The sequence below is a fragment of the Pan troglodytes genome, chromosome 11 (genome assembly GCF_028858775.2).
Source record: "Pan troglodytes isolate AG18354 chromosome 11, NHGRI_mPanTro3-v2.0_pri, whole genome shotgun sequence".
NCBI lineage: Eukaryota > Metazoa > Chordata > Mammalia > Primates > Hominidae > Pan > Pan troglodytes.
The window spans coordinates 111023801-111167979 of NC_072409.2; the positions used below are offsets into that span (position 1 = coordinate 111023801).

General features: G+C 43.1%; 2 protein-coding genes, 1 non-coding gene and 1 pseudogene across 18 annotated transcripts in view; 2 read left to right on the forward strand and 2 right to left on the reverse strand.

The window, feature by feature from the left end:
- Window positions 1-21073: 21073 nt before the first annotated feature.
- Window positions 21074-89811, reverse strand: RCL1 (RNA terminal phosphate cyclase like 1). Of its 9 annotated transcripts, none has more exons than XM_016960551.4 (10): window positions 89404-89806; window positions 83360-83474; window positions 59076-59147; window positions 55548-55723; window positions 49354-49428; window positions 48318-48442; window positions 41243-41368; window positions 37922-38078; window positions 33036-33139; window positions 21074-22454 (listed from the first exon to the last, which is right to left on the reverse strand). In XM_016960551.4, the coding sequence occupies exons 2-10, from the start codon at window positions 83457-83459 to the stop codon at window positions 22304-22306; spliced, it is 1086 nt and encodes a 361-aa protein (XP_016816040.2). In that variant the 5' UTR covers window positions 83460-83474; window positions 89404-89806; the 3' UTR covers window positions 21074-22303. The 9 variants fall into 9 exon arrangements, 8 of the variants coding, with proteins under 8 accessions (XP_016816040.2, XP_520471.5, XP_054514628.1 ...); XR_010148983.1 differs by lacking the exon at window positions 83360-83474 and adding an exon at window positions 28595-28773 and having other exon boundaries at window positions 21507-22454; window positions 89404-89785; XM_520471.9 differs by lacking the exon at window positions 83360-83474 and having other exon boundaries at window positions 89404-89811.
- Window positions 32211-32288, reverse strand: MIR101-2 (microRNA mir-101-2). Its single transcript, NR_035558.1, has one exon. It is a non-coding gene; the product is annotated as a microRNA mir-101-2 (primary transcript).
- A 10737-nt stretch (window positions 89812-100548) lies between the features above and the next one.
- Window positions 100549-101161, forward strand: LOC738068 (small ribosomal subunit protein uS7-like; annotated as a pseudogene).
- A 32631-nt stretch (window positions 101162-133792) lies between these two features.
- The window catches only part of AK3 (adenylate kinase 3), a 75356-nt gene continuing 64969 nt past the window's right edge, over window positions 133793-144179 (forward strand). For 3 of the 8 annotated variants that reach the window (XR_008536995.2, XR_010148987.1, XM_054657906.2), the window contains exon 1: window positions 141158-141509. Coding sequence is in view for 4 of the 8 variants with exons in the window: in XM_054657906.2 (XP_054513881.1) it covers window positions 141359-141509 (151 nt within the window). In the remaining 4 variants the exon portion in view is untranslated. Of the gene's footprint in view, window positions 133814-140376; window positions 140492-141113; window positions 141510-144179 lie in introns of those variants that run through there. The other 5 variants (XM_054657907.2, XM_016960550.3, XM_016960548.3 and 2 more) reach the window with 5 other exon arrangements.

Here is a 144179-nt window from a genome sequence, read left to right on the forward strand (position 1 = left end):
AAATGATCCTTAGGATGATTCTAGGGAGCTTTTACACTTGCAGGAGATTAAAACTGACACATATTGGATCCTTCTCCTCTGGGTATGTTATGTTTCTGGTGTATGCCCCCCTCCCCCACACACACTGAACACAATTGATTAGGGGGTGGAAATCTGACTCAAGCTGGATCAATCAGCTTTCTTTCCTTGCACATTTAAATTAGGCTGGTCCCCTGAATGAAGAAGATCAAAACTGGGAGGTTGTAGAGACACCACTTTCTTCCCACTGGGTACACTAAGAAGCAGAAAAAGGAGGATTTCAGAGAGACAGAATGAAGCATCTGGGCAGAAAGAAGCTGCCAGGGTCCTGATAGCTTCCAAGTTCTCTCCAAAGGCCCAGCTGTATGCCTTCCCTCATATTCCACAAGATACCCCTGTATCCTTAAGATAAATTCCCCCTTTCCTTTAAGCTAGTTGGAATATATAGTGGACTGTAGTAGCTATAGTGTTAGTCTAGTAACTTGTTTCCCCCTTCTTTGGTTTTCCCCAGATTCTCATGAGGTCCTATCTAGTAGGACAACTTGTCATGGATAGCCCCCAGAGGGTGAATTCATGATCCAGACTGGCCAGTCACCCTATCCCCCTGGCCACAATGATTGGTTTGTGTGTGGGCACATGATTCAAGCAAGGCCAATCAATGTCTTCCCCAGGATTGATCTAGGGAGTTGGGAAGAGAAGTTCTCATTCTGCTGGGGTAGCTAAACTGAGATGATGTTTTCAGAATGTTCAGCCACCATTTTAAAACCCTCTTTGCGAAGAGACCCTACCTGTAGAATGAAACCAAGCAGAAACAAGCCAAACCAAGAGAAGGACAGGTAAAGAGAGAGGAGAGAGAAGAAAAAAGGGAGGGAGGAAGGGAAGGAGAGAGAGAGAAGGAGGGAAGAAGGGAGGAGGGAGGAGAGACACTTCCAAATGCATAATTTGAACCTTAGATTCTGCTCTACCTAAAACTAGGTCCATTCCCAGATTTTTCTGGTTATATTAGGCTGATACAAAAATAATCGTGGTTTTTGTCATTATTTGAATTACAATTCATTACAATGAATTTCTTTCTTTCTTTCTTTCTTTTTTTTTTTTTTTTTTGAGACGATGTCTTGCTCTCTTGCTCTTTTGCCCACACTGGAGTGCAGTGGTGCAATCTCGGCTCACTGCAACCTCCACCTCCAGGGTTCAAGCAATTCTCTTACCTCAGCCTCCTGAGTAGCTGGGATTACAGGTGCCCACCACCAAACCCGACTAATTTTTGTAGTTTCAGTAGAGATGGGGTTTCACCATGTTGGCCAGGCTGTTCTCAAACTCCTGACCTCAAGTGATCCACCCGCCTCATCTTCCGAAAGTGCTGGGATTACAGGTGTGAGCTACTGCGCCCGGCCGAATTTCTTTTCTTATTGTTTTGTATAAACCAGCTGGAATTGAGTTTCCATCGTTTGCAACCTAAACTTATTTAAGTTAATTTCCATGACTTGCCACCAAAGTCTTCACCAATACAATACATACAAATACAGTTTTATGAAGTCTTGGAGTTCAGATGGCTTTCCCTGTAGAATTAACAAGACCACTGTTTTGGCAGGTCTTCCAAGTTACCCACATAACTCCCGGATCTGCTTGCTGCAAATCCTTCAGCCTTTGATCTCCATTATGGGTTGAACTATATATCCCCTAAAAAAAGATATGTTGAAGTCCTAACCCCAGAACCTCAGAATGTAACATGATTTAGAAATAGGGTTGTTGAAGATTTAATTAGATAAGATGAGGTTGTACTGGAGTAGGGGGACTTCTAATTCAATATGATTGGCATCTTTAACAGAAGACAGACATGAAGACAGAGACCCAAGGAGAACACCACATGAAAATGGAGGATTGCATCTACTATTCAAAGGACATCTATAAGCATCAATAAGCCAAGGAATGTCTGGGATTACCAGAAGCTAAGAGAGAGGCAAGGAAAAGATTCTCCCTCAGAATTCTCAGAAGGAACCAACTGCCGGCAACTTAATTTTGGACTTCTGGCCTCCAGAACTGTGAGATGATACATTTCTGTTGTTTTAAGCCACCCAGCTTACAGTACTCTGTTATAGCCCCCTAGGAAACTGTCACAGTCCCCAAACCATGAAGCGCTATTTAAGTGATGGTTTCAGGTGTGGAAGGTGCTGCACTTGCTGCCTCCCATCAGGGATGTGATATTACTCAGGTCAGAACAGCTGTCCTTAGACCACCTTCCCACTCTGCTACTCCCCTTTCACAATTTGTTTTCCTTTTGCTCGAAGGAAACTGGAGGCCTAGGTGGAAATTCTGATAGCATAGCCCATGGTCAACCCCAGTGGAATCGAGTTCAGAGCCCAGTTTCCAAGGGACTCAGACATCCAAGGAAGATGGCATTTATGACTGGCTGTGAAGCAGAAGAAAGGAGACAATCATAACCACATGCTTTGGCAGAGCTGACTGCAAGGCAGGCACCCCACAGCTGGCATTCAAGTCCCCATTCCCAGCCTGTTTCTGGGTAGTGTTTGCAGCAGCCGTGTTGAAGAACGTGGGGATTGTCCTCTTTTTCCCAAAAGCCAGTACCATTCTCCAACACAACCTCTGCTATGACCACCCTAGGGAACAGGAAAGGGAGGGGAAGGAAAGGCTGGAGAAGAAGTAAAACAAGCACAAAGCCTGGCAACTCCGTCCCTAGGAGAGACACACAGGAGAGGAGATCCCAGCTTGGATGACTGTCCTCCTCAGTTAGCTAAGAAAAGATGAAGATGACCCGGCATGACACCAGTGATGGATAAAAGGCACCCACGCTGAGAGCTACACAGTTCAGCTGGAAATAGAGTCTCAGCAAGCTGCAAGAGAGATCCAGAGGTTGAACTGGGCATTGTTACTCAAGTGTTTTTCCTCTAGAGTTTTCCTTCTGAGACACCATAGTCTCCTCCCTCATTCATGAACTCCTCACTCTGCCTGCTGGGAGGACCTGCCAACCTGGACAGGACAGGCCCTTCGGCTTATCATGGGGGCAGCTGCTGAGTGCATTTCCAAGCCTCTTCAAAGGGTGGGTGGAGAGGAGAGTGTGGGAGCCACTTTCCTACCAAAAAGGAATAACCTAAAGTGCACCAAGGAGCAAGTTGCAGCTTTAGAAAAACAAAACAGATCAAAACAATCTCCTCTGTGCAGATATTGGATATTTGATACTCCTTAGTTTCCCAGCAACAGCTCCATTAAGTTGGCATTTATTGATTTAATGTTCAAGTGAGGTCAGTACTAACTATTAAATCAAACTGTGCCTGTCTTTAAGCCAGACAGGTTTTGGCGACTGAGCTCCTACAGGCAGCAAGTGGATCCAGGTCAGGCTTCTCCATCTGAGGCAAGCCTCACCCAGGCAGTCTCTCCTGCCCACTCCCACCCCTTACCATGTCACACCACGCCCCGCCCATGCCTCAGGGCCCTGGCTAGCCCCAACTTTCCTCTTCCCTCACCTCAGAGCCCAGCCTGAGCCCTATTTTTAAAAATCTGGGTACTAGGATATAGGGAAGATTAAGGAGCTATGGGATAGGATCACACCACACCATGTTCTTCACCAGTATGGGAAAGGTTGGTACCTTCAAGGCCACCAAAGATGATTCTTTCATGGAGATTGCCATGGAGGGGAGGAATAAAATTCTGGGTCTGAGATTTTTTGGGGTAGGGGTTGGGAGGAGCATTGATTTCAGTTTTGGATATACCACTTAAGGGTGTGTCAGATCTTGAAGCGGAACTATCCTTAAGGACATCCCACTCCCACACCATACTGTATGCCAGCATTGCTACAAGACGTGGGGGTAAAGAGACAAATATAACACAGTCCCTTCCAGAACCTTACAACCCAATGGGGAAGAACCAAGAACAGGCAGACACATTGGGATAAGTCCTCCGATGCTCTGAGGAAGATATGCCAAGGGTACCATGAGGATCAGCAAAGACACCACCTGGTCCAAGCTGTCCCCAGCATATTTTTAAATTCTCTGTAGCTCACAACATAGAATGGCTATATGAGATTTCATCTTATAAATGTCCTTTGGTTTGACAAATTTCCTAATATCGAATGGTTAGATTTTTCCTGTGACCATCTTTGTACTCAAACCTTTGTCCAAACATCTGATTATTTCCTTAGGATAAACTTCTAGCAAGGAAATCATACCCATCAAAGGCTATGAAGATTTTTAGAACTTCTGATACAAATTCCCTATTCCCCTTTACAGTGAAGACTTTAACAGGGAAGTGGCCTGGTAAGATTTGTTTTACTGAGATAGATCTGGAAAGCAGAGAGGAAAATGAATTGGAGGAAGCAAGACTGGAGTCAGAGAAACCAATTAGGAGACTGTGGATGCCTAAATTAATGAAATGGTTAAACAAGTGACCATGGATGTGGAGAAAAGGGATAATGATGAGAACTACTAAGGAGGTAGAATTAATATGACTGGAGGCTGATGAAAAGGGTGTAGGAGCCAGGCATGGTGGCTCACATCTGTAAACCCAGCATTTTGGGAGGCTGAAGTGGGAAGACTTCTTGAGGCCAGGCGTTTGAGACCAACCTAAGCAATATAGTGAGACCCCATTTCTTAAGAAATTTAAAAATTAGCCAGGCATGGTGGCATGCATCTATAGTCCCAGCTACTCAGGGGGCTGAGGCGGGAGAATTGCTTGAGCCCTGGAGGTTGAGGTTGCAAGGAGCCATGATTGCATCACCGCACTCCAGCCTGGGCAACCAAGCAAGACCCTGTCTCTGAAAAAAAGGTGTGTGTGAAGGGAGGGGAGGTAGGGGGGTGTAGAATATGGGAAATAAGAGAGGGCACAGCAAAAGAGGACTCCAAGATCTCACCTTGCATCTTCTATATAAATAAATAATAAAATAAATAGTCCAAGATTTCTGGATTGAGCTATCATCCACCAAGAAAACAAATGTAGGCCGAGGATCGGCTCTGGAAGCAAGATAAAATGAGCTCTGCTTTGAGCATTTAGGCTTCTCATTCCTGTGAGGGCTTCAAGGGGAGAAAGCTGGGCTGTAATTCTGAAACAGTTTAAGAGCTCTGGTGAGAGAGATGCGTTTGGGTCATCAGAATAAGGAAGACAGTTTGTACCAGATAGGTGATTTATACAAATTGCAAAGAATCACAATTCCCTAAAAATGGCGGTTCTCTAAATTGTTAACTACCTTAGCCCAGCTGAATATCAAAACACGTCTCTTCAGTGGGGGTGGACACCACATACACCCTAGAGAAAGCATATCAGAATTGAGGAGGGGGCAGGATGGAGTTTATAGCTGCTGGGATCAGAGGGAGACAATAAATGACCCTGATACTCTTACTCAGGGAGGCATGCTCCCCCCTCCCTCCCCTCCCTCGAGAATCATGGCTTTAAAGACACGGAGATGAGAAAGAGTGGATAGCCAACCTGCCCACTGCTTAGTAGGCAATGAATGAATTTGCAAGTGTTAACTTGGGAGTTCAACTTCACGGTTTGGGCTGCAAAGACTGACCCGTCTTCCAGGAGCATCCTGGACCCAAGGCTCCAACACCCCAGGCCAAGATAGCAAGAAATCCAGACTATCCACAGCATCTTTGTGTGCATACATCCCTGCCAGCACCTCCCCCATCACAGAAGCATTTGCTCAGCACAACCACCACTGGTTACCATGCTGGGAAGAGCCAGTCTACTGGGAAGTGGGCATGCCCAGGTCGCACGGGATTCTTTAAGGGAAGGTATGGCTCAGCCCTCTACCTCCCATCTACACTGCCTCCTTAGGAAGACTTTCATTTGCTGAGTTGTTTGTCTTTCTTTCATGGTATTATTGTCTCAGATGTTTGGTAATTCTTGATTGGTACTCTTCTGAGTAAGTCTTGGGCTTAGACAGTTTCTTGACAGAGGAGCAGCCTGGCTTATGGTTTCAAGTCTGATTTACTTTGGGTTTCCTGTCTGCATCCTGCTCTTAGGAATGCTTTGCTATATCTGGTCCAGCAAGACAGTTCCCTGTTGTGTTTTCATGTTTGCAATTCATTAATTGATTTACAAAATATATTTGCTATCATTTCTATCAACTTAATGCAGAAGAGAAAAAGGTCATCCTGTTCCCAGTCCTTCATTTTGAAACCAGGCTGAGGCAGAGCATTAAAGGGGAGTAAGGAGGGAACTGGAGGCCCAGAGGGAGGGAGTAATAGAAATGCAATCAAAAGGCCCCCAAAGGGACACGCAGTATATTCCTGGCCAGCTGCACTGTCCCGTCTGCAGCTTGCCTCCACACTCCTGTGCCCCACTCCTGCCGCTCTGGACATCTCCTTCCAGTGCCCATCTCTTGAAGGTTTAGAGTTCCATCTTATTCCAAGTACATCTCATTTTCAGTTTTCTAAAAGGTTTTGCTTATGTGGATAAGGGGAAATAGGAAAGAAAAGATGAGTCTATTTTATCTCCCGTCACCACCTCTTTCTCTTTCTTGTAGACTCTATAAGAAAAAACTTAGTGGCCCAGAACTATCAGGGTCCTTAGATTTACTAATGATTAAAAAGACACATCCATGGCCACTACCAGTCCAGCCACTGGAGATTTCACTTAGTGTAAGGGAAGAAGGGATGAAGTCAAGGTGGGGATGGATCCAGGCCCTTTCTGGGAAGGAATCAGCAGGGGGAGAGTGGAGCAAGAAGGTGAGTTTCAAGCAAAGTTGGAGCCACCAGGTATTCTCAGGTCAATGGTGTAAAGGGAGTCTCATGCAAAGGAACAATATCTTCCTCAAAGTAATCACCTGGAAAAGTGAAAACCATTTTATTTTATTTTATTATTTATTATTTTATTATTTAATTTTATTTTATTATTATTTATTTATTTATTATTTTTAAACAGAGTCTTGCTCTGTCACCCAGGCTGGGTGCAGTGGCACAATCTCAGCTCACTGCAACCTCCGCCTCCTGGGCTGAAGCGATTCTCCTGTCTCAGCCTCCCAAGTAGCTGGGATTATAGGCACCCGCCACCACACCTGGCTAATTTTTGTATTTTTAGTAGAGATGGGGTTTTACCATGTTGGCCAGGCTGGTCTTGAACTACTGACCTCAAGCAATCCACCTGCCTTGGCCTCCCAAAGTGCTGGGATTACAGGCGTGAGCCATGCACCTTGCCAAAATCTTCATTTTAACAAAGGAGACCTTTTTTATAAAAATTTAGGAAACCCTCTGTTGACTTTAGGACATGGCTTTATTCTCTAGATGTCCTCAAAATGACAAATTATCATTTCAGGACAGATTTGATGATTGAAATAAGTCTAAAGTCATTTGGAGTGAAGCCTAGACAATAAGCTGGTCATTTCCCTTTTAGGTCAAAATCTAGGTGTGCTCCTTTGAGGAGGTGTAGATTAAAAAAAAAAAAATCTAAGTGTGGCCAGTTGAGTGATTGTTTTTCTCCTCTGCCTTGTAAGATTGCCCATAAGGGAAGTGGCCAGGCCAGTAAGCACCATGCCCACTGGTCAACAGTCTTGATGGTGTTAGGACCAGTGTAGCAAGTGACATTCCCTACTAGGGTCAGTGCCACTGAAAGAAAAGGTCCTCATCCTTTAAAGACCTTAACTTTTGGCCGGGCACAGTGATTCACGCCTGTAATCCCAGCACTTTGGGTAGCTGAGTCAGGAGGATCGCTTGAGTCCAGGAGTACAAGACCAGCCTGGGCAACATAGTGAGACCCTGTCTCTACAAAAAATAATTTTTAAAAAATTAGCCAGGGTTGCAGTGAGCCGAGATCATGCCACTGCACTCCAGCTTGGATGACAGAGTGAGACTCTGTCTCAAAAAAAAAAAAAAAAAAAAATTAGCCAAGTGTAGTGGCTCATGCCTGTGGTCCCAGCTACTCAAGAGGCTGAGGTGGGAGGATCACTTGAGCCCAGGAGGTCAAGGCTGCGGCCAGCTGAGATCACACCACTACACTCCAGCCTTGGTGACAGAGTGAGACCTTTTCTCCAAAAAATAAAAATAAAGATCTTAATTTTTCTGGGTACGTGGTAGCCTTATGCTTGGGTCCGGAGTCTTCTCCCTAACGAACCTGCCCCTGAGCTCCTCATCAGAGACACTTTGCCTGGTCTATCTCAAACTCTGTGTTCAGGTACAAGTGTGATTCTTCCAGATATCACACTGTGGCTCAGCACGTGCCACTAAATAATTCCAACAACAGAGAATAGATAAAGCAAAAAGTGAAAGTACCCTTCCCAATCTCACAGGCCTGTGCTACTTCTATTAATGACACAATGTGTATCCTTCCAGATGATCCTCTTTGGGGACTCTTAAGAACATTTTTTACCTAAATCAATGCACATATTCTGAATATTAGACACAGTCCACAGCAGTGCCCACACTGATGCACCCTCTCCAGAGCCTAAAATAGGGTATGATTACCTCGGAAGGTTTTAGTCTGTTCAGGCTGCTATAACAAAAGACCATACACCAGATGGTTTCTAACCAACAGAAACATATTTCTCACAGTTCTAGAGGATGGGAAGTTCAAGATCAAGGTGCCAGCAGATTTAGTATCTAGTGAGGACCCATTTCCTAGTTTGCAGGTAGTGCTTTCGTGCTGTGTCCTCAAGGTGGAAAAGAAAGGGGGGGAAGTGTCTCTTATAAGGACACTAATCTCATTCATGAAGACTCTGCTCTTCAGACTTAATTACCTCTCAAAAGCCACACTTCTTAATTCCACCACCTTGGGGGTTAGGATTTCACTAGACGAATCTGAGGAGGATACGAATATTCAGACCATAGCACTGGCCAAAATGGACCAATTCCAGAACCTGGAGATCTTTTGGTGCTACAATCTACACCAATCTTGGGTCCTAACAGAACTTGGCTGGGTCATGGGACAAGCAAGGCTGTGCTGCTGGGCTGGCCCAAGTGTCAGGGTCAGCAGTGCTTCCTGGTTTCAGTAGCCAATGGTCTGGGAACAGGATCTGGTCTGAATTCCTCCTTATCCTGGCTGTGTGACTTGGGCCAAATCCCTCTACTCTGCAACTTCCTCACCTGGCGAAGACAGAGTTGGAATAAAGGGGATTTAGCTGAGAAGCTGCCCAGGGTACCAAACTATAATGCAGTGGAATAGAGAAAATTGTATTGACTGGAATTCTGCTGAGGGAGTGTCTGGAATATTGTTTAAAGCAGTATTTTGGTAAGCTGCCAGGTGTTCGGGGCTAGAGGAACATTTCTTCAGTACAAATTCATTGCTTTGGTCTGCCCAGCATCCATTTCTTTGTCTTTTGGCACTAGAAGCCATATTTTCCTTGGTGACCGCCTCTTCTATTCTTAGCTCATGTGGTACGGGAGGTCCAAGTGCGCTGGGCTCTTGGAGCTGGCATGCACTCAGATGTGGCCAATCTGACCAACCACTATGGGTTATAGTGATTGATTTAGAGTTGGGCAAATAACTAAATCAATCCCATGATATTCAACCCTTTGGGGACATTTTTGGGAACTGTCAGAAAGATTCTTTTTATTGGGGCTGCTGAAAGGATAGGATACATGCCAAGAACTTCTGATGACTTCTTGCTGCCATCAGTGGGGTGACCCTACTAGAGGACGGATCCAAAGTGATGAGTTTTGGTGACATCATTCAAGCCCCTGGACCCAGTTTATATCTGAAGTGAGGTACATCCCTGGACTTTTCCTTTAAATGAGTCAATACATTTGCTTAAGCCTGTTTGAGTTGTTTTTAGTCACTTACACTCAAGAAAAAAAGTCCTAATATGATTTCTAAGGGGAAAGCTTGAGTAACAAAAGATAATCAGTTCATCCACGGTTAGCTGCTGGGCTTTGGTCTTTCTGAGGAAAACATGAAAAATTGGGTGCTGCCTCCACATCTTCCTCTTCTACCCTTCTTTCACAGCTGTTCATCTTCTCATCTCTAAACAGATATTGAGCAAACATTTAAATAATGCCCATTTGAAAGGGCACTAAGGTATGACCTAATAAACACACTCATATGTCATGGTTCAGAGCTATTGAAACCCAAAGTTTTGTGTTCTTGCTGCAATTTCTCCACTAATTGTGTGATCTTAAGTAAGTCTGATAGTTTCTCTAAGCCTAAACTGAGAAGTATCTGTGAGGATGAAATGGGACAATGTTCACGGAAGTGTTCTGAAATCCATAAGGCAGTGGCAATTGTGAGTCAAGAAAAATAGGAGCTCTTGCCACATTGGAAGTCAGCTGCTTTGTGGAGGAAACATCCTGAGGGAAGGAGGCAGCACTTTATATCAAAGCAGGGAGGCTCAGCTTGGACGTTTTAGTATCAGGAGATCAGTGATGCTAAATGGAACTTCAGCCCTCTGAGTGATGAGCCCTCTTCTCTCTTCTAACCCTACCCTCCAAAGCAGGCAAACAGTCAAGGTTTGTGGCCAGAAGTTCAAACTTTCCAGAACCTTTCAGAATAATTACATAACCAAGATAGGTAACTAACCAGAGATGACTACTGCGGGGCAAGCAATTTTACAATATAACACTTTTCAAGAAAGCACAAGGACCTCTTTTAAGCATCTAAAATTTTCACAGACTTGTTTCTGTATAGAATAGAATAGAATAGAATAGAATAGAATAGAATAGAATAGAATAGAATAGAATAGAATAGAATAGAATAGAATAGGAGTAGAATAGAGTAGAATAGAATAATAGAATCTGTTGATTGAGAAAACACAGGCCAGGCATGGTAGCTCGTTCCTGTAATCCTATCACCTTGGGAAGCAGAAGAGGGAGGACTGCTTGAGGTGAGGCATTCAAGACCAGCCTGGGAAGCATAGCGAGACCCCGTCTCTACAAAAAATTGAAAAATTAGCCAGTCGTGGTGGCACATTCCTATAGTCCTAGCTACTCGGGAGGCTGAGGCAGGAGGATCGCCTGAGCCCAGGAATCCAAGTATGCAGTGAGCAGCGATCATGCCACTGCACTCCAGCCTGGGCAACAGAGTGCAACCCTGTCTCAAACAAACAAAAAGTACACAATGAAATAAGTATGAATTCAATAATGCTTTAAAATGCATTTGTATATTATCCATAATAACAATGGTTCTTAAAATTTGGGAAGATAGTCTCACAAGATGTACAAAGCATATTATGTGCTAAGCATTCAAACAGTCCTCTTGGGGCATGCAGATCCCCGGCAAACAGATCAGACAAGTAGGACAGTCCTCGACGGACTGGAGCAGCTAACCCACTCCTGTTCTCCCTACAGCACCCCTTACTTTGCCAAAGCTGTTTTCTTAGCATTGTTAACAAAGGTACTCAGAGCACACTACTTCCAACTGAGGTTGTTATCCACTTCCTTTCTCACTCTTCTTCTCAGGTGGGTGTCCAGGTGATTCAAGGTCTCTTTCACCTTCTGCACTCCCAAAGACAAAACTCAGGATTACAAATAGAACTCACTCAGATTGTCAAGAGCTGCAAAAGTTTATCCTGGGCACACAGGTTCAACAGATTTTAAAAGCACTGACATTAACTCTACATCTTGAAGAAGACACTCAGAGAGTATAAGCCAAGCTCTTTTCTGGAGAGCCCATTAACAGAGAAGCAGGTCAAGCAGGGGCTTAAGTACAAGAGTATCTTTTCAAAAGCCAACTTAAAAAGCTCAAGCTCTCTCCCCATTCTGAGCAACAAGGTCCATTGCTTCAAGGACCATGTCTTTGCATCTCAGTGATAGCAGGTGGTGTCCTGGTCTGAATCCTCTAGAAATCTAGGTGTTTCAAGGTTCAGGCTTGGCCTTAGAGTAACCACAGGACTTCCAGAAACCTTTCATATCTCCTTGGTTCCTCCTCCCCAAGGATTTCTCCCTGACCTCTTCCAACTTCTTGCTGAGAACCTAAAGTGAGCTTTCCTGGTATATTGAGCCTCTGAGCTAAGAGGAAAAGAACAACAGTCTGTGTAACTCTCAAGAAAATGAGGACATTGTAATAATCACATAAACATCACAAAATCCAACCCTATCCACATACCTGGCCCCTCTAATTTCTAGAAGCCCAGACAGTAAGGGAAGATGGCACAGAGTCAGTTGGGCTGATGGCCACTGATCCGAAGCTCATGTGTGGGGGTGTTCAATGCTGTAGGGCTGGGGCCAGGGTTAGACATGAGTCCGGATTTTCCACCTAGATTCTTGACAACCACTTGGCTTCTCACAAATACCCCAATCAAGAATGCAAGAGCTGGCCGGGCGCAGTGGCTTACACCTGTAATTTCAGCACTTTGAGAGGCTGAGGCAGGAGGATCACTTGAGCTCAGGCGTTTGAGACCAGCCTGGGCAACAGAGCAAGACCTCATCTCTACAAAAGATTTTTAAAAACTAGGCAGGTGTGGTGGTACACACCTGTGGTCCCAGCTACTACTCAGGAGGCTGAGGTGGGAAGATCTCTTAAGCCTAGGAGAGGTTGACGCTGCAGTGAGCTATGGTCACGCCGCTGTACCCCAGCCTGACAGAGAAAGACTGTGTCTCAGAAAAAAAAAAAAAAAAAAAAGAATGCAAGAGCTTATATTTTCCGTATTCATCAATAAATCCTATCAGACCAGGAACACACAAAGTGCGATCTGCAGAATAAGAGCACTACATAATGCAAACAATCTCTTTCTCTCTCTCTCTTTTTCCAGGGTAGGGAGAGTTCCATGGTTAGGTGAGTTTGAACAGTGCAGGTAAAACAAAGCTTCAGTTGCAAGGCTTCTTGTAGTGTTTGCTCTGTTAATGTACACTGTGATGGAGACTGCTGCATTTTCAAAACCTCTATAAGCCCTTTTCAGGGAAAGCACCCCATGATGCTAGTGTATCATGGAGCCTCCTCTGGGAAGCACTACCCTGGCCCTAAAGAGACCCTAATTTGGAGGCTGAGCACAGTGCTCTGACTCAGAAGCCTGGAGCCAGCCCTGGAAAATGGGTAATGCGCAAGGGCCTAAGCCACTTGCCCAGCATTGCAGCAGGTCACCTGAGGCATCTTTTGTGGCCTCTTCTGAGGCCTCTGCCACAGGTAAATTGCATATGTAGTTTTTGGTTGTTGTTGATTTTTGAGGGTGCAGAGGAGTGCGACAAAGAGGATTCCTAATCTTTTTTCTTGAGACGGAGTCTCACTGTTGCCTAGGCCGGAGTGCAGTGGCACGATCTCAGCTCACTGTAACCTCTCCACCTCCCAGGTTCAAGTGGCTCTCCTGCTTCAGCCTCCTGAGTACCTGGGATTACAGGCACCTGCCACCACGCCTGATTGATTTTTGTCTTTTTAGTACAGACAGGATTTCACTATATTGGCCAGGCTGGTCTTGAACTCCTGACCTCAAGTGATCCACTTGCCTTGGCCTCCCAAAGTGCTAGGATTACAGGCATGAGCCACCATACCTAGCCAGGATTCCCAATCTTTATTTGCCTTGAGGCTGATGGAAAATTGCTGGAGTTCTACCTGGGATTCTTAATATAAACTAACATATATACATATACAAATATATATGTGTGTACATATAACTAAAAAATAGTGCGGGCCAGGCACAGTGGCTCATGCCTGTAATCTCAGCACTTTGGGAGGCAGAGGAGGGTGGATCACAAGATCAGGAGTTCAAGACCAGCCTGGCCAATATGGTGAAACCCCGACTCTACTAAAAATACAAAACGTTAGCCAGGCGTGGTGGCGGGCACCTGTAATCCCAGCTACTCAGGAGGCTGAAGCAGAGAATTGCTGGAACCCAGGAGGCAGAGGTTGCAGTAAGCCGAGATCATGCCACTGCACTCCAGCCTAGGAGAGTGAGACTCCGTCTCCAAAAAAAAAAGAAATAGTGCAAATTATTTGAAAATGAGACGCACCTCTCACACTCCCGCCCACTGGAGGAGTCACAGGTTTGATATGTCTTCATTGCTCTTCCGCCGGTAGCTCTTGACATTGTTGCCATCAATTAATGATCTTGGCAATGGGCAAAAAATCCTGGTCTTCCTCCCCAGCTCCTGAATCTGTTTTCCAGAGGTTAGAAAAAGCAGAACCATGCAGTGGCTCACACCTGTAATACCAGCAATTTGGGAGGCTGAAAGGCAGGCAGATCACCTGAGGTTAGGAGTTCGAGACCAGCCTGGCCAACATGATGGAACCCCATCTCTATTAAAAATACAAAATTAGCCAGGCGTCATGGTGGGCACCTATAATCCCAGCTACTCGGGAGGCTGAGGCAGGAGAATCACTTGAACCTGGGAGGCAGAGTTTGCACTGAGCCAAGATCATGCCACTGCACTCCAGCCTGGGCAACATGTCTACACAGTGAACTCACTGAGATGCCTGTAGGCCCTCTTTAACTCTTGTATCATGTCATGGGACACTTTGACCTCAATCCACATGCAGGTGCTATAGCTTGTCTCTGGTGAAACTCTGTCTTAGGACAAAAAAAAGGAAAAAAGAAAAGGCAGGACCATGATAGAGAACAAGAACACCAACTGACATTTTTCTTTACGCTGTGCCCCGACCCCTCCTCTTGGCCCACAACACCCATGCTGCTCCCACACATGGAATTGGTCATTGCCACTTTTCCTCCCTCTGGGTTACCACCCAGAGTACTGCTCCCCCTTCTAGCCCAAGAATGCCACTGGCTAATATAACAAATCTTTGCCAAGCATCCAAGATAACTTTGGCCTTCTGAGTCCAATGATCTTGCCTTTGTTGGGCATCATTTGTTAAGGTGAATTCATCCTCGTTTACTCGATTCTATACCATAATGCTGGAGGATTCTGGATGGTGAAAGATGGTGGTGGGCAGGCAGTATTGTGGGGCATCTTTCTGAGAATATTCAAGGAATTAGGCAATGTAGTCTACAGTGGACAACTGCTCCTTCTGCCTATCCCATATCAATTGTCTCTTCTATAAAAGCATTCAGACTTCCCCTTGAGAATCATCTCTTCCTTTCCTCTTAGTCCATACAATTTAGGTGAGGCTGACATCATTACCACTCCTGGGATGAGAACAGGACCCAGATCTGGTCAATTGGGGTGCTCTGTGTTCAACAGAGGGAGACACAATTCTGATAGCTTTTTTAAAATTTTTTTTTTTTTTAAGTATTGAATAGAGAGAATCACTACCCAATAAATCCCAGGGTGGGTAAGATATTTCCCATTTTCAGATGAGGGTACTAAGGGTCAGAAGGATGGAGGCCCAGCCCAATGCTACTGACACAGCTAGGATTCAGTATTGGGTAGAGAATCTCTATCCAGTACTTAAGGGTTGCCAAAAAAAAACAGCATATGAAAAATAATGCCTGCTAGAGAAGGAAGACAACACAACAGAAAGCAGAGATGGGAGAGAGTTCAATTCTTGAACTCCCGGCCTGAAGTGATCCTCTCACCTCAGCCTGAGAGTTGAGTTCTGATGACATTGTTTGAACCCCTAGATCCAGCTTTACCTGAAGCTAAATGCGCTACTAAATTTCTCGGTTTAAAGAGCCTATAAATCCTGCTGTTTGAGTCAATTTCTTATTTGCAACTATGTTCTATTCAATTCAAAACCTTAGGACTCACCCAAGTTAAACTGACTTCCACATTCCTGTTGTATCTCTGGACTCATGAAACCTAATCTTTCACTCTACCACCAGTCAAGGAGGCAACTCACAGTTTTTTAATGCCTACTATTGCCAGGGCCTGTACAGTACGCATGCTTAGTCTTCATAGTCTTTTGCAGTAGGTTTTGTTCATATCCTAATGAGGAAACTGAGGTTCAAAAAGCTGAATGATTTGCTCAAAGGTGTGCCTTAGGCAGAAGACCCAAGACCAAAGCCTTAGGCTTGTTTGACTTTTTCTATTACATGATGTTTCATGCAGCCCCAGGCTGGCTACAGGAAACGCAGGCTGACACATAAAATTTCAGAATTGGCAACTAGAGATTACGATTCCTTTCCTTTCTTGGTGGGAGAGGAAAGGATGGAGTTCCTTACGACTCAGTTTGGTTTGGTGTACACAGTGGCTTCAGGACCTGCCAGGTCAGCCAGGCTTTCTCCTCTGTGCCGACTAGATGGATCCTGGCACTCCACGTTGGAACACGGTGAACTCACTGAGATGCCTGTAGGCCCTCTCTTTAACTCTTGTAACATATGTCATGGGACAGTTTGACCTCAACCCACATGTAGGTGCCATAGCTTGTCTCTGGTCTTCTAGCTGAGTACACCCAAGTACTAGATGTTAAAGATAAATGCTGTGACTCATTCTGACATTAACCTGTTATGCAGAAATCTGCTTTCAATCTTTACCAAGGATCAAACAACTAAAAAGAATCCTAATCACAAACACAAGTTTAATAAATCTTCTCAATCCCAGGGTGGGCACAAGGTAATTCCCATTTTCAGATGCGCAAACTAAGGGTCAGAAGGACAGAGGGCCAGCACAATGCTATTAACACAGCTGGGATTCAAACATAGCTAATTCCTAAGCCTGTGTTATTTCCACAATGAACTACTAAAATTCAAGAAGCCAGCCAGCTTTCTTTTACGTATTTCAAAAAGAAACCAAAAACTTCTCTCACAAATAATATAATTGATTTTTAATAGAAACTTAAAAACTTTAAGATCATGGACACACCAAATCTTAAAAGATGGCCCCTACCACCATAGGTGAAGAGAGAGGAAAATTAAGCAACGACAGGGTGCAGTGAGTACTAAGATAAGGACGGGGAGAGGCATCTATGAGAACATGTAGCAGTGGGTGTATTGTGAGGATAGAGGGTTTCCTCACGAGCAGCTGAGGCTTTAAGACTGAGGAGGTGGCTCCATAGGAGGAGGGGCAGGCTTAGATGGTTTTACTTTCTAGGTGTGTTATGAGAGCATTATCGAACCACACATATTAAAATGTAGCTCAGCCGGGTGTGGTAGCTCATGCCGGTAATCCTAACACTTTGGGCAGCTGAGGTGGGCAGATTATTTGAGCCCAGGAATTTGAGAACACAGCAAAACCCTGTCTCTATTTTTTAAAAACTTAAGAAAGGAAAGAAAGAAAAAAAAATGTAGCCCTATCCCAAATCTCTGAAAAGCTATTTATAATTTTGCCTTTTAAATGGCTTGGTGATCAGCAACTCAATGTGCTTAGCTATGATTCCTTGGTAATCACTGCATGCACTTAGAAATTCTTGTGACATGCTCACTTTGGCAGAACAGATACTAAAACTATAAATTCTTGTGAAAAAAGAAATTCTCACCTATATTATTCTCAATATTTTAACAATTAAGCTGAAAAAAAATTAAGCTGTACAGTGTTTTATTTTGTAGATATTTTTCTTGCTCTTTTCTTTGCATGATTTGCAGCCAGGATTATTTTTCCTGGTTTCTTGCAAGCATTTCATAGGTCCTTCAAAGCTTATAGATCTTAGGCACGATGCCTTTCATTGTCTAATGAATGGGTAAAATAGCAGGGTGGTCAAAACAGAGCTTAGGACCAAGAGGGGAGCATGTGGGAGGGTCCAGGAAACAAGTGCTTGCACACACCACCTAAAACAGCCTGAGGTTGGGTTGCCACAACTGAAGCCAGGTACCATTTCAAACACTAACAGACTTCCTTGAAGATTACAAAGAACTTCAGGATGGTTCACCATCCCAGATGTAGCAGGAAGCAGCAGCCGACCTTACCTTTGGGGCATCATTTTCTCCCAAGACGGAGACCAGTTGCCTCGATGGCCCCCAGGGAGTCCGGCAGCAGCCCAAGCACTCTATCGCAGCCATAGTAACAGGGTATTCAGGGAACAGACACACGGAGGCACATATCTTTTAGCCAGGCGCATTCATTATCTTTTGTCTTTAAGTTGGCCTCTGATTTCTATATCAGTTGAAATATGTAATGTCCCAAATTGTGGCAGAAATAAATTAACAAATTAAGCAATCTGAGGATTTTTGGACACAAGGCTCTTCAGAGGGGTGGGAATGAGGAGGAAACAGGAATAAAGAATGTCCCGAGCCCTCAGAGACACTTGAATACCTGAAATATCTAGGATGTTTTAAAACAGGTGCTGATCCCAGGCCTGTGCTCAGGGTACCTGACAGGTACGGGCCAAATGCAACCAGGAAGGAGGGCAGCCCCACACCTGGGCAACCCCTGACAACCGGACAGCTTTCATTTGCTGGAGTAAAGGAGTGACGTGGCTCGGCCTTTGTTAGATGCCAAACACTGATAAAGCGTTCCACTCAAATGGCCTCTTGGATGTGGCCAAGAAAAGTACAAAAAGGCCCAGCTTGCCTGTTGACAATCCCATTAAACTTTCAGTCACTTCTAAAGAACAGGCCAGCACCATCTGAACATGGAAACCCAAGTGCCAACTACTTCTCGTCCACTCTGGAGTAAGGGACAATGGAGATCCTGGGTGGGCACAGGCCCTGCAGTGCTGCATTCTCACTCATCACAGACTAAAACTGCCACCTGTACACCCCAGGTCTGACACTACCAACTGGGAAGGCCAACAGAACCCCACATTCTACTCCAAAGACCCTGGAACGAAGGCACAGTAAATCCACTTCTTTAGCTCACTCTGATTCCGCCTCCCCCAGCTGAACTCCACCCTCACCTCAGGCACGGCCAAAACTTTGGAAATTGTTTCACTGATGCTCCAGTGTCCCCAACTACCTTTGATTTCATCAACTGCTTCCAGCCTTCTGTACACCATCCTGCCTACTTCCTTTGCCTCCCTCTAGCACCTTCAACTCTTCTACTCAGGGGCCATAAAACTAAGTGCCAGGATTGGTCTCACCTAGCAGCCTCCCAACACAAAGACCTAACAGGAAATGGCCACCTCATAGTCTTCTGCTGTTTGGTGTGAGGACAGGCACCTGGTACAACTTGAATTTTTGTTTTCATAATTTGGGTCTGTGATTAGCTATCCTTTACCACTTTTTTGGAAATGATTTTTTAAAATAAAGAAAACCCAGAAGGGAGAGCATCAGGATAAATAGCTAATGCACCCTGGGCTTAATACCTAGGTGATGGGTGGATAGGTGCAGCAAACCACCATGGCACATGTTTATCTATGTAACAAACCTGCACGTCCTGCACAGGTATCCCAGAACTTAAAATTAAATTGGAAAAACAAAAACAAAAACACAAAAACTCCAGCCTGGACAACACCTCTAAAAAAATTTTTTTTAATTAGCTGGGTACAGTGGCTCATGCCTATAGTCCCACCTACTTGGGAGGCTGAGGCAGGAGGATCACTTGAGCACAGGAGTTTGAGGTTACAGTGAGCTAGGACTGCACCACTGCACTCTAGCCTGGGTGAGACCCTGACTCAAAAAAGAATTTAATTTTTTTTAAAAGAACAAAACCCCTGAGGCTTAGCTGCCCAGTGAGGGCAATGTGTAATTCAGCAGGTCCTCCTGTTGCTCCTTCCCAATCAACATGTCATGTTGCAATACACTGGCTGCCTCCCACCCCTTAGCAACTGTTTTGACCACTATGGTAAAATCATCATGATGGAGGCTGGCTGGAGTCTGCATGGAATGTAGTTAAAGGATGTTGAAAGACAGAAGCAGGGCCTTGTAGATGACAAGAAGGCAAAGAATGATACTGCCATGACCCCCAGCAAGTTCACAGGTTTATCTGCCTAAAAAACTCACAGTCCCATTGAACAACTGCTGCCGTTAACTCAGAATGGTCTATCTCTATCAGCAGAAAGGAACAGACAGACCAAGATAGAAAACCAAGCCCCAAAACGCTGGAATCTCTCGCTTCAAGCTACCCCAGCAAGTAAGTGGACCGACCAGGAGCTAAGCTAGAAAAAAGGAAGAGAATGCAGGATTTGAATAGTCTCTAAGATGTCCCAGCAAACAGCAAAGGATGACTTCTTCCCGAAGGAATGGTACATTGCTTCTCTTGGGAATTTGAGAAGGGGCTGGGAGTGAGCTGTTTAAATAAATATTAAATTTGTCCTCTTTTTGGCAATACCATCACCATTCCTGCAAGATGTTCCAACTCCAGAAGCAGCTTTGCCAAATGCAGGGCTGGAACCACACCAGACACTTCCAGGTTTGCAGCAGACAGTAGCACATATCCCCTCTACTGCTTATAGTAATCTGCCTGGCCTCTATGTGCCACCCTACATTGACCAACAGCACCATTTCCAGAGCTTGTACAAGGAACGGCAGGTATGTGGTATTCCAAAAGCAATGTGCCCCTTAGTTCTGGATTTGAGCTCTATATGGGCAGATCTGAGTTCGAACGTCAGCGGCACTAGGTAAGACTGCAGTATGTGTGGCAGGCAAAATTCTTAGATGGTAATCCACGATTCCCAGCCCCTGGTTATTTAAACACAAATCTAGTATTGCTGTTGTCAGTTGACCTTAAGATAGGGAGATAATCCAGGTAGGACTATTGTGCTATGAGTCATTTTTAAGCAATGTTTTCTCCAGCTGGTATCAAACGGAAGGTGAATCCAAAGTACCAGGATTCCATGCACCATTGCCAGCTTGAAGGTAGGGGAGACCAAGTGAACGGAAATACGGACAGTGCCTGTCTATATGCTAAGAGTTGTCCACAGCTCACAGCCAGCAAGAAAAATGGGAAGAAAACAGGTGACTTCAGTCCTACAACCCTGAATTCTGCCAACAACCTGAATGAGCTGGAAGCACATTCTTTCCCAGAGCCTTCAGATGAGAGCTGAGCCCAGCCCAGGTGACACACACCCTGATATCAGCCCTATGAGACTCTAAGCAGAGAATCCAACCAAGCCCTGCCTGGATATCTGACCTTCAGAACTGTGAAATGATAAAGAGGTATTGTTTTAAGCTACTAAGTTTGTGAGCATTTGTTATATACCAAGAGCATATTACCAATACAGGATGTAAAGCTCTCAGTAGAATGTCATAGTCCAGAATGTCCTGGCCTTCCTCAAGGTTAACTCTCTACCTCCACATCCTCCCACACCCCTAGACATCAAAGCACAGCCTTTCTCTAGCCCCTTTTCACTTAAAAAGAAAAAGGTAACGAGAGGGAGTGATGAGGCAAAGTTCACCCCCGGGGGAGGACACCGTTTGGAATTCAAGTAGAAAGAAGTACATCTTTCCCCTTCTACAAACTTCAAGCCTATGCACATATCAAATGCAGACTTTATTCGTTGGCAGGGGAAATCTGCCGTGGATCCTGGTATTCCTGCATATTCTTGCTGGCCAGGCTCTTACCTGGGTTTTCTCAAAACTGTGTTTGCAGGAGGCAGTCTTCAGGGATGAAGTCATCTCTGCACGTGAAACAACAGGCTTGCCATGAAATAGGCGGAGTCCCCAAACATTACAAGTTCTTTGGCTATGATGCAAACTTGTAACATGCATAGCATCTACCTGGGCCGCTCCATGTCCACTGTGAGACAGGGGAAACCAATATAAACACGCAGTTCATGCTGCTTGCTATGCTGAGTAAAGTTCTTTACCTCTGACCCAGGATCCTCATGTCTTCCGGTAGCATCAATAAAAAAGTAATAATCTAACTTATTAGCTTGCAAGGGCAAAATCCCAGACCCTGACTCTATTACACTTAGATCCTTAAATGAGGAGATTTAATGTCTTTACATTATACATTTCAAAGGAACAAAACACCCTTTATGAATTTTCTCATGGATATAGCATTTACATCACAGAGCTATTGTGAAAATAAAATAAGAATGTATAGCACACCTGGAATATAAAAAAAATCCCAATAACTTACTTGTACCCCTGCAGCCACCCATCCCTCACATATAAATACAATGAACCAGATGAAGATCCGTGTCTGTGTCCATGACAGCAATCCATTCAGAAGACAAAAGATAAATAGTCTACTATACCAATTTCTGACATTTGCTTAGCACTGCAGGACTCATGAAGAGCTGCCACTCATATTATCTCATTTAATCCCTACAACAAAAACCAAGGCTCAAGGAGGTGAGTCCTTGCAGAAAGAACAGTAACAGACTCCACAGGTTTGGAAAACAGCCATATGACAGAGGGCCAAGGAAGCCTATGATAGTAGGCTGAGGAAGCACAGCTGAACTGCAGCTATGAGACTGTTCTAGCAGCACGACTGTGGCCTGAAGGCACATTCTTCCTCCAGGTAAGGCAAGGGAGCTCTCATGGTGACTGGGCCCCTCCTGGGCAATGGCAATGCCACTGGAGAAACAGCTGGAAACCATATGCTACGGGGATGTCTTTTATTTGTATATTGATATTTCTTCACAGAAAATTAAGCAAGTGGCTATTCTGTCCTGGATTAATCCATTTGGACTTGGTCCCATTGGTGTCCGTGGCAGCTTCTGCTTTGTCTGTAGGCATTGGGGCCTTATCTGGTGATGGTTATCACTTGAGGGTCTTGCTAAGGTTGGAGAAACCAATGCCAACACAGGTCATCAGCACTTTATCCCCACCCTTGAGTTCTTCACCACATGGCTTGGTTTCAATTTTAAACATAATCTGGAAAAAGCTCTTCAAATGCCGCAAAAATTCTATCCTAAAAAGGAAAAAAATAAATAAATAAATAAAAAGAAATTCATTAAAAAAAAAATTATCCTCTACCACCTAGAATCCAAGGTTTTAATTTCCCAGACCTAGAGGGCTGAAGTTAAGACCTTCTCATCAAATCTGATTAAATAGTACTTCCTTTCGGCCAGCCAGTTTCCAAAGAAGATTTAGATAGTTTGCAGAGATACACGCAATACAGCAAGATAAATTAAACCGGGGGGGAAAAGGTTAGAAGTTCGTACATGACACATAAGTCATTTAGTTCAGACCTAGCAGAAAATGGACATAAATATGGTGATGACTCTTTTTTTTTATAAGAGATGGGGTCTCACTATGTTGCCCAAACTGGCCTCAAGCTCCTGGGCTCAAGCAATCCTCCACCTCAGCCTCCTGACTACCTGGGACTACGGGTGTCCCAACGTACCTGGCTTAGGCAATGATTTTTGAGTGGCCTATACAAAGACAGAAACACCTATTTCCATGATTCACAGCACCATGACATTCAAAACAAGCACAATGACTACTGATGCTGAAATAGACAAGTCCCTCCCTTCATTCTCCAATAATACCCTTGCATTTACTTAATATTTATCAAGTACCTACTGTATGCTAGGCACTGTTCTTGGTGCTGGGAATATTGCACTCAAATGAAAAAAAACAAAAATAAAAATCCTTCCCTCAGGAGGATTTCAATCTAGTGGTATAGATAGAGACTAGATAAATAAATTAATTATTCCTGAAAAGTGCTATGTAATGTAAACAAAGCAAACAACACAGACGGGGAAGAACTGTGGGTATGACAGTATTTGTACATATTTGGCAGAAGGCAATATTAAATAAGGTGGCCGGGGAAGTGTGCACAGTAAACACAACAAGGACAATGGCATCACAGGGCGATGGCATCAGTCCAAGAGTACCTTGGGAAGAGCAATTCTGTGGATGAACCGCAGTGCAGGTACACAGGCTTCTAATGGTCTCGCCTGGCAGACCTAGCATCACCCCAGCTAGCCTGACCATAAGACTCACCTGAACAGTTCATTAAATACACAGGTTCCTGAAGGTTATGGTGAACTTGCAACTGGTAGGAAATGTCCATATGGAAGAGCCCAGAATCACAGTCCACACACAAAGCTGATCCCTCCCTACCCTCCACCAGGCCCTGTGCTCCCCAGTTCATAGAGGCCAGAAATCTATGTTGTTAACAAGAATCCCTGGCAAGTCTCATTGGGCAAGGTTAGGGAACACTGGCTTAGTGAAGAATGATGGTTTGCACACCTATAGTGAAGTATTACAAAAACCTCGCACTGTACTGTCTCCCAATCAAACCAGCCAAACTCTCCACTCTGGCCAGATGGTTCTCAATCTCGACTGCACATGGAATAACTTAAGGAGCTTTAAAAACACTGACGCTAAACACATAGATCAGTGGAAGAGAATTGAGAGTCAAGAAATAAACCACACAGTTATGGCTAATTTCCTCAATGAGGAAAGCATAATCATTGCAACAAATGATGCTGGAACAACTGGATATCCACAGGCAAAAGAATGAAGCTGGGCCCCTTCCTCACATCACACACAAAACTTAACCCAAAAGAGATCAAAGTCATAGCTGTAAGAGCTAAAACTATAAAGTTCCCTAAAGAAAATACAGGAGTAAATATTCATTACCTTGGGCTAGGCAACGGTTTCTTAACCATTTCTTAAATACAACACCAAAAGGAAGGCAATAAGAGACAAAATAAATAAATTGGACTTCATCAAAATTCAAATACTTTGTGCATCAAAGTGCACCATCAAGAAAGTAAAAAAACAACCTACAGGATGGGAGAAAAGATCTGCAAGTCATATATCTGATAAAGGTCAGGCATCTCAACTATATAAACAACTCTTACAACTCCATAATAAAAAGACAAATAACCTAATTAAACGATGGGAGAGTACAGGCATGGTACCTCACACCTGTAATCCCAACAGTTTGGGAGGCCAAGGCAGGCAAATCGCTTGGGGCCTGGAATTCAAGACCAGTCTATTACGACCCCCATCTCTACAAAAAAATTGTTTTAAAATTAGCCAGGCATGATGGCAGGAGCCTGTAGTCCTAGCTACTCGAGCTATGATTGCACCACTGCACTCCCACCTGGGCAACAGAGTAAGACTCACTGAAAAAAAAAAAAAAAAAAAAAAAAAGTGGGAGAGCTAAACGGATATTTCCTCACAAATATGCAAGAAGGACATGAAAAGATGCTCAACATCAATGGTTATTAGGGAAGTGAAAATCAAAACCACTATGAAATATCACTTCATATCCAATAGGATGGCTATAATAAAAAGACATACAATAACAAAAGTGTGGGTGAGGAGGCAGAACCACTAGAACCCTCATACACTGCTGGTGGGAATGTAAAACGGTACAGCCGCTGTGGAAAACAACCTGGCAGTTCCTCAAAATGTTAACCAGGGAGTTACCATAGGATACGGTAATTCTACTCTTAGGAATATGTACACGAGAAATGAAAACATACACCCACACAAAAACTTGCACGCAAATATTCATAATGGCATTATTCACAAGAGTCAAAACGTAGAAGCAACCCAAATGTCTACCAACTGATGAATGCATAAAATGTGGTATATCCATTCAATGGAAGATTTTTTTTTTTTCTGCCATAAAAAAGGAACAAAGCACTGATACATGCTACATCGATGAACCCTGAAAACATTATGCTAAGTGAGAGAATCCAGTCACAAAGGACCAGATAGTGTATGATTCTATCTATAGAATATGAAAAAGCCACAACAGGCAAATCTATCACAGAGGCAGAAAGGAGATTCGTGGTTGCCTGGGGCTGGGGAGAGTGGGAAGAAGGGGAGGCACAGTGAGCTGGCACAGGGTTTCTTTCTGGGGGTAGTAAAAATGTGCTAAAATTAGATTGTGGCTGTGGTTACACAAGTCTGTGAATACACTAAAAAACCTTTAAACTGTGTACTTAAAATGGGTAAATTGTGTCATATGTGAATTGGTTCTCAATAAAGCTTTTTAAAATAAAGAAATCAATACATATTTGCCATGCTATAAAACAACTGATCCTGGTTCTCACCCCTACTCGGTGTATACCAAACTACATAGAAAGCCTGCCTTGATGAATTTCCCTCCCATCCCCATCCCTCTGTGCTAACAGCACTGATCTAGTTAAAGGAAGGAAACAGCTACATGGAGAAAAGGGGGCCTGAACAATTCCTGACCCTGTGGCTGAAGTGACCAGTGCATCAGGGGCTAAGAGATGAAACATTAACAACCCCAGAGGGCAGGAGTTCTGGTCAGTGCTGGATGCTCATAGAAAAATCTCCCAATTCCTTGCTTTCCTTCCACCTAGGAATGTGCAACTTCATCTCGACCTTTAAAATAACATCCCATTTGTCAACTTTTCTATGAAGCCTTTCCTAGCCCATAAACCCTACCCCAAACGATCTTTCCCACCCCTCCAGGTTTCCATAGCGTTCTCTGCTCATGGTGTCTAATGAAATGCTTATGTATCACTGTCCCCTTCCCCCTCATTAAATTATTTAAGTACCTCAACGGCAATGCTCTTCTCCAACACTGAACCCGTTATTCAAACAAGGTACTGTATAAGGTTCTCAGTAAAGAGGCACTGAATAGAATTTAGCCTCAGTAAAGAGGCTCTTCTCCATCACTGAACCCGTTATTCAAACAAGGCACTGTAAAGGTTCTCAGTAAAGAGGCACTGGATAGAATTTAGGAGTTGGGGTAATTTTGAGAAACAATTTTCAACATTCTTGGCAATTAAGGGAAGTCAGCTTTCCCTGCTGGCTTTCCTGTCTTACTAACCAATTAAATTTCTGTTGTCGTTGTTGCTTTCTATCCATCCCACCATCTCCCCCATCCTGTCCTAGGGAAAAAAGAAAACACAGCAAACCACAGTAAACAGTCCACATCTGTGGGCAAAGCTTCCAGCTGGCGGCAACCCGGAAAAAGCCAGCCATCTCACCCACTCATCTGCATCTGAAGGAGAAAACAGATTGGTCTCTCCTTTGCTGCTGCCTCAAACTAACACAGGCCTGGGGCATGCTCTGCTCCCAGGATCTCACCCAGCCTACTTCACTCTGAATCACTCAACTGTGCTTGAAAAACCAGACACCCTCCCCAGCTGGCAGAATTTCTACGGGCCCTCAGCTTGCTTCTGATCTCTTGGAGAAGGATGGGAGGAACACAGGCTCAAGTGTGCAGGCCTGTGTATTTGCAAGTTTGGGGTATTTGTAGCCTTTGGAACAGTTAGAAAAAGCAAAGTTAGTTCCACTTTTTACATAATGTTCTGCCAACTCCTCAGCCTGTCCAAGGAAGACTGTGTAAGAGACTAGATTAAGGTACATTTCAGAATCTTTCCCCCACCTCTAGCCCCATTCTCCCTATGTCTCTGGCAGCTGGGATACTGAAGAGCAAAAATGCTCAGAACCTGAAAAAAAACCACAGACAATATTAAATCCCAGCAAACAGCCTCCTTAAGAAAACGAAAAGCAAATGAAGAGTAAGCTCGTCCTGTATCTACATGCACTTGAACAAAGTCTTGTCCAGTGCTGATCCACGTCCTTCTCCACAGCCCAACAGCTCTCCACAGCTGCAGCTGCACTGAGGCACCGCCTCTTGAGTTCATATTTCCCTGCCCCTCTCTTCCACAGCACTACACTGGAGATTCACACTTCCTAGACACAACCACACAGCCACACAGCCAGGGCAAAGAGTGACCCACCGCTCACCGAGAGCAGCTCTGCCCCTCAATGAGTAACCACCCACACAGCGCAAATAGCAGCTTTTCAGAAGAACCATTCTAGGCAGTAGGGGCTCTATGCAACTCCTGTGTAAAGGATTTTAACACCTAACATAGAGAATGATTATCCGCAGTGAGGCTTTTTTTTTCCCCCAGGACAAAATGATTTTCAGAAAACAAAAAGCAACTGACTTTTCTACGAAAGCCTCTAGTCCATCTGACAAGCAGGTTTCAGAGAATTCTGGAGCACAGAGATAACTTTTCCTATGTATTTTTTTTTTTTTTTGAGACGGAGTCTTGCTCTGTCACCCAGGCTGGGGTGCAATGGTGCGATCTCAGCTAACTGCAACCTCTGCCTCCCAGGTTCAAGTGATTCTCCTGCCTCAGCCTCCCGAGTAGCTGGGATTAGAGACATGTGCCACCACGCCCAGCTAATTTTGTATTTTTAGTAGAGATGGGGTTTCACATGTTGGCCAGGCTGGTCTTGAACTCCTGACCTCGTGATCTACCCGCCTCGGCCTCCCAAAGTGCTGGGATTACAGGTGTGAGCCACCGCACCCGGCCTTCCTATGTATTTTCAAAAGGTGAGTTGTTCCCACTGCCACTGCTGGTCAACAGGAAAGGCCATGAGGCTTGTGGTCATGGGTCCATTGAATCCCAACTGACCAGGATTTGACAGGCTGCCAGATCCCACCCTTAAACACAGCCCCTCCCACCAGACCCCTCTTTTGAAGCATGTGAGAGACTGGGGTGAAGGCAATCATGGGGTGAGCCCTCTCTCTGGCAGCTCCCACAGGCACAAACCACAACAGAGGGTCCTGCGTCCTGCTCCACTAAGCCACCTGGTTACTACGCCACTGGATATGGGACAGAGCTGGGGGTACCTACATCTCAGGTGTAAGGAGATGCTCTGGAAGTTGAGGGGAAAGATCTGGAGATAAGAAAAGGATCTGCTCAATGGAGTCCCATAGTCATTACACGGCAGCTTTTAAATATACTGCTGATGCTTTTTCTGCTGAATAGAGGCTTTTCCAAAGACAAGCTGACCTCTGCTCCAAATGAAATTACTACATTCAGTTACTGAGGCAGCAGGAAACAGAGAACTAGGCTAGCTGCACTGTCAGGAGATGGGGTCCCAGGCCCAGTTCAGACAGGATCTCACCATAAGCAGGTCAGTGACCTCTTTTTTATCTGAGAAGGAAGGCTATCACTTGCTATTACCATACACCAATTATGTTCTAGGGCTCAAACATCAGGTGACAGGGCTTTACAGTATTTAAATGCTTCACAAAACTAAGACATAGTGGTACTGTGCAAGCTCATGGAATGCAGTGAGGCCACTGACCCCAAGTAGAGGCAGGCTTGGCCGGCAGTTCCCAGTTTCCCCACTGCTTTCCTCGTTGGTTCTTCAGAGGGCTGAGCTTTAGGCTGAGTGGGCTAGGAAGCCCCAGTCAGTTGGTGTTTAACAAGGACAGTGTCTTCTAGCTCCTCAGCACTTCCACAGTCATGGAAAAAGGTCATTAACTAAAGTTAGAAAAAAAAAAGTCACGGTTTATTTTAGATTTCCAACTAAAGATAGATCATTTTACAGCAGAATTTGAAACGAGGACTTTGCTGAAAAGATGTAGCATGGCATCCTGCCTCAGGCAAGGTGCTTGGAGTCCAGCGATATGGATGGAATCCCAGCTCTTACATAAGAGCACAATGGGTTGGCCGGGCACGGTGGCTCACGCCTGTAATCCCAGCACTTTGGGAGGCCGAAGCATGTGGATCACCAGGTCAGGAGATCGAGACCATCCTGGCTAACACGATGAAACCCCGTCTCTACTAAAAATACAAAAAATTAGCCAGGCGTGGTGGCGGGCGCCTGTAGTCCCAGCTACTCAGGAGGCTGAGGCAGGAGAATGGCACGAACCTGGGAGGCAGAGCTTGCAGTGAGCTGAGATCGCGCCACTGCACTCAGCCTGGGCGACAGAGGAGACTCCGTCTCAAAAAAAAAAAAAAAAAGAGCACAGTGGGTAAGGGAAGCAGTGACTGGAAGAGACTGTCCAGGTCTGAACCCCACTTACTGTCTGTGTGACCCTGGGCACGTAACTTGACCCCGCTGTGCCTCAATCCCATCACCTGTAAGACGGCGCACATGATAGTACTTGCCTTTTTTGCCCTTATGAAGTTATGATGAAAACCAAGTAAGTTATTATGTCTGAGTGCTTAAAACAACATCTTGCACACAGTAAACACGGTGTTTTTTAAATAAACATCTACCTTACAGAATTCTTAGGATCAATAAGATGTGTGTAGTTTGCTCAGTAATGTGACTAGGGGAAGTCAGTCATAAAAATAATAACTAGAAATTAAAATTTTTTAATCCATAATTTAAAATTAATGGATATAGATTTATAGGTAGCTGGGCAGACCACTTACAGATGACTTAAACCCTAAAATCACCCAAAGCAAGTTTACTAGGCCTCCTGGGGTTCAAAGTGACCTGACCGGGCTACTCTGGCCACACTGCCTCTGGGGTAGTCCTACTCCTCAAGGAGCAGTTTAAAAAAAAAAAAGTGACCTGACCAAGGGACTGGACTGCAGCAGGGTGAAGGGGTGTCCAGGCAGGAACCACAGCACCCAGCACTGACAGCTCCTCAGGCACATTGCCAGGAGCACTAAGCATGTGACTTAATCTAAGCTTCGTTCCATCTCCACAAGTCCAGGACTTCAGGACCACACACCTTATCTACAAATGACACCAAGGCTCCAAGATGCTAAATACCATTTCCACGGTCTCCTGGTGGTGCGTGGTAGAGCCTGAAGTCCAGATAGGCTGGGCTCCAAGACTTGTGCACTGGCAGAATGCAGAGAGCTCTGGTAACTGCAGTCTCATTCCACAAACAATTTCTGAAAGTGCTAATTAAGATGCATCTTAATTTTTGCTATTTTTCTTGCTGTTAATCCAAAAGTATAAATCCTCCCTCCCTAAACTGTAAAATTAAGCTTGTTGAATGGAGGGTGCAACTACTGTCACTAACTGTAAGCCACCTAAAACTCAACAAATTTAACAGAAATAGAATCTTCATATACCAGTCATTATCCAACAATATTTTATTCTACTGAAAAAAAATCTCTTGGGCCTTTCTAAAAGAGTTTCACATTGGCCGGACTTGGTGGCTCAGGCCTGTAATCCCAGCACTTTGGGAGGCCAAGGTGGTGGATCACGAGGTCAGGAGATCGAGACCATCCTGGCTAACAGGGTGAAACCCCGTCTCTACTAAAAATACAAAAAATTAGCCAGGCACGGTGGTGGGCGCCTGTAGTCCCAGCTACTCGGGAGGCTGAGGTAGGAGAGTGGCGTTGAACCCGGGAGGCAGAGCTTGCAGTGGGCGGAGATTGCGCCTCTGCACTCTAGCCTGGGCGACAGAGAGAGACTCTGTCTCAAAAAAAAAAAAAAAAAAAAAAAAAGAGTTTCACACATACTGACTTACTTTCTCAAGTAGCACAGAAAACCACCAACAGCAATCCCAATGCTCTTTACATAGACATTTAAAAAGCTGTTTTATACACACGAAAACAGGTCCAAACTGCTTGAAGAAATGCTTTTTTTTTTTTTTAAACCAAGGAAGGTCTTGCTTCTGGTTTTCTTTAGAAATCTGAGGTTTCACAAAACAGGTTTCTATGACTTTAACTGCACATAAAAATAAATGTGTTAGTTTGGTCTCCAAAACTCTTGAATCCATTAGAATAAACTATTCCCCCACCATGATGGTCCTCACCGTGGATTTCATCCCTTTTTTATCCTCAACTGTACTCACAAATACAATGTTAACTTTGCCTGCTGCATCCTGCCTTTGCCCTTCATCTCTTTGTGCTGCTGGAGCTGTCCACAGTGATTAGGGGCAGAAAGAGTACTAAACAGATCCAGCTTTCTTGAAAATAGACTCCCTTACCTGTCTTTATGCTAGCTTACCAAAAAGAAAGGAGGCTTCCCTTTCCCACCCTGGCAGACCCGTCTGCACAAAGCTCTGGGAGGCAGCAGAATATCTCCAAGCCCCAGCCTCAAGATACATCATCTTACAATTTGTGCTACTCCTTTAAAGCTCCATTCAGAGCAGGACACTGTTTTCACAGGAGAGGAAGTCATTTTATGCAAGTTTTCTGGAAGAAAAGACACTACAATTAATGTTTGGTGAGAAGATGTGTTGAAGAGGACACAGGAACTTTCAAAAATGTCCAGTCATATCTTGAGCATCTCTGCAAAGCTTGAAAACATTATACAGGTCCTGGAGCCAAATTGAAAAATCTCCAAAAGCAAAAGAAAAAAAGTGTCACGAAAAAAACATATATGTATTCCATTTTCACAGAATGTTCTGCCAAACCCCATGCCCCAGGACCACACACATTCAAGACAACACCCCATACCTCATACCGTGTGTGCAAGCAGGACTTCCCCAGGCCTGAAGCAAGGGCTGGGAAACGGCAGCTACGAGCCCAGCTATAAAGCTGGCGGGGCCACGGTGGTCACACAGCTGGCAGCCGCCTCCAGTGAGCTCTCTACAGGAAGCGAGTCTCTGTACCTGGGTGCCATTCTTCCAGCCCTCATCTCCTCTCCAAGTACTTAACTACCAAGTCTATTTTAGCATTGTTTACTACTGATGTTACCACACCATTTAGGATTACTCAATTTTAGGTATCCTGTCCTACGAAATACTTTTACACAAGCTATCAGGAGATAATGTGGTCCTTACCAGTTTCCTGCTTATCAGTCTTCCCTCTCTGCTAACAGAATGTATTCTCTTCCATTTTCCTGTTCTAAAAAAACCTCCCACCACGAATTCCAAAAAAAGAAAAAAGAAAAAAAAAGCCTCCATAAGAATTTATTTCAAGCTCCTGGTTTTCATGCCCCCAAAGCCATGACCCAAGGCTGCATAGCCCCACCGCAGTCCTCAACCCTTTCTCAATGTGATGGCACCACCATTCTTCAGTTATCACAGTACTGTACCTTTCAGATATACAGCATCGGTACCATGATAACCGAAAAAGGACAGTTCAGTCTCATATCTACCTGAATATTCCCTGCCACCCAGCTCACCAACCTCAGATGGGCCATATGATGATCTCTAAGTATGCAAGCACGTGAAAACACACACACACAATGTCAGTACTCAAATAGGCTGTTTTCCACAACCTCATTTACTATCAATAGGAAATGCTTCTTTCAGTGTCATTTATAATTCAAGTCTTCTGACACGCTGTTCTTTTTGAAGAGTGCTTGCTTTTATACCACAGCAGTCAACTTCTGCTAACATTCAACAATCCAAACTCACTTCTACAATTCCCTACTAGTCCAGTAGCATTAATACAAACTCTGTCTTTTGTCAACTTTTCCAGTGAGCTCATACCCTATCATCTCAGACAAAAAGCCTGTTTTCACACAGCAAGTTAGACAGCTAAGGAAAAGAATGATTTAAAAAAAACTAGTAACAAAATCCAAGCTACACCAAACCAGGAGTTTACCTCTAATCTGGAAACAAAATCTAAAGCACGAACAAAATAACTGCCCAATAGAGATCATGCAATTTCAGTTACCTGGGATTAAGGAAGGAAAGAAATGCAAAAATCCTTGTATGTAAAAATAAACACCAGGTTAAGAGTGACAACTGCTGGCTGATTTGAGGATAAACACAAGCAGGTGTTCATAGTGCAGGCTCTGTGCAGCACAACACCCTTTGTCATTTTGGGCGATGAGAAAATTAAACTGGACAGAATAACGAGGTTGAAAAAGAATAACTTACGTGTAGGGAGAGAGAGGGCCTAGCAGGACTTTGGAAACATCCTGCTGTCCAAGGGTCATGAGTAGTAGCGCCAGGCTTTGGTTGGTCGAGTCTACGCATCCACCCTGTAAACACAAATTAATAATTGTACAAACCAGAAAATGGAAAGCCAACAAAAGAGAGGAGGAAAAAAAAAACCAGAAACATACACTCATAATATCAAAATCCAAAGTTCAAGTAACAATAAAACAGAATAAGGTCTTATAAGAGTAATCATTGTATCAACTAACTGTAGAGGGTTAAACTAACAGTTAATTAGAGCAACTGTAATAGTTGAGACTATCAGAATGAGACTATCAGATTCAAATCTTCTTAAGTGAATCTAGTAAAAAAAAAAAATGAAACTTTCCCTTTATCATTAAAGCAGCAGCAGAAGGACATCATCTTTATTGAGTATATGCAAAAAAAAAACTTCATCAGTTCTAGAAGATGTAGAGTTAATTTCAAGGGTTAAGTGGATGACGCTCATATTTATTTACTCTGTCACAGAACAACACAGTCTATCTGACATGAAACGGCCTTTTCATGGCCTTACTTTTACACTTATTCAAATACATTCAGGAAACTGCTTGCCATACTCTATTAACTTCTCACCTTTATCTCTTCCTGAGTTCCTTAAAACTGAAGAATTGTTAAGGTTAGATCCCTTCATTCTTACTACTTATGTATAAAATTATGCCTTCCACCCCCTTTTCCTTCCCTTTCTTCCAAATTAACAAGCAGAACAGACTTCTCTTCAAACACTTTCTCCTGAGGTACAACTGCTTAGGTTGCCTTTCTTCTTTTGTTTTTCATTTTCTCAGCCATTTTAACTGTTTTGCTTCCACTTCCACTAGACGCATACATAAGCATACAAACACACGTTCTGATCATTCTTTCTGGAATAACTTTAAAACATATTGTACATAGTCAAAGAAGGATGACCTTGAATTTCTACATATTTTGCACAGGTCAAAATTAGAAATCCAGTCTGACCGAGGCACGTTACTATCCAAGGCTAGACTGAACAGGATAGGTGGCCAGCAGTGTGGTTCATATGGCTACAACTGCCCCTGCCTCCTTTTTAAGGCATGTAGGGTAGGAAATAAATCCATTTTCAGATACAGACACTCTGAAATTCTCTGGCTGTCAGGTATCATTTAGTAGCCCTAATAATGGTGAAGGAAATAAGGATTGATCTTACTGCTAGCCTTTATGAAAATCTATTGCACGTCCCTAAACTACCTTAGTTAATAAAGGACAGAAAACAACATTTAGCTCACATAGCAAATTCTAGGACAAGGAGAGTTCCTTTTCCTTTTCTACCCAAAAAGAAAAACCTGACCCATGGAAAATATGACGACCCACAAAACTGTTTACAGATCTTGCTCCCTTTCATAAGACAGCCTAAAATTAAAGTGTTCTCTTCAGTCTCTGCTTCCTATCACTGTTGTTATTTCACCATTCACTGGACCAATATTTTAATGCAATAGATAGCTAAGGTCCCTGTACAGGACATCATGGAGGAAGTGGTAGGGGCTATCACCCTACCTATGCCGGGGGGAGGTGTCACCTGCCAGATACCTGAGGGGGGCTTTAGGACTCAGGACTACTTGAGCCAGCCCTTGAGAGATGAGCAGGGTTTGGGGAGGAAGGAAGAACAGAATGATGGGGAAAAATAAAATGCCAGGGCCAGCAAGGAATGGCCAGGCGACCAGCCTGGAAGGCACCACTGCTGCCTGTGGAGAAGCACATACAGCACAGAGAAGGTGGGTAGCCCAATTAAGGCAAGGCTTTCCGAAATGGGTCGAGAATTCTGACTTTGTCCCAGGAAAGTGAGAAGCCAGTGAAGGTCTCTGTGCACATGAGTGAAGAGATCAAATCAGTATTTTAGACTGAAAAAGATGTTAGGATTTGGAAAGAACTTCTCTGCCAGAAATGCAGAGAGCCAGTGGCCATAATCCAGTTGTGGAGTGGAGCAGGGAGGCAGGCAGTGATTAGAGCAGTGAAAAGGATGGAAAGAAAAGGCAGTTCCAGAAAGCCTGGGACAGAATCAAGAAGGCTTGCTAACCGATGAGGCATAAATGGAACAGGGGGGATTAGATCAGAGGCTTAAAACTTGATAAATAGCACCTTCAAAAGGGATGGATTTTTTACCACTCATTCAATCCATGTCACATCACAACTCTACAGAAAATTATTCAGAAAAACACGAAGTATTTCCATCCTTTTAATAATTAAAGATCATAGACATACAAAGGAAGTTTTCCGAATAACTAAAAGAAAACGAAAGAAACTTGGTCCAGGCACAATGGAAGACTGAAAGTAGATCTCAACTAAAGAAAAAAAATTGCCAGGCACGGTGGCTCACGTCTGTAATCCCAGCACTTTGGGAGGCCGAGGCGGGTGGAACACCTGACATCAGGAGTTCGAGACCAGCCTGACCAACATGGAGAAACCCTGTCTCTACTAAAAATACAAAATTAGCCAGGCGTGGTGGCACATGCCTCCAGCTACATGGGAGGCTAAGGCAGGAAGATCACTTGAACCCAGGAGGCAGAGGTTGCAGTGAGCCAAGATCATGTCACTGCACTCCAGCCTGGGAAACAGAGTGAGACTCTTCCTCAAAAAAAAAAAGAAAAGAAAAGAAAAAGAAAAATATTAAAGAACCTAATTTAAACTGCTTGTTTTTCCTCTTGTGGACTGGTAGGTGCTTTTACCCTGAGGCTTATAGCCTGCTATTTATAGGGATATAAACCCCACACTCTAGCTGTGCCCATAGGCTCCTACTGGACTACTGTATAATGTTATGCTTCTAATTCTCCCAAGGTCTATCAGAAAGACATGGAAGTGTCCCCATAGTTAGAGAGAAGGCCACTACAGGACCAGCCACGGCCAGACACTACAGGACCAGGAAAAGAAATCCTGCACAACAAGGGACCCAGGGAAACACATCACACGCACTGTTTCCCGCCCCCCCTACAAATAAGTAGACCACAAACCTCGCGAATTAAGTAACTGGCAGGGCAACCTCTTGATCATCTACCCCAAACTTTTAGTTACTACCCATTTTTCACAAAACTATTAAATTAAGCATAAAAAAGTAAACTGATTTAGCACCAAAACACCTGAGGCCAGATCGTGACTGCACAAGACTTGCCAAAGAATGCCTCCGCCTTCGGGAAGATTTCATCTCCTTCTACTATTTCCCAGGTGAACGCCGAGTAGAGGGGCTGGAGCTGCTCTCCTGAAAATAAAACTATAGGTCCACTGTCTTCCATTTTTAATTAGATGGTCATTAAATAGAGCCATTTAGGACCTGGAAATTTTAATTAATTCTGAAACAGCTCATTCTCACGTGTTCCATCTTGGACCAATGAGACATTTTCAAGAACACTAACTTGGATCAAGGGAGTAGACTATAAATATAAGCTGTTTTCCACTGTGAGGCTGGTCTGAGGGTCAATACCTATGGCTAGTCAGGCTTTACCTTACCACCCTGATTAATAAACTGAACCAGTGGCAAAAGGAAGATTTAAAAGAAAAACTAAATTGCCACTTTACCTGTTTTACTGATTTTATTTAACTTGGCTCAGATGTGATTTTTGCTACCTTAAACGAGAAAACTTACTTGGAGACCAGAAAGATGCCTGACAACTGAGAAGAAATACACAGAACAATACAAAGACAGAAGTCTCTTCAGCTCCTTAGGGGAAGAAGAGAGATGATTTACAAACATTATACACCACACAACAGCAAATCACCTAGAGTATAGTTCTTGCTGATGCTCAGTTCAAGAATCTGGGACCTAACACACAGAGCAGAGAAACGACCACCCTTCAGAGCCTTTCCTGGACTCTGCATGTCAGAGAAAAGGTTTCACCTTCTTGATGTAGGACCAAGGCAAAAGACAGTGCAGACTAACAGAAATCTTGGACCCAGATTTGTGACCCTCTTCTAACCAAGTATAGGGGATCTCAGGGAATATATCTTTTAGGAAACTGTATCTTACTCTTTCTGCCATCATCTTTCCAAATTTCTCCCTTACTTTAGGTCACCTAACCTATTTTGAGGAAACAGTAAAAGTGTGTGCATGCATATGTGCCCGTTGCAATGAAAGGATCAACAGAGAAAGACTGTGGCAACTGAGAGGGCAGATTGGTCTCAGGTGTGTCCCACCAGCAGCGCTGCAGAAGCAAAATGACAACTGGTTGAGTCTGTCTTCAACATCAGTTTACCCCTTCTCTGTTCCATGTTCTTAGGTTTTCCAAAGCTTCTGCTATGCTGTGCCACAGGCCTGCCTTCCCTAGTTATTCTGTGCTTTTTTTTTTAAATTTTTTTCTTCTTTTCTGGTACTTATCTGTTAACTGAGACTCTGTGCTCTAGAATGTATTGCAAAATCTAGCCTGTTGCTATTGTTATATATATGAATCAACTGTCACATACAAATCCAGATTTCTAGCTTCTCTTAAAAGATCTAAAAAGAATGAGTCCATCTTCCCACATGGCAGCAATCGGGGGTGCCGGGATGGTACTCTCTTTGGCTAGGGCAGTGTGTCAGCCACCACCTTACCTTACCTGCTTCCTTTTTTTAACCTTCCCTTTCCTTTATGACTGTTCCAGTTCCTTCCTTGGCTCACTGTTAAAACTTACCTCCCCTGTGTCTCAACCCAGTGGGGCTAGATCTCTACTCACTGACTGGTTGAGCTAATCAATTAAACTAGTTAAGGCTGAACTGCTTAATGCACAGGAACAGATCATCTCCTTGGCTTGAGCCCTTGGAAGAGGATGAAAGCTGCCAAGAGATGAGAATGAGAAAACAAACTGCTTCCTCGTCACTCCTCTATCAGAGGAAGCTGTGGACATACCCTGTAGATTTCCTCCAGCAGCAGCCGGGCACAGTTCCTGCCAAGGTCCTCTGGAAGTACTGCTGCTCCCTGGCCCTGGGGGTTGGAGGCCAGTTCAGCACTGAGGAAGGTGCCACTGGTGGTCTCAGCAACCAGTGACAACCCAAAGCCCGGAGACCTGGAGATACAAAGGCACAAACACTGAGTAGGGTTAACCAAGTGAGGTTTCCACTCACCAGCAAACAGAAAGAGAAGACAAACATTTTTTTTGACGGCACTGTGTTCAAAGGCTTCTTTCTGGCTGCATTAACCTCATAGAGTTGCTACTAGTTTACTAGCTGACCAGAAAAGAAAATCAGTCCAAAAACAAGCATCTCTCCACAAAATTTTAAGATTTGACAGCTCAATTCTACTTTCCCAATGCCTGTTAAGTAGACCCATCATCAGGAAAGGTGTGGCGGCCTTCCCAGCAGTACAATCCGTATGCAACCACAACACAGACCTGCCCCCTTTAACACAACTCAACACACGCTCACACAATACTTTCTATGTGTCTGGCAGGAGACTAGCCAAGATACTTGTTTCACTAAAACTATGTATAAAATTAATGTTTCGAATGCACTATATGAGCTCACTATATGGAAGAACTATATTAGTCAGTCCTTAGATTCTTAAGGAAAAAAAAAATTTGCTTGTCTATGCAGTCGAAGGTTAACAACACCTGCCAAGGAAAGGGGGTGCAGTGAGTTACCCATTTCATCAAAGGTTCTGGGAGGCACTCTGAGTTATGCTTAACAATCTAACACTGTGCTATCCACCTATCATCATGGGACACCTAGGGAATTTTAGCATAATCCCAAATTGCCTTTGAGTCACCTGACCAGCAGAAGTGAGAGGGTGTCCAGCAGTGGCTGCAGGCAGTGGCATACAAAAGTGAAGATTAGAAGATGAAGGGGAGAGAAAGCAAGACAAGGTGCCACTGCTACTTTACCCCATTTACCTGCATTTCCCAAGAATTTCCATCTGTGTGAGTTTTCTAAGGTGTATTTGTCATTACCATAAACTTTATATTTAATCAGGATTATTCCATTTAACACAATTTAAGTAACTTTAGAAAAGACAAAGAATATATATTAGGTTCTATGTAAATTACTCTAATTTTTCTTCCCAACTTGTGGGAAATATGTGTTATCAGGCCTATTTCAAGTTAGGCTGACCAAGCTGCTGGTCATCAGGTGACCTCATTAGAGATCTGCACTGGTATAGTTTGCAAAGGCCAGCCTCCACAGCTTTCCTTGGTAAAGGACCCAATTAAGAAAAAAAATAATTACTGTGAGAGTTAAAATGGGACCACACTGGACTGATGTGCATTCTGGCCAAAGCGCTGACATAGGCCACCAAGAACTGCTGTCCCCTAAGGTTCTAGGCCATGGCCACAACATAAACTCTTACAACTGAACAAGCCTGACTTACTGGATACTTCACTGAATCAGAAGAAATACCCATCCATGACTTTATAATTTTAATAACAGAGAAGGAAGAGCACTATTAGTCATCTGTAATTGGAGATTTAAAAAAACCAAACACAAATTTAAATCCCACATTGGTTTTACATGTAATTTTTTAAATGGGGCTTGGAGTTGATGGCCCACAGTCTACATCATGTCCATGTCTTTATCTACGTGTAAGGCTTCTACTCACCATTAGTAAGTATGGACTTGACCACACTCTAGGGTCAGCTGAGTCAGTGGTATAACAAAAAGCCACACTATAAGCTGGTGGCAGGATGGCTGTCAGGCCTGCTCTGCTTCATTCCAGGACACTTTCTGATAAAGCGAGAGGCAAAGCAGAGAAGGGACTATCGAGATGAAGCCATTTAGACAGCTTCTGCTGCTATCTGTCCTCCCCCATCCCTCGGAAATCCCCTTTCTCCAGCAAATAGCTGACACATAATTCCAGACCTGTGGCCAACAAGGGAGAGTAAAGGAAAGAACAGCAACAGGAGCTACCATTTCTGTAGGACTTACCATGTGACAAGCAAGGTATTAATGGCTTATATATGTGTTCTTTACAATAACCCCAAAACATAGGCATCATCACCCTCAATGTATAAATGAGGAAAATACTGTTGTTACTAGAATATAAACCAAAGGTTTAGGAACATCATTGACTTTTCCAAGCCAGAAAGTCCAGCTTTGCCCACAAATCCTTTCCCAACCCCAGCGTTACGACGCCACCAGCTTTGTTGCTTTGGACTATGAGCCTCCACTGTATTTCTAAAACCACCTTCATCTTTCCATTGGGCCTTATAAAGGTCAAAGGTTGTATAAAACACTCACCCCCCTCCTTTACTCTCTTTTCCTCTTTTTGCTGAAATTAAAAGAAACCACAGGTGAAACAGCTGTGAAAAAGGATCAGCTGTGGCATCACTTAAGAAGAAGTTGACTTCTTAACCTACAACAGTTAACCCCAGACTCTAATATTCTTATTTTTAGGAGACACAACCTGCAAAGCCTCAGATTTGAAGTGAAATGATGCCCATTCACACGGAAATGATTCAGTAAAAAACAAAAACAAACAAAACCCACAAACAAGTGAAGCAAATTTGGCAAAATATTTATCGTTAACTATAGGCAGCAGGAGTATATCTCCGTGTTCACTGTACTATTCTTTGATCTTTTCTGTATGTTTAACACTTTCCTATTTTAAGAAAGTGGCTTTAATTGCTTCTCTAACTTCCTAGTTGCTAAATACACAAGCAAAGCCTAAAACAGGTATCTTCATTACATAGAGCATCATTTTTTAAGAACTTATTTTCCTTATTTAGAATGTTTTTCTAATTTTTAAAATTTTTATTTTTTAGCAAAGCAAAGGCTTTCACTAAACCAAATTCACGCCTGCAATAGCAACTTTCTCTGGATGTAAATATGTTGTTTCCACTGATGAAGAGAGATGCTGACTTACACTTAGATAACAAAAGATTTTAACCCTATACTGTTATTTACTCAGGGTGGAAGAACCTGTCCACTTTAATTTTTTTGTTGGAACAGAGTGCAGATGGAATTTAAAGCCTGAAGCATTGTGTATTAATAGATAAAGGTTTTAATTCCCCAAGGCTAGGAACCAGACCCTTAGCTTCCAGCTCTAGCCACGGGGATGCTTTCCATGTGACAGGCACTCAAGAAATGCCTGTTGGTGACAACGGCAGTAAGTCAGAAGGAAATTAATTCTGAAATTGTTCTTCCTCTGGCTGCGCAACCTCAGAGCTGGCAGTTTTAACTTCAACTAGAACAGGCATGTGAAAAAGCTGCAGAAACAGACTTCAAAAACACAGATACTTACTTCCCAGAGTTGACTCCTTTCATGTGATCTGTGTAAATATAGATATCAGGTATGAACTTGTTGAGGATGCTCCTTGCAGAATCCACAATCCGGTTCGCCATCTGAGGTGACACACGTACAGAGTACCTGCAGCCTGGAGTTAAGGATGTCATTCTGCTTGAATTCCAGGACAGAGAAAAATCAGTTATAAAGCTGGCAAGTATTTGTGGAACTGTAGTAACAAACTGGGACTTCCAAATCTATTGTTTTCCAACTGAATTTACTGAATTAGTACCATAATTAAATTTTTTTCATTATTATAAAAGGTCATGGCAAAAACACCCAAACAATAGAGAGAGTGGAAAGTATAAAGCTGGAGGTCCTCAACCCCACCCCCTGACTTCCTACCCACACGCTTCCCCTAGAAATGGTTCAAGTCAATTTTGGAAGGTGTAAAGACACCTGCCTCTCTGCGGGTCATGATCCAGGCTCCCTCTGAAGTACAACACCTAAGAACACTGTCTATTCTCCGTCCATTCCCACTGCTGTAGCCAATGAGTCTCTCTCTTAAGAACCTAAGCCCAGAACAGACACCACACAGGACCTGGGTGATCCCAATCTGACTCCTGGTATGCTGATGGGAGAAGCAGAAAAAGTTCAGTGAAAGAACATGGTTGCTGCTATTTATAAATATATAAAAAGGTTTTTCTAATTTACAGGGCCTATTTTCTACTATTTAAGAATTAATTACTCCACTTGTGGATAACACAGCCTCCTCACACCTGCTACCTTATGGTTAAAATATTGATAATTAGCACTCCTACAACAGGGCACCCCAGAAAGGAAAGGAGGAAGATATTAGTAACTCAAGTGAAAAGATTGGTGCTTGAGGAAATGGAAATTATTGCCTAAAACTAGACTTTATAACAGAAGCTGGCATTCCCCAACCACACATGTCAAAGAAAAAGTAAGTATGTATTGAGCACTTCAATGTGCAATGTATGGTCAAGAGATGGCCATATATTTGGAACTAAAAAAATGGAGAAATAACACGTGACCTTCCCACTACCCTGATACAAACCCCACGTGACAAGTCCAACAGGTAGAACGAGGTATATAATCTGCCCAATCCAGCCCAATGTTCAAGAACTGCTGACAATAACATATTTAATTTTCATCTGAACTGCAGAAACAAAGCGCTCAGAGACGATACATGACCTGATCTGGTATCTAGCTCCCTTTTTTGACCCATCCTGAACTTCATACTAAAAGACCAATCTTCCTCATGCTGGTGACAGTCTCTCGGTGGCTCCTGATCCTCCCATATCTTGTTGTTAGAGCCCCCAGCCTGCTCAGTTGTGTCCATCTTCAGCTCTGCACCATCAACTCCTTCCACCCATCCAAACTGACCAAATTCCTCAACCTGAGCTGCTTTGCCCCATTCTCCCAGCCTGAGGTCCCAATCTCTCTCCTGAAACCCTCCAGCCGGCACCCAAGTGTTGGCTCCACTTGAACTTACCACACATCTCTCTTCACATACGCACATTTTGTTCTTGCTCTTCAATGAGACCACACACTCTATAAGGGCAAGGGCTTTACCTCTGTAATCCCTCCCAACTCTCCAATACACTACTTTTGTACTAAGAAATGCTCAATAAATATTTAACTCGACTCAAAGGACAAACCTGAAATGAGGAAAGAGCAAAGAGGGATTTTTCAATACACACACAGCCCAGTTACATCACCATCTCTTCAGTCCAGAATGTACTTTCGACCACAGACAGCTTAGACAAACAGTCCTGGATCTCTTACCCTTTGGACCAAGTGGGTGCTGTCCTTCTGAGGTCTGAGGCTGCCCACTGTCCCCAGGAAAGCACAAGAGATGTCACCATCCTAGCACATAATCCCACAGAGCTCATGGCTCCCAAAGTTCTTTCACATCTATTATCACCTTACTTTATGCTCACAGTAACCCTGTGTTGAGGGCCACGGCTCCGAGTTCTAGGACTTACCTTAAAGACAACTAAGACAAAAAAACTAAGACACTTGCTCAAAATTAAACAGATCTGACTCCCAAAAAGCATCTTCCCCCTCTCACCCATCCCAATACAAAAACACGAAGGTTAACAAACAGTACGAATTCAGGGCCTACAGAGTCCTATATTAGAACTCAGGCAATGAAATGAAGAAGGCAAAGGAACTTTAAAGCCAGTTGCTTAGAACCATCTGGCTTGGCATGGATGTCCTACTAAGGAATGGCTAACAGCCCCCAAGTTCTAGAATCAGATTATCTCCGTTGAAGTCCAAGCTCCAGCAAGCTGCATCACTCCAGGTTAATTGTGCTAACTTCTCTGTGCTGTCATTTCCTAATCAGTAAAAGAAGGATAATCATAACACTTTCCTCACAGAGTTTGGAGGCACAAATGAAATAAAATGCATGTAAAGCTCTTAATGCCTAGTGTGTAGTAGGAGCCCAAGAAATGTCAGCTATTGCTTTTCTTTATTACTTACCCAAGATTCAAATCCCAAGCAGAGGTTCTTATTCTTTCAAGAATCAGAGAACTCTCTGAGAATCTGATGAAAGCTATGGACCCTCTCCTGAGAAACATATATACTCATAATTTTGCAGAAAATTTTTCAGGTTTATGAACCTCCTAAAGCCCATTTACGAAAACCATATTAAGAACCAATACCGATGTACAAGTCCATAGCTACAGTCCATATGGGACTCCCACTCTTCCCCTTCCGCAATGTTCCATGTCAGAGAAAGCTAAGAGGGGTGTGTGTGTGTGTTACAGTAGGTGGAGATAGAGCTTGATTCTCAAAGTACCTTTCCTACAGTCAAGGAAAAGAAACTAGATTATCCCACGAATTCCAACTTATCCCCCTTTACTGCCAGCTTTTTCACTTAATTCTCATGTACCAAATCATGAGCTCCTAGGACAGCACTGCAAAACTAAAACAGAATGTTCCTTTCTCTTACGCCCCACATAAGGCAGGGGTGAGAAAGAGTGGGTGGCATTAAATAAAAGGTAACTACTGTGTAGTCACAGCTGCTGGCAGGAACCAACACCAGCTCCCTCTGGGCCCTGGCTGGCCGGTCATCTTGTAGAATGCAAGAGGGAGAAGATGCACTTTGGAAGTAATTCAGTTAAAACCACAAAGGCACACAAGAGAGTGGGCCTCTTTCTCCTGGTCTGAGCCCTCCCGTGGGAAATACAACCTCCAAGCTCAGTCCAGTAGTCAATCAGCCTTGCAAGGAAAAAACCACAAAACCAACTCGAGCTTCTTCCAAAGGCAGCTCTTTTTTCCCAGGCTCCAAAACTGGAGAAGAGGGCGATCTCCATTCAAACCAACATTCCTTTGAGGTGTTTGTGAAATGGGCAGCTCTGCAGAGCAGTGGCTGAAATGTTTGGTTAACAGACAGGGATCTGAGGAAGGGCACTGTGTCAACTCTCCTGGGGAGCCAGGAGGAAGCCTCAACCAGTCAGAGATATATTGGGGATGATTTCCATGTCCTATCCCCTGCCTCCAGGGAGGGAGGAACTTGGGACCTCACAAGTCTCTTCCTGGCTCAGGTTCTACACAGGGAAGGTTCCAAGAACATTAGAGGGAGAAGCCAGGGAGGAACATAGTTACACCCAAGGTGCCCGGCACTACAGCTCTTTTAACTTTTATGTTCTCCCCTGGAAAACCCTTCCCCATTTCCCAGCATCATCATCAAAGGACACAACCATCTGCACACCCAGAGAGAACAAGGGGGACCCCACTGTGATGAAACCCATGTTGTTATGACAAGATTGTGTCAAAACAGAGCACACTGCCAGAAATCACATTTCCAGACTACAGAGACTGGATTCCAAACAAAGTTCATGGCCGCCAATACAGCATTAAGGAAACACATCTCAAATAAGGAGGAAAAAAAACAACTACCCCCCAGACAAACCCAAAATAGTACTGAAAGTGTATTCCTGTACACTTATTGGAATGTATTGGAAAGTGTATTCCTATACACTTATTACACTTTTTTTCACCATTGCCAAAAATGTTGTGGTTAAAGCCATTAACCGCAGTGTATTTGGCAACGGTGAAAAGCAAAAAACAACTCAATGGCCATCAACAGGACTTGATTTTGGGTTCTATATATGGTGGAATACAATGCATCTGTTAATAAGAATGAATTCAAGTAGAAAAGGCACATTTGGTTTCAAAAACACACACCTAGTTACACTGCATTTCCATTTCTTTGTAACCTAATTAACCTTATTCCAGCTCCTCGGATTTGGATATTAGGGTTGAATATCACCTTAGAAAGTCACCTGGGCAATGTAACTATGCATCAACCTGGGGGCTCCTAGGAAAGGAACCATTTCTCCTTTTGCCTGTTCTCTCCTGGTACACACAAGGCTTGGCGCTTACATGGGCTGGGGGACAGCCATGCAGAGAACAGACTATAATCCAGGAAGGCTTTGTTATTATGTATTCCTGTGGTTTTGATGATCCTTAAAAAGAACTTCAGGCAGCAACCCAAGTTTGAGCTTCTATCTTAACCAGCACTCTCTCTACACATGGCTCTGCAGCCCACCCTACTCCCTGCCCTTCACCACTTACTGTTCAAGCTATTCGAGGCCTCTGAAAAGACAGTCCACGCTACACCTTTCTTCCTCCAAGTAATACCATTCCCAAACCTCCTGAGAAATACAAAACCCGACCTTAAGCATCCACCCCAGCCCTGAGAAGCAGGCTTTCTGGTCTGCCCCTCCTTGTCACACTCCCGCCAGGAAAGTCATCCCACAGCCTATCTTGCTCTATGGCCTCCAACACCTGTTCCCACCCAGATCCTGTCAGCACCTAGAATTTTACCACTTTTAATATCTGAAATCCCAAAACAAAACTCCCTAAACACAATCTCTTGTCCTACACAGTACACGTATCTATTTCCACTAGACCTGATCTTTAAGCCTGTTAAAGTTTCTCATCCCTTGACCTGCTTTGTCCAGGCTGGTGAGCCCGTGACAATCCTCAGTGAGGAATGTACTTCCCAATGCTCCAGCACCCACCCTCCAACTGTCCTCCTGTAGGACCCACCCACCTTGCCAACCTGCATCCAACCTCGGATGAAATTGGTCCTCCCACGTTCTCTACTCCTCCCTCTAGGCTGCCAACTGCCACTGGATATAGCCACATGGCCATGCAGCCGGCACTGTGTTAACATTACACCTTCAGCAAGGACCTTACTACTGCAACACAGCCTTTTTCTTATCTTCAGTTATGATGCTCCACTGTGAAGGCACATCTTTACCATCCTTGTCACACTCTCTTATCCGACCCCGCCCATCCCCTTACCCTCAATCCCATCCTAACTCGGTAATAACTGAAAACTCATCCCAACCCCCTTCCACTCACCTCCACACAGCTCTACCTGGAGCCACCCTTACCGTATGCCTGTGGCCTTGAATCCATCCCCTCTCAAGTAAGAATAAAAAGAATAGTAGTAACCATTTACCCAATGCTACTTGCACACGAGTGCCTCCTACTGTGCAACTACGATCTCATTTTACCTTCATGACAGTCTCGCACAGCAGTTATAACAGGACTAAAGATATACGGGCAACCAAGGCTTAGGGCCAAATGCTTCCATTGGTAAGTGGCGCAGCCAGCGTCAGCACCCACGTCTTTCTGACTCCAGCACCTGGGCTTTTAATCAGCTCATTACTTTGCTTCATCTACATTAACAACCTACAAAAACACTCAAATCCTTACCAATCTTTTTGTAAAAGGGAGGGAGTCTCCCTGACTCTCGCTTCATCAAGTTACTCCCTCATCCTTCCTTCTCCTTCTCTTTCCTGTCAAGATTCTGTAAAGAGTCGTCCCCACAAGCCGCTGTTTCCCTCCCCTTCACTCCACAACCCAGAATTAGTCCCTTGGGATCGGGATCCAGCACTCTTCCCCAGGGCATCAGTGACAGCCTGCTGCTGAGTCCCTCAGCTTTTCCTCCACCCCCATGCTAACTCCTCAGGGCCTTTTAAGGTGCTGACCTGAGCTTCCAGGAAGCTATGTTTTGTTTATTCTCTTCCCCACTCTTACTTCCCTCCTTACTTAACTCTTGCTTTCAAGTTTTGGTGGCCTCACAGGGTTCCACCCTCCTTTCTTTGCGTTCTGCATAGTATCTGATTCCAGCCACCTTCAGCTCTTCACTGGCTCCTGCCTGTCTTCATGCCCCATTCTACCATCAAATGCCATAGAGCAACCTGAAATCTGGCCACACTTCATTACTTGCCACTCCCTAGAGCCACTGTGCACTGCCACCTCTGCTCAGGCCTGAAGCCCTCCTCCTTTCTTGCTCTACTTTGCAATCCTCTGTTCTTCAAGGCTCCTTTCTATAGGCAGAAGTAAAAATTAAATGCCTGTACTTTAGAGTCACACAGACCAGGTTCAAATCCTAGCTCTGTCATTATTAGCAGTGTGACATTATTAAGAAATTCCTTAAGCTTTTGAAGCTTCAGTTTCCCCATCTGCAAAAAAGGATATAAGTGAACTCAAGGGTCAATGTGAGGCTTAAAAGCATGTAAAGTGACTACTGAAGTAGATGCAGAGTAAATACTTAATAGTAGATATCATTCATTATGATTACTCCAGCCTCCCTAGGTCCTCCAGACAAAATTGACCACTGTCTACTCCAGGCCCCCACCCCACTGCACATATCATTTTGCATGTTATATCAGAACTGTGTGTTTTCATATTTGGTTCCTTCACCAAATGATGACGTCTTCTGAGGGAGGAACTGCAGTATATTCATGGCCCCCAAACCAAAGCCCTTGAGAGAGGATCACATACATCAGAGCCATTTGCCTAAATGTCAACCGGAAAATTAAAAAAAAAAAAAAAAGAATGACTCAATCAATCTAGTCATGGTGAGGCAGATAACAGAACATCCTAACTCAGCCAGCAATTATGATTTCACTGTTAAGACTTTTCAAAGTTGTAGTCTAAAATGTAAATAACCTCGGGAAGAAGTAAAGCTGTTAGTCATTCTTATCTTAGTGACGCAACAAAAAAAAAAAAAAAAAGAAATCCAAATAAATGGAAAGGATACGCCATTCCTCTAATACGTTTGATTTTTCCTGGATCTGTGAGTTGAATGGGCTTCAAGACCTTCCTCACAGGACATGAGAAAACCACTTCGCCTCCTCCTCCAGGAGGCATTCCCCGTCGCACAATCTACACAGAGAGTGAGAAAGATGAGGCGAGGACGCAGCAAAGCAATGGATTACCCTGACACCCTGCCCAGGAAGGTTTACACCAGCAGATGCTTCCTTACAAGGCACAGCTCTTCCATATTCAATCTGTCATTCCCTTCAAGACCAACAGCACCTTATGTTGGCTCCTAGAGAGTACCTGCTCAGCATGTGTCAAAGTCCAAGTCGATTACCCAAGTGGCTCTGCCATTCATCTCTTTAACCCTGAACAGGTCACTTCTTTATCCTTAAAATATGGAGCTGACCTAGTCCATCATCTGAGCCCATTTCTTAATAATCAGAAACCCCTTTTTCTCCTCCCATGCAAATAACTGATCTACCAAAACATCATTAAATAAAAATGAAGTCATTTCCCCTGTGTAAAACATGAATGTAAAAGGCAGAGATGCTAAACGGTTTACCACATTGGACTGATATAATTCAACAAAATACAGATGCTTAAACTACTTCTACTAGATTTTGGAAATACTGAAAATTCTCAGGGACATCCAGGTTGGGAGCCCCTGAACATAAATTATATCCAGATCATTTAGATCAGAGAGCCAATATGGCCCAAATCTATTCTCCACTGCTTGCTAGCTGAGGCACATGGCGGAGCTGTTGTGAGGAGAAAAGGAGTTAGTATTTGTAAACTGCTTAGAACGGCCCCCACCGCAAAAGAAGTGCAACATCACTGTCAGCTACTATTGTGATTACTAAAGGGTCCCTTTCAGTTCAAAGTCTATAGTGTTTATTTCATGAGCCCTGTGAGTCTTCTGATAACTGGTGACTTCAAATGTGACACACATACACTGAGTCACACAGCTCTTCCAATGAGTCAGTGGGAAAATGTTTTCCACAGGAACATATGGTCAACAGTTCAAACATTCTTACCTTCAGTTCAAATGATTCACCATCAATCCCAAATTGTTTCAACAAAGGGAGTGCTGTTGCCTTAAGAACATCAACCTATGAAATTATTTCAGAAAAGAAAAGTTTAATTAAACCTTCAGCAGAATACAAGAGTCAAAAAAAACAAGTAAGGCTTAGCAACCAGGTAGATGATGCAGTGTGGTAAACAGAAAGGATGCTGGCATATAACTGAGCGAGTGGGCTGGCTCTGCCTGAGGAACACTGTGATTTCACAGGCCACTGGGCTTCTCTGAGCCGCACTTTCCTCATTCATGACATGGAGACCTACACCTACCTTACAGTCATCGTGAGCATCAGAGGCATCATGCAAAAAGCATGGAGAGACTGGACTGTTGTAGAAAACAAATGGAGAACCCTACTTTTTTTTTTTTTTTTTTTTTTTTGAGTGGAGTCTCGCTCTGTCACCAGGCTGGAGTCCAGTGGCGCGATCTAGGCTCACTGCAACCTCTGCCTCCCGGGTTCAAGCGATTCTCCTGCCTCAGCCTCCCGAGTAGCTGGGACTACAGGCATGTGCCACCATGCCCAGCTAATTTTTGTATTTTTAGTAGAGACGGGGTTTCACCATGTTGGCCAGGATGGTCTCGATCTCTTGACCTTGTGATCTGCCACCTCAGCCTCCCAAAGTGCTGGGATTACAGGTGTGAGCCACCACACCCAGCCTGGAGAACCCTACTCATTCTTATAGGTATAAACGCTACAGAAGAAAATCATGTTTTTCATTAACATTTGTCCAGTAGGGTTATTTAATGTTTAGAGCCGGTAGCATTCCGAGTCAAAGCAAACCAAATTAACTATTCAACAGCTCACCTAAGAATGCCAATGATGAGCACCACACAGGCAGCTAAAGGGAAGGTGATGATTTTACATGGGAGTTGGGGAGTGGGGGTGATGACAGCCTCAAACTACAGGAAGCAGCACAAACTCAAAACTACAATTACAACATCCACAGTTAATGGCAAGACTTTGCCACGTGTAACTGTTATCTCCTCCCGCATTCAGAGCTCCCAGGAAGTCTGGGGTCTTTCTGATCCATTTGTGGATTCCTGATAAGAGTATAAAGATGACATTCAAATCAGGTACTGTTATCTAACGAGTCGGCAAATGTTGCCTCAACTGCTACATGGGAAAGAAAATTACTCCATTACTTGTTCCCTTCTTGGATCTGTCAGCTGGCAGGGAGGGCAGGCACCACACAGAAGGCATAGGAAAAGCCCTAGTCCTGGTCCCAGCTCTGCTTCTAATTAGCTATGTTGCCTCAGACAAGAAAATCACAACTATCTGAATTTCCTTATCTCTAAGGCAAGGGGCTCAAGCCCAGCTATCTCCAAGTTACAACTAACTCTAACAGGCTAAGAAGCCCCAACTAAATATTGTGATATCAGAAAAATACCAGACTTAGGAATGACCTGTGAGGCCTAAGAACATGCTTAGAATGGATCAGGTGGGGCAGGGGAAACTAGGAAAACCATTGAAGATTAGCTAATTTTAAATATTAAAGCTACAGCCTGAGCAACATAGTGAGACCTCATCTCTACTAAAAAAAATTAGCTGGGCATGCTGCACGCCTGTGGTCCTAGCTACTTGAGAGGCTGAGGTGGGAGGATCACTTGAGCCCAGGACTTCAAGGCTTTGGTGAGCCACGATCATGCCACTGCACTCCAGCCTGGGAGACAGAGACCCTCTCTCTAAAAATAAAAAAATAAAGCACACTCAAAAACTTAATATATGCATTTGGCGTTGCCAGATAAAGAAGAATACAGTCGAGGCTTAAGAGCAGCTGGGGAGAAGGCCAAGTCAGATTCTGAAAAAGTAGGGGATGCAATGCTGCAGTTACTCTGGGCAGCCACCGGCTCTCTCGAGGGAAAAAAAGGTGAAAAAACACAGCATTCCTTCTGGCTCATCCTTCCTATACCTTGAGTCACAAAGAGTGAAGCCAAATTTACTTAGTTCAGCAAGAAGACCAAGGGTAATTCCAGGTGTAGTCCTGTCCCCTTATCACTCTCCATATGACATGGAAGACAGGCAACTTGGTGCGGTGGGACAAGGGCAGGAAAAGCAGATGAGGGCTTGGGCCCTACTCTGCCTCTCACTGGCTGTTAGACCCTAGGCAACTCCCTGTCTCCTGGGCCTCAGTTTCCTCCTTCGTAAAATGAGAGGCTGGGCCGAACACTCTACAGTCTCCTGCAGCTTTGCACATTCTAGTTTTAGCAGAGTGATGGTGGCCTGTAAGTTCTGCTTAAGGGAAAGTGATCGGTCCACTCTGCGGTCAGAGAGAAAAGGCAAAGATCAAACCTAAGTGGCAGCTCAGGGCAAAGGCATTACCATTACAGTGCAGTCAATCAATCAAAAGGTAAAAATGTAATCAATCTATGCTAAAAAAAGAAAAAAAGAGAGGAAGAAACCTGCTCTCCAGTTACCTTGTCTGAAACACCCACCTCACTGGGTTGGTAGAAGAATTAAACAGATATGGATATACGCATACATACATATGTACACCTAGAATAATGCCCAGTACATGGGAGACATTATTGTACTTCTTTTCCTTCTCTAAGAGGGAACTGGAAAAGAATGGAATCTTCATCCACCATTGGAGCAGCTTGTTGGCACCAACAAATAATTACCGGGAGCTCTGGTGCCACACTACCAAGAGTCAGGAGACCTTCTAAAACTTCTCTTTAAAATTTCTCCCCACTTTCTATTCTCTTGCCTCTAAGGAAAAAATGTCTTCTTCCTCTTCATAAGGCTCATCCCATCACCTCTGTTTTCAATCCTCATCCCCTCTGGACTTCGGCAAGGACCCTCAGCTCTTTCAATTATTTTCTTTTCCATTACAGCTTCTCCTCAGCCTACAAGCAAGCTCAAGTTTCCCCTAGTCTAAAAAAAATCCCAACCTCAGCTCTTAAAAACTTCTGGAAGAATCTCCTAACTTTCCAATAGCTCTAGTTCCTACTCGTTCCTCAGTCTGTTCCTGTCCTTATACTCCAATGACACTGTTCTCTCAAAGGTCAATAAAAATGTCTCACTGCTCAGTCTGACTCAACTCTGGCAAAGAGTGATTCTGTGGATTATCCCTGACTTCTTAGAACTTGATTCCTGCTTGGCTTCTCCAAATACTTCTATCTCCACAGTTACTCTGTCTCTAGCTCCTCTTCTCCCACTCACACCTTAAACACTCATTTCTCCTTCTTCCATTCTCAGTCCCTTGGACCATGGGGCAGAAACCCTAATGCCCACAGAGCGGAGAGAGGAAGCTTAAATGAATGATGAGGTCAGCTGTGACCTGTGTCCAGCTGAAAGCTCACACCTTATCCAAAAAAGGCAGCTGCTACTCACCTCCAACTGATGGCTGTCATGGAGGAACCACCATTCAGTATTGTCACACTGCCCTATCATAATGTAAAATCTGGAGTTTCAAACATGAACAACCAATTCAGATGCATACACACACCACCACCAACAACCACCACCACTGCCACCACGGCCACACTGTGCATGTCAAAGGAAAAACACGTGAAAGATGAATTCAGCCAAACCCACCAGTGTTCAACCTCAGCCTAATCAATCTCATACTCCTAGAGGCTTAAGTATCAGCAGGTAAGATCGTGATGACCTGTCTCTGAGGCTCTAGACAATAATTTCTAACTGCCAACTGGAAATCCTTATATGGTTAGGCTGCCAACATCCCAGGGAACAGGACCAAAATAAAAAGCATCACTCATTATCCTACTGCAATTTTCCTCTTCCCTTTGTCAAATGGGAATGATCTTTACGATCATGATCCTTTATTGCAACCAGGACAGAAATCATGAAGTCATCTATGGCCCCTTCCTCTCACTCCGCCTCCAATTAGTTGTCCTATCTGCCCCTTCCGTTCTCCTTCCATCTCCATAATGCCCAAGCTAGTCTATCACCTCTCCATTCATCTTTCACTCAACCTCCAGAATTATCTTCCTAAAACCCAGACTGATTCTGATTTTCCCTCCTCAAGAAACGCTCTCTAACACTAAGCACTTTGCTTCTACCTCTGTCAGAGCCCAAGTGTATTCATCCTTGTAATCTCCCTAAATGAGTTCCCAGCTGTCCACCCCATGAGACTAGGAGTTTGTTAAGGACAGAATCACTCATTTCATCCTTGTACACAGAGAGTAGATGCAGACATGAACTAATGAGGAAACCACACAGAAAAGAAGAAGCTAGAAATGAAGGAGCCATGGAATGAGCTGAAGAAGTCACTCTTTATTCAGGATTAAGTATATTTATTTTACCCTGGCCTGGAGCCAGATACCAACCAAGGCCATTTTAGTCATGCAGCTGGCAAAAGCAGATACTCCTACAGCATATGAAAACAGACTTTTTGGGTCCCATTTCTGAGAAATTCATCAACTGATCTTTTGTCACTGTTAGCATATAAAATTTTTAAAATATTGCCAGTGAGAAAAGCTTTTAAGATAATTAGCAAGTATAGAAAAAAAAGCACAAAACAGATACACACACTGCTGTACACTTCAGGGCCTTTTCCCACTGTTTAAGGCACCTTTCTCTCTTCCAATCTAAATGTATTTACACCTCTTCTCATTCTTTTATCCAAAGAACTCATTTCCTATAGTCTTCTAGAAAATGCAAAAAAAAAAAAAAAAAACACTTAATTAAATATTCTCAACAGTTTACGCAACATTCCTTTACAGCTTAAGAATTTCAGATCTTGTACTATACTCAGTATCCCAGGGAAAAGAGTTTATGCAGCTGAATTTCCAAGAAATGAAGAATAAGTTTTTACTGCCTAAGAACATATTAACAATGTTTATACCCTAGTAGGTATCTTGATGAATACCAGCAATCTCTACTTTGGGGCTCACAGCATCACCTCATTGGTCCTCCCTGAGTAGAAAAGCTACATAATTCACATTCTGCCTCAGAAGCTATCCATTCATTGGTCTTGGCCTGTAATGGTAAAGACAAGCATACCACCTCAGTACTTTGCATCATGGCCATCAACTTTTTTTTTTTTTTTTTTTTTTGAGACGGAGTCTCACTCTGTTGCCCGATCTCGGCTCACTGCAAGCTCTGCCTCCCAGGTTCACGCCATTCTCCTGCCTCAGTCTCCCGAGTAGTGGCACTACAGGCGCCCGCCACCATGCCCGGCTAATTTTTTGTATTTTTAGTAGAGACGGGGTTTCACTGTGTTAGCCAGGTTGGTCTCGATCTCCTGACCTCGTCATCTGCCCGCCTCGGCCTCCCAAAGTGCTGGGATTACAGGCGTAAGCCACTGCGCCCGGCCGGCCATCAGCTTTAAGATATCTTCTCTGACAGCAGAGCATCCAAAAGCAGGGAATCCACCCCTTCCTACAAGGGAGGGAGGCCTGGACAAGACTTCTCTAGACTTCTCTAATCTCTCTCTCTCTCACACACAGACACGCGCGCGCGCACACACACACATACACACACACACCCACACACACTTCATCCTAGAATGGCATTAAGACAGTTGTGATCACAATAAAAAGTTTTGCTTCATATTAAACCATTCTCCCCATATCTGCAGAAAAATTAGCATGTTTAATAAAAAGCTTGCTCTGGCATGACCCTTGGTGAAAAAAAATAAAATAAAAATCAAAAGCTTGCTGACACCCACAAACTACCAAAGCTCACACATTCCTTTCCTGACTTTATGCCCTTTTCCTAATCTGCAAACTCTTCTCAGAAGAAGAAAGCCCTTGAGTTTATGATTGAAGCCTGGGTAAGTCAAGATTATGCTGTAACAATGCCAAGGAGCTATGATCTCCTGCCCAAAATTTTGGTCAGCTGCCCTCCAGCCTCAGCTACCACAGGATCTTACAAAAACTCCACTCTCACATATACAGCCAACAGAACTATAGTTCATGTCAACTATGATGAGACTGTGAGCATGTTTTGAAGGTTCTTAGATAACAACAAAAGGCACCTTGGTAACTGTTAACAATAGTCCTGAATTTGATGATCCTAAGTTTTGGTTCATCTGCCTCCCGGAGTGATTAACCTCTAAATCTCAAGGTAAATAACAAAAGCAATATACATTTGTAATAAAACTGTGCTTTATAAGGAACTTTTTTCCCACAAGCTGGGTTGTGACAAGAGACAAAACAAAAACCACACCACGGTTTGTTCTCAATACTCACTGAAGGGTCAACCTGATCATTGGTCACTCCTCGTAGAACTATTTTTAACGGGTGCTTCATAAATGGAGCCAAGCAAAGAAGACTCTCCAGGTAATAACCAATGCCACGAAGGACGCTACAGTCATGTTCCACAGATCCACCATACAGGAGGCCAGGCTGATAATATAAGGTTGTTCCTTAAACCAGAAGAAAAAGAGCCACATTCAGCAGGAAAAAAACTAAAATGTCACAAAGGTAATGAAGGCAGTGAGTTCCAAGGGGAAAGTCTGACAAGGGCATCCAAGAGTGCTCGAAATGCCATCGCTAAGAGCCCACACTTCGCTCCAAAAGCTGACTCACTACTGTCAAGCCCCTGTAACAATAATAAACTGTGAATGTAATTTAATAATCAGTAATAAATTAAACCCCTCTCTAAGCCATCTGAGTTGCCAGAGTCATGGCAGGGCACAGAAAAGAGATCCTAATAAGCACCCTAGTCTCCCAACAGCACATTCTCAGACTAGGCTGACCACAGAGGGGAATTACAAATGATGTGCTTAAATCATCACACCAGCAACCAGCATCCTCTAGGGCCCCTGAAATGATATTTCTCATATACCTCATTCACCAAACATGATGCCAAGAAAAGGCAAGTACTTTATGGCATTCAGTGCCATTAATAGTAGGTCTTTTAATTTAATATTGATACAGGGAAATGCCTAATATTATTTTACGGCTTTAGATGAAACTACTATCTTTATTCACTTCTCACATAATCGTATCATTCAAAAAGCTTTGTTTTGTTTTGAGACAGGGTCTTGCTCTGTCCCCCAAGCTGGAGTACAGCGGCATGATCACAGCTTGCTGCAGCTCAACCTCCAGAGCCAAGCAATCCTCCCATCTCAGCCTCCAGAGTAGCTGGGACCATGCCCAGCTAATTTTTTTTTTCTTTTTCTTTCTTTCTTTCTTTCTTTTTTTTCTTTATTTTAGAGAAAGGGTCTCACTACGTTGCCCAGGATAGTCTTGAATTCTTGGGCTCAAGTGATCCTCCCACCTCAGCCTCCCAAAGTGCTGAGACCCTAGGCACATGCTACCACACTCAGCTAATCATTTTTTTTTTGAGAAAGGGTCTCACTATATTGCCCAGGCTACTCTGAAACTCCTAGGCTCAGCTTCCCAAAGTGCTGGGATTACAGACATGAACCACCCCGTGCCTGGCTATCCAAAAAGCTTCTTACTCCCATCTCTTCTTCCCAAAGTGCTGGGATTACAGACATGAACCACCCCGTGCCTGGCTATCCAAAAAGCTTCTTACTCCCATCTCTTCTTCCCAAAGTGCTGGGATTACAGGCATGAACCACCATGCCTGGCTCTCCAAAAAGCTTCTTACTAGATTTACATATCAATGCAAAAAACTGTAAATGACATAGGGGGACATAAATGGTTGAACAAGGTATTTCTGCTGCACAAAATCTTTTGCAATGCCCTCTGGCACAATTTACCAAAAATATATTTAACATTAGAGGAAGGAGGCATGTTCAGTCACTCAAATGGGAAAAAGTTCTTGGGACTTTCATAAAATAAATGTAGGTTTTACTACATTAAACACTAGAATCCAAACAATCACAATCAGGACCATATTCTGATCAAAGTAATGAACACGTCTCAAATGGACTCTGGGTCAGTTATCTGAAATAGTTGTAAGGGCCACAAAACCATCCTTTAGATCAAAAAACCATAAAAAGACTATATATTCACTAAATGCTTCAAATCCGTATGTTTATTTATACAAATTAGCCAAATGAGAAACTGGCCAGATCATCAGAATGAAGGCTTTTACTACTCTGATGGGGAAAATTAAAAGGACATGTAGTGGGAGCAGAATCATGTAAATGTCTTACTCCTCAATCTACATTGCCAATATGACTAGAAAAGAATAGACTTGGGCCACGCGCTGTGGCTCATGCCTGTAATCCCAACACTTTGGAAGGCTGAGGTGGATGGATCACCTGACATCAGGGGTTTGAGACCAGCCTGGCCAAAGTGGTGAAACCCTGTCTCTACTAAAAAAAAAAAAAAATGAGCCAGGTATGGCAGCAGGCAACTGTAATCCCAGCTACTGGGGAGGCTAAGGCAGGAGAATCGTTTGAACCCGGGAGGCAGAGGTTGCCATGTGCCAAGATCGTACCACTGCACTCCAGCCTAGGTGACAGAACAAGACTCCGTCTCACACAGACACAAAAAAGAATAGAATTATCTGTCTTCTGGATCACCAATGAAAGTTACTGAAAAAACCTCCAGCAATTTCAAAGCAAACAAGCTAAAGGAAATTAAGGGACTCATAGCTGGCAAAAGACATGTGAGTATCTCATTCCCGAAACCTGTTCTCCATAAGACATGGCTAAATGCAGCTATAGATCAGAATATCTCATGTGGTATAGGACCACATATGAACCCAAGCTTGCCTTAAGAGAGCCAAGATAGGGAAAAGGTCAGAGATTTATTTATGGAATGTGTGTGGAAAGGCAGAGAGTTAATGGAGTCAGCCAAAGGATGTTTGCCACAGTTTTCCATACAATGTAGACACAAGTTTCTAATAGAAAAAATAAAAGCTAGAAACAACCTAAATGTTTATCAATGGGGAGCAGTTAAATAAATTATTATGCATCAATACACTGGAATACTATACTACAACCCACAGAAATATTAAGGAAGACCTGCATGTGCTGGAAGGGAAAGTTCTCTGAGACATTTGTACTAGCAAAAAAAAAAAAAAAAAAAAAAATGCTGGCTGAAGAACAATATGAAGAGCATGATGTTGCTGATGGTCTGAATTATGCAAATGTCCATGTAAGCAAATGCTGTGACAGTGGCTACCCCTGGAGAGGGGAATGGAAGAGGAAAGAGGTGAAGGGATGTTCCCATCTTTTGCATATACTTGTGTAAACTTATTTTAACAAACAAAATTTAAAATAAATAGAATTCAGCCCATAAACTACCTCACAGAGTTGGTTGATATAATTTAATGTGATAATATAAGTAAATGGACTTTGGAAAGTCTCATGTAAACATTATGTATAAAATATTTATTGTTAAAAAAAGAGGAGAGACTTGCTTATGGATCTGAAATTTTCAGTCTTCTAACTTCCTTAAATCAAATGTATGCCCTTCCAATTGGGAGACTTCATGTATGTCTCTGGAAAATCATATCACAGAGAGGTAACTGGGTCTTTCCATCGGAACACGGTATTTTTTAAAATGATCTAGAATGATATGCTTTTATTATGATCTACACTCACAGCTTCCTCATATAACTCCAAAGTTATATGGTGAGTTCCTCATATAAGTCCCCCCAAAATTCTAATTTAATGGTGATTTATATAATACAAAGTGATTAGTAAAGCTTTAAACATAATATTTATACCATTAAAAAGAGTGATTTGGATAAGCAGAGACTGACTAGAAAAAAAAAAGGAAAGAAAAAAAAGAGTGAGAAACAGGAATGCTTTAGTGCATGGAGGTGCTTTTAGGAATCTAAAAGGAGCTTACCTGTTTGGTTTATTTCAATTCGAGAACCATTCGTTATTTTGTCCAATAGCCTTATGAAGCTGGCTTCAAAATCTGTGAAGAAAAGAGAAGACAGACTGTCCTCATGTCAGGTCAACATTTCCAGAGCACACGCCTGATTCAGGTACTGCGGTAGAGGGCAGGTTACTTCCTGCATCACACCTGGGCTCTCCTAAAGGACTGGGTAGGTTCACAGGTTGAGGAACCTGACACAGTTGAAAAGCACTGACTGGTACATATATGTTTAGTAGAACTTAGAAACAATTCAGCTTTCACATTGTAAAAAAAAAAAAAAGCTCCACCAGCAATCTAATGGGATATTACTTTCAGCAGCATAAAACCCTTAAGACCTATTCTTCTGAACTCAGGAGGGCATGCCAAATAACGGAGAAACAGTAGAAAGTAGGGAACAATTTTAAAGTCAGATTCTTCCCTGCTCCAGAATGCCTGGAAGGAAAGATTAAATTGAGGACCACCCTTCAGTCTCAGAGACAGTAAGAGATCACTATCTCTGCCTTTCAGCAAAGTATCCCTCCCTTTTCCCCTCCTCTACCATCCTACTGACTTAAACTATCTAACCAGTTCAGTTTTTTATTTTATTAAAAGGGTGTTTGAATGTACAGTATTAGTGCCTTCTTTTTTTAATGCATGAGAAAATACTGGAAGAAAAAAGGCGAAATGTTAATAAATGTTTTTATCTTAATGATTGGATGTTATATAAATTTAATTTTATATTAAAAGTTTATTTATTTATTTTTAAGAGACAGGGTTTGTTGCCCAAACTGGAGTATAGTGGCGTGATCACGTCTCACTGTAACCTGGAACTCCTGGCCTCAAAGGATCCTCCTGCCTCAGCCTCCCAAGTAGCTGGGACCACAGACGTGCACCACTACACCCAGCTAATTTCTTATTTTAGTTTTGTAGAGATAGGGTCTCGTTATATTTACCAGGCTGGTCTTGAACTCCTGACCTCAAACAATCCTCCCACCTCAGCCTCCCAAAGTGCTGGGATTACAGTCGTGAGCCACCAAGCCTGGGCAAAAGCTGGTCATTCTTTAAAAGAGAAAGAGAGGGGGAGAGGAAAAAAGAAGGGGAAAGGAAGAGAATAGATTTTAAATGTAAGATTATGGGAGGAGAAGTGAAGACTCCTCCAGTCTTCCTTCCCCTGAACTAATCTTACACACAAACACACCCCTTAGTTTTAACTTCCTGCCCATGAACAAGGACAGAAAGACTAACTCTTCTGCCACTGAAGGCATTGTGACTGCCTGACACTTTTAGACAATTCCCACTCCTGTAATAAACCAGCAGAGTTTATGGACACAGTCCAGTAGTCACCTAAACTGATCCCAAAGGGTGAGTGGATCAACTAAGCAATTCCCATCTACCTAGTCTGTTACATAACACTGTCCCATAACTCTTGTCATAATGGATTCTGCAATTTGTACAAAGGGCATTGGGCTAGAAATCAGAGAAACACCATTAAATCCTGAAACAAATAACAATGGTTAATAAAGCTGCTGTGTGTTGCATGCTTACTTTCCACTAGCTATTCTTTCAGTTAATACTCATATCCCTGAGGCACAGAGTGTCATTCCCATTTGCTATGGTTTGAATGTTCTCTCCAAAATTCATGTTGAAACTGAGTTGTCATTGTGACTATATTAAGAGATGGGACCACTAAAAGGTGATTAAGCCACAAGGGCTCTGGCCTTATGAATAGATGAATGCCATTATCACAGGAGTGGATTTATTATTATATCACAAGAGTGGGCTGTTATAAAAATGAGTCCAGCCAGGGGTGCCATGGTGTGTATCTGTAGTCCCAGCCACTCAGGAGGCTGAGGTGGGAGGATCACCTGTGACCACGAGTTGAAGGCCAGACTGGACAACACAGCAAGATGCCCATCTCTGGGGGGAAAAAAAAAATGAGTCCAGCTCTCTCAAGTCACTCTCGCTCTCCCTCTCTTGCTCTTCCACTTTCTGCTATGGGAAGCTGTGGCAAGAAGGCCCTTGCCAGATACTAGCACCTTGATATTGGATTTCTTGGCTTCCAGAACTGTGATAAATTTCTTTTCTTTTATAAATTACCCAGTCTGTGCCTGTGACATTGTTATAGCAACATGAAATGGATTAAGATGCCATTTTACAAAAGGCTAGGATCCAAGAATGCCAACTAGATTGCCCTAGTCAAATGACACTGAGACCCAAGAATGCCAAACAGACTGCCCTGATCATATGACCAGAAAGTGGCAAAACCAGGATCTGAGCCCAAGTCTGTCCTTCTCCAAAGTCCATGCTCTCTCTCTCTCTTTTAAGAAATAGGATCTCACTATGTTGCCCAGGTTAGTTTCAAACTCCTGGCCTCAAGTGATCCTCCTGCTTCAGGCTCACAAACGCTGGGATTACAGGCGTAAGCTACTACACACAACCTAACGGTTCCACACTCTTAGCCACACCACGACACTAGTTTGCCTCTGTTCAGTTTAATTCCTTGGAGCTAACCTCTTCCTCCAGAAAATCATGGTACCTTCAACTACAGGCACTGATCTCTTGAAGGATCTTATAGTTAATTTAACGGATCTCTAATCAACATTAAAAAAAATAGAACAGAATAAACTAAGTTGGAATAACTGTATATACTAAGGATGCTGTTCGTGAAACTTCAGTCTGTTTTACACATATGTGTATGTGTAATAGGTTGTGATGTAAGTAGCATTACAGGAGTTTGAAACTATCTGAACGACGGAATTGAATTAGAAATTATTTCTACGATCTTTTTAACATTCTTTACAAATCAGGCACAATCTCTACCACAATGCCACTTTCTACTTAGGTTTATAGAAAATCTAACGTGCTCTGCAGAAAAAAGGAAAGCCCTTGATTTGTTCAAACTTTCTAAGTGTCTAAATGGGATAGAGGAACAAGCACCTACAAATAAAGCCTAAGATTAAACCCCATAGATTTTACAAATTAGAAAAGAAAAAAGGAAGAAACCATAACTTTACTTTCTAGATTTTGTTTTTTGCAATCCACAGGGACTCTTACACACAAACAAAACCAGAAACGCCCAGCAGAACAAAAGTAGAAAGAGAATGGGCATAAAGAGAACTCCAGGCAGGACCATCCCTGATCACGGCAAACAGGTGCTTCAGAAGCAGCACTTCAAAGAAGCAGACTCAGAGCTAGTTCCGGAGCCCTGGCAACAGTGAAGATATGACTCCATCACCTGGTACAGGAAAAGATCTCAAGTCCACCTAATAATGGTAAGATCAAAGTCCCCAAACTTTACTAGGCCAACCTGTGTAGAATTCCTTGCCCATTCACCTCCCACACACCCTGCTGACTCCTCTTCTTCAAGACTGCTCCTGGGGCTACAAGATTTCAGGTATCTCAAAACGTTCAGGGAAAAGCTCCAAAAACAAGCACAATTTTACTACACTGTTTATGAATACATAATTAGGTTATAAAACTATAAAGAGAATCAAAGTCAATGCTATAATGGTGAGGATAGTGGCTACCAGTAGAGGCATGGCAAGGAGCTGTAAATAGCTAAAAGATGTACAGATGTTAGCAAAGTTATATTTCTTTTTGTGGATGGGGGGTCACGCAGGTGTTCATTTTACGATCTCTTATGCACTACTTTTATATCTTATGCATTTTTTTATTTGTACAAATTTAGTGGGCACAAGTGTAGTTGTATTACATGGATATATTGAGTAGTGGTAAAGTTGATAAAGTCTGTGTTTTGTTTTGTTTTGTTTTTGAGACGGAGTCTCGCTCTGTTGCCCAGGCTGGAGTGCAGTGGCGCGATCTTGGCTCATTGCAACCTCCGCCTCCCGGGTTCAAGCGATTCTCCTGCCCCAGCCTCCCAAGTAGCTGGGACTACAGGCGCGTGCCACCACACCCAGCTAATTTTTGTATTTTCAGTAGAGATGGGGTTTCACCGTGTTGGCCGGGATGGTCTCGATCTCCTGACCTCATGATCCTCCCAAAGTGCTGGGGTTACAGGCGTGAGCAAGTTCTGTTTTTAATGTACCATCACCAGATAGTGTACATTGATAGTGACCATTTCTGCGGATAAAGAACAAGTGTACATATATGTACATATATTTGCTTATTTATGAAAAAGAAAAAGCCTGGGGGAAAAAACAACAAACTAGTAACACTGTTTAATTCAAAGATTCTCTAAACCAGCAGTCTCCAAACTTTTGGCACCAGGGACCAGTTTCATAGATCAGATCAGTGATGGCACTGGATTCTCACGGGACCGTGAACCCTACTGTGAACTGCACATGCAAGGGATCGAGGCTGCTGGCTCCTTGTGAGACTCTAATGCCTGATGATCTGAGGTGGAACAGTTTCATCCTTCAACCACTCTGCCAACCCTGCCCTGTCTGGGGTTGAGGACCCCTGCTCTATAAACCCTTTTATTCCCTTTGAATTTTGTGTCATGTGCATATTTCTTAAAATACACAAAATTTAAATTATAAACAAAACAAAGATATTGCAACATGATTTAAATAGCCAACAAAACTGTTTTCATTAAATGGCCTATGACAGATCTTTATAATACCATGTGCCCCTAAGAAATGCTTTTAAAAGAATTATTTAATTATGTGAGGAAAAGTTATATATTTAATGTGATTTCAATTTCTTTTTCTTTTTTTTTTTTTTTTTTTGAGACAGAGTCTTGCTGCGTTGCCCAGGCTGGAGCGCACTGGCAAGACCTCAGCTCACTGCAACCTCCGCCTCCAGGGTTCAACCAATTTTCCTGCCTCACCCTCCCGAGTAGCTAGGACTACAGGCACGTGCCACCATGTCCAGCTATTCTTAGTAGAGACAGGGTTTCACCATGTTGGACAGGATGGTCTTGATCTCCTGACCTCGTGATCCGCCTGCCTCGGCCTCCCAAAGTGCTGGGATTACAGGCGTGAGCCACCTAGCCCGGCCGGATTTCAATTTCTTTCGCGAATAACCAGAAGACAAGACAGTGAGCTGTTAACATGCAAAATTAGGAGTCATTCCTTTCCTCATTAAATCCAAAGAGGTAGACATTGCAAACACATACTCAATTCTTGGAATAAATTAAGACATCCACTCACTTGCAAATATGTATGTTTATTTATTTCTATATGTGCATTATTATATACAATGTGATAAATAAAAATTATTTTAATGTAAAGAACCAAATATCTTTCCTAAATTATACTGAGGTAAAGAAAAAAAAATGCAGACCATAATAAAATATATTGTATAGAAATAAAAATTTCATCAAAACAGATGAGACTCTACCAAAGAAAAATTTATCACTTTAAAAATCTTAGCAACTGGGCCGGGCGCGGTGGCTTATGCCTGTAATCCCAGCACTATGGGAGGCCCAGGCGGGTGGATCACCTGAGGTCAGGAGTTCAAGACCAGCCTGGCCAACATGGTGACACCCTGTCTCTACTAAAAATACAAAACTTAGCTGGGCAAGGTGGTAGGCAACTGTAATCTCAGCTACTTGGGAGGCTGACTCAGGAGAATAGCTTGAACCTAGGAGGCAGAAGTTGCAGTGAGACGAGATTGCGCCACTACACTCCAGCCCGGGCAACAAAAGCCAAATTCTGTCTCAAAAAAAAAAAAAAAAAAAAAATCTTAGAAAAGTAAGAGTAAAATGAACTGAGAGTTTAGAAATGAAACAAAATTACAAGCAAATCAGTAAAGAAAAACGATAATCTCAAAAGAAGAGAAAAAGAAAATAAAAAATAAAGCTGGGTGTGGTGGCTCACACCTGTAATCCCAGCACTTTGGAAGGCTGAGGCAGGCAAATCACTTGAGCCCAGGTGTTCAAGACCAGCATGGGCAACATGACAAAACCCTGACCCTACAAAAAATACAAAAATTAGCCAGGCATGGTGGCGCACACCTGTAGCCCCAGTCCCAGCTACTCGGGGGGGCAGGGTTGGGGTAGAGCTGAGGCAGGAGGATCCCTTGAGCCCAAGAGGTTGAGGCTGAAGTGAGCCATGATGGAGCCACTGTAATGTGGTCTGGATGACAGAGCCAGACCCTGTCTCAAAAAAGAAAAAAAAAAAAGGTTAAAAAAAAAATCAAGCTAATTAACTGAGAACATACAACACAAATCGACCACTTTACTTATTTGTAAAAGGAAATAAGATAGGACTCAATAAAATCAAAAATAAAAAACATATAATTAATTAAAAAGATTAAGAGCTTTATGGTAAACGATTCTCCATTAGTTACCAATATATTTGGAATTAAGATAGAAAGCTATGTAAAAAATGACAAACCAAAACAAATAAATGAAAAGGACACAAAAGGACCTAAAAAGAAGACAAGAAGAATTTTTTTCAAATAATAAACAGAAAAGGTCGCTGATGAAGTCACTGTAAGTTTTTTTCCCCAACATTCAAAGAAAAAAATAATTATTGGCCAGGAACAGTGGCTCATGCCTGTAATCCCAGCATTTTGGGAGGCCGAGGCAGGCAGATTACAAGGTCAGGAGATTGAGACCATCCTGGCTAACACGGTGAAACCCCGTCTCTACCAAAAATACAAAAAAATTAGCTGGGCATGGTGGCAAGTGCCTGTAGTCCCAGCTACTTGGGAGGCTGAGGCAGGAGAATGGCGTGAACCTGGGAGGCAGAGCTTGCAGTGAGCCGAGATCGTGCCACTGCACTCCAGCCTGCACGACAGAGCAAGACTCCATCTCAAAAAAATAATAATTATTATTATTACCCAAAGTACAAAAAAGAATGTGTAAAGATGGCTATTGTAGTATAGTTAAGAACATCACTAAAAAACATCTGAATTACAAACTAATCTCATTTAATGAGAACAGATGAAAAATCTTAAATAATATCTCAAAGTATGTTATTCTTAAATTACACATTTTTAAAATTACTACTGTGATTAAGAAAGATGCATCCCAAAAAGGGTTGCGGATAAAGCACAAGGAAAACAATAACATTAATTAAATATAATATTATATAAGCAGGCGGAAAAATTCAACTAACTGGCTTAATTATTCCAGAAAAACCACCCGATAAAATTTGGTATCTATTTCTCAGTCAAATTCTATTTTAAAAAGAACGGCAAATGAGTTTGCTAAATGTAACACAGAGTTTATATTTTAAAACAGAAGACTTTAAAGTTCACAGAGAATGTATCTTCATGGTAAAAGGATAGGCAAGATTTATAAATTGGATATTAAAACTATGAAGTATTGTTTATCAAAAGACTACACTGAAAGTGTCAAAAGACAAGTCAGAGTGGAATAAGATATGTGCAATCCTTTAACATATCCAGAATATACCAATGAATCAACAATTAAATAAGAAAAAGACAGAAAAATGAGCAAAATATCTGAATGGAGACTTCATAAAAGAGGATATCCAACTGACCAATACATCAAAGAAAAGGTGCTCAGATCAAGATGGCCAGCTAGAAATCCTTCACAAAGACGGCCCAAACAACAATTAAACAACTAGACTTTAACACAAATAACTGAGGAAGGGTGCCAGAGTGCATCAGAAGAGTTTATAAAAGAAACTCGAGATGACCACAAAGAGAGCAGAAGGAAATGCCAAGCTTCTATCACCCCAATCCCCAATCGGGATCAGCTGGGAACCAAAAGGACTTCTCCCTGCTGCAAGGAGGTAAGGAAGAGGATCCTAGCGATCCCTATCAATACCTTAGACACTTACAGACCTCACCACTGAGGAACCCTGCAGTCCTCAGAGGCCTAAGCTGCCTGGAGTATACATACGTAGCTGTGCTCCCCACAGAGAAGGAGTCAACACCATGCCCAGCTCCCTGTGGCATGCGCTACACTATCTTCGAATTAGAACTATGGCTGGAGTGTGTCTTGCTCCAGGAGCAAGCAGCAAAAACTCCCCTTTTCCCCTGAGGATACCCCCTAGACCAGTGGCCCAACATCCTCAAGCCGAGCTTTAAGCGGCTACTGTACCTTTCAGCATGGTGCCAAATGAACATGGAGCCACTCCACCTACCCCTACCCCACCTCACTGGGCCAGATCTGATGCTTCCTGGGTAAAATTTAAAATTTGCAATTGCAAAAAAAAAAAAAAAAATACTGCAGCTTAAGACTTCAATGAATGAAATAAATATAATAGAACTAAAATAGCAGACATGATCAAGCATAAGACACAAATCTCTGAACTTGAAGATAAGTCTTTCAAAATTGCCTACTCAAAGAAATAAGAAATGAGAATGAAAATGAAATGAGAACACCTACAAGACTTACAGGAAATCATTAAGCAAACAAATGTTCATGTTATGAAAGTTCCAGGAGGAGAAAAAAGGAAGCACAGAAAGCCTGCCAAATGAAATAGCTGAAAAGCTCCCAAGTCTGATAAGAGGTATGAACATACAAATCTAGGAAGCTCAAAGGTTCCAAAATAGATTCAACCCAAAAGGGTCTTCCCAAGGCATGTTAATAGTTAAACTGTCAAAAGTGAAAGATAAAAAGAGAATTCTAAAAACAGCAAGAGAAAAAGGCATCAAGTTAATACAAGGAAATCCCCATTACACTAAAAACAGATTTCTCCAGAGAAACCTTATAGACCATGAGAGAATAAGATGATATATTGAAAATGCTGAAAGAAAAAAAAAAATGTCAACCAAAAACACTATACCCAAAAAGCTATCCTTCAGAAATGAAGTCTTTCCCAGACAAGCAAAAACTGAGGAAATTCATTACTATTAGCCAGGCCTTACAAGAAATGCTCAAGAAGGTCCTACATCTAGAAATGAAAAAATGATAATCACTATCATGAAAAAACATGAAAGTATAAAACTCACTGGTAGAACAAATACACAAAGGACAAAGAGAAAAAAATCAAACCTTATCACTATAGAAAACCATCAAACTGCAATGATAAACAATAAGACAGGAAGAAAAAAAGGAGAAACAAATCAACCAGAAAACAATTTTTAAAAGGACAGGAGGCTAAGTACTGTGGCTCATGCCTAGAATCCCAACACTTTGGGAAGCCAAGGCAGGAGGATGATCATGCCCAGGAGTTGGCGACCAGCCTGGGCAACAAAGCGAGACCCCCATCTCTACAAAAAATACAAAAGCCGGGCATGGTGGCAAACACCTGTAGGGAGACCAGGCCGGAAAGATTGCTTGAGCCCAGGAGTTCAAGGTTGCAGTAAACTATGCTTGTATCACTGCACTTCAGCGTGGGCAACAAAGTCAGACCCTATCTCTAAAAAAAATTTTTTTAAATTTCAAAACCCCCTCATGATAAAAACTCTTACGTTAGGTATAGAAAGAACACACCTCAACACAATAAAGGCTGTATATGACAAACTCACAGCTAACATACTGAATGGGGGAAATTTCACTTTATTGTATTTTTTTTCATTATACTTTAAGTTCTAGGGTACATGTCCACAACGTGCTGGTTATATATGTATAAATGTGCCATGCTGGTGTGCTGCACCCATTAACTCGTCATTCCCCCCACCCCACGACAGGCCCCGGTGTGTGATGTTCCCCACTCTGTGTCCAAGTGTTCTCATTGTTCAATTCCCACCTATGAGTGAGAAAATGCAGTGTTTGGTTTTCTGTCCTTGCAATAGTTTGCTCAGAATGATGGTTTCCAGTTTTATCCATGTCCCTACAAAGGACCTGAACTCATCCTTTTTTATGGCTGCACAGTATTTCATGGTGTATATGTGCCACATTTTCTTAATCCGGTCTATCATTGATGGACATTTGGGTTGGTTCCAAGTCTTTCCTATTGTGAATAGTGCCGCAATAAACATACGTGTGCATGTGTCTTTGTAGTAGCATGATTTATAATCCTTTGGGTATATACCCAGTAACGGGATGGCTGGGTCAAATGATATTTCTAGTTCTAGATCCATAAGGAATCGCCACACTGACTTCCACAATGGTTGAACTAGTTTACAGTCTCACCAACAGTGTAAAAGTGTTCCTATTTCTCCACATCCTCTCCAGCACCTGTTGTTTCCTGACTTTTTAATGATCGCCATTCTAACTGGTGTGAGATGGTATCTCACTGTGGTTTTGATTTGCATTTCTCTGAGGGCCAGTGATGATGAACATTTTTCCACGTGTCTGTTGGCTGCATAAATGTCTTCTTTTGAGAAGTGTGTGTTCATATCCTTTGCCCACTTTTTGATGGGGTCGTTTGATTTTTTCTTGTAAATTTGTTTAAGTTCTTTGTAGATTCTCGATATTAGCCCTTTGTCAGATGGGTAGATTGCAAAAATTTTCTCCCATTCTGTAGGTTGCCTGTTCACTCTGATGGTAATTTCTTTTGCTGTGCAGAAGCTCTTCAGTTTAATTAGATCAAATGGGGGAAATTTTAAAGCTTTTCCTCTAAGATCTGGAACAACTCAAGGATGCCTACTATCACCACTCCTACTGAACATAGTACTGGAAGTCCTATCCTAGCCAAAGCAATTAGGCAAGACAAAGAAATAAAGGGCATCCAAATCGGGAAGGAGGAAGTTAAGCTGTTCCCGTTTGCAGACAACATGATCTTATATATAGAAAACTCTTAAAGTACTGCCATGAACTCCTAGAACTGATAAACAAATTCAGTAGTTCTAAGATATAAAATCAATACACAAAAATCAGTAACATTTTTACATACTAACAATGAATTAGCAGAAAACGAAATCAATAAGCAATCGCATTTACAAGAACTAAAAAAAAACATAAAATACCTAGAAATAAATTTAACCAAGGAAGTGAAAGTTCTCTAAAAGGAAAACTTCAGGACACACACAAAAAAAATGGAAACACATTCCATCTTTATCTACAGATTCAATGCAATCCCTATCAAAATACCAATGACATTATTTACAGAAACAGAAAAAAAAACCTAATATTCATATGGACCCGCAAAAGACCTTTAACAGCCAAAGCAATTCTGAGAAAAAAGAACAAAGCAAGAGGCATTACACTACGTGACTTTGAAATATACCACAAACTTTGTTATCCCAACCTTTCAGGAGGCCAAGGCAGGAGGATCATTTGAGCCCAGGAGATTGAGACCAACCTGCACAATATAGTGAAACCTCGTCTCTATTTCTAAAATTTAAAAATATACATAATGGTGCTGGGAAAACTATAGCCATATGAAGAAGAAAGGAACTAGATGCCTACTCTCATCATATTAAAAAAAAATGAACTTAAAGACTTAAATGTAAGATCCAATACTATGAAACTACTAGAAGAAAACATTAGGGAAGCATTACAGGATGTTTATTCTGGGCAAACATTTTCTGGAGAAGACCTCAAAAGCATAGGCAACAAAAGAAAAACTAGGCAAAAGCAAAAGGGATTACAACAAACTAAAAAGCTTCTGCACAGCAAAGGAAACCATTGGAGTGAAGCTATGAAAGAAAAATACAAACTATCCATCCAACAAGGGATTAATAACCAGAATATACAAGGAACTCAACAGTACACACACAAAAATACAAATAATCCAATTTTAAAAGTCAGCAAAAAAGCTGAATAGACATCCCTCAAAAGACATACAAATGGCCAACAGGTATATGAAAAAGTGCTCAGCATCACTAATTATCAGGGAAATCAAAACCACAATGAAATATCATCTCACCCCAGTTAGAATGGCAATTATTAAAAAGACCAAAAATAACAAATGATGGCAAGGATACAAAAAGAAGGAACTTAAATACACTGTTGGTGGAAATGTAAATTAGTATAGCCATTATGGGAAACAGTACGGATATTCCTCAAAAACTAAAATTGAACTACCGTATGATCCAGCAATCCCATTACTAGGTATATACCAAAAGGAAAGAAATCAATGTCAATGAGATATCTGCACTCTCAGGTTTATTAAACCACCATTCACAAACACATACATAACAGAATACTATTTAGCTATAAAAAAGAACGAAATTCTGTCACTGGCAGCAACATGAAGAGGCTTTTGTAGAACATTATGTTAAGTAAGATAAGCCAGACACAGAAAGATAAATACCACATATCTTGTGGAAGCTAAAAAAGTTGATCCCATAGCAAGCAGAGGATAGAATAGTGGTTACTAGAGGCGGGGAAAGGGATGGGAGAAGGAAGGATAGCCAAAGGCTGGTTAACAAATATAAAAGTACAGGTAGATAAGAGAAATAAGTTCTAATGTTCTATAGCACTACAGAGTGACCATAATTAACAATAATTTACTGTATATTTTCTTTTTCCCTTTTTTTTTTTTTTTTGCAAAGATACAGGGTTTTGCTCTATTGCCCAGTGCAGTGGTGTGATCATGACTCACTGCAACGTCCAACTCCTGGGCTCAAGTGATCCTTCCACCTCAGCCTCCTGAGTAGCTGGGACAACAGGTGTGCACCACCACACCTGGCTAATTTTTTATTTTTATTTTTGTGGAGATGGGGTCTGCTATGTTGCCCAGGCTGGTGTATATTTTCAAATAGCTAGAACAGATTTTGAATGTTTTCAGCACAAAGAAATGTTTGAGGTGATGGATATGCTAACTACCCTGATTTTATCATTATATACTGAATACATGTATCAAAATATCACACTGTGACCAATAAATACTAAATACCTACAATTATTTGTGATCATTAAAAACAATGAAAGCAAAAGAAAGGGTGCTCAGTCTCATTAGTCACAGGGTAATATAAATTAAAACCACAATGAATGACTACAATACACCTACAAAACTGGTTAAAATTAAACAGACTGGCAATACCAAGTGCTGAATAGGATGTAGAGTAACTAGACCTCAGATATATTTACAGTCACTTTGTACAACCACTTGGGAAAACTAAACATAGGCACACCCTATGATCCAGCATTCAGGCAAGAGAAATACATATATATGTGCACCAAAAGACTGTACAAGAATATTCTTGGTATCACTGTTTTTAATAGTTAAAAACGGAAACAAGCCAAATTTTCATCAAAACTAAATTGTGGCACATTAAAAAAACAGAATAACATGACGTAGTAAAGAAAGTCAACAAACTACTGCTGCTACAACACGGAGATATGTCACAAACACAACAGAGCTAAAGAGGCCAGGCACACAAACAATTACGTACTATATGATTCCATTTACAAAAATTATAGTTAATATTTTAGAAACCTAATCCATGGTGTTAAAAGTTTAATGCTTACCTTGGCAGTGGGAGGGAATGGTGTGGCTGGGCACAAGCATGGGAGGATGCTGGCACACTGTTTCTTTTCATGGGTAATAGCTACATGGGTATGTCCACAGTAATAATTCATCAAACTGTACATTTATTGGTTATACACTTTTCTTAATATATGGTACGCTTCAGTAAAAATTTACTTAAAAAAATGAAAAACAAAGTTGAAGGAAAAAATACCTTTAAAAATATGAAAACTGGCAGGATGCGGTGGCTCAGGCCTGTAATCGTAGCACTTTGGGAGGCCAAAGCAGGCAGATCACTTGAGGATCACTTGAGGCCAGGAGTTCGAGACCAGCCTGGCCAACATGGTGAAACCCCATCTCTACCAAAAATACAAAAATTAGCTGGGCATAGTGGTGCACATCTGTAATCCCAGCTACTTGGGAGGCTGAGGCACAAGAATCGCTTGAACCCAGGAGGTGGAAGTTGCAGTGAGCCAAGATCACGCCACTGCATTCCAGCCTGGGTGACAGAGTGAGACTCCGTCTTCAAAACAAACGAAAAGCAAAGAAAAAACCCAATCACGTCTCTAACTTCATGACACAGAAAAGCCATTAAAGGTATCTCAAGAAAAAAAGTAAAAGAAGATATCAATACAGGGAAGAAATATCAATTAAGGGAAAGGCTATGTTGCCAGTTAATGAAGAGAATTTCATATATTTTGATTCGATCTCGCATTCCATTTTTTCTTTTTCTTTTTTAAAAAGCACAGTCTTGGCCGGGCGCAGTGGCTCACACCTGTAATCCCAGCACTCTGGGAGGCCGAGGCGGGCAAATCACAAGGTCAGGAGATCGAGACCAGCCCGGCCAACTTGGTGAAACCCCGTCTCTACTAAAACACAAAAAATTAGCCGGGTGTGGTGGCACATGCCTGTAGCCCCAGCTACTCGGGAGGCTGAGGCAGGGGAATCGCTTGACTCCAGGAGGCGGAGGTTGCAGTGAGCCAAGATCTTGCCACTGCACTCCAGCCTGGCGACAGAGCAAGACTCCATTTAAAAAAAAAGCATAGTCTCTAGCCAAGCAATTTCACATCTATGACTCTACCTATGGAAAAAGAAGAATGCTAGGATATACGTAAGAAACCTTTACTGCTGCTTTATTTAATGACAAACACTGAAGATCACTGAGTATCTATAGCTAAGGGAATGGCTAAATAAATTGGTATGTCTGTATTATGGAACAGTCTGTAGCCATTAAAAAAAAAACCTTAGGAAGCTCATACACTGCAATGGAATAATGATAATATTCTTGTGCTTTAAAAAAAAAAAAAAACAGTGCACATATAGAAAAAGGTCTGGAAGACTGCTTCTTGGGAATATGATTGGTGAGCAACACAGCAAGAGTTAAGTAGCCAGAGGCAATAAAGGATGTAACCTGCACAGATTACTTTCAGTTTTAAATCATTAAGAATTGTTCCTCCAAACAAACATGTATTACTTTTATAATATAAAAATGAAATCAAAAACTTCTTTGCCCTCTATCTTCAAATTTTTCTAGATATCATGCTTTGCTTACATGAAAATCTACATTACCCTTGATTGTGATAATTTTCACAATCAAGGGCAACCTAATTCTCTGATTTATGCTGTTTTTACTGCCTTTCAAGTTTTTTATATCTGAACTCTTCAATACTAGTCCTCATGAACAAAATGGAAGAAAGTAATCCCTCTCTATCCCTATTTTACTAGAGCATTTCTTTCACCCTAAAAAACTACTAGACAGTGGTTCACACCTATAATCCCAGCACACTGGGAGGCCGAGGCAGGTGGATCACTTGAGCTCAGGAGTTCCGAGACCAGCCTGGGCAACATGGTGAAACCCTGTCTCTACAAAAAATACAAAAATTAGCCAGGCATAGTGGCGCACACCTATAGTCCCAGCTACTTGGGAGGCTGAAATAGGAGGATCACTTGAGCCCAGGAGGTGGAGGTGTCAATGAGGCGAGATCACACCACTGCACTCCAGCCTGGATGAAAGAAGGAGACCCTGTCCTAAAAAAAAAAATAAAAAATTAAAAAATACTAGCGACAGAGTGATACATTATATAATAAAAGAGTCAATGTAGCACTAAGAGGATGTTAGCAATCCTAAATGTATCAAACAAAGCTGTAAAATATGCAAAGAAAAATTGATAGAAATGAACAAGAGACAAATCCACAATTATTGTCAGAGACCCCTCTCTCAATAATCAATAGAACTAGACAGAAAAATCAGCAAGGACAAAGAAGAACTCAGCACCACCATGAACCAATAGGATCTAATCAACATTTATAGAGCACTCCACCCAACAAGAGAAGAATATATATTTGTTCTAAGTGTCCACAGAATATACACCAAGATAGACTATATCTTGGACCATTAAAAAAAACTCAATAAATTTAACAGAACTGAAATCATACAGAGAATGTTTTCTGACCGTAATGGAATGAAATTAAAATCAATAGCAGAAAATATCCAAACACATGGAAACTAAACAACAGACTTATAAATGACCCATAGCTGCCAGGCACGGTAGCTCACACCTGTAATCCCAGCATTTTGGGAGGCTCAGGCAGGCAGATCACCTGAGGTCAGGAGTTCAAGGCCAACCTGACCAACATGGAGAAACCCTGTCTCTACGAAAAATACAAAATTAGCCAGGTGTGGTTGTGCATGCCTGTAATCCCAGCTATTCGGGAGGCTGAGGCAGGAGAATCACTTGAACCCGGGAGGCGAAGGTTGTGGTGAGCTGAGATCATGCCATTGCACTCCAGCCTGGACAACAAGAGTGAAACTCTGTCTCAAAAAAAAAAAAAACAAACAAACAAACAAACAAAAAAAAACCATAGGTCAAAGGATAGGAGTTTAAAGAAAATAAAAATTACGTTGACCTAAATGAAAATTAAAATGAAATATACCAAAATTTATGGGATACAACTAAGGCAATGTTGAGACAAAAATGTAATTGCTTTAAATGCATACACTAGGAAACAGAAAAAGTTCCCAATAATCTATGCTCCACCTCAAACACTTAGAAAAAGAGCAAAATAAACTCAAAGCAAGTGAAGGAAGGAAATAATAAAGAACAGAAATAAATTGAAAACTGAAAAGCAAGATAGAAAAATGAAAGAAACACAGAACCGGGTCTTTAAAGAGATCAATAAAATTGACAACGTCCAGCAAGACTGAACTAAAAGGTGAGGACACAGACAAGACACCCCCACGCCCCCATAGACAAACACAATTAGCAACATCGGGAATAAAACAGGAGATATCACTACAGATCCTGCAGACATCAAAAGGATAATAAGGAAACACTGTAAACTCTACACATATTAATTCAACAAGTTAGATGAAACGGACCAGTTCTTCAAAAAACACAAACTACCACAACTTATACATACAAAATACACCACTTGAATAGCCCTATAAACATTCAGGAAATGAAATGCATAATCTAAAAACTCCCAAAAAAGAAATCTCTTGGCACATATGAAATTCTGCCAAACATTTAAAGAATTAAAAACAATTCTACACAATCTCTTTCAGAAAACAGGAAACTTTCCAATTGATTTAATTCAAACTAGCGCTACCCTGATACCAAAACCAGACCAAAGCAGCACAAAAAAAAAACTACAGAGCAATATTGCTCACGAACATACAAACAAAAGTCCTTAACAAAACATTAGCAAATAAAATTCAGCAATATATATGTAAGTATATATATATGTGTGTCTGTGTGTGTGTGTGTGTGTGTGTGTGTGTGTGTGTAGATCAAGTAGAATCTATTCCAGGAATGCAAGGCTGGTTCAATATTTAAATATCAATCAAGGCAATACACCGTATTTATAGGCTGAAGAAGAAAAATCACATGGTCACATCAACTGGTGCAGAAAAAGCATTGGACAAAATACAACACTCATTCATTGTTTAAAAAGACACTTAGAAAAACTGTAATAAAAGATTACTTTCTCAACTTGACTTTTTAAAATCTACGTAAAATATATAGCTAACATACTTAGGGGGATGCTTTCCCCCTAAGATAGGGAACAAGGCAAGGATGTTCCCTCCCACCCATTTTACTTAACATGGTGCTAGAAATTCTAGCCAGTGCAATAAGACAGAAGGAAATAAAAGGAGTACATATCAAAAATGAAGAAATCAAACTGTTACTATTTGTAGACAACATGACCAGCTACACAGAAAATAAATTCCAAGGAAATGACAAGGGAAAAAAAAAACCTCCTAAATAAATTCAGCAATGCTGGAAGATACCAGATAAACATACAGACAGACACACACACACACACACACACACACACACACCCCCCAATGGTATTTCTATATACTAATAATGAACACAGAAACTAAAATTTAAAATATGATACACCATTTACAATTGCTCCAAAAAAACAACATATTTACAAACAATTCTAACAAAACATGTACTGTACTTCTATGCTGAAAACTATATAACAGCAACAAAAGAAATAAAGACTGAGTTCCCCAGACTGAGAAGGCAAGCCCAGCTGCTGGCCTCTGGGGAACAAAGGCAGTGATAGGTAGTGGCAGGCAGTCGCAGCACCAAGAATGGTCAAATGCTCTTCTCACCCCTCCTCCATCCACCAGCATGCTCTGCACCACCCGCAAGCCCTCAGCTACACCCACCACTGCCAGTCACCTGACCAGCTACCTGCCCACTGTCCCTGTGCCCATAGTATGGGGGAACTGATGAGTCAAAGAGAGTACAGCCTGGCCACTTGACCTACTTACCCTGTTGATTGTCTATTTCTATAAGAGTTTACTTTTCTAAAAACTTTTGTATATAAAACTTTTTTTAAAAACTGTCTCCAATTAATATTTGATCCAAAGAAGGATCTCTGGAAATTTGGGGTTTTTTGGTTTTGGCTTTTTTCTTCTTCTTCTTCTTCTTCTTCTTCTTTTTAGAGACAGGCTGGAAGACCCAGGCTAGAATGTAGAAGCACGATCACGGCTCACTGTAACCTGGAACTCCTAGGCTCAAGTGATCCTCCTGCCTCAGCCTCCTCAAGTAGCTGGGACTACAGGTCCCACCTCACCAGGCAAGGTTTTTGGTTTTGTTTGTTTGTTTGTTTCGTTTTGCTTATTGTTTTGTTTGTTTTCTGTAGAGATGGGGTCTCGCCACGTTGCCCAGGCTGGAGGCTTCATTTCTAATCTTTCTATCCCCTCTTCATTGGCTTTGAGATACGCCTGCTGCTTCGGGCTCCTGAGGGCCTCTTCAGGGCCCCACATTAATGAGGCAGCCACCTAGCAAGTCTGACATGGCTGTCAGTGACCCACTGTTCCAGTCGCTCTCCATGTTGCAGTCCACCCAACCGGAAGCAGAAGACACCGTCCGGCAGTTGGAGGTGCTCTCCACATAAAGCGACTTCCCCTGGTGCTTCCCAGCCACCCCATGACCTGGTGACAGACTTGGGAGAGCGGCTGAGTTGGCGTAGCTTTCAGTGGTAGCAATCCCACATTCCATGGGAGGAGTCCCATGACCTCATGGACCAGGACTTCATCCCTTCCAGTTCGCTGTTCCGGCAGGAGTCAGTGGCCGCCACCGTGTCCTCGCTGGCGTCAGCCGATCGTCCCCCCCACCGAGCAGCACCCCACCAGCGCACCGGCCACCGGCCGCTTTGACTAGCCATGCAGGCCAGGGGCATCGGGGCGTTGGACCGGGCAACACCGGCCGAGGCCTCCTCTACAGCTGGGAGTTTGGGCCCCTCCCACAGCTCCCTTCAACCTGGAGGACTTCAACAGCGTGAGACCCCTGGGCGACTGGACGGCAGGGCTCCCGCGCCCAGAACTTAACCCGTGTAAGTTCCACCGCAGCCGGCAGGCTGGCAGGCAAGTTCCATGTGGACAGCGTCAAGGAGCGCCCCTGGGAACGAGTTCGGCAGCTCTTCGGTCTTCAGTGTTAGCAAAGGCAGCCGTGCCGACACCCACCCAGCAGTGGGGGCACCCTCCAGCCGCAGGCCCCCAACGTCGTCTGGCCCATAGAGGCCCACCTGGGCACAGGCCCCGCTTTCAGCAATGCCCAAAGGCGACCTCCCCCCGCATAGCAGCTCCTTTACCAAGACTATTCCGACCCTGGGTCCCAAGGAACTGCTGAGCAGCAGGGACTGTCACCCTGTGCTGCTGCTCCCCTGGGCTTCTGTGCCACCCAGCCCAACTTCCCACTCTTCCTGCCCGACCAGATGTAGCTGCAGGTCTCGCTGCTCCATTACCAAGAGCTCGTGGCACCCTGTTCCTGCATCTTGGAGGAGCACAAGCCAAAAAAGATCACTACCCACACTTGGGATTACATAGGCAGCGGCAAAACCTACACAGACAGCTCTCGCCTCAAGAAACACCGCAAACCTACAGAGATGAGAAACCTTACCACTGGGCCTGAGATGGCCGTGAGTGGAAATCTGTCCTCTCAGATGAACTGACCAGGCACTATTGCCAACACACAGGGAACAGCCCGTTCCAATGCCAGAAGTACAACCCTGCATTTTCCAGGTCAGACTGCCTTGCCTTCCACATGAAGCACTTTTAAATCACAAACAGTGGATATGACCCACGCCGCCAGAAGAGAATTCAGTAGCTTTTTTTTTTTACCTTTCACACTGTCTCCCCAGTAAGAGGAGTCCACCTGGGAAGCACTACAATCATGGTCAAGTGCTGAACTGAGTCAACTTGTGAGTGAATAATCAAGAAAAATTAGGAATCCAAAAGCTAAAAATCAAAGAACAGGTGGGATCTGTGATCGGATCTGCTATCACTCCAATTCTAAATCCAACTTGAATATTCCTGGACTTAGAAAACACTAAGCAGGTGACTGGAAGTTGTGGATATAAGGGTATAAATGAAATCCCTAAGTTGAGGGGAGGGAAAACTAGAATTCTCTTGAATTGTGTTTTAATATGATATAAGCATGAAGAACACCTTGTATTCTCTTTGCCTTCTAAAAATCATTATTATGATGTTAGAAGAAGAAATTCAGATACAGAAAATGTGTGTTAATATCCTAAATAATGGTGCTTGGTTAGTCTTGGTTCTAAAAAGCACTAAACGAGGAAGCCAAAGTTCTGAAACTGCTGCATACTTTGACAAGGAAAATCTACTTTTGTCTTCTGATCTACATTTATGACCTAAGTAAGATAAATAAGCCTTGTTTATGTCTTTAACATTTTGGTCAGATGCAGTGGCTCAACACCTGTAATTCTGACACTTTGGGAGGCCAAGACAGGAGGACTGCTTGAGCCCAGGAGTTCCTAGACCAGCCTGGACAAAACAGTAAACCCTACCTCTTAAAAAAAAAAAAAAAAAAAAAGGAAAAAGAAAAAGAAAAAAATTACCCAAGTGTGGTGGTACACACCTGTAGTCCTAACTACTCAGGAGGCTGAGGCAAGAGGATTGCTTGAGCCCAGGAATTCAAGGTTGCAGTGGGCTAAGGTCGCACCTCTGCACCCCAGCCTGTGTGACAGAGCAAGATCCTGTCTTAAAAAAACAAAACAAAACAAAACAAAACAAAACTTACCATTTTTTGTAGTTTGTTATGCACTGTGGTTTCAGATGTGCAATAATTTGTCAAATGGTTTATTCCCAAGTATGCTTAAGACAGAATACAATTTTTTTCTATGTAGTTACCTGCCTTAATAAATATGTAATAAAAATTTAAGTAAACTACTTCCGTATATTTTTAAATAACAAAGTAAAAAAAATGAATATTTTGTAAACATTGAAAAATGAACATTTTGTGAACAAATGAACATTTCTCATCTCAAGATGAGAGTTACGTTTTAAATAAACCTATAAGATTTCATCTGGGGAAAAGAAACAGATTTAAGTAAGTAGAGAGACAGATCATGTTCATGGATCAAAACCTCAACATAATAAAGACAACAATTATCCCCAAATGGACATATGGGTGTAATATAATTCTTGTCAAAATACTGGAAAGCTTTTTTGTATATTAGACAAGATTATTCTAAAATTTATATTGAAAGGCAAAGGAACTAGAATAACTAAAATGATTTTGAAAAACAAACTGGGAGGAATCAGTCTAACCAACTTCAAGACTCATTATACAGCGACAGTAAGTAATCAAGACTGTGTGATATACTGGCCAGGAGCTGTGGCTCACACCTGTAATCCCAGCACTTTGAGAGCCCAAGGCGGGTGGATTACTTGGACTCAGAAGTTCGAGACCAGCCTGGCCAACATGGTGAAACCCCGCCTCTACAAAAATACAAAAAAAAAAAAAAAATAGCCAGGCGTGGTGGCACACGCCTATAATCCCAGATGCTCGGGAGACTGAGACAGGAGAATCGCTAGAACCTGGGAGGCGGAGGCTGCAGTGAGCCAAGATTGCACTACCGCACTCCAGCGGCAACAGAGCGAGATTCCGTCTCAAAAAAAAAGAAAAAAAGACTGTGTCGTATTGGCAAGAGACAGACATATAAATCAATGGAACAGAATTGAGAACCCAGAAAGAGATCCACACAAAAATGCTGAACTGATTTTGTACAAAGGCACAAAAGCAATTAAATGGAAAAAAGATGCCGTTTCAACAAATGATGCTTGGGCAATTGGCTTTCCATAGGCAAAAAAAAAAAAAAAAAAGAATCGCAACCCAAGTCTCGCACCTAAAGCTAGGCAAAGAGTTCTTAGACTTAACACTAAAAGCACTGCCACAAAAGAAAAAAATCATAAATTCTACATCATTAAAATTAAAATATTTTCCTCTGGAAACCATATTAAGATAATAAGAAGACAAGGTGCACAGTGGGAGAAAATATTAACAAACTACAAATCTGCCAAAAGACTAGCATATATAAAGTAGTCTCAAAAGCAACAATAGAGGCCAGGCACAGTGGTTCACACCTGTAATACCTTAGGAATTACACTTTGGAAAGGTGAGGCAGAAAGATGGCTTGAGGCCACAAATTCAAGACCAGCCTGGACAACATAGCGAGACTCCATCTCTACAAAAAGTTAAAATATTAGCCGGGCATGATGGTATGTGCCTGTAGTCCCAGCTACTTGGGAGGCTGAGATGAAAGATTTGCTTACGCCCAGGAAGCTGAGGCAGTAGTGAGCCATGATCGTGTCACTGTACTCAAGCCTGGATGAAAAAGCAAGACCCTATCTCAAAAAAACAAAACAAAACAGTTAATACAAACAATCCTATTAGAAATGGACAAAAGACTTGGAAAGATGTTTCACTTAAGACATCATTAGTCATTTGTAATACGCAAATTAAGACCACCCTGGGGCATCACTACATACCTATCAGAATAAAAGTAGTGATAACACCAAATGCTAGAAAGGATGCAGAGAAACTCAATCCCTCATACACTACAGATAGGAATATAAAATGGTACATCCAGGCCAGTGTGGTGGCTCACGCCTGTAATCCCAGCACTCTGGGAGGCCGAGCCAGGAGGATCACTTGAGGTCAGGAGTTTGAGACCAGCCTGGCCAACACAGTGAAACCCCATCTCTACCAAAAATATAAAAAATTAGCCAGGTGTGGTGGTGCACACCTGTAATCCCAGCTGCTCTGGAGGCTGAGGCAGGAGAATCACTTGAACCTGGGAGGCAGAGGTTGCAGTGAGCCAAGATCACATCACTGCATTCCAGCCTGGAAGTCAGAGTGAGATTCCATCTCAAAAAAAAAAAAAAAGTACATCCACACTGGAAAACAGGGCAGCAATATCTTAAAAAACTAAACATGCAACTACCATACAACCCTGCAAGAGCACTCCTGGGCATTTATTCCAGAGAAAGGAAGACTATGTTCACATAAAAAAATTTAAAAACCTGGCTGGGCATGGTGGTGCACACCTGTAATCCCAGCACTTTGGGAGGCTGAGGTGGGTGGATCACCCAATGTCAGGAGTTCGAGACCAGCCTGGCCAACGTGCCGAAACCCCGTCTCTACTAAAAATACAAAAATTAGCTGGGCATGGTGGTGGGTGCCTGTAATCCCAGCTACTTGGGAGGCTGAGGTGGGAGAATCGCCTGAACCCAGGAGTGGGAGGGTGCAGTGAGCCAAGATCGTGCCACTGCACTCCAGCCTGGGCAACAGAGCTAGACATCATAAAAAATAAAAATAAAAAAAAAGAAAAACCTGTCCACAAATTTTTATAGCAGCCTTGTTCGAGATAGCCAAAAACTGGAAACAACCTAGATGTTTTTCAACAGGTAAATAAAAAGACTTGTGATATTTTCATACCATGAAATACTACTCAGCAACAAAAGGGAACAAACTTGATAAAAACATCTTAGATAAATCTCCAGAGAATCATGCTGACTGAAAAAAAGTCAGTCCTTATAGTGACTCTATATAACCTTAGGCTAATCACACACCCCCACGTGGCAGCAACAACCCATTTGAACGTCTGCCGTATCAACTTTTGATGATAGTCACCATGCCTACCACGGTGACCATGGGTGACAGGGAATCAGGGTTTGATTCCAGAGTCAGAGTCTGAGAAATGGCTACCACATCCAAGGAAGGTAGCAAGCATGCAAATTACCCACTCCCAACCCAGGGAGGTAGTGACAAAAAATAAAAATATAGGACTCATTCAAGGCCCTTCAAGTTTTTTCTTTTTAAAAATTTTTTAAATTTATAATATAAAATTTAAGAAAACAGAAAAAAGCCAATCCAAAGGTTACATACTATATGATTCCATTTATGGAGCAGTCTTCAAATGACAAAATTACAGAAATTAAAGAACAGATTAGAGACTGACAAGGGTTAAGGAAGAAGTGGGGGAAGGAGGAAACTGAGTGTGGCTACAAAAGAGCAACAAACGTGAAGAATCCTTGGAGTGATAGAAATGTTCTGTATCTCACTGTATCAATGTCAATAACCTAGTTCTAACATTGTACTATAGTTTTTCCATATATCACCATTGGGGGAAACTGGATAAAGTACAGACAGGATCTTTCTGCATTATTTATTACAACTGCATGTGAATCTACGATTATCTCAAAATAAAAAGTTTGTTTTCTTAAAAAAGATGGTAGATAGTTCCATCTGAAGTAGCACTTACGGCCAGGCACTGTGGCTCTTGCCTGTAATCTCAGCACTTTGGGACAGGTAGGCAGAAGGCTCACTGGACGCCAGTAGTTTGAGATCAGTCTGATCAACATAGTGAGATCCCATCTCTAAGAAAAAGAAGAAAAGAGAAACAGAGGAAGGAAGGGAGGAAGGGAGAAAAAGACGAAGGAGAGGAAGGGGAGGGAGGGAGAGGAGGGGGAGAGGGATGGGGGAGGGAGAGAGGGGGGAAGGGGAAAGGAAGAGAGGGAGGCAGAGAAGGGGAGGGAGAGAGGAAAAGAAAAGAAAAGAAAAGGCAAGGCATTTATACAACAGCTTCCAAACAACACTGTATCTGAAAACTGGTCATTAGGATTCTTGGCATTTGTCTTTAAAAAAAAAAAAAAGAAGAAGTCTTATTTTGGGCAGCCAAAAATCATCACTTGGAAGCATACTTTGTCATCAGAGGCACAAAAGGGTATGTTCCTTATTAACAGGACATATTCAATCTACAGTTAGTAGTAAAGTTATCTGTTACGCCCCAAAACCAGTTGTCCATCAAGAATTCTGGGTCCCAAACCAGGCTGAAATAAAATATAGGCACATCCTCCTTTTAAAAGATCCAAGTTAGGAACAGCCAGATTTATTCCCAAAACAATGCACTGGTTTACCAAAACATGTTTTACCTTTCAAAGGACCTCTTTGTGGCATGCTTCCTCAGCACATTTTAAAGGACCCTTTTGATTAAAACTCCACTTAGCTCTTCTTTTTCAGAATCTTATCTGCTTAAGCCATATGGAGCACTCCCCCATGGGACCAAGTAACTCCTCTCAATTTCACAGGGGAAGACACTAAGGCTTAGTTACATGACCTGCTCAGGATCCTGGGTAGTAGCAGTCCTGTCTTCTAACTCCTATATCACTGCTCTTGTTCAAGTCCATTATTTCTGCTATTCCAACTTTAAACAATTATTCTGGTGAGATTCTCTTCCATTTAGACCTCACATTATACAGAGACTGTTAAACTGAACCCTGCAGGACACAGTCCTCATGAAATCCAGAGATAGAGGCACTTTGGACAGCTGCTTTATAATACTGATGAGGAACACCCAGGTCCATCACGCTGTGAAATGAGAGAGAACAGGTCCTTCAGGCAGGAGCTGGCCACATTCTCTTTCCAGCTCTGTCCCTCAGTACACGTCTGTCTTCACCAACTGTCTTACCTAACTACGGGTTGCCTTTTTTACCTTGAGTAAAACAGCAGCAACAAGAAAAAACATTTACTTCCTCTTCAATGAAAGGAAGAGTACAATGAGATAAACTTAATTGTTCATGTTCCTCAAAACTGAAGCATAAATTATACATGTGGCTGGACAATTATAATCACCAGCCCGGGACCATCCTTCTTTGGGGTTCAGATTCTTTTCAGTATTTACAACCCCTTTGCAATGGAAGGGGACGGTTTTAAGAGATTCAATGATTTGCCTGAAGTCACAGAGTTTGATCTGTGTCTCATTTGTTTCTAAATCCTTGTGTAGTCTTCTTGGTGTCACATGCTGCTATTCCTAATCATTAGGGATACAGGGAAAAGAAAAGGTTTAATTACTACTGTCAAGTAGGCCAGGGTTTTTCTACATCAGCACTACTGACATTTTGAATGGAATAATTCTTTGTTGTAGGAGGCTGTCCTGTAGGATATTGAGCAGCATCCTTGGATTCTAACCACTAGAGGCCAGTAGCATTCCCCTCTGCCAAGCTGTGACAACCAAAAATGTCTCCAAATGCTCCCAAATGTCCCCCCACTGAACAAAAGTGCCCCTGGTTGAAAACCACTGTGCTTTACATATAACATACAAATATGTGGAAACAACCACCTAAGAGAAGAACGGCATAATTCTCTTCAAATATCTGAAAAATTTCCATATAGAAGCAGGAACAGATTTGGCATGCCAGGGAGCGGACCTATACCCAGTGGGTTCAAGCTACATAATAATAAAATCAGCTGACATTTATTCTTCCTATGTGCCAGGCACTGTTCAGTACACTTTGAAGTATTATTTCATTTAGTCCTCACAATAACCCTGTGAAATCAGTAGTACTGGCCCCACTTTACAGGTGAAAAAGTTGAGGCTCAGAAGAGAATAGTTAAAATAATTTGCCCAAGGACCAAGAGCTAATAGCGAAAGGCAGAACTCGTACTCAAACCAAGGTCCAATACTGACCCCAAGCTCTTAATTGCCAAGTATTATGACCATGACAAATTAAGGATTTTACCGCAGTAAAATAAAGAAAATAAAGAACTTTTTGACTTAAAAACTGTTTCTTTCATATGGAGATTTCTCAAAGAACTAAAAACAGAACTACCATATGGCCCAGCAATTCCACTACTGGGTATCTACCCAGAGGAAAAGACATCATTATACAAAAAAGACACCTGTACTTGTATGTTTATTGCAGCACTATTCACAATACCAAAGTGATGGAACTAACCTAAGTGTCCACCAATGGTTGACTGGATAAAGAAAATGTGGTACGTATACACTATGGAATACTACACAGCCATAAAAAAGAATGAAATCAGGCTGGGCATGGTTATTCATGCCTGTAATCCCAGCAATTTGGGAGGCTGAGGCAGGAGGACTGCTTGAGTCCAGGAGTTCAAGACCAGCCTTGGCAACATAGACAAGACCCCATCTCTACAAAAAAAATTTTTTAAATCAACTAGATGCTGTGGTACACATCTGTAGTTCCAGCTACTCAGGAAGCTAACGTGAGAGGATCACCTGAACCCAAGAGGTTGAGGCTACAGTGAGCCATGATCACACCACTGCACTCATGACAGAGTGAGACTGTCTCAAAAAAAAAAAAAAAAAAAGAATCAAATAATGTCCTTTGCAACAACATGGAGCTAGAGGCCATTATCCTAAGAGAACTAATTCAGAAACAGAAAATCAAATACTCCATGTTCTTACTTATAAGTGGGAGCTGAACAATGGATACACATGGACTTAAACATGGAAATAACAAACACTGGGGACTCGAAAAGGAGGAAGATTGAGGGAGGTTGAAAAATTACCTATTGGGTACGATGTTCACTATTTGGATAATGGGTACACCAGAAGCCCAATCCCCACCAGTAGGCAATATATCCATGTAACAAACATGCACATGTACCCCCAATTCTAAAATAAAATTTCTTTAAAAAAAGAACTGTTTATTTTGCAAACAATGATTTCCGCAGCCACCATCTCAATCCTATCTGTCCAGATCAGATCCAGAAAACCTGCCTTCCTTCGTAACTTTCAGGGAAGTGTCTGCTCTGAACTCCACTGAGCCCCTGTACAATACTCAATCCTTCCTATTTCAAGTTACTCAAACTTAGTAACATCCTACTTAGATGACAAGCTCCATGAGAACAGGGGCAACCAGCTTCTCACATATATTACACTCACCCCCATACAAAGCCTTGCACATACTGTGGCTCAATAAACACTTTCTAAATAAATGTTCCTGAGGCCGAAAGCCTCCCATACTACCCCTACCCTCCAAAGCCCACACCATGGAGGGATGTTTTAAGCAAGCACCTTGAAGAGATGTGATTCTTGCATTAGAACTGAAGATTTTATTGGATATGCTCTGAGTTTTTTCCAACTCTGAGAATCTGAGTCAGGAAAAGTCAGAAAGGGACAGATGACGGGCAACATAGGCTTCCGGCTACATCTTCAATCAAGCTACCAAGGACCCCCTTGACTGTGACCAGAAATCATGTGTCAGGGACTACATCTATTTATGTGTGCACGTATATGTATATACACTTACATGTACATGTATACATATACACATATACATGTATATCTGCAAATGCATATCTATCTCTCTGTTCCCTCTGTAAGAAATTAAGCAGACAGGCTGGGCGCAGTGGCTCACACCTGTAATCCCAGCACTCTGGGAGGCCAAGGCAGGCGGATCACCTGAGGTCAGCAGTTTGATACAGCCTGGCCAACATGGTGAAACCCCATCTCTACTAAAAATACTCTACTAAAACTTAGCTGGGCATGGTGGCAGGCACCTGTAATCCCAGCTACGAGGGAGGCTGAGGCAGGAGAACTGCATGAACCCAGGAGGCGGAGGTTGCAGTGAGCCGAGATCGTACCACGGCACTCCAGCCTGGGAGACAGAGTAAGACTCTGTCTCAAAAAAAAAGAAAGAAATTAAGCAGACAAACATCTACAAGGTTTCTGAGGCCCTGAAGCCAGCGCAAGGATGTACAAATAACTAGGAGTCTCTTTCTTCCCCTGGTATATGAACGGGGTAAGGCAAATAATGCTCTACAGTAATGTTCCCCATAAAATACCAGCACACCTGCCAAGCAGTTCTACCTCCCTCAGGTATCAGCGTCTGACACCCTTTCAAGAAAGTGCCAAGTGGCCAAGCCCTGTTCTTGGAAGAAACGGGAGCTCATATGTGTGAGATGCTTTGAAGAGATGCTCACATACAGTGGAGGGGGAGAAGGAGAAGCATACTTTGGAACACTAAATATTAAATTGGTGGCCACCTGTCAAGAGAAAAACTCTAAATAGAACTAGATTCATTTTAGAGAACCCAGGTTTCCAGGCTATACTTCCATTTCTCTGGAAAAAAAAAAAAAAAGTTATGCCTACTTTTATACAAAGTAGAAGCCCATCTTCTTACCATATCCAGCTAGTGGCAAGTTCTCTGAGCTAACTTGAGGGTAAAGAGGATGGAGAGCTGGCTGAGAATGCCACACAGCAATCAAGCAAACACTTTGCCCAAGGGTCAAACTAAGTGGAACCGTTGTTGACGGAAAAGTCGTGGCATAAACCATTTGTGGTCTCTCCTTAACTTTCTCATTGTTTTTGAGCAGCAGAGAGAGGACAGGAACCACCAACACAAGTTTTTCCTACCATCACTAGGTTTCTCAGCACTGTACCTGGGATATTCTGCTTCTTTCCTTCCTAACCTATCTCCGTCAATAGCATGGCATCTCTGCCCTTTATGTGCAACCAATTACCACCCAAGAGAGGCAGAGATCTAACTATCCAAAAAATGCATTCAGACAGATAAAACAAGAGCCAGTGCAAAATGAAACACATCAGCGCCGCCCAGGAAGCTTCCAGGACCAACCACAAACACTCTTTTTCAATTTACAGACAGGTTTTTTCCTTTTTCACCTGACTGCTGACTCGCCCAACTTGGGATAACCACCAGTCAGAAGCTTTTAAATGCATGTATCTCATTCCAGGGGGCCAGGTGTAAACCAAGGCCAGTTGAAAACCGGCGCCATTTAATGAGATGAGGGTTTAAATGGGCCTATTTCTTTTTAACCTACCATTGTGGAGCAAGAAGTGAGCTTGGAAGCCTGCAGTTTAGCGCTTGTCACCAACCCCTTTTCTAAAGACAAGGCAATTAGGCCCATGACTGTTAAAAATCTATCTCAAAGCTCTTGTCCTGCGCACATCAATCACAGTCACGGCTGAAAACAAACACAGAATTTTAAAAATTTCTTTATCCACACCCAAGGACAAGTGTGAGGGCAGCCGAGAAATCATGGCGACAGGAACAGCCGGTGTCCAAGGGGGCAGCTGCTTCTGAGACCTGCTTTGAGACAGGGCAGAGAACCAACCCAAGGTACTTTTCTCTCCCAATGTCTCTCCCCCGGCTCATTCACCATATTTCGGTCCAACAAACTGTTTTTCTCCTTTGGAGGTTTATGGCGAAGGCAAGAGGGGCAAAAGGGACGCGAAGGGGCGACGCCAGGGATTTGTTGCTACACGTAAAGCTGGAAAACGTGCAGCTGTTTACTACCAGCGCCCCGGAGACGCCGAGCGCAGCTTGCAGCTGAGCGCTCCCCTCGGGCCCCGACCCCGCCTCCCCCACCGTGCGTGCCCCTCCGGCTTTGGAGGCGACGCGCCACCTGCCCTCCCCGACGCGCTCGCCGGACGCCGAGCCCCCCAACCAACACCGCGCGGGCCCCCAGGGCATCAGCTCGGTCTCCCCTCAGCCCCCGCGCCCACGCCGCGCGCCGCCCACACCAAGTTACCTCGGAGGCCCGGGTTGTCGTCTCTGGCCCGAATCTTTCGGATTTTGACGGGGCGCCCGCTCAGAGTAGACAGGACCAGACGTTGGCGCAAGAAGTTGCACCCTGCGTAGCTGAGGGAGTGCGCCTGAGTCGCCATGTGCGCGCTCTCCGAAGAGACGTGAGCAGCCCGAGAGCGGCGACTTCGGACAGACGCGGGACTCGTGACTCCGATGGTGGTGGTGGCGGCGACACCGACGGCGGCGGCTCGGGCTGCCTCCAGCAGCCCAGACGCGTCCACGTGGTTTGGAACAGGAAGACGGAGAGACTAGACACCGGGTCAGAGGGGAGCGGGGCGGAGCCAGTGGCCACCTCCCCGCCTCCCTGCCCGACCGGGGCGGCCCCCGCTTCGGGCCACGCCGCTATTGGCCCGCGCCGGATCAGGGCGGGGCCCGCGCCGGATCAGGGCGGTGCCCGCGCCGCGCCTCCATTGGCTTGCGCTGCAGCTGGGCGGTGCCCAAACCGCGCTGCCATTGGTCCGTAGTGGAGCTGGGCGGTGCCCGGGCCCTGGCAACAGCGCGCGGCTGGAGGGAACGCGGGAGGGTGGCCAGGGAACCCCGGCGCGGGAGTTGCCAGTCGGGGCAGTCTCCTCTGTGTACCTCCTGGCGTGGTAGCAAGGGGAGATGGCGGACTGAGATTGATGCCTACGACGTGCCGGATTCTTAGCATTACTACTTACGGCAACTACTGGGGTGAAGATGCTATTATCTACCCCTCCTCTTTCTTACTAAGAGAGACAACAAGGGTTGGTGCACTCACCCTATCGCAGGGATGCTGCTCAGCGCACTGCCGGCGCAGTCCCGCAGCTCCATGCTGTAACCCTGCAAGGTAGAGCCATCCTGTCTTACTCATGGATAAAGGCTCGAGGAATATTGCAAAGCTGACAGTGGCAGCCTATACTGAGACCCGAATCCCCCCACAGCAGGCCGTTGCTTATTTTATTGAGACACCTCTTTGCCCCTTTCTCACGGGTCCCTTCGTTTATCGTCATTGCGTTTCATGGCAATTCAGGCCCTTCTACCTCGCATGCTTCAAGATAGATAGTTGTAATAACTTCACACACACACACACACACACACACACACACGCAATGCTTTTTCCCTCTTTCCCGTCCTCCTCCAATCCTGCACAAGAAAATCTTCCCAAACGTTGGATTATTTCACTTCTCTACTCAAAAACCTTCCAAAATGTACAGTTAACTAACAAATGACTACACGAGTAGAAGTCCGATATCATAGTAATGTGGGTTTGTAGCCATTCCTGGACAACACTCACCAAACCATGAGTTTCAGAATGCACGGGGGTTCGCGGGGGGAAGGGGGGCGGGGTATGATAGTGTCTGAAAGCGGTGGGAGTTTAAGATTAAGGGATGTAGCTATCCTTATGTAGACAACAGTGTGTTATAAAGTGGAGTGGAGTGGCATGCTCATGACTCACTGCAGCCTCAACTTCCCGAGTTCTAGTAATCCTCCAACCTCAGCCTCCCCATTAGCTGGAACTACAGGTGTGCACCACCATGCTCAGCTAATTTTTGTATTTTGTATAGAGATGGGTTTTTGCCATGTTACCCAGTCTGGTCTCAAACTCCTAAGCTCAAGCGATTGGCCCACCTTGGCCTCACAAGTGTGAGCCACCACTCCCAGCCTTTAATCCATTTTTCTTTGATTTTTGTAAATGGCAAGAGATAGAGATCTAGTTTCACTCTTTTGCATATGGATATCCAATTTTCTCAGCATCATTTATTGAAGAGACTGTCCTTTCCCCCGTGTATGTTCTTGGCAACTTTGTCAAAAATGAGTTTACCGTAGCTGTGTGGATTTATCTCTGGGTTCTCCGCTCTGTTCTACTGATCTATGTGTCTGTTTTTATGCCAGTACCATGCCATTTTGTTTACTCTAGCTCTGTAGTATAATTTGAAGTCAGGTAATGTGATTCCTCCAGTTTTGTTCTTTTTGCTTAGGACAGGTTTGGCTATTCTGGGTCTTTTGTGGTTCCATATAATTTTTTTAATTTTTAATTTTTGTAGGTAGATAGTACATGTATATATGAGGTACAGGAGAAGTTTTGATACAGGCATGCAATGTGTGATAATCACATCCTGAAGGATAGGATACTCATCCCCTCATGCATTTTATTCTTTGTGTTATTATACAAACAAAACAATTATACTGTTTTAGTTATTTTTAAATGAAAATTAAATTATTGTTGACTACAGTCACCTTGTTGTGCTATCAAATAGTAGATCTTATTCTTTCTAATTTTTGTACACATTTATTATCCCCACCTGCCCCCCATCATCCCCACCCCCTCTATGTTTTCCAGTCTCTAGTAACCATCCTTCTACTCTCTATTTCCATGAGTTAAATTGTTTTGATTGTTAAATCCCACAAATAGGTGAGAACGTGTGATGTTTGTCTTTCTGTGCCTGGCTTATTTCACTTAACATAATGATCTCCAGTTTCATCCATGTTGTTGCAAATGACAGGATTTCATTCTTTTTTATGGCTGAATAATACTATATTGTGTATATGTATCACATTTTCTTTATCCATTCATCTGTTGATGGACACTTTGATTGTTTTCAAATTTTAGCTATTGTGAAGAGTGCTGCAACAAACATGGGAGTGCAGATATTTCTTTGATATGCTGATTTCCTTACTTTTGGGTATACATGCAGCAGTGGGATTGCTGAATCATATGGTAGCTCTATTTTTAGTTTTTTGAGGCACCTCCAAACTCTCCATAGTGGTTGCACGAATTTACATTCCCACCAACAGTGTACAAGGGTTCCATTTTCTCCACATCCTCACCAGTATTTGTTATTGCCTGTCTTTTGAATATAAGCCATCTTAACTGGGATGAGATGATATCTCAAAATGAGTAGTTTGCAGATATTTTTTCTCACTCTTTGGGTTGTCTCTTCAGTTTGTTGATTGTTTCCTTTGCTGTGCAGAAGCTTTTTAACTTGATATGATCCCATTTTTGCTTTGGTTGCCTGTGCTTGTGGGTTATTAATCAAGAAATTTTTGCCTAACCAATGTCCTGGAGATTTTCCCCAATATTTTCTGTAGCCATTTCATAGTTTGAGGTCTTAGATTTAAGTCTTTAATCCATTTTGATTTGGTTTTTGTACACGGCAAGAGAAAGCAGTCTAGTTTTACTCTTCTGCATATGGATATCCAGGTCTCCCAGCACCATTTATTGAAGAGATTGTTTTTTCCGCAGTGTATGTTATTGGCACCTTTATTGAAAATGAGTTCACTGTAGGGTTATAGATTTGTTTTTGGGTTCTCTATTCTGCTCCACTGGTCCATTTGTCTGTTTTTATGCGAGTAACATGCCATTTTGGTTACTATAGTATTTTTTTTTTAATTTTTCTTTTTTTTTTTTTTTTTGAGACAGAGTTTCACTCTGTCACCCAGCCTGGAGTGCAGTGGCATGATCTCAGCTCACTGCAACCTCCACCTCCTACATTCAAGCGATTCTCATGTTTCAGCCTTCTGAGTAGCTGAGATTACAGGCATGCACCAACACATCCAGCTAATTGTAGTATAATTTGAAATCAGGTAATGTGATTCCTCCAGTTTTGTTCTTTTTCTTAGGATAGCTTTGGCTATTCTGGGTCTTTGGTGGTTTTGTATAAATTTTAGGATTTTTTTTCTATATCTGTGAAGAATATTATTGGTATTTTAATAGAGACTGCTTTGGGTAGTATGGATATTTTACCAGTGTTGATTCTTCCAAACCGTGAACATAAAATACCTTACTATTTTTTGTGGCCTCTTCAAAATCTTACATCAATATTTTATAGTTATCATTGTAGAGATCTTTCACTTCTTAAGTTCATTTCTAGGTATTTTATTTTCTTTTTAGCTATTGTAAATGGGATCCCTTTCTTGATTTCTTTTTTGGATTGTTCATTGTTGGCATAGAGAAATACTACTGATTTTTGTGTGTTAATTTTGTATCCTGCAAATTTACTGAATTTGTTTATTAGTTCTAATATTTATTTGGTGGACTTTGGGTTTTTCTAAATATAAAATTATATCATCTAAAAACAAGGAAAATTTTTTCTTCTTTGTTTCCCCTTCCTCCCTCCCTCCCTTCCTTTTCTTTCTTTTCTTTCTTTTCTTTTCTTTTCTTTTCTTTCTTTTTTCTTTCCCCCCGCCTTTTTTTTTTTTTTGAGACAGGATCTCACTCTGTCATCCAGGCTGGAGTGCAGTGGCATGATCATGGCTCACTGAAGCCTCAACACCCCAGGCTCAAGTGATCCTCCCACTTCAGCCTCCCTGGTAGCTGGGACTACAGGCATGTACAGGCATGCTCCATCACACTCAGCTAATTTTTTAATTTTTTTGTAGAGATGATATTTCACTATGTTGCCCATGCTTGTCTCAAAGCAATCTGCCTGCCTCGGCCTCCCAAAGTTCCGAGATTACAGGCATGAGCCACCCACACCCAAGGGTAATTAAATTTCTTCATTTCCTATTTGAATCCCCTTTATTTCTTTCGCTTGTCCAATTGCTGTAGCTGCAAACTTCCATTATTATGTTGAATAAGAGTGGTGAAAGTGGGAATCCTTGTCATGTTCTGATCAAAGAAGAAAGGTGGCCAGTGTGGTGGCTCACACTTGTAATCCTAGCACTTTGGGAGGCCAAGGCGGGCAGATCACCTAAGGCTAGGAGTTTGAGACCAGCCTGGCCAACACGGTGAAACTCCATTTGGGTGTGGTAGCATGCACCTGTAATCCCAGCTACTGGTGAGGCTGAGACATGAGAATTGTTTGCATCTGGGAGGCAGAGGTTGCAGCGAGCTGAGATTGCACCACTGTACTCCAGCCTAGGTGACAGAGCAAGACTGTGTCTCAAAAAAAAAAAAAAAAAAGATGAAAGGCTTTCAGTTTTTCCCCATTCAGTATGATATTAGCTGTGGGTATATCATATGTGGCTTTTATTATATTCAGGGATGTCTTTCTATACTCAGTATTGTTAGGGCTTTTATGAGGAAGCAATACTGGATTTTATCAAATGCTTTTTCAGCATCAATTGAAATGATCATTTGATCATTTTTGTCCTTCATTCTCTTGCTATGATGTATTACATTAATTAATTTGCATATGTTGAACCACCCTTGCATCCCTGGGATGAATCACACTTGGTCATGATGAATGATCTTTTTAATGTGTTGAATTCAGTTTCATTGAGAATTTTTGCATCAGTATTCATCAGAAACATTGGCCTGAAGTTTGCTTTATTTGATGTGTCTTTGTCTGGTTTTGGTATCAGGGTAGCACTGATCTCGTAGAAGAGTTTGGAAGTATTCCCTTCTTCTCTATTTTTTGGACTAGTGTAAGTATAATTGGTATTAGTTCTTCTTTAAATGTTTGGTAGAATTCAGCAGCGAAACCATCAGGTCCTGGGCTTTACTTTGCTGGGAGAGTGTTTATTAGTTCTATATCATTACTTGTTATTGATTTGTTCAGCAGTGAAACCATCAGGTCCTGGGCTTTACTTTGCTGGGAGACTTTTTATTACTTCTATATCACTACTTCTTATTGATTTGTTCAGGTTTTGCATTTCTTCATAGTTCAATTTTGGTAGGGTGTATGTGTCCAATAATTTATCCCTTTCTTTTAGATTTTTCAATTTGTTGGTATATAGTCACTCATCATAGCCACTAATGATGCTTTGAATTTCTGCAGTGTCAGTGGTAATGTCTCTTTTTTCATCTCTAATTTTATTTATTTGTGTCTTCTCTCTCTTTTTCAGTTAGTCTAGATGAAGGTTTGTCAATTTTGTTTATGTTTTCAAAACACCAACTTTTTGTTTTCTTGATCTTTTGTTTTCTTCATTTCAAATTCATTTATTTCTGCTCTGATCTTTATTATTTCTTTTTTCTACTAATTTTGGGTTTGGTTTGCTCTTTCTTTTCTAGTTCTTTAATATGCATCATTAGGTTGTTTCTTTGAAATATTTTTTCTTTTTTTGATGTAGGCACTTATTGCTATAAATTTCCCTCTTAGTACTGGGTTTGCTGTATCCTATAGGTTTTGATATGTTGCATGTCTATTATCATTTGTTTCAAGAAAATTTTCTATTTCTTAACTTCCTCACTGACCCGCTGGTCATTCAGGAGCATACTGTTTTATTTCCATGTGTTTCCAAAATTCCTCATTATTGATTTCTAGTTATATGGCATTGTGGTCAGAGAAAATGCTTCATGTTATTTCAGTTTTTTTCGGAATGTTTTAAGACTTGTTTTGTAACCTAACAAATGGTCTGTCTTTGAGAATGGTCCATTGGCTGAGGAAAAGAATGTATATTCTGTAGATACTGTATGAAATACTGTGTAAATACCTATTACGTCCATTGGGTCTATAGTGCAGTTTGATGTTTTTTTGTTGATTCTATGTCTGGAAGAGCTGTCCAATGCTGAAAGTGGGGTAAGTCTCCAGCTACTATTGTATTGGACCTCTTACTGTATTAGTCTGTTCTCATGCTGCTAATAAAGACATGCCTGAGACTGGATAATTTATAAAGAAAAAGAGGCTAGCCAGGCACGGTGACTCATGCCTGTAATTCTAGCACTTTGGGAGTCCAAGTCAGGTCGATCACGAGGTCAGGAGTTCGAGACCAGCCTGGCCAACACAGAGAAACCCCGTCTCTACTAAAACTACAAAAATTGGGCAGGCATGGTGGTGCGCACCTATAATCCCAGCTACTCAGGAGGCTGTGGCATGAGAATCGCTTGAATCCGGGAGGTGCGGTTTGCAGTGAGCCAAGATTGCACCACTGCACTCCAGCCTGGGCGACAGAGCAAGACTCCATCTCAAAAAAATAAAAATAAAGAAAAAGAGCTTTAATGGACTCACAGTTCTACGTGGCTGAGGAGGCCTCACATGATCATGGAGGAAGGTGAAGGAGGAGCAAAGGCACGTCTTACATGGTAGCAGGCAAGAGAGCATGTGCATGGGAACAGCCCTTTATAAAACCATCAGATCTCATGAGACTTATTCACTATCACAAGAACAGCACAGGAAACCCCTGCCCCCACCATGATTCAATTACCTCTCACCGGGTCCCTGCCATGACACATGGAGATTATGGGAATTACAATTCAAAATGAGATTTGGCTGGGGAAAACAGCCAAACCATATCAGGGTCTATCTCTCTAGCTCTAATAATATTTTTTATTATTAGATATATATATGATCATAAAGATATATATAATTATATGTTATATGTTATAAAGATATATATTATTAGCTATATATGTATATATATATGAGTGTTCCAGTGTTGGGTGCATATATATTTTCAATTGTTATACCCTTTTACTGAATTCACCCCTTTATCATTAAATAGTGACCTTCTGTGTCTTTTTTTATGGGTTTTGTTTAGAAATCTATTTTGTCTGATATAAGTATAGCTATTCCTGCTCTTTTTTTCGTTTCCATTGGCATGGAATATCTTTCTTCCATCTCTTTATTTTCAGTTCATGTATGTCTTCATAGGTGACGTATGTTTCTTTTTTTTTAAATTAAACTTTAAGTTCTGGGATACCTGTGCAGAACATGCAGGTTTATTACATAGGTATACGTGTGCCATGTTGGTTCGCTGCATCCATCAACCCATCATTTGCGTTTTAAGCCCCACATGTTTTAGATATTTGTCCTAATGCTCTCCCTCCCCTTGCCCCCCACCCCGTGACAGGCCCCGATGTGTTATGTTCCCCTCCCTGTGTCCATGTCTTATTGTTCAACTCCCCCTTATAAGTGAGAACATGCAGTATTTGGTTTTCTGTTCCTGTGTTAGTTTGCTGAGAATGATGGTTTCCAGCTTCATCCATGTCCCTGCAAAGGACATGAATGCATTCTTTTTTATGACTGGAGGTGTGTTCCTTATAGGCAATACATCCTTGGGTCATTTTTTTAAAATACATTCAGCCAATCTATGTCTTTTGATTGGAGAGTTTAGTCCATTTACATTCAATGTTTTGATTGATAAGTAGACTTACTCCTGCCGTTTTGTTATTTGTTTTCTAGTTGTTTTGTGGTCTTCTCCTCCTTCTTTCCTTCTTTCCTGTCTTCATTTTAGTGAAGGTGATTTTCTCTGGTGGTATTATTTAATTTCTTGCTTTTTATTTTTTGCGTATTTGTTGTATGTTTTTTGATTTGAGGTTACTATGAGGCTTTCAAATACTGTCTTATAACCCATTATTTTAAGCTGATTACAACTTAACACTTTGCATAAACCAGCAAAAAAACCTAATAAGAATTCTGTACTTTAACTTCATCTCTGCATTTTTCACCATTTTGTTTTTTCTATTTATATTTTATTGTGCTGTCTATGTCTTGAAAAGTTGCTATAGTTATAATTTTTGATTCATTGATCATTCGTTCTTTCTACTTAAAAGTAGTTTACACACCACAGTTACAGCGTTGTAATCTGTGGTTTTCTTGTGCTTACTATTACTAGTGAGTTTTGTACCTTCAGATAATTTCTTCTTGGTCATTAACATTCTTTCTTTCAGATTGAAGAACTCCCTTTAGCATTTCTGGAGGGCAGCTCTGGTGATGATGTAATCTTCAGCTTTTGTTTTCCCTGGAAAGTCTTTATTGCCTTTTCATGTTTGAAGGATATTTTCATTGGCTATATACTCTTCTAGGGTGAAAGTTTTTTTCCTTCAGCACTTTAAATATGTCATACCATTCTCTCCTGGCCTGTAAAGTTTCCATTGAAAAGTCTGTTGCCAGATGTATTGGAGCTCCATTCTTTGTTATTTGTTTATTTTCTCTTGCTGCTTTTAGGATCCTTTCTTTATCTTTGACCTTTGGGAGTGTGATAAAATGCCTTGAGGTAGTCTTCTTTCAGTTAAATCTGCTGGATGTTCTATAACCTTCTTGTACTTGGATACTGATATCTTTCTGTAGGTTTGGGAAGTTCTCTGTTATTATCCCTTTGAATAAACTTTCTACCCCTATCTCTTTCTCTGTCTCCTCTTTAAGGCCAATAACTCTTAGATGTGCCCTGTTGAGGCTATTTTCTAGATCCTGTAGACATGCCTCATTGTTTTTTATTCTTTTTTCTTTTGTCTCCTCTATGTATTTTCAAATAGCTTGTCTTCAAGCTCACTAATTCTTTTTTCTGCTTTATCTATTCTGCTATTAAAAGACTCTGATGTGGCCGGGCACAGTGGCTCACACCTGTAGTCCCAGGACTTTGGGAGGCCGAGGCGGGTGGCTCACCTGAGGTCAGGAGTTCGAGACCACCCTAGCCAACATAGTGAAACCCCATCTCTACCAAAAATACAAAAATTAGCCAGGTGTAGTGGCGCGTGCTTGTAATCCCAGCTACTCAGGAGGCCGAGGCAGGAGAATCACTTGAACCCAGGAGGTGGAGGTCACACTGAGCTGAGATCACAGCCACTACACTCCAGCCTGGGCGACACAGTAAGGCTCTGTCTCAAAAAAAAAAAAAAAAGACTCTGATGCATTCTACAGTGTGTCAACTCCAGAATTTCTGCTTGATACTTTTTAATTATTTTGATCTCTTTTTAAAATTCATCTGACAGAATTCTGAATTCCTTCTCTGTGTTATTTTGAATTTCTTTTTATTTCCTCAAAACAGCTATTTTGAAGTCTCTGTCTGAAAAGGAATCCTGTTTCTCCAGGATTGGCCCCTGGTGACTTATTTAGCTCACTTAGTGAGGTCATGTTTTCTTGGATGGTCTTGTTGCTAGTGGATGTTCGTCTGTGTCTGGACATTGAGGAGTTAAGTATTTATTGTAGTCTTCACAGTCTGGGCTTGTTTGTACTTGTCTTTCTTTGGAAGGCTTTCCAGGTATTCAAGAGGACTTGGGGCTGGGCGTGGTGGCTCATGCCTGTAATCCCAGCACTCTGGGAGACCAAGGCAGGTGGATCACCTGAGGTCAGGAGTTTGAGACCAGCCTGGCCAACATGGTGAAACTTTGTCTCTACTAAAAATACAAAAATTAGCTGGGCATGGTGGCACATGCTTGTAATCCCAGCTACTCCGGAGGCTGAGTTCAATCACTTGAACCCAGGAAGCAGAGGTTGCAGTGAGCTGAGATCATACCATTGCATTCCAGCCTGGGCGACAGAGCGAGACTCCGACTCAAAAAAAAAAAAAAATCAAAAGGACTTGGGGGTTGTGATCTAAGGCACATCTGAATTAGGAGGCATCTCAAGCTCAGTAATGCTGTGGTTCTTGCAGACTTGTAGAGGTACCACTTTGATGATTTGGATAAGATCTGGAAGAATTCTTTGGATTACCAGGCTGAGAATCTTGTTCTCTTCCCTTACTTTCTCCCAAACTAATGGAGTCTCTGTACTGAGCCACCTGGAGTTGAGGGTGTATTGATGCAAGCACCCCTGTGGCCACCACCACGGGTACTGTGCTGGTTCAGACCTGAAGAGTGGTCTTACCCAAGACATGCTGTAACCACTACCTGTCTATTACCTATGTTCAATCAAGGGCTTGGGCCTCTATAGTCAGCAGGTGGTGAAGCCAACCAGGCTATGTCCTTCACTTCAAGGTAGTAAGTTCCCCCAGGCCCCAGGTGGGTCCATTGTTGTCATCCCAGGACCAGGGACTAGAATTAAATACCTTAGCAGTCTACCTGGAGTTCTATTGTACTGTGGCTGAGCTGGCACTCAAACCTCAAGATGCACTGCTTCCCACTCTTCCCTGTACTTTCCACAGGCAGAGCAGCCTCACCCTGTGGCTATCACAAGCCCATGGGAGTGCTGCCAGGCTACCACCCATGTTCCCTTAGGGCCCAAGGGCTCTTCAGTCAGCTTGTGGTGAATCCTGCCTGGCCTGGGACTCACCCTTCAGGGCAGTGGGCTCCTCTATGGCCCAGGACAGACCCAGAAATGCGCTCTAAGAGACCAGTCATGGAATCAGGGAACTCAAGAGCCAGTTTGGTGCTGTAACCCCCTGTGACTGAGCTGGCACATAAGGTGTAAGAAAAAGTCCACTTTTGTGCTTGGTGAATTAGAAGTATATTAAAAAGCTCTTCCTGTCTGTGCCAGGGTGGCATGTGGTCCATGCCATGCAACAGAGATGCTCAGGCTGTGCCCTTAGGATGACCAAGTGGGAGACAGCAGCACCAGAGATGGTAGAAACCCCCAACATCCAGCTCTTTGGGAGGTGGAGCACCGATGATGTGCAGATCAATGACATTTCCCTGAAGGATTACATTGCAGTGGAGGAGAAGTATACCAAGTACCTGCTTCACAGTGCAGGGTGGTATGCCCTCCAAGCATTTCCACAAAACACAGTGCCCCATCTTGGAGCACCTCACTAACTCCATGATGATGCATGGCCACAATAATGGCAAGAAACCCATGACCATGCACATTGTCAAGCATGCTTTTGAGATCGTCCACCTGCTCACGAATGAGAACACTCTTCGAGTCCTGGTGAATGCCGTCATCAACAGTGGTCCCTGGGAGGACTCTACATGCATTGGGTGAGCCAAGACCATGAGATGACAGGCTGTGGATGTGTACCCACTGCATGGCATGAATCAGGCCATCTGGCTGCTGTGCAGAGGCACTTGTGAGGCTTTCTTCCAGAACATCAAGACCATTGCTGAGTGCCTGGAAGATGAGCTCATCAATGCCACCAGGGGCTCCTCCAACTCCTATGTCATCAAGAAGGATGAGCTACAGCATGTGGCCAAGTCCAACCACTGATTTCCAGCTGCTGCCCAATAAACCTGTCTGCCCTTTGGGGTGGCCCCACCAAATAAAAAAGAGGAAGATGAAGAAGAAGGAAAAGAAGAAGAAGAATATGTACATTTAAAAATCCCCTTTACTTTTCTCAAGCAGAAGGAGTTTCTTCCCATAGCCACTACAGCTGGGAATGTGCTGAGTCTCACCTGAAACCAACAAGTCTCAAAGTTTCACCCCAGGCCCATGGTGTACCACCTAAGTATTGCTGCTGGTTATCAGGGCCCAAGGGCTCTTTAGTTAGCATACGATGAGTCCTGCCAAAACTGGGTCCTACCCTTCAAGACAGTAGGTTCCCTTCTGACCCAGGATATGTCTAGAAATATCAAATTCCAAGGGGACTCAAAACTCTAACTGTTGCCCTACTCTCCTATAGCTGGGCTGGTATCCAAGGTGCAAGACAAAGTCTTCTTTACTCTTCTGTCTCCTCACCTTAAGTAGAAGGAAGGGGTGTCTTGGAGCTGTGAGCTGTGCACCCTGGGTTTGGGGGAGGGGTGGCACAAGCAGTCCCTTAGCCATCCTGGCTGGTGTCTCAGTAGGTTGCAAGCACTCCAGTCCACTGGCTCTGAGCCCAGTTCAGCCCTAGGCATTGCCTAGGAGTTGCAGTCCTTGTGTTCTAGACTGCCTATCAGGTTTACATAGAACCCCAGAGCACTTTAGCCCATGGTGAGAGGCTTGCTGGAACTTGCATTCCAACCACTCAGAAGGACAGATCCTCTCTTGCTCCCACCATGGTAGACGTCAGCTGAGTTCAGCCTAGTTTAGCTTTCTGCGATGACGGGACACCACTGAATTCAGTTCAATGTCTCACAGTGCTGTGCTCTCCCTCTCCCAAATGCACAGATTCTCTGCACCAGGCAGCTGCTGCCAGGGGATGGCGGAGAGGTGACATCAAGCAATTCAAGACTGTCTCTCTTACCCTCCTGAGTGCCTCTTTCAGAAATATAAAGTTAAAACCAAATCCAGGGAGTGCTCACATGATTTTTGGTTCTTACTAGGGTGCTTCTTTTGTGTAGATAGTTGTTAAATTGGTGTCCTTGTCGGGGAGGGAGAAGATTGGTAGAGCCTTCTATTCAACCATCTTGGTCCACCTCCTCCTACCCACCTTAAGAAACAACAACAAGGCCAGGCACGGTCGCTCACGCTGTAAACCCAGCACTTTAGGAGGCTGGATCACCTGAGGTCAGGAGTTTGAGATCATCCTGGAATGGATCACCTGAGGTCAGGAGTTTGAGACAAGCCTGGTCAACATGGTGAAACCCTGTCTCCACTAAAAATACAAAAATTAGCCAGGTGTAGTAGTGCATGCCTATAGACCCAGCTACTTGGGGGGCTGAGACAGGAGAATTGCTTGAACCTGGGAGGCGGAGATTTCAGTGAGCTGAGATTGTGCCACTGCATTCTAGCCTGGATGACAGAGAGATACTCCATCTCAAAAAAAGAAAGAAAAAACAACAACAAGAAGCATTGGTGAAGAGATGGAGAAATTGGAACCTTTATACATTGTTGGAGGAAATGTAAAATGGTGTAGCCCCTCTGGAAACAATATGGCAGTTCTTAAAAGGTAAAAAATAGAATTTTTAAATGACCCAGCAATTCTGCTCTTAAGGTATATACCAAGAAGCTTGAAAAAACATACGTTCCCAAAAAATCTTGCACAATAATGTTCATAGCAGCCTTAATCATAACATTCAAAAACCAGAAACAACCCAAATACCCATAAACTAAGGAATGGATAAATAAAATGTAATATATACATATAATGAAATCAGTCATAAAAAACAATGAAGTATTAATATACCTACAATACAGACGGACCTTGAAAACATTATACTAATTGAAAGAAGCCAGACACAAACGGCCACATATTGAATGATTGCATTTATATGAACTATACAGAATAGGTAAATCTATAAAGATTCCAGGGGATGGATGTAGAGGAAATTGGGAACAGATTCATTTTGGAGTAACAAAAATGTTCTGGAATTAAGAAAGTAATCCTTGTTACACAATATTGTGACTATACAAAAACAAAAACAAACAAAAAAAATCCCAGCATCTGAGGATGAGGAAAAAAACAAAACAAACTGCACTCCATTGTATACTTTGAAGTGTTTTAAATTGTGAATTATATGTTGTGTGAATTTTTTTTTTTTTTTTTGAGACAGAGTCTCACTTTTGTTACCCAAGCTGGAGCACAGCAGGGGGATCTTGGCTCACTGCAGCCTCCGCCTGCCGGGTTCAAGTGATTCTCCTGTCTCACCCTGCTGAGTAGTTGGGATTGTAGGCATACACCACCACGCCTGGCTAATTTTTATGGTTTTTTTTTTAGCAGAGACGGGTTTTTGCCATGTTGGCTACGCTGGTCTCAAACTCCTGACCTCAAGCGATCTGCCCATCTCAGCCTCCCAAAGTGCTGGGATTACAGGCATGAGCCATCGCACTTAGCCTGTTGTGTGAATTTTATCTCAATAAAAAAAAATGTGATTTAAAGGTTAAAAAATAAAATAAAAGCAATACCTAGCCTAATACTGGAATATAAGAAATGCTACATAAATATTTATTGAACAAGCCAACGAAACTTAAATGATGTAAATCACTACCATGGGGTTGCTTTCTGTATTTAAAAGTTGCTTCATTTAATACTGCCACAGAAATCCTGGATTTGGCTTATACATATGTGGCATTAAGTTACATATTTTATCATGACAATAATGGAAACAAAAAAGAACAAATGCTAGATACACTTTACATCAAGAAGTTCCTATTTTCAAGAAAGGAGAAAGGATTACCTTTTCAAGAAAGGATCAAGCAATTCTCCCACCTCAGCCTCCCAAGTACCTGGGACTACAGGTGTGTGTCGCTATGCCCAGCTATTAATAATTTTTTTTGTGTGTTTTTTATAGAGACGAGGTTTCTCCATGTTATCCAGGCTGGTCTCAAACTCCTGAGCTCAAGCAATCTGCCTGCCTCAGCGTCCCAAAGTGCTGGGATTACAGGCATGAGCCACCATGCCTGGCCAATAATGTTATCTGGGCATCCATTAACCCAGTCAAGCTGACACAAAAAATAAACCATCACAATATGGGTCAAATCGTTTTGTATTCTCACCTGCAACATAGGAAATTACCTCTTTTTCCACAATCTCACTAAAAAAGTATATTGTTTAACATTCATATGTTTGAAATTGTTTTAGTTCCTCCACACAGCTGGCAACCTTAGAAATAAAAGTCCTGCCGTCATTGTCACATATGTTCCTGGTGATTTGCAAGGTATGTCTTTTTCTTTCCTTTTTTTTTTTTTTTTTTTGAGGCAGAGTCTCACTCCGTCGCTCAGGCTGGAGTGTAGCAGTGCAATCTCAGCTCACTGCAACCTCTGCCTTCCCAGGTTCAAGCAATTCTTCTGCCTCAGCCTCCAGAGTAGTTGGGATTATAGCGACATGCCACCATGCCTGGCTAATTTTTGTTTTTGTTTTTGTAGAGATGGGGTTTCTCCATGTTGGCAAGGCTGGTCTCGAACTCCTGACCTCAAGTAATCCGCCCGCCTCGGTCTCCCAAAGTGCTGGGATTACAGGAGTGAGCCACCATGCCTGGCCAAAAGTTATGTGTTTTTCTTTTCTTGTTTCGGATTTGAAGACTCTTCTGAGTACCCTCTGGGCTTAAGGTATATTTCTCTATTTAAAGAAAGCCAGGCCAGGTGTAGTGGCTCACACCTGTATTCCCAACACTTTGGGAGGCCGAGGTGGGCAGATCACCTGAGGTCAGGAGTTCGAGACCCGCCTGGCCAACATAGCGAAACCCCCGCCTCTACGAAAAAATACAAAAATTATCCGGGCATGGTGGGAGGTGCCTGTAATCCACCTGGGAGTCTGAGGCAAATAAAAAAAGAAGGAAAGAAAGTTCAAAATAAAGAAAGAAAAAGTGTTCAAAGAAAGAAAGATCAAAAGAAAGACAAAGAATGTTCAAAATAAAGTTCAAAATAACGTTCAAAAGAAAGAAAGTTATGTTCAAAATAAGAGTATCATATTGGTAGTTATACTGATAATAAAAGTTATTATCTGCAATCTTATATAAAGTATATAAGAGTAAATTTTGTCCTGAGCATATTTTATTAGTGCCTTTCTGTTCTCTGCTGCCTAGGGAGACTAGATATAGCAAGACCACTGCTTTATTTATTTATTCAGAGCTGGGGTCTTGCTCTGTCACCCAGGCTGGAGTGCAGTGGCATAATGATAGCTCACTGCAGCCTCAAACTCCTGGGCTCATGCGATCCCAAGTAGCTTGTACTACAGGCACACGCCATCATGCATAGCTAATTCTTGTTATATTTTTTGAAGATGGATCTTGTTATATTGCCCAGGCTGGTCTCAAACTCCTGGCCTCAAGCAGTCCTCCTGCCTCAGCCTCCCGAGTAGCTGAGATTACAGGCATGAGCCACTGTACCCCACCTCATGGTAAATTAAATGTCTGTTCAGAGGACTGAACAACTGCACTGCTGGTGAGAGACAAGAAGGAAGTTTTCTTAGATTTTTTTAAACTTTAAACATGTGCTTGGCATGGCATGCCTGGGAGCTTTGAATTCAGGTAGGTCATTCCTTTCCTTGTTGGATGCCTTCCTCCACCATAAGCTATCTACAAGCTAGATTCCCAGAAAGGCCAATGGTGTAGTTTAGTCCACGTCTGAAGGTTTGACAGCCGGAGGCTCCAAGGTCCAAGGGCAGGAGAAGATGGTTATCCTAGCTCAAGGAGTGAAAGATCAAATTTGTCTTTCCTGTGACTTTTTGTTCTATTTGGGTCCTCAGCGCATTGGATGAGGCCCACCCATAATGGTGAGGGAGATGTTCTTTACTTAGTCTACTAATTCCAACGTTAGTCTCTTCTGGAAACATTCTCACAGACACACTCATAAATAATGCTGCTGTTGTTGAGACAGGGTCTTGCTGTGTTGTCCATGCTGGAGTGCAGTGGCACAATCTTGGCTCACTGCTGCCTCGACCTCCTGGGATCAAGTAATTCTCCCACCTCAGCCTCCCAAGTACCTGGGACTACAGGCATGTGTCACTATGCCCAGCTATTAATAATTTTTTTGTATTTTTTGTAGAGACGAGGTTCCACCATGTTATCCAGGCTGGTCTCAAACTCCTGAGCTCAAGCAATCGGCCTGCCTCAGCATCCCGAAGTGCTGGGATTACAGACATGAGGCACCATGCCTGGCCAATAATGTTATCTGGGCATCCATTAACCCAGTCAAGCTGACACATAAAATAAACCATCACAATATAAGTCAAATCATTTTGCATTCTCACCTGCAACATAGGAAATTACCTCTTTTTCCACAATGTCACTAAAAAAGTATATTGTTTAACGTTCATATGTTTGCCAGTCTGACAGGTGATAAATGAGATTTCTGTGTATTTTTCATTGACCAAAAACTTTTTCTCTCAAAAAAAGGACATAATTTCAAAATACAATATAGCCCTTTGAATTGAATACATTTAGACTTATGCAAACGTCACTACATGTTCACATTTGTATCATTTTTCTCTAGGCTGGTGAAGACTTGTTCACAGATCAGCATCAGTCTGAAGAATATAGAAACCATTGCTCTGGCCAGTGCTTCTCAACCACACAGATAATATAATAATATTTGTAAGCACTCTCGAGTAGAAGAGTGAGGATGCTCATCACCAAAGACAGCAGGCTTAAGAGTCTGACCACCCCCAAGACTCTGCCTCGCCACCCCAAAGAGAAGACCTTTAATATTTCCACACATCTGGAATCCATACCTGTTGCAAATCTCTGTATTAGAAACACAACCCAGTCCATGATACATGGATTCTTGTTAGTGTTCAACTCAGAAGTATGCCTTTTCCTTACATTGAGTTAGGACTACATCTTCCTCTGGGGACTTTTGTCCTCTAACTGCAGTAATACTGAAACAACTTAAGAGGACAAAGACCAAATCATTTTCAAGCCCCATGAAGCATTTCAAAAGTTCTACTCACAACAGTCCCCGGTATGTGACGTTCCCCTTCCTGTGTCCATGTGATCTCATTGTTCAATTCCCACCCATGAGTGAGAACATGCGGTGTTTGGTTTTTTGTCCTTGCAATAGTTTGCTGAGAATGATAGTTTCCAGCTTCATCCATGTCCCTACAAAGGACATGAACTCATCATTTTTTATGGCTGCATAGCATTCCATGGTGTATATGTGCCACAGAGTGGGGAGGGATAGCATTAGGAGATGTACCTAATGCTAAATGACGAGTTAATGGGTGCAGCACACCAACATGGCACATGTATACATATTTAACAAACCTGCACGTTGTGCACATGTACCCTAAAACTTAAAGTATAATAATAATAATAATAAAACAAAGAAAGAAAAAAAAAAGTTCTACTCACATCTAAGTTTTTCTCTCTCTCTTTTTTTTTTTTTTTTATTTGAGACGGAGTGTCGCTCTGTTGCCCAGGCTAGAGGGTAGTGGCGTGATCTTGGCACACTGCAACCTCCATCTCCTGGGTTTAAGTCATTCTCCTGCCTCAGCCTCGCAAGTAGCTGGGATTACAGGCGCCTGCCACCATGCCTGGCTAATTTTTTTGTATTTTTAGTAGAGACGGGGTGTCACCATGTTGGCCAGGCTGGTTTCAAACTCCTGACTCAAGTGATCTGCCCACCTCGGCCTCCCAAAGTGCTGGGATTACAGATGTGAGCCACCGCACCCGGCTCACATCTAAATTTTTAAAAATTATAAATTATATGCTATTTATAATATAAATATTTTTATTTGCCCATTAAAATAAGGCCTATGCACTATGTTGCCTATCCAATTTTAGGTGTGACTATGTGTTTTGCTTTGGCCAATGAAATGTGAGCAGAAGTTACTTGTGTCACTTTCATGCTGAAGCTCCTCTTTTCCTTTGTCATGGCAACCAGTATTTTTCCAGTAGCTGCTCCATCAGCCCGGGTCTTGGAGTAGGAACCACTATGTTGCAACAACCAACTCCCCAAGGACAAGCAGCCAGAGTGAGAAACGAACCGAGGTGGTTTCAAGCTACTGAAATTTGGTGGTTGCTTGTTAGTGTAACATAACCTAGCCTGTCTTGACTGATAAAGCAAAGAGTCTTTAATTTGGCTCTATATTATGGAGACCCCAGGTTTTGATGCAATCGAAGACATTGGAAACGTATTATCTTTGAAACAGCACAGAGGTACTAAACGATTACTCTGTAACTGAGAGAAAAACGTGTATGATCTATGGAATTAATATCAGCTTACAGGTCAATTAAGTTGTTAATTATTCATGGAATCATAGGTTTTCAGGGCTTGAGGGATCTCGGAGATGACCAAGCCCAATACTGTATCCAACACACAGCTCCCCTCTACACCACACCCAGAGCATGGTCTTCTAGGGTCTTACTGTAAACCCCCATGGATTGACAGCTTATGCCTCGTGAGGCATTGTGGTCCATTTCCTGATAACTCTGTTTAAACATGCTTTTTTGCATGGCAACTTGACTTCTTTCTTCCTCATATTGCAATGCATTGGTTATGGGAGCAAACTTAACCCCTCATGCTATAAAGCCCTAATATGCCACCTTCTCATCCTAGTGAAATATACACGGTTTTGTACACTATTCCTCAATGTCATTCCAGACCATTGTCTTTCCCAGTCATTGACCTGGGGTCCACCTGTAAGCCTAGTAGACCATTCTTCAGTACAATAAAAAAGACTCTGCGAGGCCGAGTGCAGTGGCTCATGCCTGTAATCCCAGCACTTTGGGAGGCCGAGGCGGGTGGATCATGAGGTCAGGAGATCGAGACCATCCTGGCTAACACGGTGAAACCCCGTCTCTACTAAAAATACAAAAAAATTAGCCGGGCATGGTGGCGGGTGCCTGTAACCCCAGCTACTCAGGAAGCTGAGGCAGGAGAATCGCTTGGACCGGGAGGTGGAGGTTGCAGTGAGCCCGAGATTGTGCCACTGCACTCCAGCCTCGGTGACAGAGTGAGACTCTGTCTCAAAAAAAAAAAGTCTCTGCATTTGGCATGCACTGTTCTCTACTCCCCTTCTGGTCATGCCCCCAACTCCACCACATCCCAAACTGGTTGGTGGTAAAATAGAAGCCCTAGCACAGTAAAGCAAACCCATAAAAAACACCTTTCATGTGACAGTTGTCTAAGAAATCAAAGCCACATCAAGAAGAATGGCTAATATTTAGGTCTGGAACTGTAATAATTTAAAAAAGGACAATTCCCTGAATTTTCCCTTCAGGGAGAAGTATTGGAACAATGGGCTTATTGTATAATTCCAGCCGAATTAGTTTTGGGACCAAAGCAGTCTGAAACCAGAAAAGGGAAACCAGCTGCAATGAATTCCAGGAAATATCAACATGTGTGTACTTCTTAGAGGGAAATTTCCAGGGATTTCTGGGAACATTTTGTAGCTTCGGTGCTTACATATGTTTAGTGTACGTAAGGCAAAAGCTTAACCCAAAGACATTCAGAAATTGACACAGTGAGTCTTTTCTTTTTCTTAAAAAAAGTGTCCTATTCCTGATTTATAAAAATACTACATTATCATAGAAAGTTTAGAAAACACAGAAAAATATACAAAAGTAGAAATTAAATCAGGGCAAATACTCTTACAATAAATTCTTTGTATTATCCAATAGATAATGGTATACTTATTAAAGATCATGTTTGATGTAAAAAATATAATAATAATGGAGCCAGGTGCAGTGGCACAAACCTATAGTACCAGCTACTCAGGAGGCAGAGGCAGTAGGGTTGCTTGAGCCCAGGAATTCAATGCTGTAATGCACTATGGTCATACCTGTGAGTAGACACTATACTCCAGCCTGGGCAACACTGTGGGGCCCCATTTCTAAAAGTAAAAAATTTTAAAACTAGGTTGAAAATTACTTTGGTTGTGTTCTTAAATTCTGTTGAACAGAATTTAGGATTCTTAGAAATTTAACGCTCTTCTTCCTGCTAGAATTATAGAATCTATGTTAATTTCTTGACCTTACAAACAAGGAAATCAATAAACTCTGTGATTGTTCCATTGCTGACCAAAATATCAAAAAATGTTTCCAGCTAGGCTTTTTTCAGCAGCCCATAGAAAATATTTATGGTCATTTCAAACTCAACATGTTTAAAAACTGAGTTCATCTTCCACTCAAATTTGAGGTTCTTCCCAGTCATGCCATTTTTTGGAAGAGACAGGTAATGCTATTTTTCTGGCCCACCAGATTCACAACATCAATGCATCTCTCTCTCTTCTTATCAATATATTCAAGGGCCTGGTGTGGTGGCTTATACCTGTAATCCCAGCACTTTGGGAGGCCAACGCAGGAGGATCACTTGAAGCCAGGAGTGGAGACCAGCCTGGGCAACATAGCAAGACCCCATCTCTACAAAAAAAATTACAAATTAGCAGGAAATAGCAGTGTGCACCTGTAGTCCCAGTAACTTGAGAGACTGAGACAGGAGGATAACTTGAGCCCAGGAGTTAGAGGTAGTAGTAAGTTATGATCATGCCATTGCACTCCAGCCTGGGTGGCAGAGTAAGACCTTGTCTCTGAATAAATAAACAAACAAATAAGTCATATTAAAGAAGATAGCAATTCTTTTTTTAGGAGGGGGACAGAGTCTTGTTCTGTCACCCAGGCTGGAGTGCAGTGATGCGATCTCGGCTCACTGCAACTTCTGTCTCCCGGGTTCAAGGGTTTATCTTGCCTCAGCCTCCTGAGTAGCTGGGGCTACAGGCGTGGGACACCATGCCTAATTTTTTTTTTTTTTTTTTTTTTTTTTGAGACGGAGTCTTGCTCTGTCGCCCAGGCTAGAGTGCAGTGGCGTGATCTCAGCTCACTGCAAGCTCCGCCTCCTGGGTTCACGCCGTTCTCCTGCCTCAGCTTCCTGAGTAGCTGGGACTACAGGCGCCCGCCACCATGCACGGCTAATTTTTTGTATTTTTTTTAGTGGAGACGGGGTTTCACCATGTTAGCCAGGATAGTTTCAAACTCCTGACCTCAAGTGATCCACCCACCTCGGCCTCCCAAAGTGCTGGGATTACAGGCGTGAGCCACTGCACCCTGCCAGAGAAGATAGCAATTCTGTTGATTCTTCCTTTAAACCCTTTGTAGGATTCCAGCCCCTCCCTTTGAAATTTCATGTCACAACCTTAGGCCCTATCAACTGGGAAGCTATTAATAAAGGAGAACCAGAATTAATCTCCATCCAGCTGCCTTCATTATTCCTCCTAAAGTATCCTTATGTTTTCAGTCCTTTTTTTCTTTACAATGTGTGTTAGCTCCAAATTGCTTACTGACTCAGATCAAAACTCTCTGGCCTAATGCCATTCACCCAAAAACTATTGATTTAACTACTCTGTGCCAGGCACTGTGCTGGGCAGGAAGGATACAATGGTGGCCTTAACAGACAAGATTCCCTGCCTTGTGGTGCTACAATCTAGTGGGGAAGACAGATAAAAAAAAATTGAACAACAACAACAAAACAACAAAATAAATATTTAACTTGTGACAAGTGTTCTGAAGGACATCAACAGAGCGCTGTGCCCAAGAATCACAGGGACAGTCTGTCTACTCTGGCTGCTGTGTGAGGTGAAGATTGGAGGGAGTTGAAAGAGGACATGGGGAGAACAATAAAAAGAACGCTGCCATTGTCTGTGTCTGAGCAGCAGATGACAATGGCCTGGATCGTGGTGATGGCAATGGAGAGGAAGGGACATGGTCATGTTAGAGATGTAGTTAAGAAGTAGAGGTGATAGGACTGGCTCATGAATCTGACGCAAGAAGGTAGTAAGCAAAAAAGCTGAATCAAAGATCATGTCCAGCTTTCTGGTTTGAACAATTGGGTAGATGGTGGTGCTAGTTACTGAGATGAGAAATATAATAGAAGAGGGGATTTTGGAATTATAATCAAGGGCTGCACAGGGTGCAGTGGCTTATGCCTGTAATCCCAGCACTTTGGGAGGCCAAGGTGGGTGCATCACCTGAGGTTAGGAGTTCGAGACCAGCCTGGCCAACATGGTGAAACTCTGTCTCTACTAAAAATACAAAAATTAGCCAGGTGTGGTGGTGCACGCCTGTAGACCCAGCTACTTGGGAGGCTGAGGCAGGAGAATTACTTGAATCCGGACCTCAGTGATTCTCCTGCCTCAGCTGGAGGCAGAGGTTGGAGGCAGCTGTTGCAGTGAGCCAAGATTGTGCCACTGCACTCCAGCCTGGGCGACAGAGTGAGACTCCATCTCAAAAAAATAAAAAATAAAATAAAATCAAGGGCTCAATTTTTGGACGTAACCAACCATATAAGGAGCAGAACAAGCTCTGCCATCACAACAATAGTAGCAGCCACAAGAAGCATGTTCCTGCGGTCCCTCCCCTTAAACCCAGCTCTCCCAGACAGAACCCAACCCTCTGAGCAGCCAGTGGTTGATCCTCATCCCAGCTGGGGACCCCGTTTAGAGCAGCTTTGACCTTGGCTTATTGAATTTGTCTTCTGCTGCTTTACAGGAGGTTCCAACCCTCCAGAGCAGAAAGATGTGTGACCAAAATACCTCCCCAGATTATTGGGCAGGAGGGACAGAGAGAAGGGGATTTCTCCTGAAGACTCCCTAGTTTAGCGGGGCCACCCTCTCTTATGACTGCCTGTGGAATAGAAAGAGGAGAGCCCTCATTTTCCATGGTTCTAAGAGTGGGATTCTAAGAAGTCCCTTGGAAGTAATTTCATCCAGAAGGAAGCATTGCCATACACCTCTCCATCCAATACTCTGTCGAACAGGAAGTGGTAGGTCTGACTCACATCTGGAGGAGGTGCTCTCCCTGCTAGGAGCAGAGAGAGGCGAAGTCAGCCCCTCCCTGGTCCACAGTCATCTTGAGGCTGAGTCCTGGCATCCTGTCCTGTCTAGTGTTGTTGGCCAGGGCCTGCCCATGGGAATAGGGCTTCTGGCTGGATGGCTTTCCTCCCACCCCCCTAGGTGGCCCTCCCCGGACAAGCTGAAGCAGATCTGCCTCCCTGACTGTGAAGTATTTTGTGGCCCCTAGAACCTGTCCCAGGCTTGCTACTCTCACCTCAGGCACCATGGCGAGGCCCTCAACTTTCTGGACAGAGAGATTACTCCCTGCATTGCTGCCATTATTACTCAGGCTGCCCAGATCAGGCAAAACTCATTCTCTGAGGCCAAGTGCTCAGTCCAGCCAGAGAACATCAGAGGTGTCTGCAGCTAGGAGAGATAGCTCGGCTCCCCTGCTTACAGAGACGGCTCCCTCAGGCCCAGAGCAGCCCTTTCTCTTTGGTTGGGGCAGGAGACATTGGACAAAGACAGGAACATCTGCCACCTGAGGCACTCCTACTTTGTGCTTTCCACCCTAGCCACTGACACCATCCAGAGGTAGCTATGGGCTGACCCTTCATCATGAGGACAACCAACCACACTTCCAACTCCACCCAAGATGAACACTTTGGCCTTTAGACTCCTTACCTCAATCATCACTAGGACAGCTTACTTCTTGACCTCCTGGGTCACCCAACCTCATGGGCCAATTCTGTGGATATCAAAGAGTTATTGCCAAGTGTAAAATGATTCCTGGGATGATCTGGGACGTGACTATCCACTGCCTGACAGGCATCTTCCAGAGCAGGTCTCCTGTACTGAGAAAGAGAATCAGCCTTCATCAGTGACCTGTGTGTCCCCAACAAGAATCCAACAAGACCGTGCTCCCTGCCATGACCAGAGACCTGAGTGTATCGGTCAGGGTCCTCCAGAAAAAGAACCAACAGGATGTGTGTGTGTGTGTGTGTGTGTGTGTGTGTGTGATTATAATACATATATTTATTATTATTTATATAGTATATATATGTGTGTGTGTGTGTGTGTGTATGTATATATGATGCATCATAAGAAATTGGCTCATGCGGTTATGGAGGCTGGCAAGTCCCAGTATCTGGAGGCTGAGTCAATACACTGGAGATCCAGAAGAGCAAATGGTTTAATTCCAGTCTGAGTCCTAAGGCCTGAGAACCAGGAGAGCTGATGGTGTAGTGCCTGTGCAAAGGCTGGCAGGCTCACTTGCCAGGAAGAACTAATGCTTCAGTTTGAGTCAAAGGCAGGAAAAAGCTACTGTTCTAGTTTGAAGGTAGTCAGAAAAAGGAATCCCCTTACTTGGGAGAAGGTCAGACTTTGGTTCTATTCATGCCTTCAACTGACTGGATGAGACCCACCCATGTTAGAATGAGCAATCTGTTTTATTCAGTATACCCAATGTAAATGTTAACCTCATCCAAAAACACCCTCTCCAAAACATTCAGGATAATATTTGACCAAATATCTGGGCACCCTGTTGCCCAGTCAATGTGACACATAAAATTAACCATCATACCTGAGGATGCAGACTAACTACCTGAACACCCTCTGAGATGTGAGTATGTTAGGGCCCAAGAGGAAAGAGTCTAACAGTGAAATACATTAGACCCACTGCAGAACTGCAGAGGGATTAGATAGTGGGCAATGCCCTACCCCAACCACCCCAATAACTCACTAGCTCTAGTTTTGATATGTTAACTTTGAGAAACCTGTGAATCCTCCACATGTCACTGTCAAGTAGGCAGTAAAATGTTGGAGCTAGGAGGTCAGATGAGAGAGAGGCTGGAGACACATATTTGGGAATCAGCACAGAACATTAAATCAAAGGGTAGTAGGGCCAAGTGTGGTGGCTCACACCTATAATCCCAGCACTTTGGGAGGCCGAGACAGGGGGATTGCTTGAGCTCAAGAGTCAAGACAAGCCTGAGCAAGATTGTGAAACCTGTTCTCTATAAATTAATTAGTTAATTAATTAAACAAACCATTAGAGCTAGTTCTCCATTTAAAAAAAAATCAAACCAGTAAACATAATATAAAAATAAACAAATAATTTTTTTAAACCAACAGGTAAAGATTATAGAGACAAAAGAGAAGAGGGTCCAGAATGGATCCCTGGAGAACTAAACCAACTGAGATTGAACAGGGGAAGACGGATATAGATAGGTGGAGCAAGCTGAGAAATGCTGGGGTAAGGAGAGGAAAACTAGGATAATATGGGGTCACTGAAGACAAGAAAAGAGTACACTGAAAATGATTGTACCAAATGCCACTGTGAGGTCAAGGAAAGAGGAGAACATACAAAAGCTCATGGGGTTTGACCATTTTTATTTTATTTTATTTTATTTATGTATTTATTCACTACTGATCAGAAGGCAAGACCATTTTCAAACTTCTACAATTTGGTTCCATTTCCCCTAAATGACCTGATCTCTTGTTGAATTCTAGCTGGAGTCACACATCCCAGTTTGCTAAGGGCAGTTCTCCAAATAGTCATGCTGTGCTCATGTCAAAATGTAATTTTTAAAAGTAGTTTTATTTCTTTTATTTTTCTCTTTATATATTTTTGTTTTTTCTTAAGAGGTCACACCAAAGACCAAATGTAATTATTAATAGTGCTCTCTTTCATTATCAAAAGTGCATCCGTTTGCAAGATAAATTACATGGTTACCCTCTTTCTAACACAAGCCATTCGTGCCAGGTGAGCAGGGGTAACTTTCCTCCCAATTCCCGCCATTCTTCTTCCTCTTTTGGGGCTTCTTCCCAGGGTGCTCCCCACACACCAGAAATGCTTCTGCTTCTTTCTGACGAACTCAAGTCTCACCTCTCCATGCTTCTCCAATTCTCATCCAACCAACGGCCTACTCTTTCTTTCTCTTTATTTTCTTAACAGTGTATTTTTATTCCAAACAATATCCGATTTATAGAAAATTTGAAACCATAGAACAAAAGACTTTTTTCTCCTCATCTCTTTGAGAATAAGTTGCCAACATGGTGTCCATGGCCCCTAAATACTTTAGCATTTTCTTATAAACAAGGACACTCTTCCTACCGAAATCAGGAAATTAACACTGATGCATTGTTACAGTATAATTCTCAAACTCATTCAGGTTTCACTAACTGTCCCAGTAGTGTCTTTACAGCAAATGAGTGCAATTCAGAATCATGCGTTACATTTATTTGTCATAGCTCTTTTAGTCTCCTTCAAATGAGAAAGATTCCTCAGTTTTTTTCTTGACTCTTGTGACTCTTGACTCTTTTGCAGTTACAGACTAATTGTTTTATAAAATATCTCTCAGCTTGGGTCTGTCTCATGTTTTCTAATGATTAAATGCAGGTTATGTATCTTTGACAGAAATACAAAAGAGGTCATGTGTTCTTCTCATTGGATCCACACTTCAATATGTCCTATTACTAATGATGTCAACTTTGATCATTTCATTAAGGTGGCATCTACTGTGCTTCTTGGCTGTAAAGTTACTCTTTTTTCCTTTGTAACAAATAGGTGTTTTGTAAGGAAGAACTCTGATAATATGTAAATTTTCCATTCCTCTTCAAAATTAATCCTTATATCACTTTATATCAATAGGGACTCATGAATTATAAATTATTCAATGGGTATATTACTATCAATGGGTTATATTACTGTCATTATTAAGTTTGATGTTCAGATTGTCTCAGATTTGGCCAGCAGGAAATTTCAGGCTGGTTTCAGTGTCCTTCTTTGAGCACTTTCTTACTTTCTGACACCAGAAGCTATCCCAGACTCATCTTTTACTTTTCATTTATTAACTCCTAGAATCAACCATTTCTCTTAAGGGGTCTTGGTTCCTGTTAAGTGAAGAATGATATTTAGAAAGCAGGATTGGGGCCAGGGATGGTGGCTCATGCCTGTAATCCCAGCACTTTGGGAAGCTGAGGCGGGTGGAACACCTGAGGTCAGGAGTTTGAGACCAGCCTGGCCAACATGGTGAAACTCCGTCTCTACTAAAAATACAAAAATTAGCCAGGAGTGGTGGTGGGCACTTGTAATCCCAGCTACTCGGGAGGCTAAGGCAGGAGAATCGCTTGAACCCGGGAGGTGGAGTTTGCAGTGAGCCAAGATCACACCATTGCACTCCAGCCTGGGTGACAGAGTGAGACTCTGTCTCAAAAACAAAAAAAAACCACACACACAAGAAACAGAAACCATGGCTGGGCACAGTGGCTCATGCCTGTAATCCCAGCACTTTGGAAGGCCGAGGAGGGCGGATCACGAGGTCAAGAGATCGAGACCATCTGGCCAACATGGTAAAACCCCGTCTCTACTAAAATTACAAAAATTAGCTGGGCATGGTGGTGTGCTTCTGTAGTCCCAGCTACTCGGGAGGCTAAGGCAGGAGAATCGCTTGAACCCAGGAGGCGGAGCTTGCAGTGAGCCGAGATTGGGCCACTGTACTCCAGCCTGGCGACAAAGTGAGACTCCGTCTCAAAAAAAAAAAAAAAAAAAAAAAAAAAAAAAAACAGAAAGAGAAACCAGACTTGGGACCAGGCACAGTGGCTTATGTCTGTAATCCCACCACTTTGGGAGGCTGAGATGGGAGGACTGCTTGAGGCCAGGAGTTCAAGACCAACTTGGCCAACATAACATGTCTCCATCTCTGTTTTTTGAGACGGGCTCTTGCTCTGTCACCCAGGCTGGAGTGCAATGGCATGATCTCCACTCACTGCAACTTCCACCTCCTGGGATCAAGTTATTCTCCTGCTTCAGCCTCCCGATTAGCTGGGATTACAAGCACGTGCCAGCACTCCCAGCTAATTTTTTGTATTTTTAGTAGAGACGGGGTTTCACCATGTTGGCCAGGCTGGTCTCGAACTCCTGACCTCGTGATCTGCCCACCTTGGCCTCCCAAAGTGCTGGGATTACAGGCATGAGCCACCATGCCCAGCCTGACTCCATCTCTATTTTTTAAAAATAAAATAAATAGAAACCAGTATTGGGCATCATTGATCTCAGGCCCTCTCAGGGCACAGAAGTAGGGAATATAAGGATGTGTGTACACACATACACAAAATCATACATGCATTTACCCTTATATTTCTCTACATACGTAATAAAATATGGATCTTATTAGTTTATTGAAAACCATGACTTCATACCAATACTTCTCATTCCAACCTAACACAGTTTTCATTCTAGTTTTCTGTCCATAATTTATTTTTTTGAGATGGGGTCTTGCTCAGTTGCCCAGGCTGTAGTACAGCCTCAATCTCCTGGGCTCAAGTGATCCTCACACCTCAGCCTCTTTCCTTGAGATGGCATACAGGTGCATGCCACCACACCTGGCTAATGTTTTCTTAGTTTCTGTGGAGACGGGATCTCGCTATGTTGACCAGGCTGGTCTCAAACTCCTGGCCTCAAACAATCCTTCCGCCTCAGCCTCTTAATGTGGTGGGATTACGGGAATGATTTGTTAACTGTCTTCTCCAAGAGCGAGAGACTTTGCTCCCGTTATCCTTAATATTGTACATTTACATACACGTCCTTGGAGATACCTTTCTCTCCCCACTGGGACTCCAACACCCTGTGGCCGACTGCCTCTCTGCCGGGACACCCCTCACCACAATTGGGTTCTGACACTCTGGCCTGGACTTGCCCCTGAATGTATGCTTTCTGATCCTGGTCAGTTTCCGGCCACCACAGCCCACCTCCACCCCACTCATAGCTGCCTATCTTGCTTGACCCTGCGCCTGATGACTTTTGCACCTGATTTTTCAAGGAAGGAAAAGAGGAACTATATAGCTTTTCTCTTATTACTTTTAAGCACTTCCATTTCATTTATACTTGGTCATTCAGAAATTTAGAGTTATTTCTACCATGCACTATTCTTAAACTCTGTGATGCCTTTAAAGAGTGCCTCTTCAGTGAGACTGGGTCTATGCTGAGAGTGGAGGTCCTGCCTCCTCCCCCTTTTTCCTGTCCACCACATTCCTCTGTTTGCCCAGAGTAGGGAAGGCTGCAAACCCTCCCCCTGCCTTCCTCCTAGGAGGTCTCTGCCTGAAAGCTCTGTCCTGCCCGGAGGAAACCAGCTCAGCCTCCAGCTCTGGCCTGGCCTGATAGTCTGCCAGTAGCCAGGCCAGCTCTATCAGTTCTGTGCACGGGGATGCCCTGCGCGGAGGGGGAGGGAGGAGGGGGAGAAAGAGTTGCCTGTGGGGCCCCAGGCCTTTGCTGTGCCTCAATTCCCACACCTCAGAAGAATAAAGTACTCAGCTCAGAAGAAAGACTCGGGCTTTCAGACTTTGGTTAGTGAGAGAAACGACATTCAAAGGTTACTCACATAGGCATTTAACAACCCGTAAAGGAAACTGGATGACTAACAGAAATTACAGGATGGCTCCACCCTCGCGAAATGACATATTCATTTGAATGCTTGGGTAATTTCACAACAGGCAGTGCTGGTGGGGAGCAGGTTTTCCTCACTGAAGATGGAAATAAGGGTAATTGCTAATTTCCTTCCCCTGTCCTTCATTACCTGCCCAGCTCTCTGCTGCCACCAGCCTCCTTCCACGGCTTTTCTTGTCTAAGGCTTCATGCCTTAAGAAATCAATTTACTCAGCTTTGTTCTGGGCCAGGTGAGAAGAAAAAAATCAATGTATTCATACAAGTGGGACAATTGCAAACAAACTGAGTAAGAAAAAATAAACTCAATTATGTAGTATTTGAGGCTTGAATTCCAGTAAATCAACCAAAGTTCTTCCTCCTCTCTTCAGGTAAAAGCATTTGTTGTTGACACGGCGCCGCCTGATGGCAACTGGAATCTTGGCAGGAAATATTCACCTGTCATTCCAACGTGATGCTGCTCATTTCACCTTTTTGTGTGTGTGTGTGATGGAGTCTCGCTCTGTCGCCAAGGCTGGAGTGCAGTGGCATGATCTCGGCTCACTGCAACCACCGCCTCCCGGGTTCAAGCGAGTCTCCTCCCTCAGGTTCCTGAGTATCTGGGACTACAGGCGTGTGCCACCACGCCCAGCTAATTTTTTGTATTTATAGTAGAGACGGAGTTTCACCGTGTTAGCCAGGGTGGTCTCGGTCTCCTGACCTCGTGATCTGCCCGCCTCAGCCTCCCAAAGTGCTGAAATTACAAGCGTGAGCCACCGTGCCCAGCCATCATTTCACACTTTTTTATTTTTAAATTTCAGTTCCCTTTCAAGCTCTAGACTCTTTCATTCAGAGTCCATTCTCTGTGTGCTTATGGTAGATGCTAAAGGTCTAAGAAAATATGACCACTTCCTGTCTAGTGTGGTGGCTCTTAAACTTGACCTTGCTCAGTTGCTCAGGCTGGAGTGCAGTGGTGCAATCTCGGTTCACTGCAGCCTTGACCTCGTGGGCTCAGGTAATCCTCCTGCCTCAGCCTCCCAGGTAGTTGGGACCACAGGCGGGAGCCACTATGCCTGGCTAATTTTTGTTTTGTTTTTGTTTTGTAGAGACAGGGTTTCGTCATGTTACACATACTGGTGTTGAACCCCTGGGCTCAAGCAATCTGCTCGTATCGGCCTCCCAAAGTGCTGGGATTGCAGGCATGAGCCATCGCCCCTGGCTGAGAAAGTTTTAAAATGCAGACTCCTAGGCTCTGCCCTGCAAAGATTTGGAGTTGGTGGGTCTGGTGTATGTTCCAGGAGCTTGTGTTCAAACTCCTCAGGTGATTCTGAAACAAAGAGTTCACAAATCACATGTTGAGAGGAACTAAAGATGGAGAAGCAGACTAGAATTTGCAGTCTGGAATTGTTACTGCAATGTAATCTGGCAAATGCCACAAAGTATGAACAGGGTCTGCTAGGGACACAGAGAAGGGATGCCTAATCAGACTAAGGAAAAGAATAGAGAAGGCTTCCCAGAAGGTAATACTCTAGATGAATAAAAGTTGGTGAGGTGAAGAAGGGGAGCAGGGGAATCATACATAGGGCATAAAATATGGAAGTTAAGAGGGCATGAAACTCCATGGGCCCTGAGAGCAGTGTGGGAGGCTGGAAGGAAGGAGAATGTGGCAGTGTCAGAAAATGAAGGGCCTGGGGCCAGGGACAGTGGCTCACATCTGTAATCCCAGCACTTTGGGAGGCCAAGGCAGGAGGATTACCTTGAGGTCAGGAGTTTCAAGACCAGCCTGGCCAACATGGCAAAACTCTGTCTCTACTAAAAATACAAAAATTAGCCAGGTGTGGTGGTGGGCGCCTGTAATCCCAGCTACTCGGGAGGCTGAGGCAGGAGAAACGCTTGAATCTGGGAGGCAGAGGTTGCAGTGAGCCAAGATAGCACCACTGCACTCCAGCATGGGAGACAGAGCAAGACTCTGTCTCAAAAAAAAAAAAAAAAAAAAAAAAAAAAAAAGGAAAACGAAGTGCCTGGAATACCAAGCTATCTTTCTCCCCAAAGATCCAGGGAATGCAGAAATTTTAAGCAGGAGAATGACTTGAGAAGATCTGCATTTTTGGAAGATCTCTCTTGGCAGCAATGCTGAGGGTGCAGGACATCCGGCTTGGGTGATCAGATGTCATTTTCTAAGAGCACACAGAGGGAGGGACAGGGTTGGGGGCAGTGGGTCAAGGAAGAGTAAAAGAGACACAAAAGGGAGGCTGGGCACGGTGGCTCACCCCTAATCCCAGCTACTTGGGAGGCTGAGGCAGAAGAATCACTTGAACCCGGGAGGTGGAGGTTGCAGTGAGCTGAGATTGCACCACTGCACTCCAGCCTGGGCAACAGGGTGAGACCGTGTCTCAAAAAAAGAAAAAACAAGAGACACAAAGGGAAAGAGGAGGCCAGGCGTGGTGGCTCATGTCACAGGAGGAAGAAGTTCAAGAGATCCATGGAGACTGTAATTAGTAACAATGTATTGTATACTAGAAAATTGCTAAGAGAGTGGATTTTAAGTGTTCTCACCACACAAAAAAAGAAATGTGAGGTAATGTATATGTTAATTAGATTGATTTTGCCATTCTACAATGTGGACGTATATCAAATATCATGTGGGACACCATAAATATATACAATTTTTATTTGTCAATTAAAAAATTTTGAAAGAGCAATCATTTTAGAGTTTTCCCAGCTTGTAGCCATGAGGGGTTACGTGGGTGTCTTTATGTCCACAAGAAGAGCGGCACTGAGTAGGCAAAAGGACAGGTGCCCAACCCACAGCTTCTGCTTATTCCCTTCCTTCCCCTTGACCAAGCTGAACTTACAGCCTGACCACAGAATGACCCAACAAAGCTAAATTTAATTGTGTTTGGAACCTAGGAGCAGACTCAATTTGATTTCCAGACCTCCCGAGAGCAGCAGTGTACCCAAGGCCATCTATCGTGTGGCATGGATAAGGGAGTCTGTCTTCTCTCCTTTGGTCAGGGAGTTCTGGGGTCTGTGTTCATTTCCCAGTTGTCCTTGACAACCCTGTTTTATGCTGGACAGCAGAGTGGGAAAAGCACTGGTCAGGAAGCAAACGAATTACCGAATTGTCTGACACTGTCGCTTAAGCTGGCTGTCTCTGTTTTCTATCTGTAGAACAGGGATAATAGAGCCTGCCCTTAATCATTGCTTGGTTGGTCTGAAGGATGAAATGAGACAGTGCTCTCAAAACTGTAAAATGTGCCAGGAGCGGTGGCTCACGCCTGTAATCCCAGCACTTTGGGAGGTGGTGGTGAGTGGATCACTTGAGGTCAGGAGTTCGAGACCAGCCTGGCTAACATGTTGAAACCCCGTCCCTACTAAAAACACAATAATTAGCCAGGTGAGGTGGCATGCACCTGTAATCCCAGCTACTTGGGAGGCTAAGGCAGTGAGCCGACATCGCGCCACTGCACTACAGCCTGCGTGACAGAGACTCCGTCTCAAAAAAAAAAAAAAAAAAAAGAAAAGAAAAAAGAAAAAAATAAACACTGTAAAACGAATATAAGATAGGCCCTACAACTAGGAGCTGCATTACCGGAGTTAGGTCGGGAGAAATAATGCAGGAATGGCGCCCCCTTCTGTGAGGCGCAGGAACTGCAACACACGCTGGCGGCAGCCTTCATCCCTGGTGGGGTCCGAGCCTCAGGCATCTCAGGGAGGGGACCTTGAGGGGAGGGTGGCATAGAACCAGAGGGAAGTCATAAAACTGGGCCTGGCATCTTCACGGCAGCTTAGAATTCTCAACCATGACCTTCTATGCCCACTTCGGGACTCCATTAGTCACAGTGGGTCTTTCCTGCAGGAGACTCCAGCCAAGATATTTAGGCCAGATGATTTTTTTTTTTTTTTTTTGAGTTTCGCTCTTGTTGCCCAGGCTGGAGTGCAATGGCACGATCTCGGCTCACTACAACCTCCGTCTCCTGGGTTCAAGTGATTCTCCTTCCTCAGCATCCCGAGTAGCTGGGATTACAGCTGTCCACCACCACGCCCAGCTATTTTTTGTATTTTTTACAAAAAAAATACCTCGGCCTCCCAAAGTGCTGGGATTACAGGCGTGAGCCACCGCGCCCAGCCTAGCTTCTAACAGAGTTAATTACTTTTCTTTTTCTTTTCTTTTTTTCTTGGCAATTAACGCTTCTGTGGACCTAAAAGGAAGAAGCTGAGGTGAAATTAATATAGAGAGTTTATTGGGGTCAAGGTTGAGAACTGCAGCCTGGGACACACTTTCAAGTTGCCTTGGAGAGTGCTCCCAAGAACAAAAAGAGAGCCTCAAATTTTTAAAGAATATAAGACAAATCAGGAGAGGGGGCAATTACAAAATTGATCATTAGGATTTCTCATTGGTTTACAGAAATAACACTGATCAGTGATTGGCTAGACTTTGTTGAACTATAGGGTGTATGGCATTTCATGGCTAATTGGCATCAGTTAGTCTAGAGTCTGCATAGCAAGAGACTTCAAGAGATCATTATTCAGCTCGAGAAGGAGTGAGATGTGACTGCAGTTACATCCCAATGCCTCTCTGGGCCTGATAATGTAAAGGGGTTCATATTTCTCAGATAAAAAATTTATCTTTTATCAGTGGCTTGCGCCTGTAATCGCAACACTTTGGGAGGCCAAGGCAGGCAGATTGTTTGAGCTCAGGAGTTTGAGACCAGCCTGGGCAACATGTCAAGACCCCACCGCTACTAAATTAGAAATTAGCTGGGTGTGGTATCAGGCACCTGTGGTCCCAGGTACTGGAGAGACTGAGGTGAGAGGATCACTTGAGCCCAGGAGGTTGAGGCTGCAGTGAGCCATGTTTGCACTGACTGGGGTGACAGAGCAAGACTGTCTTCAAACAAACAAACAAACAAACAAAACCTTTTCTTTTCCCTCCACACTTGATAAGAATGGTTTTTCACCTGCTTATCCACAAATTCCATGCCATTCTCAGGAAAAGTGAATTACAAGCCTGAAGCAAAACTGCAAAGAGGGCAGGGTTTGTCTGGAGGCTCCTTCCCCCACTTTCTGTACAGGAGTTTTCTTTGAGAGCATCATGAGCCAAGAGCCAGATTATTCTGGATTCCTTTCCCATCCCATCCAAATCCCAACCTCCCTGTGCCCAAAGCATAGTGGCTCTGCTGTCAGCTGTGACTAATATGATTAATTAACTTTTAAAAAGTTATTGCTAGGAGACAATATCTTAATGTGCTAATGTATTTGTCTTTTAATAGCAGTCTTTAAAAACTGGAGCCAAAGATGGGGGATAGAGGTAAAGAGAAGGATAATTTCAATGTCATATTACACAATTTGCCTGAAGAGATTATTTGTAGACAAGGCCCTCCGTTTACATAATGATAAGGCATGCCAACAACAGGAGCCTCACTGACCCTCTGAGACAGGCATGATCTTCATTATGCTATTGAGACAAGCGTGGATCAGAAAGGTCAAGTGCTCGCCAGGGTCTGTAGAGCTAATTAGTGATGAAACCAGGATGAGGACTCAGCTACCTTAGGCTAATTTGCACTTCATTTCTTTGCCACCTTATTCTACTGTGAGAGAATATTTAATGAGGTGGAAGTTGCAAATACTGACTGAAAAGAGACACTGTTTTTTTTTTTTGTCTGCAGATTTACATTATCCTTTGCTTTGTTTTTTTTTTTAAATAACACTTGTCACTACATTGAAAAGAAGGTGGGAAGGAAGGAGAGAAGAAAAGATAAGCAGAGCAAAAAAAGAGAGGGAGCAACCAGTATATACCTAGCATTTTACATATGCGAAATAAAAATTATAAGAGGTCATTGTTTTAGACTAAGTTTCTGCACTAGGCCCCAGCAGACCAGACTAAAAAGAATTTCCACATCCATGTCACCAAACCCAAACTAAATTGTTATCTGACCTTCCTAGAAATCCGAAGAAAGAGATAGTAGCCAATTTGCCAAATAGGCCAATCTTCAATTGGCAGGATAATGAAGTGCCTTCTGCTTTAACTCCTACCTAAAAGAAGTAGCCTGCAGTAACCTGATGTTAGCTCATCAGTTATTTTTCTATTGTTCTGTCTCCACCTCACAGGAAAGCAGCTTTGCAATGCCTGATACACACCGTTCTTTGCCTCTGCTTTCTTCACCTTTCCCTGTCTGTAATTCAGCCCTTTCTCAGCTCCTAGGAACACTTATTCTGTTTTACAGAATGAAGTGTTGTCCAACTCTAGAATCACAAATAAAACCAGGTGAGCTCTTTAAATTTGCTGTAATTTTGTCCTTTGACACATATATAATCTTATTTAAATCTTGCAGCAACCCCATAGGGCAGGTATTATCCTTCCCCTGTTTCATAGAGGCAGGCTGGTGAAGCTAAAAGAGGTTAATGATTTTGCTCAAGGTCTCTCAGCCTGTGAAAGTCAAACTCAGCTGTGTGTAACTGCAGATCCTGTGATCCAGGAAACTCTTGAATTTCAAGGAGGGCGATTACCCTCATGGGAGTAAATGATTACCTTTGTAAACCAAAAATAAAATCCTGAGCTTCCCAGCTGACGGATTGGACTCTTTCTTGGCCAAGAGAAATCTGAAAAACTGAGTCCCTGGCCATGATGGGATGGGAGGTCAGGCGCGCCTCATTATACTCCCTCGCTTTTACAGTTTAGACACAACTAATGCGCAGCATTCATGTTAAAATAGAGATCATGAAACTTAACAAGAGGGACTCTTTGTGAAAATAAGATACCAAATTATAAACAGGACCTGAGGCTATGCCCGACAAGGGTTAAGTCACAAACCCCTGCAGGTCACTCTGACCCAGACTTTCTTATCTTGACTTAAATGTTCCTTTCTGTGGACTTCAAATTTTTAGACAAACCTTTACTCCTTTAACCAATTCCAATTTTTCTTTTTCTTTCTTTCTTTTTTTTTTTTTTGAGACAGGGGTCACTTCATTACCTAGGCTAGAGTGCAGTGATGTGATCACTGCAGCCTTGACCTCCTAGGCTCAAGTGATCCTCCCATTTCAGCCTCCTGAGTAGCTGGGACTACAGGCACATGTCACCACCCTAATCTAATTTTTAAATTTTTTGTAGAGATGGAGTCTCACTAGATTGCCCAGGCTGGTCTTGAACTCCTGGGCTCAAGCCATCCTCCTGCTTTGGCCTCCCAAAGTACTGGGATTATAGGCATGAGCCGCTGTACCCAGCCCAATTCCAAATTAAAGAATATCTGAGTCCGCCTACGACCTGTAAGCTCCTGCTTCAAGATATCTCACCTTTTCAGGCCAAACCAATATATATCTTCCATGTATTGGTTTGTCTTTACCTGTAATCCCTGTCTCCTTGAAATGTCTAAAACCAAACTGTCACCGACTACCTTGGGCTCACTTCCTCAGGACTGCTTTGCGGCTGTGTTTCCAGGGGCCATGGTCACACATATTGGTTCAGATTAAACCTCTTTAAAACATTTTACAGCTTGTTTTTTTTTTCTGTTAACACATTATACGTGGGATCTGGGATAGAAATGCCCTGTATGGGCCACAGCCTGTGAATTAATGGGGCATTAATAGGATAACGTGATGTCTCATTTCTGGAGGGAAGTCAGTGCTATGGTGGGGGATGTTTTGTATCAGAGGACAAGCAATGCCTCAGGCTAAGAGAAACTAACCAAGGAAGTATGCTTTATGGCCAAGGTTATGGTATCTGACATCTGTCAGGAATGCCAAAAATAGATATGTGAGATTTGTAGAAAATTCCAAGAGAAAAAACTTCAGAACATGGGTTACCTCCATTACAAAGGAAGCCACTACCTGTACTTAGATTTCTATGAGCTAATCAGAGAGCAGTCACAATTTATAAAAATAGAACTGGTCATTACACAACCAGTTTCATTTGTTTTATTTTGCCTTTGACTTTCAGGAGTTGCTTTTTTAAATGTTTTAGAAAATGGGCCTGACGAGGTGGCTCATACCTGTAATCACAGCACTTTGGGAGGCCAAGGCGGGTGGATTGCTTGAGCTTAGGAGTTTGGGACCAGCCTAAGCAACATAGCGAGACTCCTTCTCTACAAAATATACAAAAATTAGCCGGGCATGATGGTGCGTACCTGTAGTCTCAGCTACTCGGGAAGCTGAGGTGGGGGGGATCACTTGAGCCCAGGAAGTGGAGGTTGCAGTGAGCCAAGGTTGCACTACTGCACTCCAGCCTGGATGACAGAGTGAGATCTTGTCTCAAAAAAAAAAGAAAGAAAAAAAGAAAAAGAAAGGAAGGGAGGGAGGAAGGGAAAGAAAGAGAAAAAGAGAGAGAGAGAAAGAAAGAAAGAAAGAGAAATAGAGAAAGAAGAAGAGAGAAAGGAAGGAAGAAAGGAAGGAAGGAAAGCTTGTTGCACAATTAACGAAGTGAAATCTTCAGAGACACATGGCCTCCATCCCTGTGCCTCAGCTCTCTATTCCCTTCTCCTCCTAGAGGTAATCAAGGTTTTTTTGTTTGTTTGTTTTGTTTTTTGAGATGGAGTTTTGCTCTTGTTGCCCAGGCTGGAGTGTAATGGTGCGATCTCTGCTCACTGCAACCTCCACCTCCTGGGTTCAAGCTATTCTCCTGCCTCAGCCTCCTGAGTAGCTGGAATTACAGGCATGTGCCACCATGCCCAGCTACTTTTGTGTTTTTAGTAGAGACAGGGTTTCTCAATGTTAGTCAAGCTGGTCTTAAACTCTCAGGTGATCCGCTTGCCTTGGCCTCCCAAAGTGCTGGGATTACAGGCGTGAGCCACCACGCCCAGCCTGGTAGTCAGGGTTTTTTGTTGTTCATTTTCATTTTATTTTTCTATTTCTCTGCCTCCCGGACTCAAACCATCCTCCCACTTCACCCTCTTGAGTAGCTGGGACTACAGATGCACACCACCATGCCCGGCTAATTTTTGTATTTTTGGTAGAGATGGGGTTTCACCATGCCACCCAGGCTGGTCTCCAACTCGTGAGCTCAGGTGATCCACCTACCTCAGCCTCCCAAAATGCTGGAATTACAGGCATGAGCCACCTTGCCTGGCTTGTTATTCTGGTTTAAAAAATGTAAGTATAAGGATCTATTCATATCCTCTTCTCCCTTTAGTTAAATGGTAGAATATTACCTTTATTTTTTGCCACCCTACTTTTTTCACTGGCAATCATGCCACAGATATTTCTTATGGGTTCTACAAGTGCACAGTATTTTACTATGTTAATGAATCTCAGTTTTATTCAATCATTCTGTGCTGAATGAACTTTGGGGATGTTTCTAGTCTCTTACTATTAAAAGTAGTGCTCACTGAATAATCTTATGTATATGTCTTTTTGTATTTTTGAGATAGATGGATCAATTGATAAATGGTATATAAAATTTTGCTAGATTTTGCCAAATTTCCCTTGAGAAAGAAAAGTAGCTCAGAGCAATCTGAAGAATGTGACGTATGTAAAATTTATTAGGACCAGAGAGACATGACAATGAGTCTTCAGGCCAGGCATGGTGGCTCATGCCTATAATCCCAGCAATTTGGGAGGCCAAGGCAGGTGGATCACCTGAGGTCAGGAGTTCAATACTAGCCTGGCCAACATGGTGAAACCCTGTCTTCACTAAAAATAAAAAAATTAGCTGGGCGTGGTGGCAGGTGCCTGTAATCCCAGCTACTCTGGAGGCTGAGGTAGGAGAATCGCTTGAACCCGGGCGGCGGAGGTTACACTGAGCCAAGATCGCACCTGTGCACTCCAGCCTGGGTGACACAGGGAGACTCTGTCTTGAAAAGAAAAAAAAAAAAAAAAAAAGAATGAGTCTTCAATCACAGCCTGCCCCCTTTCCCGGGTGTCATCCTCTCCCTCACCAGGGCAGCTGCTTAAAGGCAGTTTCTTTTTTCTTTTCTTTCTTTCTTTCTTTCTTTTTTTTCTTCCTTTCTCTTTCTTTCCTTCCCTCTCTCTCTCTCTCTTTTTTTTTTTGATACAGAGTATTGCTCAGTCACCCAGATTGGAGTGCAGTCGTCACTGCTCACTGTAATCTCTGCCTTCTGGGTTTAAGCAATTCTTGTGCCTCAGACTCCCGAGGAGCTGTAATTACAGGTGCATACCACCACACCTGGCTAATTTTTGTATTCTTTCGTAGAGATGGGGTTTCACCTTGTTGGCCAGGCTGGTTCTCAAAGTCCTGGCTTCAAGTGATCCACCCGCCTCACACTCCCAAAGTGCTGGGATTACAGGCATGAGCCACTGCACCCAGCCTGCTTAAAGGCATTTAGTTTTTTCTTTCCTTCCTTGTAGTTTCCAGACTAGCTGATAAATTCCCTAAAATGCTATCATAAATTGCACTATGTGGCCTTCACCCATTATATTCATGTTCTTGGGATTAGTGATACAAAGAATAATGTATAGCCAACCAATAGCTCATGTTCAATTTAGGAACCACCCCATTTTTTCCTTTGGAAACCCACTTGTAACTGCTGCTAATTGGAGCATATATTTCAGGGCAACTTGAACATATATTTCCGAAATTAAAGTAGTCGAATTTGGCCCAAATACACTTTTGATTTATACTAATTTTACCTCAGTTTCATTCTTAAGGCTGACACCCTCCTCATGGATGGTACCATTTTTTGCATTCCCACCAGCAAAATATGAGTGCCTCTTTCCTCACCGCCTGGTAAACACATTATATTGTCGAACTTTCAGATTTTTTCCCAATCTGATAGTTGAAAAATGGTATCTCATTTTAGTTTAAATTTGCATTTATTTTACGGGTAGTACGATTCAACATTTTCATATATTTAAAGGTCCTTTATTTTCATTTTGTGTGTGTGTGTGAACTGCAAAGTGTTTGTATCTCTTGCCTATCTTCCATAGGATGGGTTTCCTTCCCTTCTCCATCTTTAGAAGCCCATCATATATTAGGAATATTTGCAGCAGTGTGCTAAAGCTGGCTAGTGCCAGCTTGCAAGTGCTGACTGTTAAATTGTTAGGAATTTTGCAGTCCCGCTGATGTAGCATTAGTGCAGCTGATATTATATTGGCAAGTTAACACTGGCTATGGTGGAGTATTTACTCTATGGAAATTGGCAAATGCGATAACATCCTCCTGACCCCCACTCCCGGGAAGAACACATTACTGGACATTAACCCATTGTCTATGACATAAATTGGAAATCATATTCCCGGTTTGTCATTTATCTTTTAATTTTGCTTATGACGTCTTTTGCTATGCAAAAATGTTATTGTTGTTTTGTATACTTCAAATTTTGGTCTTTTCCTGTATTGCATCTGGATTTTGAGTTAGAGTTAGAAAAGTGTTTCCAATTTCTTGATTATAGAAAATTTTCATCATATTTTCTTCTAGTATTTATATAGCTTTACTTCTTTCAAAAAATTAGATATTTGATCCATTGGAATTTATCTTACGTGGAAAAACAGATATGATGGTGCTCTTGTTTGAACATGTCCTCCTAATTTCATGTGTTGGAAATGTAACTCCCAAATTTATAGATTGGTGGCATTTGGATGTGGGGCCTTTGGGAGATAATTAGGATTAGATAAAGTCATCAGGGTAGGGCCTCCATAATGGGACTGGTGGCTTTATAAGAAGACCAGAGACCTGAGAGGTTGACATGCTCTTGCTCTCTTGCCATGTGATGCACTCTGTCATATTATGATGTAGTAGGAAGGCCCTTACCCGATGCTGGCACCCTGCTCTTGGACTTCCCAGCCCCCAGAATCACGAGCTAAATAAGCTTATTTTCTTTATAAATTACTCAGTCTGAGGTATTCTGTTATAGCAACGGAAAACAGACTAAGACAGATTGTATCTTCTTCCACTGGCTACCCATTTATCACAGGACTATTTATTAAGAAGGTCTTCTTTTTCTCTGTTGATCTGAGATGGCATATTTACCACTTATTAGATTTCCAGATGTCATTAAGTTTATTTTTGGGTTTTCTTATTTTTTAAAATTTTTGGATTTTCTATTCTGTTTTATTCATGTGCTGCCATGGGTTTGAACATTTGTCCCCACCAAAACTTACGTTGAAATTTATGCCATTGAGACAGTGTTGGGAGGTGGGATCTTTGGGAAGTATCTGGGCCACGGGGCTCCACCCTCCTGAGTGGGTTTAGTGCCTTAATAAAGGGGCTTTCAGGCATGGTCTCTTTGTCTCTCTCTCCCTCTCTCTCTCTCTCCCACCAGATGCTAGCACCTGATCTTGGACTTCTCAGCCTCCAGAACTGTGAGCCAATATGTTTCTTTTTCATTATAAATTATCCAGTCTCAATATTTTGTTATAGCAGCACAGAATCCACCAGGGACTCATGTTGGGTCTACATTTAAAATATATGCAAGAAGAGGGCATCTGCAGAGGACAGCTGCCCGGCACAAGTGCCAGTCTGAGTGGAGTGAGGAAGATGTCTCCATGTAGACGGCAGTACAGTGTGGCTCAGGGTTTTGGAGTCTGCACAGAGTGAGTAGAATGCTCATAGCGATAAGCAGCCTGGCCTGTGATGTCAGAGCCCAGAAGTGGTGAGAAGGATGTCTGTGGAGGGGGTGGTCTGGTCCAGCATAGAGTGTCAGAGCCCCAGCCAGATAAGAGTGTCCATATATCAGGCTGATGAGTGGTCGGTATGGAATTCTGTAACCCAAGTGGGGTGAGGAGGACATAGAATAAACTAAAATATGTGTCAATATGATTTTCTTATGGTACAGGCTTCCTCATTGTCCGTCTTTCTCAGATATTCTTATTTATCCTTCCAAGTGAACGTCCTAATAAAATTGTCTTAGCTCTAAGGCTCCCTCTTCTGTTTCTTTTGCAAAGTGTTAAACAATATGACATTGTAGTATCTGAGTTCCACCTTCTCTGTTCTGTTCCTTGACTTTTGTCTAGACCTTACCTTTCTTTTTTCTCTAATATCCTTGTCTGGATAATTTGAATTCTACTCCCAGAAGTTTCTCCTCAGAGAAAGCATTTCCTATATGCATCCAGTACAATTTGAAATCACTAATTTAGCTGCTGAATAATTATGGAATTTGGGGCAAAATTATCCTCATTTTTAAAATCTATAAATTGTAAATGAAATGTAATTTATTTCATAAGGGTTTTTTTTGACAACTAGAAGTAATTTTCTTTTTTCTCTTTTTTTCCTTTTTTTTTTTTTTTTTTGAGACAGAGTCTCATTCTGTCACCCAGATTGGAGTAGAGTGGCACGATCTCAGCTCACTGCAACCTCCACCTGCCAGGTTCAAGCAATTCTCCTGCCCCAGCCTCCTGAGTAGCTGGGACTACAGGCAGGCACCACCATGCCTGGCTAATTTTTTGTATTTTTAGTGGAGACAGGGTTTCACCATGCTGGCCAGGCTGGTCTCAAACTCCTGACCTTCTGATCTGCCCACTTCGGCCTCCCAAAGTACTGGGGTTACAGGAGTGAGCCACTGTGCCCAGCCTAGAAATAATTTTCAATCAGTTCTCAGTCCTACCTATCAGCAGAATTTGACTCACTTCATCATATTCTTCTTGAAACACATTCTTCAATTGACTTGCATGACACCATACTCACCCAATTTTCTTCTTAATTGGCCTCTCCCTCTCTTTCAGGTTTTTTCATTGTTTCTTCCATATCTTCCAACCTCAAAATGTTAGAGAACCTCAGAACTCAGATTTCAGACTTCTCCTCTCTATCTAAAGTTGCTCCCTAGTGAGCTTGTACCATCTCAAAAATTTAAACATATTGACAACCCTCAAATTTATATCTCCAGCCTGGACCTCTACCCTGTGGTCAAAATTTATACATCTGCCTCCTTCCTTATTTTCTCTGCCTGGATGTCCAACAGGTATCTCGAAGTTAACTTATTCCAAAACAACTCTAATATTTTCACCCAACCTGTTTCTCTTATAGTCTTCCCAATCTCAGCTAATGACAATTCTATTCTCCCAGTAGCTCAGGAGAAATCTCTTTTTTTCCCTCACTTTAATCCATCAAATCTACCAGGGACTCATGTTGGGTCTACATTTAAAATATATGCAAGAAGAGGGCATCTGCAGAGGAGAGCTGCCCAGCACAAGTGCCAGAGTCTGAGTGGAGTGAGGAAGATGTCTCCATGTAGAGGGCAGTACAGTGTGGCTCAGGGTTTTGGAGTCTGCACAGAGTAAGTAGAATGCTCATAGTCATAAGCAGCCTGGCCTGTGATGTCAGAGCCCAGAAGTGGTGAGAAGGATGTCTTTGGAGGCGGTGGTCTGGTCCAGCATAGAGTGTCAGAGCCCCAGCCAGATAACAGCGTCCATATATCGGGCTGATGAATTGTCGGCATGGAATTCTGTAACCCAAGTGGGGTGAGGAGGACATCTGCATGAAGAAAGGGTAGGCAGTGGTGATAGAAGGTTGGGTATACACAGAGTGACTGATCATAAATGTGGATACATGAAGGACATGAGAGTCTGTTAGAGACACTAACTCAAAATCCAGAAGCAATGTGTTACTGTGTGTTAGGTAGATAAGAATAAAAGAAGACTGAATGTAGTGGTTCACACCTGTAATCCCAATATTTTAGAGGCTGAGGTGGGAGGATCCCTGGAGCCCAGGTATTTGAGACCAACCTGGCCAACATAGCAAGATCTTGTCTCTACTAAAAAAAATTAAAAATAAATAAATAAATAAAAATTAGTGGGGAGTGATGGCATGTGCCTGTAGTTCCAGCTACTTGGGAGGCTGAAGCAGTAGGATCAATTGAGCCCAGGAGGTTGAGGCTGCAGTGAGGTATGATCATGCCACTGCTCTCCAGCCTGGGTGACAGAGTAAGACTCTGTCTCTAAAAAATAAAATTAAATTAAATTAAAATTGGTGGCTTCAATATATGAGGAGAAGACAAGACTAGGATTGTAGTGAAGGATGGAAGGGAAAAAATGAAAATAAATCCTAGAATATTAGATCAGAAATGAAGGTATCAATGTAAACTCATGGCTTCAGTAATACATAGATAAACATAGAAATAAATGTAGATGTAAACGTGTGTGTAAATGAATACAAACATATTTACATATTCCTTAGCCCTGTCCTCTGAGAGGGCCTTAAAGCATCAACACATTAATAGTAATGAGCACACTGAATGCACGGGCCTCAGTTTCTAAATTCCATATTCCACTAAAGGAAACCAGGGATTCTTGGAGAAATGGTTGATCTCAGCCATTTCAATGTGTTGCTGGGTCTAGGAAGTCCAAGATGAACCTGGACCTTCTTATGCCAGAAAGTAAAGAAGTGCACAAAGAGTAATGGGGACATGCCAAAAGGACACAGATGCTAGCTAACACGAAGGAGATTCCATTAGCCAAATCTTAAATGATTTGAACATCAAAATAAATAATAATGACAATGGCTTACAACCAATTTAATAAAATAAGAAACCATATAAATAAATGTAAGATAGTGAGTAAATTAAAAGTTTGATGAAAGATAAGGTATTTACAAAGTCTGAACTTCAACTACCCTCTCAAAGAATTTTTTTTTTTTTTTTTTTTAAAGACAGGGTCTCACTCCGTTGCCCAGGCTCTAGTGCAGTGGTACGATCATAGCTCCCTGCAGCCTCCACCTCCTGGGCTCAAGTGATCTTCCCACCTCAGCACCCCACTCAACCCACTCCCTGAGAGGCTAAGAATATAGGCTGGGCCACCATGCCCAGCTAATTTTTTTTGAATTGTTGCCCAGCTGGTCTTAAACTCCTGAGCTCAAGCAATCCTCCCTCCTCAGCCTCCCAAAGTGCTGGGATTATAGGCGTGAGCCACCGTGCCGGGCCTAGAATACTTGTTAATTACAAATGGAAAAAGAGTAATTTCATAGTGGAGAGATCCTGCAGACACCACCTTAACTGGGTGATCAAAGTTAGCATCATCAATAATGCAACACATTAAAATCATGTGCCATCTGATAGAACATAACAAAATCACAGCACTACTTCTGTAATATTATCTACCAAAGATGAATAAGCTGAATAGAATCATGAGAGAACATCAGATAAACTCAAAGAGAGGGTGTTCTACAACATAACCTTCCCATAATCTTCAAGAGTGTCAAGGTCATTACACTGGCATAGTATGGGAAGTTAAAAAAGAAAACAAAACAATGAACAAAGAGTGTCAAAGTCATAAAAGTCAAGGAAAGACTAAGGAATTACTCCAGATTGAAAGAGAACTGAAAGAGAATAAAGACATGGAAACTGAATGCAATGTGTGATCTTGAAAATCACACAACTAAAATTTACTGTATGATTTCATAACTTCTGTTATAAAGAACATTAGTGGAACATTTGGGGAAAACTGAATAAGGTCTGATTAAATGTTAGTCATGTGATTTTTTTCTTATTTTAAAAGTTATAGTGTGGTTATGCAAAAATGTCATTGTAGGAAACATACATGAAAGTATTCAAGAATGATGGGGCATCTCAAATGGCTCAGAAAAAAAGAATCTTTGTACTGTATTTGCAACTTTTCTATAAGTTTGAGATTATTTCTAGGAAATGAATATTTGTATTCAGAATCCAACTAGCTCTCATCACCTATACCAAGCAAGCCCAAGTCATCATCCTCTCTCACTTGCATTATTACTTAAAACCACCATGATCACTTTATTTTCTCCCATGGCTTCTGTGGTTCAGGAACTTAGGAAGGGCTCAGCTGGATAGTTTTGGCTTGAGGTGTCTCACGCAAGTGCAGTTAGATGGCTAGAGTTGGGACACCCAGGGAATAAAGCACTACTCTCTCCATGTCATCTCAGGACGTTCCTAAGTGGTTTCTCCATGTGGGCTAATCTGGACTTCCTTACAGCCTGTTGGCCTCAGGGCAGTCAGATTCCCCATGTGGCAGCTATAGGCTTCCAAAATGAGTGTCCTGGTGAACAAATCAGAAGCTGCTTTGTCTTTTATGACTTAGCCTTGGAAGTCACATAATATCACTTTTACCATGCTCAATTGGTCAAAACAGTCACAGAAGCCTATTCAGTTAAAGGTGGAGGGGACAGGGACCTCACCTCTTGATGGGAGCAGTGTCGAAGATAAGCTCATGGACTGGGAGTGGGCGTCGTGGCCGTCTTCAGACAATACCATTTGCCACAGTGGTTTGTTAGGCCCTGTAAGGTCTGGACCCTCACTACCTCCCTGAGTTTTCTTGTTGAATAACTTTCATTTCTTGCTCTCTCTGTTCCAGGCAGAATAGCTTCTTTGGAAACTCAAGCACACTCCACCCTCAGGGCCTTTGCGTTTGTTCTTTTTCTCTCTAGAACATTCTTCCCCCAGATATTATTTATTTATTTTCGAGACAGAGTCTCACTTTATCGCCCAGGCTGGAGTGCAATGGTGCGATCTCGGCTCACTGCAACCTCCATTTCCCGGGTCCAAGTGATTTTCCTGCCACAGCTTCTTGAGTAGTTGGGATTACAGGTGTGCACCACCACGCCTAGCTAATTTTTGTTTGTTTGTTTGTTTATTTATTGAGACAGAGTCTCACTCTGTCACCCAGGCTGCAGTGCAATGGCGTGATCTTGGCTCACTGCAACCTCTGCCTCCTGGGTTCAAGTGTTCAAGTGATTCTTATGCCTCAGCTTCCCAAGTAGCTGGGACTACAGGCACATGCCATCCCACCCAGCTATTTTTTGTATTTTTAGTAGAGACGGGGGTTTCACCATGTTGGCCAGGCTGGTCTCAAATTCCTGACCTTAAGTGATCCGCTCATCTTGGCTTCCCAAAGTGCTGGGATTACAGGTGTGAGCCAACACATCCGGCCAGGATATTCATTTATTTATTGAGACAGGGTCTTGCTCTGTTGCCCAGGCTGGAGTACAGTGGTGTGATCACAGCTCACTACAGCCTCAACCTTCCAGGCTCAAGCAATCCTCCCACCTCAGCTTCCCAAATAGTTGGGACCACAGGTGCACACCACCGCACTGGCTAATGTTCTTCTTCTTCTTCTTCTTCTTTTTTTTTTTTTTTTGTAGAGGAGGGGTGTCATTATGTTGCCTAGGCTGGTCTCAAACTCCTGGACTCTAGTGATCCTCCTGTCTTGGCCTCCCAAAGTGCTGGGATTACAGGTGTGAGCCACCACACCTGGCCTGGAGTGGATTTTTATAGTAGTGGATAACTGATGCACCTTCCTTCTCTTTGTCTTACTACAATCACTACAATCCTAGTAATTATTTCTCAAACATGAACCCTCCTATTCTTTTGTTCTCACCTAGGTAACACATAGTGTGAAGCAACATACAAACACATATACATGTTTCTTGGAAACAAGCTGTATTAGTTCCCTAGAGCTACAGTAACAAATTACCACAAACTAGGGGGCTTGAAACAATAGAAAGTTATTCTCTCACAGTTCTAGTGACTACAATTCATAGCCAAGGTAAGGGCAGGGTTATTCTCTCCCAAGGATCCTAGGGGAGAATCAGCTTTGTGTCTTTCTCTTGGCTTCTAGTGTCCCCAGCAATCTTTGGTGTTCCTTGGCTTGTAGCTGTATAAGCCCAATATCTGCTTCCATCATCACATGGCATTCTCCTGCTATGTTTTCAGGTCATATTGTATTAAGAGCTGCCCATCTTCCACTATGACCTGATCTTAACTACTTATGTCTGCAAAGACCCTATGTGTAAGTAAGGTCATCTTCTGAGGTACTGGGGATTAGGACTTCAATATATCTCCTGGGGGAATACAATTCAACCCATGACACATGCCTATCATTTCCCCCTCAGTTGTACATTGTAGAGCCCTTAAACATTTCAGTCTTCAATGTGACAAAGGCCGGGCATGGTGGCTCATGCCTGTAATCCCAGAACTTTGGCAGGCCAAAGCAGGAGGATCATTTGAGGTCAGGAGTTCGAGACCAGCCTGGCCAAAATGGCAAAACCGCTACTAAAAATACAAAAATTAGCTGGGCATGGTGGTGCAGGCCTGTAGTCCCAGTTACTTGGGAGGCTGAAGCAAGAGAATCTCTTGAATCCAGGAGGCAGAGGTTGCAGTGAGCCAATATCTCGCCACTGCACCAGCCTGGGTGACAGAGAGACTCCGTCTCAAAAACAAACAAACAAAAGTGACAAAACAGTAATTCTTAGTATTTAATCAACAAAACCCTGTTGAGTGCCTACTATGTGCAAAGCACTCATCTGGGCTTTATTTGCTTCAAACTAATCTGTATAAACACTTGGTCATTAAATTAGAATTTGAATGAATTTGACCTCAGTGTTTTTCAGTTGGAACAAGGTAGGCAGTGAGGAACAGATCCATACAAAGGCCTGTGAATGGCGAAAAGACTATGCCAGGCACAGTTGCCAGGAGATTTCACAGACTGGCAGTTACTCATTTGTAATCAACAACCTTTTGCAAAGCCAAAGTTGATCGGTGTTTTGTGGGCCTGTTAATATGACCACGACACTCAGCTTTTCATCCCCGCAATGACAGGATGATTCCTCAGCTATTTTTGTTTGTTTGAACATTTTTTTTTCTAAACCAAATTTCCCCAGGATTTTCTTTCTGGTTTCTTTTGGAGCTGAAACCTCCTATGTTCCCAGCTTTGGAGATTAGAAGTACTTTATCCACACCTTCAGATTTTCCAGTATTGCATAAGTTGTACTTGTCCAGACTTGCTCATTCTTCAGTTAGTTCTGTTCAAGTTTTCTCATCCTTTCATTTATGTTGTTTACTTCATCCCTTCCTCTGCTTTCCATGGGTTATTTTGATGTCCTTTTCCCAATTACATGAATTCAATGTTTAATTCATTTATTTTCATTCTTTTCATTCTTTCTTGCTTAGTAATGAGTATGTATGAGCCCTGCTGGGCACAGTGGGGTGGCTCAAGCCTGTAATCCCAGCACTTGGAGAGGTCAAGGCGGGCAGATCATTTGAGGTCAGGAGTTTGAGATCAGCCTGGCCAACATGATGAAACCCCATCTCTACGAAAAATATAAAAATCAGCTGGGCGTGGTGGCGGGTGCCTGTAATTCCAGCTACTCGGGAAGCTGAGGTATAAGAATCACTTGAACCTGGGAAGTAGAGGTTGCAGTGAGCTGAGATCGCATCACAGCACTCCAGCCTGGGCAACAAAACAAGACCCCGTCTCAAACAAACAAAACGAGGCCGGGCGCGGTGGCTCACATCTGTAATCCCAGCACTTTGGAAGGCCAAGGCGGGTGGATCACCTGAGGTCGGGAGTTTCAGACCAGTCTAACCAACAGGAAGAAACCCTGTCTGTACTAAAAATATAAAATTAGCCGGGTGCGGTAGCGTGTGCCTGTAATCCCAGCTACTCGGGAGGCTGAGGCAGGAGAATCACTTGAACCCGGGAGGCAGAGGTTGCCGTGAGCCGATTGCACTCCAGCCTGGGCAACAAGAGCAAAACTCTGTCTCAAAGAAAAAAAAATGTACAAGGTATGTATTTTCTCTTTCTTTTCCACACCAGAAAGTATAAAGGCTAATGCCTTTTCTAAGTACCAGGCTGTCTACCTATTGAAATCCCCCATCCATTCACTCAGCTAAGATTCACTGACTGTCTCACCCTGAAGTCATTTCTATCTTCTTTGGAATCAGTTCTGGACCTCTGAGGAGAATGGTAACTGTGTTTTATTTTCAGAGAGGCTTCTTTCTGCCTTAGCATAGTGTCCCAGGACAAAGCAATGATAATAAATGGACAACCATTATTGAACATTGACCCTGTAGCTGGCATTGCACTAAGTACTACATTATTTTAACTCCTCCATTCTACTCCTCTATGCCCATTTTACAGGCAAAATGATACTCACTCGAATGTTTTTGTCCTCTGTTTCCATTCTTGAAACATGCCAAACCTCCAGTTTTAGGGCCTTTCCCTAAAACTGGACATAGGAAGGGCCCATGTCTCTCTCTTCCGTATTCTAATTAAGCGCTCGGCACACATGCCATCTCTTCACAGCCTTTCCGACCGCCTGTCTACAACAGCCTGCCTCCACAGTTTCACACACTCCTTTACGTTATTTATAACAGAGTCTCACTCAATGAAAGCTGGATTTCCTCTCCTGTAAAATGAGGTAGGCCCTCTCGGCTCAAGGTCACTCCCTGTGATTCTACACAGAGAGGGAGTGGGAAGAGGGCGCTCGGCAGCAGAGGAGGAGGAGGGAAGGGCGAAGGCGGGAGTGGGTGCAGAAGCGGGGGGTCTGGCGGTCCAGGGGGGTAGAGGGGAGGGGCGGATTCGAGTGGGCGCCAGGTGGAGCGGGGACAAGGGTTGTCAGGGGAGCACGAAAGGGGTCGCGGTGTGTCCGGCAAGGACTGGGTAGGGCAGCGCCTGCTATGGACTAGGGGCGAGGGCTACGAAAGGGTTGTTGGAGGGATGGATGCGGGTGGATTCCGAAACCAAGCGGCTCCGAGGGGCGACTAGAGGTGGGGAGGGGGCGCGCGGGAGTTGCCAAGGTCGGACAGAGGGGAGCGCGGTCTATCCGGCTGGGAATGGGCCGGACAGGGCGCGGGGTTCCGGGGTCGCGGAGAGGCGCGGAGGTAGATCTGAGCTGAGTGGAGGGCGCGTGGGGGTGGGTGCAGAGGGGCGCCGAAGGGATCCGGGCCCAGCCGGCCGGTGGAGAGGGGCCGCGGAGAGGCGCAGGTGGGAGCTGGGCGGCCGAGCGAGCGCAGAGGGGGCGCGGCTTGCGCGGCTGGGCGGGAACAGGCGCTCGGTCGGGGGCGGGGGCTGCGCCGGGGTCGCCGAGAGGCGGACGCAACAGCGGGGTCCCGCGCAGTCTGGGCGGCCCCAGTGGCTGTCGGCTCACTTCCGGGAACGCCGGGGAACCGCAGTAGCCGCCTGCTAGTGGTGCTGCCAGCCGGCCGGCGCAGGCTGCCGAGCGGGTGAGCGCGCAGGCCAGGCCAAAGCCCTGGTGCCCGCGCCGTGCGGGCCTCAGTCTGCGGCCATGGGGGCGTCCGCGCGGCTGCTGCGAGCGGTGATCATGGGGGCCCCGGGCTCGGGCAAGGGCACCGTGTCGTCGCGCATCACTACACACTTCGAGCTGAAGCACCTCTCCAGCGGGGACCTGCTCCGGGGCAACATGCTGCGGGGCACAGGTGGGAGCTCTGGGCCCAGGGCCGGCCGTGCGCTGTCACCCGGGTCGGACTTTGCGGGCGAGGGGCCGAAGCTGGGCACGCGGGTCCCTGGCTGCGGGCGCGGCATTTCCCTCCCGCCGCCCGGGACAGAGACCTCGGGCTGCTGAGCGACTGCGCCCCCAAACCTCCGGCCTCCGTGGGCCGCTTCGGGCGGGTTATGGGGTGGCGGTGGGGGAAGGGACTGGAAAGTTAGGTCAAGCTCGAAGTTCAGAGATGAAAGGAAACCACGGGGCTTTGTTTCAGAGGCCCAAGTCTTCCCAGTGGCAGCCACTCTTGGGGGTCCGTCGAGCTGAGCTGCAGCTTATTCAACGTGCTGGTGCATTTGGAAGACTGTCATTAGCCCTGCTAGAGTTTGCTCGTTCTGTTTTCTTTTCTTTTCTTTTCTTCTTTCTTTCTTTCTTTCTTTCTTTCTTTCTTTCTTTCTTTCTTTCTTTCTTTCTTTCTTTTTCTCTTTTTTGGTGTGGTTAAGCTCTATGAGATCTTGTAGTTCTGACCTTTCCCCCATATTCCCAAGGCCAAGTAGTATTTACCCTTGTTGCAGTCATAAAATTATCTCATTTTGATATCCTTAGATTTCGTAGACACGAAGGCTATTCTTGTGCATGGTTATATAAAATATTTTGTTTCTCATGCCAAATAAATTCTTACAGCTCGGCACGAAAGGCAGTTAAGAATCTACACTATACAATGGGTGGATTTGTGGTGTGTAAATTCCCTCTTAAGAGGGTTGTTTTTGAAAAGCTAGTAGCAGGAGTTTTTTTCTCAAAAAATGTTGACCTTACTTTTCAAAATAGAACCCGTTTTGAAACTCATTTTGAAACCCATTTACATAGAAATAATGCTTACACAAGGCCTTTTACTTTTGTTTTCCTTTTTTTTTTTTTTTTTGTGAGGATAGCAAACAGGATAGACGTGCATAGCATAAAAAACAGCGCCCTCTTTCGTTCCCTACCTCAGTCCCATTCTTCGGAGGGGAACAGAGTTTCCTTCTAGAAAGCTTTACTTTTTAAGCGCAGATACGTGTACCTTTTTTCTTTTTTTCTTTTTGGTTTGTTTGTTTTTTGAGACGGAGTCTTGCTCTGTCTGCCTCCTGGGTTCAAGCAATTCTCCTGTCTCAGCCTCCCTAGGAGCTGGGACTACAGGCGCATGCCACCACGCCGGGCTAATTTTTTGTATTTTTAGTAGCGATGGGGTTTCACTGTGTTAGCCAGGCTGGTCTCCATCTCCTGACCTCGTAATCCACCCGACTCGGCCTTCCAAAGTGCTGGGATTACAGGTGTGAGCCACCGCGCCCGGCCAACGTGTATCTTTTCTTGTATGTAATATGTGAGCACACTATGTGTATATACTCTGCACTAGTGTGGTTTCACTTTGTGTCTGGGATATATTTCACATGAAAACGGACAAATCCATTTCATTCTGTTTTTGTAGTATGTATTTTCTGAATCTAGTATGATTTATTTAACCAGTTCACACTTGTAATCCCAGCACTTTGTGAGGTCAAGGCGGGTGGATCACTTGACCTTAGCAGTTCTAGACCAGCCTGGGCTACTTGGTGAAACTCCGTCTCTATAAAAAATTCAAAAACAATTAGCGGGGCGCAGTGGCAGGCACCTGTGATCCTAGCTACTCGGGAGGCTGAGGAGAGAGAATCGCTTGAACCTGGGAGGCGGAGGTTGCTGTGAGTCGAGATTGCAACGCTGCACTCCAGCCTGAGCAAGACCCCATCTCGAAAAAAAAAGAAAGAAAGAACAAAGGTTGTTTGACTTGCTTGCTAAATGTTGTTAATGCGACATATTGAAGTAGTTAGGTGACATTAAACAGTCCCAGATACTGCTACTGGTTGGGGTCAGGTTAACCAAAGTCTAGCAGAGGAGGCCTGGCGCAATGGCTCATGCTTGTAATCCCAGCACTTTGGGGGCTGAGTCGGGCAGTTCACTTGAGGTCAGGAATTCAAGACCAGCCTAGGCAACATGAGGAAACTCCCGTCTCTACCAAAAATACAAAAAATTAGCTGGGCATGGTGGCTCGCGCCTGTGGTCCCAGCTTCTCTGGAGGCTGAGGTGGGAGTATCACTTGAGCCCGGGATGCAGAGGTTGTCATGAGCCGAGATTGTGCTACTACACTCCAAGCTGGGTGACAGACAGAGTGATACCCTGTCTCAAAAAAAAAAAAAGTAAAGCATATTTATTACAAAAGAAGGAAACTATATCTATTTCATACAAATGTAAAAAAGGTAAATTAAGATCCCTCATAATTCTGCCTTGCCACACAGAGATGATTATAATTAACTCTTGGGTGCATTTTCTTTTATTCTTTTTTTTTCTTTTTCTTTTTTATTTCTGTTGCATTTGTATTTGCAAAATGGTTGTATTCTAAAAACAAATTGTCATATTGTAAATGATAGGTTACTTTTTTATTCTCATTTATAGTGAGCATGTTCACACATCATTAAGCGTCTTAAAAGTGATGTTTAAGCTGGGCGGGGTGGCTCACGCCTGTAATCCTAGCACTTTGGGAGGCTGAGGTGGGTGAATCACCAGAGGTCAAGAGTTCAAGACCAGCCTGGCCAACATGGCAAAACCCTGTCTCTACTAAAAATACAAAAATTAGCCAGGCATGGTGGTGGGC

What these genes read in the sequence shown, in the direction of transcription:
- RCL1 (XM_520471.9), bottom strand. Translation starts at nt 89,539, where the DNA reads ATGGCGACTCAGGCGCACTCCCTCAGCTACGCAGGGTGCAACTTCTTG. An exon ending in GTGAATCATTTGAACTGAAG is followed by an intron (nt 48,443 to 49,353) that starts GTAAGAATGTTT and finishes CTCTCTGTGTAG; the next exon opens with ATTGTGCGACGGGGAATGCC. An exon ending in AAACGTATTAGAGGAATGGC is followed by an intron (nt 41,369 to 48,317) that starts GTATCCTTTCCA and finishes TCCAGGCTGCAG; the next exon opens with GTACTCTGTACGTGTGTCAC.